General features: G+C 52.2%; 1 protein-coding gene and 1 long non-coding RNA gene across 4 annotated transcripts; both read right to left on the bottom strand.

The window, feature by feature from the left end:
* Positions 1–8694: 8694 nt before the first annotated feature.
* On the bottom strand, positions 8695–46214 carry LOC120398340. Of its 3 annotated transcripts, XR_005594328.1 has the most exons (5): positions 46180–46214; positions 34173–34288; positions 25744–25875; positions 18254–18324; positions 17900–18016 (listed from the first exon to the last, which is right to left on the bottom strand). It is a non-coding gene; the product is annotated as an uncharacterized LOC120398340 (long non-coding RNA). The 3 variants fall into 3 exon arrangements; XR_005594329.1 differs by lacking the exons at positions 17900–18016; positions 18254–18324 and adding an exon at positions 8695–9207; XR_005594327.1 differs by lacking the exons at positions 17900–18016; positions 18254–18324 and adding an exon at positions 23304–24588.
* A 3486-nt stretch (positions 46215–49700) lies between these two features.
* On the bottom strand, positions 49701–90356 carry ADRA2B (adrenoceptor alpha 2B). The gene is made up of 3 exons (XM_039528042.1): positions 88515–90356; positions 73261–73411; positions 49701–49762 (listed from the first exon to the last, which is right to left on the bottom strand). The coding sequence occupies exons 1-2, from the start codon at positions 89801–89803 to the stop codon at positions 73387–73389; spliced, it is 1314 nt and encodes a 437-aa protein (XP_039383976.1). The 5' UTR covers positions 89804–90356; the 3' UTR covers positions 49701–49762; positions 73261–73386.
* Between the last annotated feature and the right edge of the window lie 13887 nt (positions 90357–104243).

The raw sequence follows: 104243 nt of genomic DNA, 5'->3' as shown, positions 1-104243 counted from the left end.
ACAGTGTCTCAGTCTCAATAGGCCAGCCGGAACCATGAGAACCTGCCAGCAGCGATAAGTGAAGCAGCGGGCAGGCCCAGCTGAGAGCAGACAGGGGAAACTGAGGCCTGGGGCCATACAACGATTTGCCCAAGGTCACCCCGCAGCAGAACCGGCAACAAAGCCCAGCCCTCCTATGGCCCAGCCAGCCCACAGCCCGCTGCGGCGGAGGAAGGTGGGGCTCTCTGCATGGACAGGTTTTAACAGGCTCGGGTACAGGGGAGAAGACTCTGTGTGTGTGGAGCGGGGAAGCGTGTCCAGCGGCAGCACTCTTGGATCTGCCGGTGTCAGCTTTTCCTCTCCCTGCGAGGCACAGCTCATCAAGCATTGGCTTGTTCACCAGCTAATGGGGAACGTGAGCTGGATTTCCACCGGCTCAGGGCAGGTTTGTTTTCCCCAGCGCGGTGTTGCCATAGTAATCCCACGCGGGAGGAGAGGAATCGCTCGCTCAGACAGCTGCTGTTGACACCTAGCTGCAGGGCTGATGGGGTGAAGTTGCCACCTGTGGGGTGCAGCAGACCAGGGGTCAGGGGGTCCGGTCACAATCACACAGGGCTCCAGCCTTGCGAGGCAGAACGATTTACAGGGGGGAGGCACCCATGTGAGGAGGGGCTGGAATCTTAAAACTTTCCTGCTCCCCCTCCTTTTTTTTATTGCAGCCCAGGATTATAAAATAAAGGGTTACATTTGGCCTTTGGCAAATGAGAGGGACTCTCTGGCATTGGCTGGCACATGCCACAGGGTGGGCAAGTTGCTCCTGGCCACACCCCATGCTTTACAAGTCCTGAGGTGGATGCTGCCTGCTGATCCAGCCCTGGGCTGCCCCCCACCGCTCTGCCACTGCGCCCCTGTCCTGCCCTGCAAATACTCCCTGCTATCCCAGGCCTGAGCTGCCCCGCACCTCTGTCAGTGCCCCTCCTTGCCAACTGCAGCACCCCCTGCAATACGAGGGCCGCGGTGAAACGTTCACCACCTTTATCGTAACAAACATCAACTTTTCGAAAACGCAGCCTCTGTTTTAAAAGGGAAGCACCCCAGAGCCAGTAGCCACTTAAAAAAAATAATCAAGGCCACTTTCAACCACGCTCCGGGCCCAGCCCACAGCCACAATGGTGGGTCTTCACCGAGGCTTGGAAACCACGTCTGTTTTTAGCCCAAAGAGGTGCTGGAATTGACGCTGCTGCAGATGGCCTCTGTACTCCACTGGTCAGCACATGTCCCGGTCCCGCTCTGCACCCGACCTACAGCGGCTGCAAGCGTGTCCTCACCCCCCAGCTGCACGGCTCGGTTCTTCAGCTCAAGCTAGAGCAGCTCCTGCTTTTGGCTCTGCACATCCCCAGTGAAGAGTTGCATCAAGTTGTGTCCAAAAGAAAAGCTTTGCAATGGAGCCCAGGGGTACGTCCTGCTCACAGGCCTCGTCCTACCTAAGGCTGCCACCACGGCCACTCCCAGCCAGAGGCGTGAAGCTGTCACCCGCTGCATGAAGCCCTGTTCGGTGCGATGTCTCCACTGTAATAGGGGGTGTGGCTGCAGCCCGGCTCAACATACCCCAGCTAGCACTGATCTGGCTCGCATGCGTCTACGTGATTTGCAATCACACCTCCGCTTGGAGCGTGGACACGGGACGGCCCAGGGACACTGAGGTTGGTTAAAGAAATCCCTGCACATGCTACAGCTGCTGTAGCCTGGGAAAATGGTGGCCAGTAGAACGGTGCCTGCCATTTTCCAGCTAGCCTTACTCTGATGAGCGGAAGTGAGAGGAAGGATGGTCTACTGGTTAGACACAAGCCTGGGACCCGGGTTCAGTTTCCTGCTTCTGCCACAGACTTCCTGTGGCCAAGTCACTTAACCTCTCTGTTTCCCCCCGTACAAGGGGACCATAGCCCGGCCCTACAGGGGTGGTGTGAGGATGGTGAGGTGCCCTGGACCACTCCAGTAGCTAAGAGCCAGGGTTCAGGAGGGATCTGGACTGGTGAGGGAGTGGGGACTGAAGCATGTAAACCAGGGCCAGGTTACTGCTAGAGAAACCAAGCCCCAGCATGTAACCCTGGCCTCTCAGCCAGTTTCCTACCACGCCACCGGCTGCCTGGCTACTCAAGCGCTATTGTAACGGGGGCAGGGGGGAAACTGAGGCAGAGAGAGGTGCATGCTACAGGCCCACGGTCACCCATCAGGCTGGCAGCAGAGCCAGGAATAGAAGCCAGTTCTCCCGAGTCCCAGTCCGTTGCCCTAGCCACTAGACCACACTGCCTCAGCCTATAGCAGTGTGCGGAGTGGGGGCGGGAATGGCCAAGCTGGATCAGACCCGAGCTCCATCTTATCCAGTCTCCTGTGCAGGATGGCGGCAGCACCAAATGCTTCAGGGGAAGGTGTAAGAGTCCTGCGGTAGCAGATGCAGATTAATCTGCCCCCCCCACACCCCTGTGTAGTTCTCCCCTTAACCCCTAATAGTCAGAAATTGACTCTTGCTGAAGCATGCGGGTAGAAGAAGTTTAGCTAAACCAGTGCAAAGCGACATGTAGAGAACAGAGCGCAGGGGGGGTGCTCACAGCCCCTGCCTCGCCCCCCCACCCTGGCAGCAGGTGTGTCCCCACCCCCCGGATATTCTCTAGCCCAGTGGCACACCACCACCTCGGACTGGGGGCGGGAGGGAACCAGCTGCAGTCGGGCTCTGACCCCTGCCTCTACCATAGCTGTGTGTGCGGTGCCTTACGGGCTGCCGAGAGCGACGCTGGATTATTGCAATGGTTTTGTACGTTTCTCTGCTCTGACACGCGAAGGCGTCTGAGAGAAAAACAAATGCGAGAGGCACTGACGCACTGGGAGAGGGGAACGACTCATGGCACCCCCAGTGTGATCCAGAAACAGTGGGTGACAGGAAATTAGGGTGTGTCTCTGCACTGGCCTAGAGCCGCGGGTGGCAGTACGGCCTAGTGGGTACAGCATGGAGCCTCTGGAGACTGGAGTTCTATTCCTAGGTGACTTTGCACACGTCCCTTCACCGCTCCGTGCCTCAGTTTCCCTCTTTGTAAAATGAGGCGAATGACCCTTTGAGATCTGCCAATGAAGAGCGCTGGATACGAGCGAGGGGGTTATTATTTTGGTTTCTGAGCCGCTTTCATCCAATTAAGCCCGTTCCCAGATAACATGAACTAAGCCGGAACCCACCTGGTTTAAACCAAGGCCTGGTCTACACTAGGACTTTCATTTGAATTTAGCAGCATTAATTCGAATTAACCTCGCACCCGTCCACACCAGGAAGCCATTTAATTCGACCTAGAGGGCTCTTTAGTTCGAATTCGGTACTCCTCCCCGACGAGGGGAGTAGCGCTAAATTCGACATGGCTATGTCGAATTAGGCTAGGTGTGGATGCAAATCGAACTTAGTAGCTTGGATGCTCTGACCAGCCACACAGGAAACGACCCGGGAAAATTTGAATTCCTTTTCCTATCTGGGCACTTTGAATCTCATGTCCTGGTTGGACGTCGTGGCGAGCTCAGCAGCACCTGCAACGATGCAGAGCTCTCCAGCAGAGGAGTCCAGGCAATCCCAGAATAGAAAGAGGTCCCCAGCATGGACTGACCGGGAAGTCTTGGATCTGATTGGTGTGTGGGGCGATGAGTCTGTGCTTTCGGAGCTGCGCTCCAACAAATGGAATGCGAAGACCTACGAGAAGGTCTCCAAAGCCATGACAGACAGAGGATACAGCCGGGATGCAATGCAGCGCCGCGTGAAAGTCAAGGAGCTGAGACAAGGCTACCATAAAATCAAAGTGGCAAACGGACGCTCCGGAGCCCAGCCCCAGACATGCCGCTTCTACGAGGCACTGCATGCCAGTCTCGGTGGGTCTGCCACCACTGCCCCACCAGTGTGCGTGGACTCTGACAAAGGGATAGTATCGATGGCCAGTTCCTCGTCGACGTTCGCAGATGGGGAAGATGAGGAAGGAGATGAGGAGGGGGAGGCAGTCGACAGCGCTTACAACGCTGATTTCCCCGACAGCCAGGATCTCTTCATCACCCTCACTGAGATCCTCTACCAACCCTCTGCAGCCGTTACCACGGACCCTGAATCAGGAGAAGGATCAGTCGGTAAGTGCTTTAAACATGTTAACATTTATTTCTTAAAAGAACAGGAAAATAGACTAGGCGAACAGAAGGTCTATATGCAGGGGAATGGAACAGGAATCTTCCGCGGAGATCTCCACGAAGCTCTCCTGGAGGTAGTCGAAAAGCCTATGGAGGAGGTTCCTGGGGAGAGCTGGCTTATTGGGTGCTCCGAGGTAGCACACTTTTCCGCCCCACGCTCTCAGCTGGTACTCCGGGACCAGGGCCTTGACGAGCATCGCAGCATAGGGCCCTGGCTTGTGCTGGCTTTCATTCAGCATGCGCTCCCTGTCTCTCCGTGACACCCTCCTCAGGGTGATCTCGCGCGCAGACTCCTGCATGGAAGTAGAGTGATTTGTGTACTATTACTATTGGTAGTGCTTCACTGTTCCTTAGAACAACAAGAAGCGTCACTTTAGAGCCATGTGCTGGAGGCTACAGAGTGGCAGCATACAGGGATCTTTTCCAAGGGAAAACCGCGAGGGGGTGGAACAGGGGCAGAGTTTATGCTTTCAGGATTGCCTGCAGCAAGAGGACAGAGCTGGACATTGACTTTTAAGCAGCCAAAAGCCTTTGGCTTACCATGCCTGGCTGCTCCACGGATTCAGCTTTCCTGCCCCGCTTGTCTGGTCTGCAGTGCAATACCCCAGGCAATGAAAGCGAATGCAGAGAAATCGAACTTTCCCTGAGTGAGTGCTCAGGAGATAGGTGCCGTCCATGGTCTGGTTCACAGGCAATGAGTAGACTATGTTTCATTTTTAAGAAAATGCATCTTTGTAAGCAATTCACTCCCTTTTCCCCCTCACACAGCTGCAACAGTATCCCGACCTGCTCCACCATGCCCCTCACAGAGGCTGGCGCAGATTAGGCGTCGTAAGAAAAGGACACGGGACGAGATGTTTGCTGAACTTATGGGCTGCTCCAGAGCAGAGGCGGACCAGCAGAGCCAGTGGAGGGAGAACCTCACACAGCAGCAGCGCTCACACAGCGAACGGGAGGACAGATGGCGTCAGGAGGACCAGCAGGCGACTCAAACGCTGCTTGGACTACTGAGGGAGCAAACGGACATGCTCAGGTGCCTTGTCGATGTTCTGCAGGACCGCAGGCAGGAGGACAGAGCCCCCCTGCACTGTGTCTGCAACCGCCCTCCCCCACCACACACTCCAATACCCACCTCACCAGAATAACAAGAAGGAGGGGTACCAAGGGCCGTGAAAACTGTCACTGCACCACAGCAGACTGCTAAATTACCCAAAAGTTCTCAGTCCCTAGATTTTGAAAAGTTCTCACCTTTACTGTGTTGTCGAGTATTAAAAGTAGTTTGCTGTTAATTTCTGTTTCTGTCATGTTTGTTTGCTGAAGACTTTCTGTGAAGGGGGGAGAGGGGTTTGGTAATTGCATAGGACAGTCACCATGAACAGACATGGGGGCAGGATCAACATCAGGTTACTCACTGAGTGCAGTCACTAGGCACCCTGGTCAGTCTGTGAGGCGTTTTTAATGTTCTGTTCACAGGCGGCAGGTGCCCTGCTCCAGGTATACTTGGAGGTGGGTCTCTCCCCCGGCCCAGCCTGGATCGGGCCCTGGCCCACGCGGGTCTCCCCCCGCCCCGTCAATTCCCTGCCTGGAGCAGGTCCCAGCGCCCACCTGCCACCCCTCCCCCGGCGTGTCGTTCCCCCCCCGCCGCGCTGCGTCCCTACCTGACAGTAGAGCGGCTACCGGCAGAAATGCTGTCTGCTGCCCCAGGGTCCTAGCGCCTGCCATCCACAAATGGCAAGGCAGGTTGCCATCACCCTGCCCTTCTACCGTTGCCCTGAGCCTCCACAATGCCCCAAACCCTCAGCCACAGCCACAGCCCGCAACCCCCTACGCCTCCTCCCCCTTCCCACACACCCCTCACCCCTTCCTACGCCCCCACCCCCAGCCCAGAGGCTGCACCCAAACGCCGTCCCAAAGCCTACACCCCTCACCCCTTCCTGCACACCCACCTGTAACCGTCCTCCCCCCAGAGACCGCTGTAGGAGCAGTAGCCTATCATTCCTAGAGTCTAGAAGCGGTCTCTACATCACTGCACACCCTACCCACCACAGTCTGTGTCCCTGTTTCAACCCTTTGACGCGAAATCATTATTAAAGAAAAGGTTTTTAAATAACAATGCTCCATTACCTTTATTTTTACACGTGTGTTGGAAGGGGGCAAACGGGGTGAACGGGGTATGAGACTGCAGAGGAGAGTCAACAGTAAATGGGTAAAGAAACATGGCCAGGTTCAGCTTCTCTGTAAAGCAACTGGACAGTCATAGGTTACCCTGCTCTCTGAGGAACCTAGCTTTCAAAGCCTCCCGGATGCACAGCGCTTCCCGCTGGGATCTTCTAATGGCACAGGTGTCTGGCTGAGCGTAATCTGCAGCCAGGCGATTTGCCTCAACCTCCCATCCCGCCATAAAGGTCTCCCCCTTGCTCTCACAGAGATTGTGGAGCACACAGCAAGCTGCAATAACAATGGGGATATTGTTTTTGCTGAGATCCGAGCGAGTCAGTAAACTCCGCCATCTCCCCTTGAGACGTCCGAAAGCACACTCCACCACCATTCTGCACTTGCTCAGCCGGTAGTTGAAGAGTTCCTTCTCACTGTCCAAGGCACCTGTATAGGGCTTCATGAGCCAGGGCATTAGCGGGTAGGCTGGGTCCCCGAGGATCACTGTAGGCATCTGCACAGCCCCAACAGTTATTTTGTGGTCCGGGAAGAAACTACCTGCCTGGAGGCGTCTAAACAGACAAGAGTTCCTGAACACATGCGCGTCATGAACCTTGCCCGGCCACCCGACGTTGATGTTGGTAAAGCATCCCCTATGGTCCACCAGTGCTTGCAGCACCATTGAAAAGTAGCCCTTTCGGTTAATGTACTGGCTGGCCTGGTGGTCCGGTCCCAGGATAGGGATGTGAGTCCCATCTATAGCCTCACCGCAGTTTGGGAATCCCATCACGGCGAAGCCAGCTATGACAACCTGGACGTTTCCCAGGGTCACTACCTTCGAGAGCAGGAGTTCAACGATTGCGTTGGCTACTTGCATCACAGCAACCCCCACGGTAGATTTGCCCACGCCAAAGTGGTTCGCTACTGACCGATAGCTGTCTGGCGTGGCAAGTTTCCAGAGGGCTATGGCCACTCGCTTCTGCACAGTGAGGGCTGCTCGCATCCGGGTGTCCTGGCGCTTCAGGGCAGGGGACAGCAAGTCACACAGTTCAAGGAAAGTGCCCTTACGCATCCTGAAGTTTCGCAGCCACTGTGATTCATCCCAGACCTGCAGCACTATGCGGTCCCACCAGTCCGTGCTTGTTTCCCGGGCCCAGAATCGCTGTCCCATAGCATGAACATGACCCATTGCCACCATGATCTCCACGGCGCGGCGTCCCGTGCTTTCTGACAGGTCTGTGCCAGTCTGAGACTTCATGTCCTCACCGCACTGCCGTTGCCTCCTCGCCCGATTTCTCAGCATCTGAATGTTGAAGAGGTGTTCGATAAGGTGCGAGGAGTTGACAACGGCCATAAGTGCAGCGATGATCGCAGCGGGCTCCATGATCGCGGTGGAGTGCTGTGGCGTCCGCGCTGTCACTTATAACAGGAAAAGTGCGTGAACTGATTTCCTGCCGACTGTTGAATTCTGACAGTTACCCAAGACCACCCTCGACACAGTTTTCCCCCCCAGCATGCATTGGGGGGAAATCCCAGAATTCCAATGGGCAGCGGGGAGTGCGGGAACTGTGGGATAGCTTCCCACAGTGCACCGCTTCCAAAGTCGACGCTTGCCCCGTTAGTGTGGACTCACACAGTCGAATTAGTGTATTTAGTGTGGATACACAAATTCGACTTCATAAGGTCGATTCCACAAATTCGACTTAAGTTGATTCGAAATAATCTTGTAGTGTAGACATACCCCAGGACCCAACAGCACCCACGCAGCCTTCGGCACCAGTTTCACTGAATCTGTTTTAAATCACACCCTCGTAGCTCTGCGTGTAGACAAGGCCCGGGAGCGGCAGGTCTATCTGAAGCTGCTGGAGCCTGGAGGTACTTAAAAGCAGCAGCTGATGTGGCTCCAGGAGAGCCCTTTGCCACTGACTGCAGCGGAGGCAGGAGTCGGTGTTATACTGGGGGCTAGCCTGATATTAATCCCTGTGTGAATCGTGGGCACAGATACAGGCCTCGCCGCAGCTGTTCTGACCGTTCCCAAAGCGCAGAACTGCAGCTCAGGGTACAGGGTCGCTCTAGCAACCTGAGCCCAGAGCTAGGAGCCAAGAACCCCTGGGGTTTCATCTTTGCTGTGGCTGCCGGGGGTCGCATAGTCAAAGTCCCTTTTCCTCGGTATCTCCCCCCTGCCCCGAGCAGAGGTGAGACTGTTCGAAAAGCCAAGTGCTACATGCTGGCACTATCCCAGGTGCCACATCTGAACAGGTCAGAGGCCACAGACGCGTTTGCTGGCCCCATCACACCACTGGGCAGGATTAGCAGCCTCAGGGTTGATGCCGGGGTGGGGGTTAGAACTAGGCCAATCAACCCTGCATAGGTAACATTAGGTGCTCACAGACCATGGTGAGAAAGAATCTAGACATGCCTGCAGCTGTGACACCCTTGCCTGGGTTCATGGGTGATAATGTCCTGCCCTCCTATGTTCACTCAGTGCAACTGCTATGCTGGCTAAAGCTCACCCGGTTGCCCTCTAGCATTTGGGCCACTTAAGGGATAATAGCCTACGATTGCTACTACCTAAGGGAGATACTCCTTTGGCTCAAATAATACCAGCCTGTTCATGGGGTGCTGAAGACCAGGGTTCAAAGTCACACGGTGGGGTTTCCACTCAAGTGTGTGTGTGTGTAACACAGCAACCTGCTGAGGACAGAACTTCTCCGGCATCTGCCTGAAGTGCAATTTGGTTTCCACTAAGTGCCACTGAATTTTGCTCTGCGACTCTCAACCCTTCTGGACGAGACATTTTGAGGACTAAACAGGGGTAATCACTGCGGCACTGGAAAGGAAGCAGAGTCCAGGAGAGACGCTTTCCTACAAAGCAGACAGGGGAAGAGGGTTAAAATAGCCCCGATTTAGCTCTTCATATAATGAAGTTGTTATTTTTCATGCCACAAAAATCCAAATCAAGGTTTTGAATGTCCCAGCTGGCTAGTGGCTTGGCATCAGCCCCCTATCAGCCTCCCCAACTTTGAGATCTTGGCTATGCTCCTGGAGAACTACACGTGCCATCTGTTAGGGCGTCAGTTCACAGACCAGCATGCGTCCCCTTGTTCTTGAGCTGCGCATAAAACGCCCAAAGCCCAGCTGCAAAAGATTCATCCCCATCACTGGAGATGGTGCAGACAGCTACAGCTAATCACCAGCCGTCAAAATATACCTGCTGCATGAGATCACGGCTCCTCTGAAGTGCTGGTCTGTGAACCCTGATTGATTGCATGTTCCCTGGCTTTCGAGCAGGTGGAGTACAAGGCACGGCTGATGTGTTCAATGACACTGTTATTCTGCACCAGACGATGGGGGATGAAACAGTGGAGCATTTGCACACGAGTGGCTTTTAAAGCACGGCAAACGGCTAAGGCAGGGGTGGGCAAACTTTTTGGCCTGAGGACAACATAGGGTTTCCGAAATTGTATGGAGGGACGGTTAGAGGAGGCTGTGCCTCCCCAAACAGCGAGGTGTGGCCCGGCCCCCGCCCCCTATCCAACCCCCTCTGCTTCTCGCCCCTCCCCCAGGACTCCTGCCCCATCCAACCACCTCTTTTCCCTGTCCCCTGACCGCTCCCAGAACCCCTGCCCCTGCCTGCCCCCCACCGCCCCATCCAACCCCTCCTCTCATTCCTGACTGCCCCTCAGGACCCCTGCCCCATCCAACACCCCTGTTCCCCGCCCTCTGACCGCCACAACCTCTATCCACACCCCTGCCCTCTGACCTTCACCCTGAACTCCCCTGCCCGCTATCCAACCCCCCCTGCTCCCTGACCACGCTGCCTGGAGCACCGGTGGCTGGCGGCGCTACAGCCGCGCTGCCCAGAGCACCAGGACAGGCAGCCGTGCCACCCAGCTGGAGCCAGCCACGCCACAGAGCACCGGGTCTGCAGCTGTGCTACCCTGCAAGAGGTCACTGCCCCACCGCCCAGAACATTGCACCAGCCAGTGAGCTGAGGCTGCAGGGGAGGGGCCGGGGGCTAGCCTCCTGGCCAGGAGCTATGGGACCAGGCAGGACAGTCCCATGGGCCGGATGTGGCCCGCGGGCCGTAGTCTGCCCACCTCTTGGTTAAAGGAAAGAGATTGCCCAGGGCCCTGCACAATGCAGTTTGCACTGGCCAGGAGCTATGGGACCAGGCAGGACAGTCCCATGGGCCGGATGTGGCCCGCGGGCCGTAGTCTGCCCACCTCTTGGTTAAAGGAAAGAGATTGCCCAGGGCCCTGCACAATGCAGTTTGCACTGGCTAGGTGGGACTGGGGCTGCCTGAATTCCAGTTCATTTCAACTGGGTGCAAAAGCGGCTCCAACCAAGAGTTTGCTCCTGAGAATTTACACCAGCAAAGGGTCTGGCCCCGAGAGAGCACCCTTCCTATTGGTCACAGCCTGCCGTTGGCCTCCGCCCGCCTTAGCAATGCGCACACCATCTATCCCTGCCCAGCTCACCTCCGCTGCTGAGCAAAGACGCCAGCACCAGCCTTTGTGCTTCAATCCAGACCGCACTTGACATATGCAGCGTAGGGAGGACTTGGACTTGCTCAGTCAGCTTCTCCTCCTCGCGGACTTTACATCCCATAGGGCTGTCCTCACAGACGGGTTAAAGCCAGGCCAGGGCCCTAGCTCCGTGCCACACCAGGCACGAATTTCAGGCTCAGGAAAGGTGCCCTTTGTCCGTTTCTTATTACCCACAGAGCAAGGACAGCGACGGAATTCGTCCCACCCACGTGCCTCAACCTTGCCCAGGAGAGACCAACCCAAGGCAACAGGAGAGGCGTCGAGCCTCCAGGATCCACGCCGGGCTTGACCTCATTCCCAAACCATGGCCATGATTTGAACCAATCCTGCCCACTGGTATATGGGTGGAGACCAACAAAACCATTTCACACAGGCCCCCCAGGGGAATAGGTTTCAGCCTTCGGTTAGCCCCAGCAAGTTAGGAGGTGAACGGATTGGAGTCATCTAGCCCCGCATGGGAAGTAGCACTGCTGAGCTCCAGGTTAGGTGGTTAGATCATCAGCCGATGCCAAATTAAATCATCACCCAGTCAAATCACTGCAACAGCTCCGGGCAAAGCAAACACGGAACCCGCAAGCAGGCTGCATTCGGCAACGCAACTAATGAGAGAGACACCGACGCCTCCTCGCTCTGGATAAATCCCCCACCACGCGTGCCCGCCCTTGGCTCTGGCTCCGATGTGTTTGCACAGCAATACAAGAAGGTGCGAGCCACTCAGAATCGTTCCATATCTCCAGGAAACTAGGACACACGCTAATAGGCTCTTAAATATTCCTGCCCTGTCAGCAGAGGGAAAAATAATGCAGAAAACCCCCATTTTAAATAATACAAGGGATCTGCTGCAAAGCCAGTGCTCTAGTCTGCAGCCCCCTGCAGGCAGTGTGACCCCTGACCTCCTATTCCAGAGGCAACCCCCTTTATATTCAGGCTAACCCCAAATGTAACACCTACTCCTGCCTCCGCTGCAGGTCAAATGGGGTAGAATCATAGAATGTCAGGGTTGGAAGAGACCTCAGGAGGTATCTAGTCCAACCCCCTGCTCAAAGCAGGACCAATCCCCAACTAAATCATCCCAGCCAGGGCTTTGTGAAGCCTGACCTTACAAACCTCTAACGAAGGAGATTCCACCATCTCCCTAGGGAACCCATTCCAGTGCTTCACCACCCTCCTAGTGAAATAGTGTTTCCTAATATCCAACCTAAACCTCCCCCACTGCAACTTGAGCCCATTACTCCTTGATAATCAAAATAGCCCATTACAGAAATGGTGGTTCCATATCTCCAGGAAACTAGGACACCCACTAACAGGCTCAGCCATTACACACATTGAATGTATTTCCCCATGTTAAGTATTCTCACACCTCTTGTCAAACTGTCTGTAATGGGCTATCTTGATTATCACTACAAAAGTTTTTTCTCTTAATTAATTAGCCTCTTAGAGTTGGTTGGGCAACTCCCACCTTTTCATGTTCTCTGTATGTACATATATCTCCTCACTATATGGTCCATTCTATGCATCCGATGAAGTGGGCTGTAGCCCATGAACACTTAACCAGATAAATTTGTTAGTCTCTAAGGCCTGGTCTACACTGGGGGGGGAAATCGATCTAAGATATGGAACTTCAGCTATGAGAATAGCGTAGCTGAAGTCGACGTATCTTAGATCGATTTAGAATCACTCACTTCGTGTCCTTGCAGCGCGGGATCGACGGCTGTGGCTCCCCCATCGACTTTGCTTCCGCCTCTCACGGAGCTGGAGTTCAGCAGTCGACAGGAGAGCAATTGGGGATTGATTTATCGCATCTACACTACACACGATAAATCGATCCCCGATAGATGGATCGCTACCCACCAATCCAGTGGGTAGTGTAGACGTACTCTAAGGGTAGGTCTATACTTACCCGCCGGGTCGACGCGTAGAGTTCGACTTCTCGGAGTTCGAACTATCGCGTCTAATCTAGACGCGATAGTTCGAACTCCGAACGCGCTCCCGTCGACTCCGGAACTCCACCATCGCGAACGGCGGTGGCGGAGTCAACGGGGGAGCCGCGGACTTCGAGCCCTCGGCGTCTGGACGGGTGAGTAGCTCGAACTAAGGAAGTTCGACTTCAGCTAAGCTATTCGCGTAGCTGAAGTTGCAAACCTTAGTTCGACTCCCCGCCCCCTTAGTGTAGACCAGGCCTAAGTGCCACAAGTACTCCTGTTCTTTCTGTAACCTGTAGGTCCTTTTCTGCAGAACTGCTGCCTAGCCACTTGGTCCCCACCCTGTAGCAGTGCATGGGATTCTTCTGTCCTAAGTGTAGGACTCTGCACTTGTCCTTGTTGAACCTCATCAGATTTCTTTTAGCCCAATTCTTTAATTTGTCTAGGTCCCTCTGTATCCTATCCCTACCCTTCAGCGTATCTACCACTCCTCCCAGTTTAGCGTCATCTGCAAATTTGCTGAGGGTGCAATCCATCCCATCATCCAGATCATTAACGAAGATACTGAATCGGGCCCCACACCTAAGAGGGCCCCGCGCCCAAGCCCTGGTACGGCATACCGGCAAGAGCCGGCACACCACACCGGCGTGGCCCGGCTTCCCAGGGGGCAATTTAAAGGGCCTGGGGCTGGAGCCCCAGGCCCTTTAAATTGCCACCAGAGCCCCACTGCTGGAGCCCTGGGGTAGGGCTGCAGGGTTCAGGGGGCTATTTAAAAAGTTCGGGGCTCCCGTTGCTTCTACCGCCCCCGTCCTTTAAATAGCCGCTGGAGCCCCGCCGCCTCCCCAGGGCTCCCTTGGATATTTAAAGGGCTGGAGCAGTAGAAGCAGGGGAGCCCCGGGCCCTTTAAATAGCCCCCAAGCCCCGGGCGGCTGCTGCTGCTACCCCAGGGGAGGGAGGAGGAGGAGGAGGCACTTACCATACAGTGTGGGTTGTATCACCTGTACCCGCACCCCCTGCCCGCAACCAGCCCTGCACCCCCTGCCCTGCCTGAGGTGTACAATAAAGTTCCTCTTAACCAATGACACAATGTACATAATATATAATTTTGTTATTATTTATATAGTTATGGAAAGTAAATAATACATGGAAGAAATAAAAGGCGCTGTTTTTACATTTTTTTTTTTAAGTCATCCCTGCCGGGGCCCCGCCGAAAATGTACGAATTGGGCCCCGCACTTCCTAAAGCCAGCCCTGTCCCAGGGTGACGCTGTGCTTTTTGAGATGCTATCCTTGGGCTGAGACTTCAAAGCAAGGGGGTGGCCAGTTGTGGTTATTTAAAGAGCCCCTAACGAGATGTTATCCTGTGTCCCAGCTAAATTCCCACTGGGGTAGCCACGTTCTGCCTCCCAACTTGCAGGCTGGTGAAATTCCCTTCCCACACTAAGTTGTTCAGCCACCACATTCCACCCCAGAAGTAGGTGCATTGCAGGGATGGGAACTGTAACCCCACTGCAGTACAGTGCACCTATACAGTTTGCACAATCGTTTTGTCCAAACCTCAGGCTCTAACTGGATGAAGAGGCACTGTCTGAAATCCCAAATTCATTATTAGTTCTGCTGTTTTAATTCAGTTTCAGAGACTTCCCCTTATGTTCCCCTGGGGTTTGACTTCTGGGCTCACAGCTTTATGCTGACAGGGTTTCCAAGTGAAATGTGGATGGCGGGGGGTGGGTTAAAGAGGTGAGAAAGACAGAGCTACAGGAGAGAGCAGGAAGGAAAGAGAGCTCAGGAAAGGCTAGAGAAAGACAAAGGACATATTGTATTCCTTTTGAAGCAGCAAAGAATCCTGTGGCACCTTATAGACTAACAGACGTTTTGCAGCATGAGCTTTCGTGGGTGAATACCCACTTCTTCGGATGCAAGCAGTGGGAAGCAGTTAGAACCAGACTAACATGGCTACCCCTCTGATACTGTATTCCTTTTGTCTTTGTAAGTAGGGTGTGGGCGCTGTGTTGTGTACCTGTGAGCATGAGTGCTTGGTGTGGCTGCTGGATTGCATATCATAGAAACATAGGGCTGTGGGTGGGTGTGACTAGCACTGGTGTGTGTGTGTGTGTGTGCGCGCGCGCAACTCAAGTGTGCATTTGCCAGGGTGTCTGATTGTGCCAGGGGTGGCCCCGATCCAGCAGAGTTTTTGAGCACATGGATTGTCCCACTGGTTTCCATGAGCCTCGTTATTTATTTGTGGCAGGGCCTAACAGCTCCATGGGAGATCAAGCCCCCGGGGTGCTGGGTGCTGTACAACCACAGAGCGAGACGGTCCCTGCCCCAACAGCTGACGTTCTAAACAGACAAGACAAAGAATGAAGCCTGGGGGAGAAAGAGGCACCAAAAGGTGCTGTGACTGTCACACAACAGCAGAGCTGGGATTAGAACCCAGGTCTTCATGTTGCCTATCCCCTAGGCTACATAGCTTCTCCCTGTGAGTCTGCATTGGCAGCTGTTGGAAGTGGTAGTCAGGGCATTAGCCTGGGTGTGGAAGAAAGCCCAAGGAGCAATTCCTGCTCTGCCACAGACTTCCCACATGACCCTGGGCAAGTCACTTAGCTTCTGCTTGCCTCATATCCCCTTTGGACAGAGAGGGAAAACAGCCCTGCCCTGCCCCTAGGGGCGTGTGAGGATAAATACCCTAGAGACCGAGGAGCTCAGGTACCACAGACAGGCACAAGTGCATGCCGGGCTCTGGGAGAGGAGCTAGCCCCTGCAGCGTAGCTGAGGCGGGCTGGCTGGCGGTCGGCAGCTGCAGCCCACTAATGCTGAATCACGCCAGAGGACCATTGCATTGCAGCAGGAGAGGGGGATGGGCGTGGCTGGGTCTAGGAGGTGCCATAGAGGGGCAGCGCGTTGGCACTCACGTGTTATCCACGATCCAGCAAGGCCCAGGACACTGAATTTTGGGGGAGAGGGAGCTGTACGCAAGCATCCCCTTCCCCCGACCGTGGCTAACAGAGCCAGAGTGCATGGCTTGGCTGGGATCCTTGTCCAAGTGCAGCAGGAGATGCTGTTACGGCAGATGAAGGCAGGCTTGGCCAGGTGGCAGATGGAACAGAGCTGCCGGAGCCAGGGCTGTCAGTTTGATCTATTTAAAATCAATGCCAGGCTCACAAGAGCAAAGAGGTAGGGACAAGACAAACAGGGAGCACAGACGATAGTGGGGGCCCGATCCCGAGCAGCAAACTCCCATTCAAGTGGCCGAGCCCACCAAGTGGCCAGGGGGAGAAGAGGCCGCTTGGATCTGGCCCAGAGAGAGCAGGTCAGACAAGGGGAGACAGGAGAGCGGGTGGGGAAAGATCAAAATGAGACCAAGAGCGACAGATAAAAGTCAAGCGGAGAAAGCAGAACAGAAGTGCCGGGGGCCAACGGCCGACTCCTACACATGTAGCTGCTCCGAAGAAAATGGCGGAGCCAGAAGCTGAAAGCACGACCCCTCCTGCAGCAGGGAACGAGCACTCCCGCCGCTAAGTGCCCTTTCAGAGCCCAGATCAAAGGGGTTTCGAAGTGGGAGAGCTTTTGGAAGTGAGTGTGGGTGGGGCTGGGAGTGCCCAGAAGCCTAGGAACGTAGGGCTGGACCCTGAGAGCTCATCTCCATCCATCTCCCTGCATTGAGACAGGACCAAGTAAATCTGCACCAGCCTGGACAGGTGTTTGTCCAGCCTGTTCTTAAAACCTCCAGTGCTGGGATTCTCCAACCTCTCTTGCACAGGGGCGCTTGAACAGGGGGGAAGGGGTCATGGCTTGGGCACCGGTGGGTACCCACTTCTAGGGAGCTTCTGCCCTTGGGAGCTATTCCAGTTCTCAACTATCCTTGTAGGTTAGAGAGCAGGAGAAACTTCTGACCTCTATTTCCCTTGCTGCAGATGAAGCCCATTGCTTCTTGTCCTACCTTCAGTGCACCTGGAGAACAACTGACCCCTGTCCTCTTTATAACTGCCCTTAACAGATTTGAAGACTTCCTAGGTTCCCCGTCAGTCTGCTTTCCTCAAGCCTGCACAGGTCCCCTGTTCACCTTTTCCCTCACAGGTCAGGTTTTCTAAACCTTGGATCATTTTGTTGCTCTCTCCAAGTTGTCCACGTCTTTCCTAAAACGTGGCACCCAGAGTTAGACACAATACTCCAAGTGAGGCCTCACCAGTACCGAGCACAGAGGGACAATTACCTCCCCCGTCTCACATACGAGAGTCCCGTTAACACACCCCAGGCTGAGATTAGCCTTTTGAGCAACCGCATCACATTTCTGATTCATTCCATTTGTGACACACTATCGGCCCAGACCCTTTCCCGCCATACTGCTGCCTACCCCATTTGCAAGTTTCCTCCCTTTGAGCCTGGGGTTCACACCCAGGGCACAGGCAGAAGAGCCGCAGCTGCTGTTCAGCTTCCTCGGGTTTTCCTCCAGCAGCTGAGAGCAACGTTCTTTTCCATACGGGGCTAGAGGCTGTCACCACCCCAGAACGGGCCAACGAGCGCAGGAGAGGTGTCTAATTGGTACCAGTGCAGCTACTGCCACCCCCACGGCTTTCCTGTTGGCTATTCCTGGTGGGTCTTAATCCAGTTCCTAATAAACCCACCCAAGGAGCCTCCTAGAGGGTCTTCCAAGCTGGAGCCAAACGAGTGGCATGTATTATCCAGTCCTGCTTTATGAACACTGGATGTGGCCTTTTGGTTAGGCCCCTGGCGGTGGTGCCGGTAGCCGTGAAACTCTTGAAGGTGGGCAGCAAGGACGCTGGTCTCCCTCCCAAGATCAGGAGTTCCCCTGCTTTCTTCACCCACCAATGAGCCTGCCTTCGCTTTGGAGAGGTTCTCATCAGGGTGAAATGCCCAGGCTTTCATCCCGTAGGACAACTGAGGTGCCGCTTGTGGTCTGTCTCGAGTCACATTCAGGCCCGAGTTACTGGGAACCCTGCAGAACTGAACGGTCCCTCCTAGCCTCTTAAGCTATTAAATGGGGGAGTGGATGGCGAGACTTCCTCCTCCAGGCTGAGAACCCACAGACTCACTTCACACAAGCCAAACAAGCAGCAGCGAACCTGGACCCTCAGATAGTCGTAAACCCGCGAGCAAGTGGCAGAAGGTTCTGCCTCCCAGCCAGTACAGTTGCACGTGTGAGGTCAGACAGGATCCAGCAGCCTGGCCCTTCGCACAGCTGGTGTGAAATGACAGCGCAAAATGGACTTCAAAGGATTGATAGGAGGAACCAGAGCCTTATGGACCATGCACCCTGTCCCTGCCACCTCGCTGCCCGTCCTCTATCTTACACCCGGCACCCAGCCTTAACCGAATTAGCTAATTCAATTTCTCCCTGCACTTCACTTGATTTTGCTGCATACTGTATTTGCCTAAGGAAATTTAATTTGACATTGTCAAACCCCCAATACCGTACCTGCTTTTTGCTGAGTCAGACGCTCGCAGCTGGCGACGCTTCCCCGGCCGCAGAACAGGACAGCGACGTTGCTGCAGCCAGAACCAAAGCAAATAAAAGGCCTTGTCAGGGGACTGGATACCATTCCCATCCCTTTAAAATCAGCCACAAGCACTCGGAGGCCGCAGCTGTGTCTTGAGAAGTCTCTTTCTACCACACCGTGGCAAGGTCAAGGTGTTTATAGCCATACTCCTCATCACGGTAGTAGATACATGCATGAAACAAAAAATACCCCAGTGTAATTTCAGTGCTGGAGATTTTAAACACCACAGTGTGAATTTTGTGGTGGGGAAAGTGCCAGGTGATTGCATTGGAGGTGGCAGCTAGCCATCCCAGCTGAGACCTGGCCCCATTGTGTTGGGTGCTGCACATGGGGTGACCAGATGTCCTGATGTTATAGGGACAGTTCTGATTTTGGGGGCTTTTTCTGATATAGGCACCTATTATCCCCCACCCCCTGTCCCCATCTTTTACACTTGCTATCTAGCCACCCTAGCTACACAGTCAGAGCCAGTGCCTGCCAGGAATCTATTTACAATTGAAATAGACAAAAGTGAGAGAAGCAGAGGCCCAGAGATGTGTCCAAGGCAGTGCCAGGGCTAGAACTCACATCTCCGGAGTGCCAGTGCCATACCCAGCCTCCCACTAAGTGGCAGCTCTGAAACCTTGGCTCCCACAGCAGCAGGGCAAGCTTCTGGTGCATCTTCCCTTCCAGCGCCGAACAAGAGACCATGCCACTAACGGAGAGAAAGCCACTCGGTCTCCAGGCCCCATTCATCCTTGGTCTCCTTGCTGAGACTGGAGCAAGTTCTCAGTGGTGGCAGATGACAGAACAAGGAGCAATGGTCTCAAGTTGCAGTGGGGGAGGTCTAGGTTGGATATCAGGGAACACTATTTCACTAGGAGGGAGGTGAAGCACTGGAATGTGTTACCTAGAGAGGTGGTGGAATCTCCTTCCTTAGAGGTTTTTAAGAGCAGGCTTGACAAAGCCCTGGCTGGGATGATTTAGTTGCTGTTGGTCCTGCTTTGAGCAGGGGGTTGGACTAGATACCTCCTGAGGTCCCTTCCAACCCTGATATTCTATGAAGTTACTGCCAACTGCAGTGGGGGCTTGCCTGACTCTGGACCTGCCCAATGTGACAAAGGCTGAGAACTGGCAAAAATTCGTCTCAGCTAAGAGCATCTGATGGTTGTTCAGCTTCTAGGCCCAAGGCAGAAATTGAATCAGCGATTTAGGAATCTAGCAAGTTGCCTACCCCAGGGCTTCCCAGCTCAAAGCAAGTCAGTCCCAAACCAGTTTAAGAGCCTCCCACCAGCAGCTACACCAGTTTAACTAAACGGGTCAAGTTTCTGTGTAGACAAAGTTGGACTTGATCAACTCCCACTGCCTGTTATGGGAGTGGGAAGGGGCCCTCGGTACAGAGAAGATTCAAACTAGCGATTAATATTTCTGCTCAATTAACCTCTCCCCTCTGCCTCACCAGTGCCTCTGTCGAGATGTAAACAATTTACATACAGGCAGACTGAGAACACTGTGTGTGGATGGGTCAGGAGTCAATTGAGAGTCGTAATGAGAGAGCGGCTGAATTCAAGCCCTGGGATTGGGCCAGCCTTTCATTCCCAGGCAGCTCTGGCCAAAGCCACAGAGAAAAAGGAAGAAATAAATTCTCAGCTTGTCTCTCACTAATGAGACCTGTCTCCGCACATACAAGCCCTCCCATGGCCGGAGATTCAGCCACACGTTATGGGAGATAAATGCCTGCTGCGCGCAGACAGCTCTGCAATGATGAATCATGCTGGAGATCACCCCAGCTCCAGCAATCAGCCAGACCCAGGAAAGAAACAACACACAGCAGCCTTTGGCTCCCAGCAGAGCAGGGTTGGGCATGGGCAGAAATTGTGGCCTTAAAAGGGCTGAACTCTGGTAACTCAACTCAGCACCCGGCCAGCACTGGCGTGTTTGCTTTTCACGCTGCATCATTAGGATATGGCCCCCCCATGAAGGGAGTGCAGGTCATGGCAGCCCTGGGAAATGACCCTAACCGAGAGACCGTGCCCCCCGCATGCCCAGCTCTGCCCCAGGAGCCCCGCACAGGGTAGGGTGGGGTATTCTTATAGCCTGGCTATTCTGCGCTCTTGTGAAGCCCCGTAGGGAGCTTTGAAGCAGAGGCCCAGCATAGGGCTGCCCTGGGTGAGCCAGCCCCTGCATTGTGAAGGTGCAAACTGCCTTTCCTGTGTCAGCAGAGGGGTGAACCCCTCCTCCCTTAAGGCTGAAAATAGTGGAAACACAGGGGGCAGCATAGAAGGCTGCAGAGTTGGTGAAGCTACCAGGGTGCCGGGGGGGGGGTAAGGGGGGGGAAGGGTGGAGCATGGGTGAATGCTTCACCTCACTCCTCAGAGTGGAAAGGGACCAGATAGGATTCAGGAGACCTGGGTTTAACTCCCGGCTCTGCCACTGGCATACTGGGTGACCTTGGGCAAGTCACTGCACCTCTGGGTGCCTCAAGCTGCCCCCCTCCCCATCTGTAAAACAAGGAGGAGTCTGACCGCCTTTGCAAAGCGCATCCAGATCCTGCTCCCTAGCCAGGCATCCAAGGCGCTGCAGTTGTGAAAATAATTCAAGAGGAGAAGCACTACAGGAGAGCGAGGCATTATTACGGAGGAGCAAGTGGCAGCACCACTGTTAAGGCCGCGTTGAGCCCCCGATTTGAAACAGAGCTGGGGGAAGGGTCTTGCTAGCCCCCGAGGGAACAGTGGCTGCTGGTTTGCCACAAGAGCACTGGGGAGACCAGATGGCCTGGGTGCGTGGTTCCCACAGCAAAGGGTTTACTCGAGTGTCTGCAGAGGAAAGGTTACAAAGTCCTGTCCCGCCCTCCCCGTCATTCCCTGCTTCTTGGGTTCTTCTAGGCCCGGGTCTGAGGGGACACAAGGCCTGCAAAAAAAATCTCAGCCGTGGGCAGCTGTTGTGCTGAGCCCACTGCTTATCCTACTGCCCAGCCTCACCGTGTTTCCTTGAGCTTTCCCTGGCTACACGCACCTGTCGTCTCTTGCGCTATACTTGGACTGTAACCCTAGTGCAACGGGGCCCTGCTCCAGGATCAGAGCACTGCTAGCTGCTACTGTAATACAAACAAGTGCACTCCCCCCACACCCCCACCCCACATGCACGAAGAAGGCCTCAGCTCCAGGCCAGTGTTAAACACGCAAAGAGCTAATCCTCCTTACGTGGCCTGGCCAGCCGGAGTTTCACCCAGATCAGCTAACAGGTGGCAGGACCGCAGGAAGAGTGGTTGAAAAAGGGAAGCCAGGAAGGGCATTAAACAATGTAGCTGCCTGTTCTTGTGCTTTGTATGGCTTGTGTTGGCGGGGTATGCGGTCAGGCAGCTTTTACTCACACCTACCGCCGCTGCGTGTGGGTACGGCGGGGAAATCGGCCACACAGGGACAGACCAAGGAACAAGAATTGCACAGCGGCTGTTCAGCCTGAGCTAAGCATGTGGGGGCGGGGGGCAGGTCGATGGAGAATGGAGCGTTTGGGAAGGTGCTGGATTGAATTCGGTTTATCCCCACAGGACGGGGGAAGTGGGAGGGGAGACTATAGCGCCGGCTTCGCCCATGCTCTGTCCCCAGCAGCAACTCCTCTCATCCAGGACAGCAGCATCTGGAGTGAGCTCAGCTCCATGGATAAATGGCCCGGAGGCACTAGAGGGATAAAATTACCCCACTCACTCCCCAGGTGGATGCTAGCCCAGGGGAAAAGACACAAGCAGTGGGAGGAGTCCCACAGCCATCTAACTGCAGAGCGGTGCTAGGATTTCAGCCCACCCACACCTTCCACCCTGGGCCCGATTCTGAGCTCACTGGCTGCTGAGATCCCTGCACTGGCACATTGATGGAAGGGAAAGGAGCACTGAGCCTTTGTTCTCAGATATTTACAGCCTGGGTGGAGGGGGATTATCAGCGCAGCTAGTACGGCCAAAAAGGACACCCCATGGACAGCTAGATCTGCTCATCCCAAGAGCAGGACCAACGCAGGCCCTGGTGGGCAAGTTACCCCCCACGTCACATTCCCTCCTGCACCCCAGCCTTACCCAGGAGAGCCCTGCCTCTGGCAGAACTAGAGAAGGGACTCTCACAAGCCTGGGCAGCTGTACTCAGCCCACGAGAAAACAGGACAAGAACTAGCAGGGTCCATTCTAACCTCCGCCCCACAAATCTCGCTGGGCCGAATGCACCTGGGCATAGCGCCATGTGCAGGGGGATCATGCCAGGGTTCAAGCCGAGCCCTTTGGTATCATGCTGTCCTTGTTCTGTGCCCTGATCTCTGCTCCACCACCTGCGCCAAAGCCTCACAATACCAACTCCAATGGGGTAGGGTGGGTGCACCAGGGCCAGGCTTTGGGTCAGCTGAGCAATGCCTACAGTGGGGATCCTACAACCATCCTCCAGCAGAGGGAGGGGGCCACTATAGAGAAGGAAGAGGAATTTAGAGTTATACAAAGGGAGGTAGAAAATTAAATGAAGGGAAACCTAGACGGAGCATCCAGCCAAGCTTCTCAAGTGCAGCATCTCCTAGGGGAGAGGATTCGCCCAAGCGAAGGGGCGGAAGCCTTGTTGGTTGGATCACTGCAGGACAAAGCCCTAGGGAATATCCCATAGGGAGCAGGCCGACCCCTGACAGCAGGATGGAGTTAGCTGACCCTATGGTCCTTTCCCAGCTGTCATTGTAATGATCCCATGAGGTCACAGCGCTCCAGTTATACCACTTGGCCAACAATCCATTAGCTAAAGGGGACCAAGTTCATGCAGGGATAGAGGAAGGATTTCACTTTTAGTGATGAGGTGGGACATACATTTAGGACTCCACACTCTGCCCCCTCCATCCCCAGCAGAATGCCCAAGGAAGTTAGCACAAAGCTACGCTGTAATTCACCCCCTAGTTACTATTAGGTATCAAGCACCTCACGGTCACCTTCAGTGCAGCTCAGTGGAAATGTACGACCCTCTGCCCTGTGTCTCCCTTCCCCATCCTCTCTCCTTACCACCCGCTCCCCAGCAATTCCCACTCCCTTCCCCTCTGCTAACATGATCAGCAATACAATGGTCACAAGTGGTGTTTCCATTTCACGTGGCTCTCCAGGGAGAGGAATCCGGCCGTGGGCATTCCCACCTGTGCAAGCCAGCATTTCAAGCTGGCTGCAGACTCAGGAAGGCAAAGCCGAGTCTAGTCCATGACCGTGACACTAGAAACGGTCATTTAAAGGAAAAGGGGAGGTGGGGAGAAAAGCGAAGGTCCTGCAGAGTCTGGCTGTGCCCATCAAGCAGAACACATGTTTGACACCTGAACTAGCTCTTCCTCCTTCCCTCCCCTGAGACAGAAGCAAGATCTATTCCCCTTTCATGGATGGGGAAACTGAGGCAGGATGACCTGGAAAACGTGGCACAGACTTTGGCTTAAACACAGCAGATCCTGGCTGAATGATGGGTCAGGCCACCTTGCAGTCCCATGGATGGGAGCAGGAAGCTACCGAAGAACATAGAGGCAAAGCAAGGATGGCGGGGTGAGCAGATGGCTCGCAGGCAGGAGGAGATTGTGAATGCATGTTCAGCCAGCCTTTTTCCAGGTAGGATATTTTCTATCTGCTCTGGTTACACTAACATGGAAAAGGCTGCACTGCTGAGCCCAGGGTTTGTGTCTGGCCATTCTGATCCACTCCCCACCCTCCAATCTATGCCCTGCAGTGTCCTTCCCTCCAGTGGCTGGACACGCAGGGACAAAGCTGTCTGGAGCGTGCTGACCGCTTGGCTGACTTCAAAGCGAGGGATGAGAGACAGGGTCCTGCCTTGCCTGGAGAAAAGCAGCAAAGCAACTCATGGTGGGTGGGAGGGAAGGGAACATCTCCCATTGCTCTCTAGGGCCCACCTCTGGCCAGGTAACACAATGGAAGCCATTTCAAGCCTTCCTCCACACTAGAGAGTGAAAGGGGGTGCGCCTGGCCATTCCCATGCGTTTATGATCCTGTTTTCAGGGCAGAGCAGCATCTGCTAGTGCCACGCTACCCCCCACATCAAGACAGACAGGATGGATGGCTCGGTGGCTAGGGTGCTACAGAGATATGGGTTCAAATCCCAGCCCCGCCACAGACTTCATGTGGCCTTGAGCAAGTCGCCAAGTATCTCCGCAGTTGAACTGTAGGACAGGGATGATCATACACCGTGCCTCACCTCACCGAGGAGACGTGCGTGAGAGAGCAGGAGGTGTCCAGAGACCGTGAAGACAGGGCCAGATCCATACCCTAGGTAGATATGGGAGTTAACAGTGGGTGCATGCTCCCTTTAGCCCTCAGCAGAAGACAGGTACATTAATCCCAGGCAGGCAGGAGAGGAGGGTTGTTTTTAGGAGCAGGGCCAAGAAACCAGGTGCACAGGAAGGAGAGTGGAGGGCAGGGATATGGCTGAGTAAGAGGGACCAGGGCTGCAAAGGGGAGGATGGACATATCACAGGACGTCAGCAGTATAGGGGGGCTGGCCCTTTAAATGGGGGGGTTGACCCAGCCCCACCCTGTGACTGATCAGCTGCCTACCCGCTGACAATGTCGAAGAGCAGGGGTAGAAAAGAGGCAAATACAGGGAGATCTCACCAGATAGTCCTGGTTATTCCCAGGCACCCACTCCCCAGGCACTCGGCGACCTGGCAGGGGCTGTGAGCGAAGAGGAAACCACTCACCTACCCCACATCCCTCATCCCCTTGCATCAGCGTGGTACCCTACCCAAATGCTGCTTGGTCCCCTCAGTGCTGGGTTAAAGTAGACAATGCTCCAATCCAACCCCCTCCCCTACATTCCAGACAATCACGAGATTGAAAGTCCCAGGGGTCCACAGCAGAGGATGGCTTCCACTGGCGAGAGATTAGGCTTGCCGTTCGGTTTTGCTGTTCGCCACTCACACCAGTGGTAGTAGAGGACCCTGAGGGAGGGGAACGGCTTAGCCCAGCTGCTCTGCTGGACAAGATGCTGCATGCAAGGATGCAGGGTAGCAGCACAGGAGACCAGAGCAGACTTCATCCAGGTTCAGCAGATGATAGAGGCTATAGAACTGTTCAGATCTTATAGGGAGCTGGCTAGGGTTTGTGCCCAGGGTAAGTTTCCCAGACTAAGGCCAGGAAAGGACCATTGTGATCATCTAGCCCAGAGGTGGACCTGAGGGCCACATCTGGGTATGGAAATTGTATGGTGGGCCCTGAATGCTCACAAAATTGAGGGTTGGGCTGGCGGGGGGTGGGGCATGAGGGCTCTGGGTGGGGTGCAGGCTCTGTGGTGGGACTGAGGATGAGGAGTTGGAGGTGCAGGAGGGTGCTCCTGGCTGGAACCGAGGGTTTCAGAGGGCAGGAGGGGAATCAGGGTTGGGGTGCAGAAAGGGGTCAGGGGTGTAGGCTCCAGGCAGTGGTTACCTCAAAGAAACTCCCAGAAGCAGCTGCATGTCCCCCTCCTCGGGCTCCTACGCAGAAGCACGGCCAGGCATCTCTGCACCCTGCTCCATCCACAGGCATCTCTGCACCCTGCTCCATCCACAGGCACTGCTCCTGCAGCAGGTTTAATAGGCAGCAGGTTTAAAACAAATAAAAGGAAGTTCTTCTTCACACAGGGCACAGTCAACTTGTGGAACTCCTTACTTGAGGAGGTTGTGACGGCTAGGACTATAACAATGTTTAAAAGAGAACTGGATAAATTCATGGTGGCTAAGTCCATAAATGGCTATTAGCCAGGATGGGTAAGAATGGTGTCCCTAGCCTCTGTTCGGCAGAGGATGGAGATGGATGGCAGTAGAGAGATCACTTGATCATTGCCTGTTAGGTTCACTCCCTCTGGGGCACCTGGCATTGGCCACTGTCGGTAGACAGATAGTGGGCTAGATGGACCTTTGGTCTGACCCGGTACGGCCATTATGTTCTTATGCAGCTCCCATTGGCCATAGTTCCTTTGTGTGTAGGAGCCAGAAGGGGGACATGCTGCTGCTTCCGAGAGCCATGCAGAGCCGTGACATGTGCGGAGCAGGGCAAGCCCCTGACCCTGCTCCCTGGTTGGAGCACCGCAAGCTCCAGACCCCACTCCCTGGCAGGAGCTCAAGGGCCAGATTAAAACATCTGAAGGGCTGGATGCGGCCCACAGGCTGTAGCTTGCCCTCCCATGATCTAGTCTGATACAGGCCAGAGGATTTCAGCCACCAATTCCTGCATCAAGCCCCAACCTGGGACCATCCCTCCCTCCAACACTGAATAGATACCTCCAATGAATAGCCAGTATGTTACTTCGACAGTACCTCAGCACTGCACGAGTGTTAGCGTACGGACCCTCACACCAGCAAGGCAGTGATCTCAGCCCTGCTGTACAGGCAGCAAACTGAGGCACAGAGGAAATTGAAGCCTTAAGGTGCCCAGAAAACAGACAGCTGTTATCTAGTTTAACACCATAGTCTCAAGCCTCTGTCTCATCCTGCCTTTAGGAGATTGTGGATTCTACTGTAAGAACGAAACAAAGAAGCCAGCTGCTGAAGGAGTTTTCTCCTCCAGGTACCAGATCTAAAGACAGCAAAGTGTTTCTCTTCATAGATTCCAAGGCCAGAAAAGACCCCAGTGATCATCTAGTCTGACCTCCTGGCACAGGCCAGAGAACTTCCCTGGATTAATTCCCAGAGCCACCCAGAGGGGGCGGCAAGTGGGGTAATTTGCCTCAGGCCCTGGGCTCCGCAAGGACCCCCATGAGAATGGCTGAGGCTCCCTCCCCAGCCCCGGCCCAACCCTGCCTCCACCCCTCTCCCGGAGCCTCAGCTCATCCAGGAGCGTCCCTGGACAGCGCTGCACCGTGGCTCTGGAGGGGCCTGAGCTCCTCCCCACTCGGTCATGTGGTAAGGGGGCAGGGCTGCGAGCTGTAGGCTGAGTGGAGGGAGCTCAGGCCCCACTGGAGCTCTTTGCGGGGGGATCTCTGGGGGATGGTGAGGGGACAAGGAGCAGCGTGGGTCAGGGATTGAGGGGGCCAGGCTGGTAGGGAAGGCTGTGCCTCCCAAACCTAAAGCTCATTCAGCAGTTTGAGGCTTGCAGAAGAGCCAAGCTGTTAGCTTTTCCATTAGGGCTACCATCCCTTTCACTTCTATAATTTGGCATTTGAGTCTATATTTAATTTCAGTGCCATAGGGAGATTCATGTCAGGGGAGGGTAGCTTCATTTAAAGTTAGCCACTGGGGGAGGGATCACATGAGAAGAGCAATATCCTTCCCAACCCTACCAAGGGATACCCCCCACTCCCATGAATTCCCTGAGGCTTCAGAGGGGTTAATTCAGTGGTTCTCAAACTTTTGTACTGGTGACCCCTTTCACATAGCAAATCTGAGTGTGACCCTCCCCCCTTATAAATTAAAAACCACTTTTTTATATATTTAACACTATTATGAGTGCTGGAGGCAAAGCGGGGTTTGAGGTGGAGGCTGACAGCTCGCAACCCCCAATAATAACCTTGTGACCCCCTGAGGGGTCCTGACCCCCAGTTTGAGAACCCCTGGGTTAATTTAAGCACCCTGTGTCCATTTACATGGATGTGCTATTTTGAGCATTTCAGTTTTCACAGCATAGGCTCGTTCCAGAATCTGGAACAAGTTCAAATGCTCAGTTTGAGGAATATGTACATAAGCTATACTAAAGACAAACCCACAGTAACCGTCTCCAGTTTGTGAGGGACCCCATGGAGCCAGTCTCTAGGAAACAGATAAATGCATGGAGGTTAAGTCCATTAATGGCTATTAGCCAGGATGGGTAAGGAATTGTGTCCCTAGCCTCTGTTTGTCAGAGGGTGGAGATGGATGGCAGGAGAGAGATCACTTGATCATTACCTGTTAGGTTCACTCCCTCTGGGGCACTTGGCATTGGCCATTGTTGGTAGACAGGATACTGGGCTGGATGGACCTTTGGTTTGACCCAGTATGGCTGTTCTTATGTTCTAACCTAAATGAACCCAAAGTTATGGAGACAGATATGAGTCAAGGAAGCCAGCAGAGTATTAGAAACCTGGAAAAATCTCTGACTGGATGGGCTCAGGTGTTTGGTCACAAGCTGAGGTGGTTCAGAAGTTTTGGATTTTTTTTAATCAGAATTTTTTATTGTTTCTTTAAACAATCAAACACAGCAAGCAGCAAATATTTGGCCACACACTTCTGAAACCCCAAACCATATTCAGGTTTTGGCAGACTAATTTCAAATTTTCAATAAAAACCAACCAATTTTGAAGGAAATCAGACGTTGTCCGTGATTTTTCTGCTTTTTAAAACCCCCTAGTTTTCGATCCAAAAAAGTTGATGGAAAATATTTGTCCAACCCTTTTAATGAGCTTTAGTGCCTTTTAGCACTAGCTGAGGCTGAGAACCAGTGATACCTTATAAAGAAATTCTCTCAAAACTGGGTTTGTGCTGAGATGCGGAAGGTTTATATTTCCCAGGACTGCCCGTGGGGGGAGCAAGTGGGGCAGTTTGCCCCGGGCCCCACAGGGGCCCCCACAAGAATATAGTATTGTGTAGTATTGCAATTTTTTTATGGAAGGGGCCCACAAAATTGCTTTGCCCCAGGCCCCCTGAATCCTCTGGGTGGCCCTGTTAATTCCTGAGTGGATTTTTTCTAAGAGAGATGCTTTAGTAGTTCAATCTGAATGTAAAGACTGATCGTGATGGAGAAGTCACTGCAACACTTGGTCAATTGTTCCAGTGCTTGATAACCCTCCCTGTTAAAATTTACACCTTATTGCCAGCTATTCAGTAAAGAAACTTTTCTAACAGATCAAAACTAACTTGACCTGGCCCACCATCCCCTGGTACCAGTACTTTCAAGTCAGGCATTATGTTCCTCAACTTCCCAGAAACCTGCTCCACAGAAAGCTCACTTTAATAGAAACAGTACCTGGTCATTTAGGAAAAAAGTTGGTCTGCAAGGATTGACAGCTTCCCTAATTAAAAAGCATCCATATAACACACCCTGGGGGAAAAGGAAGCAGAGGAATGGGGGTTTGAGCTACCAAAAAAAGGACTAGCAACCTCAGTCTAAAGCACAATAAAAACATTTCTTAAACGATACAGTTTCAAATGGTACCTTGTACCAGATAAGTTAAAAACCAGAGAGGCTGAATGGGGGATAAGTTGTGCTGAGAGGGGAGATTGTATGCATATACGGTGGACATGTCCAGTTAGAGTATTGGAATGCAATCTGTAATCAGAGAGCACAAATTGTTGGATTTTATTACCAAAGGATGGGTCTTCCTGGTAAAAAAGGCCTTACAACAGGAAACGAAGAATTAATCTCTCACCCATTGGTAGCTGCTCAGGTACTGGTAGCCTCTCATTGGGGGGGAAGAGCCCAACCATTGAGAAATAGCTCAAAAAATTATGGGAAATTATGTAAAGTTAACACACCATTTACATACCAAGCAAAGTAGACAGAGGACAGGTAGATACTTAGATATTTGGTTCCCTTTTATTCGGTTCACAGACAAAGTACATTCACCTGCCGAAGAACCAGGATACCTGTCCAATTTTTATTTGTTTTGTTTGGGGGGTTTTGTTTTTTTTCTTTTTTAAGCCTAACATTTTTCAGACCCACCTGGACTGTTAAAAGTGTATATCAAGATTTCACTCAGCTAAATAAAATCACTAGCGACAACATTGCTCCAATATGGTAACACCCTGTTAAACAGAAAGATCTGACGACCATATTTGTGTCTAAAATGCATCTTTAAAACAAAGACTGTTGTAATGATCCTTTTATTTGATATTTGCGGGGATTTGTAAACTTGTTCAAGCTTCCTAAATAAATAGTTTAAAAAAATAGGTGCACCTATTTCCAGTCTGAATGTATCTAACTTCATCTACCAGCCATTGGATCTTGTTATACCTTTGTCTGCTAGACTGCAGAGCTGATTATGAAATATTTATTCCCCATGTAGGTACTTAAACAGATCAAGCAACCCTTTAACCTTCTCTCTGTTAAGCTAAAGAGACTTCAGGCACTAGTCACTAGAAATCAGGTTTGCGCCAATCCTTTAATCATTTGCATGGCTGTTTTTGACCCCTCTCTGATTTATCGACATCCTCCTTGAGCTGTTGACACCAGGACAGGACACAGGCTATTCCCTTTGTATTAGTCACTCGGGACTGGAATCCTATCTACTCCTACTCCAGATTTCATTGTTTATTCAGCCAACAAATCTCATAACCAAAAACTTAAAAGGCTACTATCATCGCATTTGGGAGCTCTTGCTCAGCTGATTATCCACCACAACCCAAATCTCGGTCATTAGCACAGGCACCAACTTTCCTTGGTGCCGGTGAGTGCTCATCCCTGTCCCCATTGGGCCCCTCCCCAAATCCCTGCCCCAGCCCCGCCTCTTCCTCAAGCATGCCGTGTTCCTCCTTCTCCCACTCCCTCCCACCGCTTGCTGTGCGAAACAGCTGTTTTGTGGCGCAGGGAGGGAGGGGGGAGAAGCAGGACTCGGCGGCACACTCAGGGGAGGAGGCGAAGAGGAGGCGAGCTGGGGGGTGGGGAGCTGCTGGTGGGTGCAGAGCACCCACCAATTTTTCCCTGTGGGTGCTCCAGCCCCAGAGCACCCCCAGAGTTGGCACCTATGGTCATTAGCAGGGCCTGACTAGACACCCCAATCCTAGCATATCCTTCAACCCACATTCCCCTCACCAATAGTTCTAGGAAGTCGAGAGCTTAGCTTGACATCTCTAGCTCAGACAAACACCTAGTATAGGTGTGATCCAGGTAACCCTTAGCAGCACTGCAGCTTTCCAATGTTCATTGCCATAGAAGAGAGCTTCCCCATCTCCCGAACCCAGAACTACTGCTTTCTCACAAGCCCTCTGCTATTCGGGGATTTTTCTTAAAGCCCCGTCTCCTGGAGCCATGTGATTCTGCAAGAACCTCAGCTTTCATTTTAAAAAAAATTTCTAGGCCTTGTTGTTATGGAGACAAGCTTGCAAACAAAACTCAAGCATTCTCTAAAAGCTCAGAACGAGAGAAAGCACATTAAAAACAGATCTCAATTGCTTCTAATGATCTCATGATTTCAAGGGTCTTGCCTTAGGATTTTTGAATACCAGGGGGTGGTAGGACCCTCCCATGATGCCACACACAACTCCAAGTCCTCTCATGTCTCCATTCCAGCCACACACTCCACCACAACCACCATATACCCCTGCCCTTGCAGGTTCCCTGCTGGCCAGGCTGAGTACTTCTAACAGACCAGTTACATAAGGAATTCAGCCCAGAGCTCAGCAGTAGGTCAGAGTGGGTTGCAGAACTCTGGAGTTCTCCTCCCCTGCTCTGCTTCCCCATTAGCCCCCACAAACCCTCCTTTATCTCACTCCACAACCCATAGTCCACCCCACCCCCCCATCCCAAGAGCTGGCTGCATTCAAGCATTAGCCACTCAGAAACAAGCTACAATTAAATTAGTGAATTAGCATCACCAAGTTAGATCCCACACAGGAGTTGAGGGCTCAATTTCCGACCCTGTCTAATTTGCTAGATGAAAGCCATTTAAAGCCAGCCTCAGCTCCCTGACTCACAGGGCACTGTGAGGTTTAACAAAGGTTTGCAACGCACTTTGTGATAATACTCTGCGCATGTCTCTTCCAAGAATCGCAAACTCCCAGGGCCACCCAAGGCAAAACACAACAGAAATTAAAACCCACAAGTGAGCACATCTGCTTTGGGCAAGCAGCAAGGCAGGTGAGGTCTCATCCAAGAGCAGAAACTGGGGCAAATTTCAAATAGCTTCTGAAGAAGGGTCCTACCATGAAAGCCATCCCCACAGCTTGAGTCATTGGGGGAATAAAATTTTCAGACAGTGACTGGACTGAAAGACTAGGGCCTAAATTTTCAAAGCCATCTAGTGATTTTAGATGCCTAAGACACCCCCACATCCCCCCCTCCACACACACACCCCCATGGGGCCCCAACTTTTAGAAAGGGCTGAGCATTGGTCCTCTGAAAAGTCAGGCATCTGTAAGGGGTCTCAAGTGGCACACAAAAAAATCAAGTTTAAAAGGCAGCTTTTGCCTCTGGATTTCAGCTAGAGAACTGAGCTGGTTTGCATTAAGCAGGCTTAATTTTTATCCTATGGTAGGGATCAGACCATGGCTTTGTGTTGCCTCAGGAGTAAAGAGTCTTAAAAGTTAATTGAGTTTCCATCACCCTCCTGCTATTGATCAATATCGATGTCCTGGCCAGCTGCAGTTTGAGAGGTGGGATCATAACTCTCCCTGGTAACAGAGGTGATTGGCAGGTGATCAAATGAGGCTCATTGGCACTGAAGCCTAGGTCAGCACCCACCTGTTTTTGCAGATTAATAACTTATTCACACGGGTCCCTGGCACTGCCCTTGCCTGTGGGCTCTGAGCATTATAAGGAAAAGCGGATACGTGCTTTAGTGCCAGATTCTTAAGGCCTATCATGCAACGTCAGTGCAAGGAGTCACATGCACTGTGGCTCTGGGGCCTGGCCCAAACCCCAATAAGTTCAATGGAAAGTCGCCCATGGATTTTGCTGGGCTTTGGATCAGACTTTCAGGGCATCTCATCACACCTCCATCTAGTGGTTGGTCCCAGCAACTACACAACCGGCTACCATCTCCCAGCTCAAGGAGAGACTGTCTGTTCAAGTGGGAGCAACATCTGCTTTATACAGGGCCACCGAGAGCGGGTTTGGCCCTGGTGAAAAAATTTTCGGGCCCCCCAGCAAGGGCAGACCGGCTAAACAGGGCCGATGAATCTGGGCCCCGGTAATTTGTACCGGCTCCCCCCCACATCAGCCCTGCTGAAAAGGCCCAGGTTCAGTTCTAATCAATGACCAGCATGTGTACATTAGGGCTGCCAACTTTCTAATCACACAAAACCGAACACTCCTGCCCTGCCCTCCGGTCAGCTATGGGCACTTGGCAAATCACAGAAAGGACGTTTGATTCAGACTGGATGGGTGGGAGCTCAACACTGTCTGATAAGCCCCTGGCTATCTGCGATTAGTCTCAGAACAGAGTCACCCAGAGTTAGGGTATGTCTGTGCCAGGAGCAATGGAAGCCCCCTAAAAGTGGGGGGACCACTGGGGCCCAAACTGGGGCCCCACCCCCACTTGCTCCTCTCTGCCAACCTCCCCTGTTGCTCACCCTTACAGCAAATAAGAAGTGGAAGGGCAGAGCCCTCCCTGTTTTAAAAATGATGGGGCCACATTCCCCCTGTGCCAGTACCCCTGGTCTGTGCCATCCTAACAATGTAGTGTAGGCACTTCTTACACTGGAAAAACCTCTTCCATCATCAACCTAGCTAACCCACCTCTCCAGCTAGAGGTCACCCTAAATGCTTCTACACTGGGGGTTAGGTTGACTTAACTCAGTCATGCAGAGTGTGAATTTAAAAAGCTAGCCCTGAGCAATGTCGCTTGGTCAATCTAATGTTTAAAGACCAGGCCTGAGGGACCACTCTTAACAGCTGTGGTGCTAGAGATCCCAGACTCAATTCAGTCCCACGGTGTCTGAAGTTGCGACCAGGTGTTAGGTGCTCTGAACTTTGGGAATGCTCAGATCTGGCCCTCAAGCTTAAAGGCTCTGGCCCCCTCTCTAATTAGGGCAGCAGATAGCCAGCTGGGAATGGCAGCGCACAAAAAGAGAGCTTTGTTGAGCATCTCTGAAGAGCGAGGTGTTCCTGAGAAGAGCAAACACGGAGCTGTTTTGCTGATGCTGAGAAATGAATCCCAGGAAGGATCTATGGGGATTTAAGACTTAGCAGAACCACAAACATCTTTAGATGTCTTTGAAAAATCAGATGCAATGGAAAGGGTTTGGTACCTTGGAGCACGTGGGAGAACTGCCACCTCCACATGCGATTGGCTGATTCAGATGCTTCTTGTGATCAGGACCTCCAGTGCCCCAGTGGGGGTCGAGGATACAGGAACAAAACTTGCCTGCAAAGGAGGAAGAAAATAGTGTGAGCTGCACAGGAAGGAGGGGGTGTTTAGGGTCACGAGGAAGCAGAAGTGGGTCCCCGGCCATGGCATGGTGGGTGTCAGGCACAGATCCTGACCTCACCACATGGTTTTGGGTGCTTAGAACTGGCCCCAGTGCAAGTTACTCTAGCCCAGAACATCCTAGGCTCAAGCAAACAAAAAAATAAAAAAAAATAAAAAAAACTAACAGGAGGGGAGTCCTGGGGGCAAATTCAGGAGGGCTCCCCCTAGTCCTTCTGTTGGGAGAGCAAGGATCTCTGGCACAGCCAGTGTGGCACCCCCATGGAGTTCTCAGATCCACTAGAGGCCAGTGCGGTCTGGGTGGAGACCTAGTGCCTCTACACCAAGCTCTGGAGCCTCTCCCTCGCAGGCCAGCTCTGTCCGAGTCAGGCTGCCTGGGGTTCTCCTGCCCACTGCTGCCCCGGCACACTCCTTAATGGGCTTCCCCAGTGTCCAGGGGATTCCAGGAGGTTAAGCAGAGCCTCAGGTCGTACTCTCTTTTCAACATATTCCCCAGAAGGATGTCCCGGCCCTATGGCCCACCTCCTACACTTGCATGGACCATACAGGGCTATCTGGAAGCTGGGGAGTAGGGGAGGGGAGGAGAGGATAGTGCTGCAGAGGCAGCTAAGTCCCCCTTCCACATTGCCTGGGCCAAGTCCAAACACAGATGGTTCCAAGGCGTGTGACAACAGAACACTGTTTGCACCACTGTTAAGAAAATCTCCATTAGCAGTATAGGGCTCATGACACAGTTGAACATTTCTGGTTCCACACAGAGGGCAGTGGTATGTGTACACACACCCCCTCCCCCTTCCACTCTGTGTTGGGCACAGAGCCCACTTGTTATTGAACTGTGGCACACCTACAAGGCACCACCAGGCTGCCTGGGCAGAGATTCTGGTTCCTAAGATTAATTACTAGAAAAGCAGCAGATTCTGCACTTGGGAAGAGAAGGAAACAGACCTTCAGGAGGGCTGAATCCTCTGACTGTATCCCACCTTCAATTTCACACCCAAGCCAGTCAAGAGGAAACACTGTTGATCCTCCAAAGAACAATACAATTTAGCAACAAGAGAACCCAACTGCAACGAAAGGAGAGGAAACTTGAGGCTTGCCGGAAACGCACCTGAAATATTAATGTCTGGAAGATTTCTCATTCAAAGGAACATTGCAGTGTTTGCAGCAGACAGTGCTCTCAAAACACTTGGCAAAGGCAATCACATATCATCCCTATTGGACATAAGGAAACGGCGGCATGACTAGGGTCTGAGTTCAGGACTCTATGAAAGAGCCATTGTCAAGGAAGTGGTCAGCACTTCTAGGGCACTAGATGAGGGCAAGCTTCTTCAGTGAAGCTGCCATCTTCCCCTTTGAGCATCAGCCAAGATGGAACCAACGGTGATCCACGTTAACAGAGCAGGTGCTATTGTCACCCTCCAGTGGTCAGGCCAGGTAACAAGGATGGTTCGCTATTGTCCCTACACTCAGTAGATGCTAGTCCTTTTAAATCCAGATGTCCAGGGCTCATTCCCACAGGGAGCCTCAATCAGCAGTGGCATGGCACAGTGGGAAAGGACCCTGCTTTGAAGGTATTTTTCATCATGTATGGAGACTGCTTGAAGGGCTTAGATGCTTGATTTTGTTAGCGTTCTAGGCTGAGTCTGGGAACAGAATTCACAGAGGCTGAGGAGCGGGAGATGCAGGCCTGCTCTCCACTTAGGGCTGGTCTACGTGCCCAGCTCAGTTGCAGGGGTAGGGCTGTTTCACTGTAGTGTAGACACGTGCTACGGTGACGGAAGAGGGCTTTCCAGCCCAGTCATAAATCCGCCCCCTCGACGGCCCTGAGCCATATAGCTTGGCTGATGGCCATTTTAGGTGTAGACCAGCTCTTAAAAAGCTTGCATCAGCATCACTGTGTGGCTCAGAGGTGTGGGAAAAGCCACTCCTTGGTGACACAGCTATGCCAACAAAACTCCCAGTATAGACACAGCTAGGGCAGTAGACCAGAGCTTCTGTTGGTGTAGCCCAGAGCTGATGTGTGGGGGGAGCATGTGGGGTCACAGCACCACCACCTCCCTCCCAATTTCTGGACCAGCATTTGCCAGCCAGACCCCCTCCCCTCCCTTGTTGCTGCAGCTCCTGGAGCTGGTGAGTTGTGGCTGTGGGGAGAAGCAGCAAACCGCTAGGAGCTGCAGGGAGGGGCTACTGAGGGTAAGAGGTGGGATGTGCCTGGGGAAGTGACTCAAGCTGTTTGGGGGAACCTTTAAATTGCACCCCACCCCTGCTGTATCAGCAGGTACCAGTCATCTCTGGCATTGCCAATGTCTTACAAGGGAGGTGCCGATCCTACAGGGCAGAACAACTCCTGTCAGCATATGCTGTGTCTACACTGTGGGCTAACCCGACATAGGTGCTGTAGTGCAGACAGCCATAGCTGGCCAGCAACAAGGATACGAGGCCTGATCAGGTCCATTTAGCCCCGTACCCCAGTCTCTGACAGTGGCCAGCAGCAGCCCCAATAGGTCAGATTTTCCACACAGGCTCAATCCCCAGTAGTTCCCAGGGTTCTCCATGAGATTGACCCTTATGGAACTACTACTACTCACAGGAGACATTACTTCTCAACCCCTCCACCCATTAGCAATTGGCTTATACTGTGAAAGTGTGCATCTACTGCAAATCTCTACCCTCTCTCCTCTAACAAACTGCCTCATGGCTGAAACCCAAGGCTAGAGCAGAGGCTCTCAAAACCTAGACAAGGGGCGCATAAGAAGCGGGCTAATTTGATTCTCTGGTCTCTGCTGTCTGGGAGAGCAAAGCTGCCTAGGAAAAACGGGAAATTACCTGCAAAGATAATGACATTTCACAGCTCCCAGACACCAGGGACGTTACTTAGGTCAAACCCAAGGAGCTATTACTGTGCTGTTTAACTGTGCCTGAGGGGGGAGAGAATGCAAAGCTCTGGAAGGGGCTTGGCTTTAGGAGAAAAGCTGTAGTTATTCTGAGGCTGGATCTTAGCCACCTCCACGACATTTGCAGCCGCCAGGGCCCGGTGAGGGCTCTACAGACAGAAATAGAGGGAGTCATTGAACTTTTGCTGCACTGTTCTTACTCGGGCTGGGCTGACGTGCTGCTCAAGGGCACGCCTGGTTGTTTTTGACCCAATGGCATTGGGTAGGGATGATCATTTAAGAGATGGGCAAAAGTAGAAGCGCTGCCATGGAGAAGTTCACCACCATCTCTTCTTTGCGAGCACGCCGGTGACTCGACAGGAGCTATTTTAGTGTCCAGGTAGTTCTAGCTGGAGACTTCAAGTCATTTTACAAAGGTGGTCAGTGCAATTACCCCCATTTTATACCTGGGGAAATGGAGGCACTGGGCAGGCTGACCTCGTCCCAACAGGCAGAGATGGGAACAAAACCCACATCTCCCGCATTCCAGTCCAGTGCTCTTTCCACTAGGTCTCATGGCCTTTTAACTCAGCCTCTGCCACCCCTGCTATGAGCAGAGTTCATTGCGGTTGCGTGCTTCGTACACCTTGCCATTCTCTGATCCTTTTAGAGACCAGATGGGTTGGCTAGATGCTCTGAGCGTCAGGTCTCCTCTCACACCAGTTTGACTCCACTGTTTACCTCTAGCAAGAGGAGAATCAGGCCCTCTAAGTACCAGTGTTTGGCCAGGTTATGAGGCTTCCATGGAGAACAGAGTTTTTGGGCACAGCACTGTAAGACCTGCCATCATGCATCATCACCGGGGATTGAATTTGCACCTTCCAGTGCTGAAGGCACAAGTCTCTGCCACGTGAGCTAAAGGCGCAAGTCCTCTAGCTGGTAGCAGTTGTAGGCTGGTTTCCCCTCACCAGCTAATACAGGGGAATGCAGAACACACTAAGAGGAAGGTTGGTTAAAAGCCTGGACTGAGTCTCTGGAAAGCTAAATTTAATCTCCCAACTCTACAATTGGCTCAGTGGGTGATTTTGGGCAAATCACTTAAGGCTTAGCCCTGCTGCGGTGCTGACTAGGAGCTGCCTGAGGTAAGCACTGCCCAGCCAGAGCCTGCACCCTGAACCCCCTCCTGCACCCTAACTCCCTCCCACACCTCAACCCCCTACTCCAGCCCTGATCCCCCTCCCAGAGCCTGTACCCACCCTGAGCCACCTTCCATGCTCCAAACCCCTCATTCCCAGCCCCACCCCAGAGCTTGCACCCCCAGTTGGAGCCCTCACCCCAACCCTGTGCCCCAGCCCAAAGCCCCCTCCAGCACCCTGAGCCCCTCATTTCTGGCCTCACTCTAGAACCTGCACCCCCTCCTGGAGCCCTCACCCCCCCTCCCACATCCCAACCCCCTGCCCCAGCACAGTGAAATTGAGTGAAGGGGCAGGGCAGGGTCTTCAGTTTTGTGCAATTAGAAAATTGGCAACCCTCTTCTCAACTCCTTCCCTCATTTCTTCTGCACAACAATTAAGACTGAAATCATTTTACCAGAAATTGCATTTTTTAATTAGCCAACAAAAACATTGTCTCTTAATATGAACGAGTCCAGGAGTTCACAAGAGTAATACAATTAATGCAGGAGCGGCAGAGGGTAAATGGCAATCCAGATCTGAAATGTTCTACTTCTGCAAAGTCAGGTTGTTTGGATCTGAGGATTTGGTTCTGACTAGAGCAGGCAGAACTGATTTTTGTTTTTTAATCTCACAAAAAATGTCAAGATTGGGATTTTTTTCAGCCTGAACTGGGACACATTTTGTGAAACCAAATTCCAAACCACGTTTTGTTTTCAGTTTTGACCCTTAAATTTTAAAACAAAAATATAAAATAAAATAAGGTGCATCTCAAGAGTCATTTAAAAACCCAGCCCCTTTTTGTTCTAAAAAGCCAGAAAAAACATGTTGAAAGCATCAACACACCCTGGTTTAGCTTTTTCTAAACAAAATTGTCAAAATCATGTTGATTTCACAGAAAATTTCAGTATTGTCAAAATGGCATATCTGGACCCAAAAAAATTCCCCAACCACCTCTAGTTCTGATCCACCTGCCAAGATCGGGCATAAGCGGTGTCATACATCTAGAAGCCTGGTTCTCAACCAGGGGTACACAGAGGTCTTCCAGGGAATACATCAACTCAGCAAGATATTTGCCAAGTTCAACAGGCTACATAAACACTAGCAAAGTCAATACAAACTAGACTTTAATAGACAAAATGAGAAGATAAGCCATTTATCAGTAATAGTGCGCTGTGCCAATTTTTGTATTTTTATGTCTGATTTTTGTAAGCAAGTCATTTTTAAGTGAGGAGAAACTTGGGGATACACAAGACAAATCAGACTCCTGAAGGAAGTACAGTAGCCTGGAAAGGTTGAGAGCCACTGCCCTAGAACAAAACAGCATGGATAGAATTTCATGCAACACAGGCTGTGCCTCAGAATCATAGAATATCAGGGTTGGAAGGGACCTTGGGAGGTATCTAGTCCAACCCCCTGCTCAAAGCAGGACCAATCCCCAATTAAATCATCCCAGCCAGGGCTTTGTCAAGCCAGGCCTTAAAAACCTCTATGGAGGGAGATTCCACCACCTCCCTAGGTAAACCCATTCCAATGCTTCACCACCCTCCTAGTGAAAAAGTTTTTCCTAATATCAAACTGTTGGTGCCATTAGGCATATCCCTAGATAATTCAGGAGGGTAGAAAAAACACAGTATTAATGAAGCTTTTCTGTACCAGGCCTGAATGGACCAAAGTTAATGCTATGTTTCCAGAGTGTGCATCATAAAACTCTGATTGATTAAACTCACAGGTCAGAATTGAGAATGGTGAATGTGCTGTGTATCAGTGTAAGACAGAGAGAGATAGGCCCTTTTTTTTACTACTTGTGTTTAGTTTAGAAAGAGGAGGGGAGGGAAACAAAAGAAAAAAAAAGAAGTAAAGGTACAACAACAGAAAAGGAATGATTTTGTGTTGTGTTGTGTGATTGATTGATTTAATTGTTAACTAATATGTATTATATGGGAGGGGGGAGAGGGGGGGGGGGAAGGGGGAATAAAGTCATGAAGAAGAGTAGAAGAACAGAACACACAGCTTGCATCTGTGTGTGCAGGATTTGTGATTTGATTTTCTTACTTGCTCAAATAAGGTTTTTCTGGTTTTTCACCTTCTCCACCCTTGTGTGATAATTAGTGCACGCCCTACCACACAACGAACACTGTTTTGCTGCCCTAGGGCTTTTCGCAACAAAACCTAGACTTCTCCCACTGCAACTTGAGACCATTACTCCTTGTTCTGTCATCTGCCACCACTGAGAACAGCCTAGCTCCATCCTCTTTGGAATCCCCTTTCAGGTAGTTGAAAGCAGCTATCAAATCCCCCCTCATTCTTCTCTTCTGCAGACTAAACAATCCCAGTTCCCTCAGCCTCTCCTCATAAGTCATGTGCTCCAGCCCCCTAATCATATTTGTTGCCCTCCGCCGGACTCTTTCCAATTTTTCCACATCCTGCTTGCAGTGTGGGGCCCAAACCTGGACACAGTACTCCAAATGAGGCCTCATCAATGTTGACTAGAGAGGAATGATCATGTCCCAATAGTGAACACTTTTTTCCTAGTGAAGAGAAAGGTATTAGTCCAAAGGTCCTATTTCTACCCTTCAACGGGTCTATCCTTAGTGCAGCTCCACTGACACCGCAATGAACAGAGGCCTCTGTCTAATGCTTCTTTGGGCTCCATATGCCAGCTGCCTCTAACCCAACCTACTAACAGTATCTGGCTCCAGCACAGAACCAACCGACCATGGATATCTTGGTATTTTGCTATGGGATTTCAGTGGCTCAGAGGACTAGTTAGCAGAGTTACCCTCTCCAAGTAACCCAGTTCAAATCTAGCCCAGTTTGACAATACTCTAAAGTTGTTACCATGTGATGCCCTATGTGAAACTAGTTTGATGGGTCTCTGTTCAGTCCCTAGCAGAGAGTGGTCTATTCACAAGCCACCACGTCAACTGATGTTCTCTGCAGAGAGGCCAAGGGTTGATGGGCTTTGGCACGGGAGCACCTCTGTCCTGCTAAGAAGGGATCCAAGTATGTTGGAAAGGCAGCACCTGGGGTGTTTACAATGCCTGAGCTGGTGCTGTCACTGTTTTGAGGACGGGGCTTTCCCTCTCCAGCACAAAATTAAGTTCGCCATCATGGTCTCTCTTCACCACCTCCATGCAACTCTATCCACCATCCAGCTCTTTTTGTGGAGAGATGCTCCCAGTTCCTTGGTGGTAATTACATCTGTTTGCAGAGGAACAGAGCTAGTTGCTTTTAGGGTGGAAGGGTTAGTTCAGTTTTTTTTTAAAAGGGGAAATGGTTGATAATCTGCTGCATCCTGCACAACTGAAGAAATGGGAAAGCCAGCAAGAGAGGAACTGTTCTACACACCATGGGGAACGAGGAGGTTGGGAGAGAACCCAGAGGTTGGATGCAAAAATCTTCAGCTACAAATCTCTCCCCTCTAGCACTGGCTTGTGCAGGGGAGATAGACTGACCATTCCTGCATCACAGACATGTAGAATAGCCCCTTGAGGCCCCTGCAGATCAGGGCCCCACTTGTTAGGTGGGGCACAACTGTACCCATGGGTGGCAGGTGAACCAGCTGTCAGGGCAGGTAGCCCCTCCCCTTCTGGCTGAGGCACCATCCCTCCCACTTCTCTCCCCTGTCCCCCTGAGGCCAGAGCACCTCCACTGCAGCTGCCAGCCCAGCCTGGGCCACAGAAGAGCAGTGGAAAATGCAGGAGGGGACCTGGGAGTGGAGCATAGGCAGGGCCACGCCAGGCTGTTTGGGGAGACTCAGCCTCCCCCAGCCTATGATACCTGCCCTCCATGACTGTACCAAGATCAATCACCTCATATTGAGAAGGGGCTTTAGAGGTGCTGAGATGAATGATATTCTAGAAAGACAGCGTTATGCACATTGCAAGACCCCAGCATTGGCAATACACTGCACCAATGAAAGCTTTTCTCCACATGGGGGAGAACTGGTCCAAATCACTATACAGCATCAAATTATACCACACTTGTCTCCACTACTTTCAACCCAAGCACCTCACAAACAAGCACAGAAGAGTTATCACCCATTTTCCAGATGGGGAAAACTGAGGTCAGGAGAGAGGAAGTGATTTGCACAACTTCACCCAGCAAATCAGCAACATAGCTGGGACAAGAACTCACCTCTCCCAATTCATAGTCCTGCATTCGCACCACAAGACCATTCTCCTCCTTTAGGGGGCTGGAAATGCATAGGCTTTAACAACATCTGTTTTAAATGGACTCAGCCTCTCTCCATCTCCCAGCAACATGCTCTGGGTAGAGACAACCTTTGGTCTGCCCAAAACCAAGTGGCAGGTCTGAATTTCTCTTTATTTAATCCACAGCCAGCGGATCCTCACTGGAAACAGTTTTTTCTGAATAATATTTTAGTGTGAGCTAAAAAAACAAGTCTTCCTCTTCTACTAAAACTAGTAAACCAAAGGATGTTAAACTGGTGCATTTTCAAATGCACCACCCCAGAAAAGAGACTCCACTGTGTGGATACACGCCGTGTGCTGTTGCTTCTGCCCCTGTTTTGTGTACCCCATACTGGGTAATAAATGCAGGCAGACTCCATGCTTGTAAAACTAGACTGGCTTTGTCAGGAGAGCTATTTATGGAGATGTTCCAACTGCAGGACACATTCCAGCCATGTCCACACAGACCATCTTCCTGGCACCTCCCCAAATTCCTCTCTACTGCAACTTGTGCTCACCCCCTCCAAGGTTCCTGTAGGTTACTACAGTCCCCCTCCACCCAAATGTATTGCAGAGACTCTGTCAGGACAAACTTCTTAATGACACTGTATCCGGAAGGATTATGGGATACCACTGAGGAATCATGAGATCTTATCTGGAGGAGTGAGAGTTTGATTTTTCCTCTGACAATTCCCCCAGAAGGCTTTACAGTCACCCATAATGCACCGCCGTTTGCAGTGGTGCTGGGAACTCATACATACCCAGAAGCACAATTGGTAAAAAAAAGAAAGAGGGCTGATCTCCCCCCATCCCCACATTGGTGAGGCCTCATCTGGAGTGCTGTGTCACAGCAGGAGGAAGGAAGCCCACTCACCCACATGCATCACCCAGGATGCAGCATCTCCATGAAACACAGGAGTGGAGTGCACAATCCAGGCTAGGATTCCAACCACCAGTGGGACCCCAGTCTCTGCCCTGAGACAGGAAGTGTGGTTCAGTTGATACCTGGGTCTCCTGACTACCCACCCATGGCCACTGGCAGGGCTGGCCTGCCATGTGCTATGGGGGGATGGGTATGCAGTTCATTCAGTGCCACTGATTTCCCATACTGATCTTCATCAGAACCTGCTCCACACGGGACAGAAGAGGCAGTCAGCTCTCAGGCAGGGAGCCTTGTCTCAGAGTTTGTGTAGTGAGAGGCAGCATGTCTCAGGACCCATAGGAGCAGAGTAAGTGGTGCCCATCACCAGCTCGGGGGCATCCCAGAAGCTGCCCCTACCTCATAGTTCATGGGCTGTCCCAGTTTCCAGCACGGCTGCTACTAGGGGAAGGTGGGGGCAGCAGCAGCGTTATGTGCCGTCTTCCCCCATTCACACTCCCACCTTCTGTAATCACAGAAGCAGGGCTGATTCAGCCAGTGGCTGCAACCACAGCTGCCACCCTATTCCCCTCCAGCCAGAGGATCCTATCCCACCCTGTCCCCATACCACAGGGGGCACAGCTGGGTGTGTGCTGCTCTGTGCCTCAGAGAGGCTCACACTGTCTCCCTTCACTGGAGTGAGATCAACGATTCCCCTCCCCTTCCTGTTTAATGGGAAACCTCCAGTCAGAATTCCCTCATCTCTAGGGCTCTACCAAATCCACAGCCATGAAAAACATCACGGACTGTGAAATCTGGTCTCCCCCATGAAATGTGGTCTTGTGCGCTTTTACCCCATACTATACAGATTTCATGGGGGAGACCAGCGTTTCTCAAATTGGGGCTCCTGACCCAAAAAGGGAATTGAAGGGGGGTTGCAAGGTTATTTTTGGGGAGGGTGTCACAGTATTGCCACCCTTACTTCTGTTCTGACTTCAGAACTGGGTGGCTAGAGAGGCAAGCGCCCCGCTCTGAAAGCAGCACCCCACCACCAGCAGCGCAGAAGTAAGGGCGGCAATACCATACCAGGCCATCCTTACTTCTGTGCTGCTGCTGGCAGAGGCTCTGCCTTCAGAGCTGGGCTCCTGGACAGCAGCCCCCACTCTCCAGCTCTGAAGGCAGCACTGCAGAAGCAAAGGTAGCAGTACTGCAACCCCACCCTCCTACAATAACCTTGCAACACGCCCCCCCACACACACACTTACAACACTGACATTTCAGATTTACGTAGCTGCAATCATAAAATTTACAATTTTTACAATCTTATGGATGTAAAATTGACCAAAATGGATGGCGAATGTGGTAGAGCCCTACTTATCTCCCTCCACACACACTAACTCCAGACACCCGAGAGTCCCCATCTCATCCCAGCTGGCGATCCAAACCCCCACACTTGCCCAGAGGGTGGGGGAGTCCCAACTGCCTGCATCACACCTTTATGGACACTATAGCAAATGCAGAAGGGGGATGCTCTGCACCCACATGGCCCTGGGGTAGCTGATCACACATGCTGCAGGGAGCGACAGAGACCTGGGACCGGAGACCCAACATGGGTCTGAACCAGCCCTGCTTAGAGGAGGCTGCACAGCCTGTAGCTTTTGTCTTCCAGCCAACCAGCATGGAAAATACTCTCCATTGCCTAGCCCTGCACCTGGGGGCTGTTGGCAGAGGCCAAGGGTCCCCAGAATTGCCCTGCTTGCTTGTCTAGGAGCACAGGGAATTTGGATGCTCTCCCCAAGTTCTGGAAACCTGAGGTTACAGGCTGCTTACCGGCTTCCTCCTGCCCCCATCACTCTGCTCTCAGAGAGGGCAGTGCTGTCTCCTGAGCTCTTTTACAGAGCTCTCTGGGGCTTTGGGATCTAGGTTTTCCCATACATGCGTCCTAGGCTGCAGAAGATAGTCACCTGCTATTACAATAGCTGCCAAAGGCCACTCAGGACCCCACTGCACAGCTGGTCCCCGCCCCAAGGATGCTATAATGTAAAGCCAGACAACGGGGGACACAAGAAGAGCCACACACATGGTACTTAGGGCCAAATAAAGACCAAGGCACTGTAGGCCCATGCTTAAGGCCCTAGCTTCTGGAGTCACATGAAGGCATTAGAAACTCAGCAGCCATTTTAAAAATATAGGGCTTGAGCCCTCCGGTTGGGAGATGAGCATGAAAATGGGACTCAAAAATAACCCACCTTGTGACATCTGCCTGAGTCTGCAGAGCACCCGAAACAACAGCCCTGAGAGGGGCAAACGGCCCCACACGGCTCACAGGGGACAGGGCCCCACTGACACCGCCCAGGAGACTAATGTGTGCAGCAGGAGGTCAACAGTATAGAAAGCCCAGCCCACCCACACAGGTTGCCCCAACAGCTAAGAAAAGTTGGGGGGCAGCAACACCCCACTAGCTTAAGAGAGAGAGAGAGGGGCCCCTGCTGCTCCCAAGGGTAGGGGACTATGGCATTGCTCCCTAGGAGGGGGACCACCTGACACTCCAAGGAGGAGCACCCCTCCCCACCCACAAGCTGCAGGGGAGGAAACTTGCAATCCTGGCCCAGCACCAATAGACAACAGGCTGCTTCAGTCCAGCCCAGGAGCCTCCCAAAACATCCACTGGCATCAGTGAAACCTTCCATGCCAAGGCCAGCTAGAGCCTGGGACTAGAAACCCATACCTGATCAGCTCTTAGGGAGCAGGGCTAGTCAGTTGCCTTGGGGAAAAACCACATAACCCAACCTCTCCCTTTTATATTCCCTCCTAAAGGCGGATCATCTCCAGCTGGGCTCCATCCCAGCTGCTCCCCTGGCTGGGGCAGGGAGAAGATTTTAACCCTTTCCCCACAAGAAGAGCGGGTGACCTGTGCGGCCTTGCTTAAAGCCTTAAAGCTTAAAGCCTGCGAAGGCACTAGGGCGTTTGTGTCCGTTTCCACGGGGAAGGGGGCAGAATGAGAGAATTCCCTGGATCATGGAGCCTTACGCGGCAGATTCAGGTGGGATTGTAGTGCAGGTAGGCAGCCCCACTCTAGCATTAAGGGACTTCAGCACAGGCTAGCAACTAGTGTGCATATCCAGGCTCCCCGGCAGGTGGGTGGGTACGGAGGCAGCGAGCCCACTCTGCCACATCTTCGCTGCTTTCCTATTGTTCTCCTGCTAGCTAGCTCAAAACTAGCGGCGCCCTCCCGAGCTGCAATCCCATCTCCAGTTCCAGTGTCGACATAGCCTCAGTGGTGAGACTTTCTCGCAGCCTTGCTCCTGGATCCCCATCACGGTGTGATCCCGCTGCCTCCGTCACTTCTCACCGTTACACATCCTGGCAGCTGCAAGGCCCAGAATGGAGCTGAGCCAGCCCAAGCCTTATGGCTAACCTCGAGTGGCTCTCAGGCCCATACAGCAGATGGGAACAGCAGCGCACAGCAGAGAGGCATGGAAGAGACAGGTTCCCACCCTGTGCACCAGCATTGGCATGGGAAGGCTCCACTGCCTCTATGCTAATGCAGTTGGGCCTGTTAGCAGTATAAGCTGTGGGTTCGATTCCCACTCACGAGGTTGTTATGTTAACTGATTTCCTTGTGGACGAGTGTCCATATCACAACGGGCACCTCACGGTGGTCACAGTCTTTGGCAGCAGCTTCAGCAGAGAGCTTAAAGCCTGCATACCGCCTGCACACACACACTTCTGAGTCCTGGGGGGTCTTGGAGGTACACAAGGAATAGTGAGACCCCCATTAATTCAGATGCCACAAATGTAATCCTGTAGTTGGCTGAGCTTGCAAAGGCCTTGTGCTCAGTGGCATCTTGGCATAGGTAATACGATAACTTTTGAACACCGCATCTGATCAATTCCAAAATTTCAGGGTATGGTCCAGGCATCAGTGGCCAGAACCCTACTGAATTTGGGGGAAATTGGAAACCCAAAAGGGGGGAAATGGGGACCAGAGGAAGCCCCTGCCAGCTGATTAGCAGAGCTACTGCTTCAAGCACCTCCGCAATTATCTGTAGATCAAACAGCGAGGTGATGGCACCAATTAACACGTCCAGGCATAACAATACCTCAGTATCTCATCTCTGCTTATCCTCCCAATGGAGTTTAACATGCTGACACGCTACTTATCTCCCAGACAGAAAGAAGAGCTGGGGGCGGGGAATGCGGGGATGCAGGGAATGGGGCATGCACACAGCTCCTGGCATGAAGGGGAAAATGGGGGACCCGGGCGTGGAGGAAGTGGGGAATGGAGTGCACAGAACCCCTGGTGGGGGGAATTGGGGGACGTGGTATGGGGGAAAGGGGCCACACAGAGTCACAGAATCATAGACTATCAGGGTTGGAAGTGACCTCAGGAGGTATCTAGTCCAACCCTCTGCTCAAAGCAGGACCAAAACCAACTAAACCATCCCAGCCAGGGCTTTGTCAAGCCTGACCTTAAAAACCTCTAAGGAAGAAGATTTCACCACCTCCCTAGGTAACCCATTCCAGTGCTTCACCACCCGCCTAGTGAAATAGTGTTTCCTAATATCCAGCCTAAACCTTCCCCACTGCAATTTGAGACCATTGCTCCTTGTTCTGTCCCTAGCATGGTAGAGAAGGGGGAACTGAGGTTGCACACAAAGCCCCAGGCATGGGGGAAATGGAGGGCCCTGGTGTGGGGTGGGGGAGGGGAACCCCTGGCATGGGGTGAGATTGGGGCAATTGTAGGGAGTCCCTGCAACGGAGGAGGTGGGAGGATGGTGCCCAGGGAGCATGTGGAGGGAATGGAGGGGTGCCAGCTGCCAGGAGACCTGGTACATGCACTAAGCATGGCCTGTGCCCACTACGAAGTGGATGACCCCTAGTACTGCTCCCCTACCTCACCCGTCTGCTCCATTCACACGGGTGGGGCTCCATGAGAGTCCAATCCCTGCCACTCCCTTCCCCTCCCCCCCCACCCCCCAGCACCCGATGAAGTTAAAGCACAGCCTGTGGCTTCCCTCTTGTTGCCTGGGCTGAGCCAGCTCCAGCTGGTGTGATGCGAGGTAATGAGCCGGGGAAGCCAGCCGCTGATGTCTATCTAGCACAAACACACCCGCGGATATTAAACTCCGGCCAGGACAAAAGACCAATACAGGTTCCATTTACAAAGCTTTGCTTCCTTTATCACCTGTGCCCGCGGCTGTAATGAGTTTAATTTTTTACTGGAAGAGCGCAGGGATTGGCGCTGCCAGAGGCTACAGCCCTCTGTGTTTTCCCAGGGCCGAGGGGCTGCTGGGTGCAGGCTTGGGAACAACGGCGCCCAGTGGAGCTGCAGGATGGGGGATTACGCAGGGAGAGAGCCAAGGGGCTGGCAGGTGCAGAGCAGGGGCTGGTGGAGTGGCTGAGAGCACCCCCGAGCTCAGTGTGTTCCCAGGGGCATGCTTAGGGGAAAGGCAGTTTGGACAGTGCTCAGGTCTGAAGCCCCCAGGACTGGGCCAGGGAGAAGGGAGGGACTGACAGCGGTGGAGACCCCCGGGATGGGGGCTGAAAGTGCTGGAGAATGAGTCCCCTGCTATGTCCTGGGCCCTGGAGGGTGTCGGTGGAAGCCGAGCAGCAGCAAACAAGACCTGCCAGGTCCCTTCTCTGGTGTCTGCCATCCTCTTTTATCTGATAAGGCCCAGCCCTTCGGGCGAGCCAGTTTTTAGCTACAAGAAAGCAAGAGCAGCTTGGACATTAATACAAATAAATAACCAGGAGCGTATTCCAGCCACCGCCATCAGAGGCTGGGTAGGCTGGGCACTGGAGGAGGAGTCAGGACACCTGGGTTCTATTCCACTGCCGTGCTGTGTGACTTTCCACAAGCCACGTCCCCTCTCGATGCCTCAGTTTCCCCATTCATAAAGGAAACCCTAAGGGTCTGTCTACATCACAGCTGGTACGGCAGCACAGCTATGGTGCTGTTGGGCCGTAGCGGAGATGCTTCCTACATCAACGGAAGGTTTTTTTTTCCATCAATGCCATTAATACGTCTCTCCAAGAGGTGACAGATACGTTGTCAGAAGAATTCTCCTGGAAACATAGCTGTGCATTAGGGCAACCTAACTACGGCGCATGGGGCGTGACATTTTTCACAGCTCTGAGTGTCGTAGCTGGGTCGATCTAATCTCTATGTGTAGACCAGGCCTTAGACATGAGACACCTCAGTTCTATTTTTGTCTCTGCCACTGCGTTGCTGAGAGACCTCAGCCAAGTCACGTCACCTCCCTGTGATGGGTAAAGATCGGGAAAATGATGCTTAGCTCCTTTGCAATCTAGGGATGGAAAGAGATAGGTATTATCACAGAGGGAACACAGAGGGGTGGCTTCTGTGCAGATGGGGGCTAGGATACACCTCCTCGACTCCCCTCTCCCCAGATTATTTTGCTTCTGACAGTTGCAGCACTGCTGATAAATCCTGAAATTAACCAGGACTCTCCTGGGATATTTATATCTGCCAGACACTTGTGTGAGGCAAACGCAGAGATAACGGCATTACCTCCAGGGCCTTGGGTGGCTGGGAGCTGGGGAGGCTGGGGGCTGGCTTAAGTCTCGTTTTCTGTCTTCATCCAGTGCCTTGGGGATCTGGTCAGACCCTCCACCCTGCCTGTCTCCCCAGGTCAGCCCCAAAGAAAGACATGGGTTCACCCGAACGTCGGCACTGAAATCAGGCCTGAAATCCTAATCTAACCTCCAAGTTCCTCCCCAAAATACCCCATCCCCAGAAATAAGTGGATTGTGTAGAGAGAGGCCATAAGTCATGCCCAGGACTCAGTCACTATTGTCTTATAGAGACTGCTTGGCAAGGGGGATAATGAATGCTCTAGGTCAGGGGTAGGCAAGCTATGGCACATGTGCCGAAGGCGGCACGCGAGATGATTTTCAGTGGCACTCACACTGCCTGGATCCTGGTCACCGGTCCGGGGGACTCTGCATTTTAATTTAATTTTAAATGAAGCTTCTTAAACATTTTAAAAACCTTATTTACTTTACATACAACAATAGTTTAGTTAGATATTATAGACTTATAGAAAGAGACCTTCTAAAAACATTAAAATGTATTACTGGCACGTCAAACCTTAAATTAGAGTGAATAAATGAAGACTCGGCACAGCACTTCTGAAAGGTTGCCGACCCCTGCTCTAGGTTCACCAGTACCAGATGCTTTTCATGGATCTTTCCTATTCTATCACCTCCCAAAAAGGGTTAGGACCCCCCGCCCCACCCGCACAATGAATGCCCCAACTTCTTGCCCTCTCAACAACACACAGGAGGCCTGCAGCAAAGAAACTCACCTCCATCCAGGCAACGCCCATCCAAGGATCTAGCAGCAACAGAAGGACCCTCCTTCACTTCAGCGGACATTGGGTCAGGCCCCCTTAGCATTGCCAGGCAGGGGCTGCTGCCCCATAGCCCAGTGTGCAGTGGTTAAAGCAGGCAACTGGGAGTCATGGGTTTCCTGGTTCTGCTACTGACTTGCTGCGTGACCCTGGGTGCCTCGCTTTGCCTATCTAGAAAAGGGGGAGAGGTCAAGGGACATGCCTCGGATCACACCGCAAGCAGGGGCAGAATGGGTAATTTAGCCAAGGAATCCTGTCCCCTGCCTGACCATTAGAATGCACCCCTCCCAGTGATGAGACAGGAACCCCGGAGTCCTGACTCCCAGTCCTTTGCTTTAACCACTAGACCACACTCCTTCCCAGAGCCAGCCTTAGAAACACAAGAAGAAGCCCTGACTTCCAGTCTCTTAGTCCCTCCAAGAGCTGGGAATAGAACCCAGGAGTCCTGCTCTACCCATCAAACCAAAATGAAGCCGCTCGAAACCTAGTGATTTAGACAGGCACATCTCCCGTGAAAGGGGAGGGACACAGACCCCTGGTCTTTAACTCCTGGTGTCTGCACAAGCATGGGCGCCAACTTATATGGGCTCCTGGGGCTTTAGCCCCAGGAATATTCACAGTCAGGGGCTCTGCTCCAGCAATATTTGGAGCTAGGTTTCTCCCCTGCTCTGGGCTGCTGGCAGCCGCCGCGAGCCCAGAGCCTTTTAAATCCCAGCCGGCGGCTGGGAATCAGAGGGCTCTGGGCTGCCCGCTGCGGCGCGGAGCCCAGAGCCCTTTAAATCCCAGCCACTGCCGGGAGTCAGAGGGCTCTGGGCTGCCCGCTGCGGCGGGGAGCCCAGAGCCCTTTAAATCCCAGCCACGGCCGGGAGTCAGAGGGCTCTGGGCTCCCCGCAGCTGCCAGCAGCCCAGAGCCCTCTGATCCCCGGCCGTGGCTGGGATTTAAAAGGCTCTGGGCTCCCCACAGTTGCAGGCAGCCCAGAGCCCTCTGACTCCAGCCGCGGCTGGGATTTAAAGGGCTCTGGGCTCCCCGCGGCTGCCAGCAGCCCAGAGCCCTTTGAATCCCAGCCCCTGGCCGCTGATTGCCCCCTCCCCAGACCGCTGCCCCAACTGCCCCCCAGGACTCCACCCCCTATCTAAGCACCACTGGTCCTTGTCCCCGGATTACCCCCTCCCGAGACCCCTGCCCCTAACTGCCCCTTGGGACCTCAGCCCCTATCTAAGCCTCCCTTCTCCTTGTCCCCAACTGCCCTCTCCTGAGACCCCACCCAACTTCCCCCCAGGACCCTCCTACCTGTCCCCTGATAAACTCCCTGGACTCCCATGCCTATCCACTTGTTGCCTGTCCCCAGACTGCCCCTCCAAACCTCTGCCCCATCCAACTCCCCTGCTCCTTGTCCCTTGACTGCCCCCCGGAACCCCCTACCCCTTCTCCAACCCCCAAACCGCTTACTGTGCCACTCAGACCAGCGTATCTGGCTCCCTGCAGCTCCAGACAGTTGCTGCCATGCTCCCCCATGGAGCCCACAGCCCTCTCCCACCCCCAGCACCTGCCTTCCAGATTTGAACACCTCAAAATTCAGGAGTGCTCAAGCTCAGTTTGGGCAGCTTTTACTTCATTTCTCCCAAATCAGTTTCCCCTGCAAGGTGCCAACTGAAGGTGCTGGAGAACAGAGAGATCGGGTGGCCTCCTAATGCCTGGAAAAGAGACAAAGGCCAGAGGAGGGAGTGTCAGTGCCTGTGCAGACTTCTGGGAAGTGCATGGTGTGGAAGGGGATGCTGTGATGCTTTGGAACAACTCCATACAAAGCCAGTCAGGACTCTGGGGGAGCCTCCTCTCTCGGAGCATACTGTCTCCAGGGCAAGAAGCTTACACCTTCCTGGGTCTGACCTCAGAGCATTCAGCATGCCCTTCCACGTCATGCACTTTCCGCAGCGAGTCTGCCCAGGCAGGTCCTGGGGCAACCAGAGGTCCCTGCACCCCAACTCCGCAGTCAGATGTGACTCTCAGCCAGACAGTAAAACAGAAGGTTTATTAGATGACAGGAACACAGTTTAAACAGAGCTTGTTGGTACAGAAAACAGAACCCCTCTGTCAGGTCCATCTTGGGGGGTGGGGAGCCCAGAACCAAGTTCTGGGTCTCTCCCCATTTCCCCAGCCAGCTCCAAACTGACACTCCCTCCTCTGGCCTCTGTGTCTCCTCCGGACAGGGAGGCCACCTGATCTTTGTCCCCAACACCTTCAGTTGGCATCTTGCAGGGGAAACTGAGGCACCCACACAATATTCAGAGAAAATATTAAGAACATTCCCACTTCATCACAACAGGTGCAACAAAATATAATACTGTATATTGAAGTAGGCAAGTGCTGCTTCTGACTTTCCACTTTTAATTGACCCTTGTAATCTTGTGGCACTGACGCGTTGTAGCTTCATTTTATATCAGCTTAAGGGTGGGAGCGGGGGGGCACCACCATTTTGGGCCCCACCAAAAATTATACAAACCTGCCGACCAATGTGCACGAGTTGCCCGCTGGAAGAAAATGATTGCCCAGCAAAAGAGAAGAGAGGCCAGGGCTGGGGAGGGTCGGTGGTGGGGGATGGAGAGACACGTGTCCTTAAGGAGGTAAACAGTGTGTGACAAGGATTGTCTTGTCTCATTTTTTATCCCCCAGCTTGTTCTGGGCCCCGGCAGCCACCTCAGCTTGTGTACAGAGATCTCTGCACTTGGCTGACATGTAATAACCTCTCTAGAGCCATCTTCCTCCTGCACTGACAGCTGTGGAGTGATGGGACCCCAGACCCTAGGGAGGGCTGGATAGACCCTGCCCTGCTGCTATCGAAGCGTAAGCTGGGCGTGCGTGGGAAACCGCGTTGGAGGCTGTAGACTGTGACGAGCCTGCCGAGAGATGAAAGCTGCTGATCCTCAGGAGAAGGCTCCCTGGTTAATTTCCCCTAATTATGTCTGACATTTTCCCATCACTTTGTGAATTTGATTGTACGCGAGAGAGCAAATGCAAGCCATGCGCCAGGATCCCGCCAGGGCGGGGCTTGTTCTGATTTCACTCATAGCGGCTTTACACCAGTTCACTGGGATTTACACCAGTCTGAGTCAGATCAGAATCAGGCCCATGGGCTTCAGGTGGAGTCACACCTGATTTACACCAGTGTGAGATCAGAATCTGGCCCTCTGCAAACTACAGAGAAAGAGAGACGCTTAGAAGGAGAGAGAGAGGAACTGATCAAAGGTACAACGAACAAAGTGGCTCAGAAGGGGGCCAAGAGGAATCAGAGCTTCTCTGTCACCTCTGAAAAGCATCCAATACCTTGTTCTCCTGTCCTTTTTCTACCTCACAGTCCAGTGAAACAGCCATTGCAATAAATCCAAGATCACCAAACAGCTTACGCCAGCATTTTAATACTACTGCTAATAATTAATTATTATTACCATAGTGCAGGGGTGAGCAAACTTTTTGGCCCGAGGGCCACATTGGGGTTGTGCAACTGTATGGAGTGCCTCCCCAAACAGCCTGTCCCCTGCCCCCTCCCACTTCCTGCCCCCTGACTGCCCCCTCAGAAGCCCTGACCCATCCAACCCCCCTGCTCCTTGTCCCCTGACAGCTCTGACTCCTATTCACACCCCCGCCCCCTGACAGCCCCCCCGGGACTCCCACCCCGCTAGCCAACTGCCCTCTGCTCTTCATCCCCTGACCACCCCTCCCGGGACCCGGGATCCCACCTCCTTATCCAACCCCCTGCTCCTTGTCCCCTGACCGCCTCCCAGGACCCCGCCACCTATCCAACCCCTGCTCCCTGTCCCCTGACTGCCCCGACCCCTATCCACACGCCTGCCCCCTGACAGCCCCTCACCTCCTCCCCTGTCCCCTGACTGCCCCGACCCCTATCCACACCCCTGCCCCCTGACAGCCCACCCGGGCCTCCCACCTCCTATCCAACCGCCCTCTGCTCCCTGTCCCCTGACTGCCCTCCCGACCCCTATCCACATCCCTGCCCCCTGACAGGCACCCCGGGACTCCCACTCCCAACCCTCCCTGTTCCCCATCCCCTAACCGCCCCCCCAGAACCTCCGCCCCATCCAACCGCTCCCTCCTCCATGACTGCCCCCAGGACCCCTGATCCCTTACCCAATCCCCCGCTCCCTGCCTCCTTACCAGCAGCAGAAGCTCGCAGCTGCAACACCCGGCCAGAGCCAGCTGCGCTCCCCACACTGCCTAGCGGGAGCGGCTGGCCAGAGTGCGGCCCGCACGGCGGGTGGCTGCAGGGGAAGGGGAACAGCAGAGGAGGGGCTGGGGACTAGGCTCCCCGGCCGGGAGCTCAGGGGCCAGGCAGGACAGTCCCGCAGGCCGGATGTGGCCCGCGGGCCGTAGTTTGCCCACATCTGCCATACTGCCTTGGAGTCCCAGTCATGGCCCGGGACCCCTCTGTGCTAGGTGCTGTACAAACACAGAACGAAAAATAGTCCCTGCCCCCAAATGCTGCCAGTCTCTCAGACAAGCGGCTACAGACGGATACAGTCAGACCAATGAGGGAGAGCAAGGAAACGAAGGGGCCAGTGATTTAGGGTTAATACACAATCATAACGGTACACCCAGCACAGAGGTAAATAGCTCTATAGCGGAGTCACTTCCATTTGGGATTTTGCCCCCACTATGGGATACACTGTTGGCCCTTTCTCACAAAGGGATTCACCAAAAGCGGGTGTAGATTAGGAACCAGAGCAAACACTTCCAGGGGAGGACCAATGCTGCAGTAGGTTCGGAAAAACAGTAAGGGGTATACTCTCTCCGAGCTCCGCCCACAATCCAAGCTCCTCCCCCCTATGATTCCCAAAGTGAGACAGCACTCACAGTAGAGTCTGCAGATCTGCATAGAATGATTCTCTCCTGTTTCTTGTGGGCTGTCATCAAAAGCGTATACGGGCGTCAATAGGTTCCAGAGCCAACATCCTGTTGATTTGAATGGGAGCAGGCCACAGTGCTCAGAACCATTATTTCATGCTGTCTGCAGGGTCGGGCTGGTGCCACTGCACATTTGAAGGGTTTCTTTGTGATCAGAATTGCTAGAGACTTATTGTTTTAATTAAAAGCTCACATTCTGGAGCGCTAGGTAGCGGGCTCCAGGGTAAATTCAAGGCCAGTGTCTCACTTGCATGGTGATTGCCAGTGGCAAAAATTGCTGCTTCTGATGGAAGAAATTGCATCTGTCTTGTGTTTCTGCACAAGATAAATACATGTCCCTGGTGCTGCTCTCTCTCTCCTCTTATCCCTCCTTGGGCAACCTGGAGTGAATGAAAACCAACCAGGCTCGCCAGTCAGAGTCGCCGGTCTGCACAGGACGAGAGGGCAGAAACGAGGGGCAAGAAGCAAGAGGAAACAGACACAGTGGGGCATTTGATCCCCATCCCTTTGTGCAGAGAGTTCTCATTGACTTCAAGGGGAATTCCATGCCTGGCTCAATTGCAGGATATAATCTACAGAAAAGGGAGAGCGAGCGTGCGAGAGAGAATGGATGAGCAATAGGTGGGGATGGGGGGAAAGAGATAGAGAGAGGACGCTTCCATTGCAAACAGGGGGCTTTTACCAACGGATTAATAGGTTGTCATGACAACAGATGTACCTTTTAGAGTAATTATTCGTGAATAACCAAACAACAATGAGAGCCACAAGGCCAACAAGACATGTGTTTGGGTTTTTTTGTTCGCCGCTAAAACACTCTCTGGCTGGTTTAGGAGAAGCAGGGAGCGAATGCAACAATTGAAACGCAACCGCACGTGCTGTGTGTCATCCACACTGAGACGCGCCTGTGTGAAACTGGCCCCCATGGGGTGTCTCGGAGCCAGATTGCTGACTTTCAAGCCAGTCTAACAAGGTTTTACTCCTGTTAGCCCTGCAGAGCTAACGCAGAGCCGGATGCCTTATTCCAGCTCATGCATCGCGACAGAATCATCCCCTAAAGGCCTGATCCAAAAGCCATCAAAGTCAGTAGGCGTCTTTCCATCGCTTTTCCTGGGTTTTGGCTCATTCTGACAGCAGAGCCTTTGTTGCTGGCTGAGGGAGAGCTGGTAGGACAGCTTAACTCATAGCAGAGGCTGTGGGGCGAAAAAGCATGGCTTTATTTGTAAACTGAGCAAACCTGAGCTGGGGTAAACCGCTGACAGGTGATCAGCATGGAGCCCCACCCTGCCATTTTTACAGGGTGACAACGTGGCATTTTTCAAGCTACAGTTTGATTCAACAGCTACAATGAGAATCCGGGGAGATCTCGGTTTTCTGGTGACCCGATCTTCACACACAGGGCCCTGTTCTCCCACGACAGGGCATATCGCTAAGTACACGTGTACAAATGTTCTCCAGCCAGTGGCTAGAACAGCGGCAGTGCCCCTGACCGCACACTGGCCAAAGATCCCTGAACAATGGCTAGAGACTCCATTAAGGGCCTTGGGGACTTCGCTCTTGCCATCGATTTCATGTCGGAAGGTCGCCCAGAAACTCCGGTGATGGCGGAAGGATAAAACCCTAAGGCTTGGTCTGCCCTTAAAAGTTATATTGGCAGTGTTGCCAACTCTCATAGTTTTGTCATAAGTCTCCTGATAATTATTGTTTTCCTTAAAACCGCAGCTCCTGGAGTCAAGTGGATATGGGATGCTTTCAGCCTTCATTCTTAAAGAAAAAGTAAGTTTCTGGCCCATGCGGCTGTGGAGAAAGCTTCAAAATGTGACCCCAGCAACTCAAAAAGCGGAAGGCAAATAAAAATCGATAATTTTTGACATAAGTTCCTGATGTTAAAGCCAATCTCATGATTTCTGGTGAGCCTGACTCCTGGTTTTTGAACATCTGGGGCGGGCAATACTGGCTTGGTACAATTGCCTCGACAATAGGAGCCTTTGCTGGCATAGGCTCAGCCTCTGTCATGTAGACATAGCCTAAAATAGATGTTGCTGGGGGTTGGATTCGATCTCCTTTAAATGGCTGTGACTTCCGCCCTACATTTAAGATGCCTGTCCGAGACAGCTCAGCAGCCCCATCTAAGACAAAAGAGGAATGCGAGCCCCATAAAGAGGCTGATCAAGGTTTCCTGGGGCTCTGAGCCAAAACAAGTGAGGGGCCCCCCGTACCAGACCAGTGGCCCTGCCCCATTCCTTCCGCCTGCACCCCCCTCATGGCTATAGGACAGCTGCACAGCTCCTGTACTGCAACTGCGTCACTGTGGCACCATAGCATGGACTGGAGGGGTTTTTCTGTCAATACAGTTACTCCACCCCTCCGAGAGCTGGTAGCTAGGTTGACAGAAGAATTCTTCTTCATCCTGACCAGATCTGCACCAGGAGTCGACCTCGCGACATTGCGCAGGAGGTGAGATTTTTCACGGCCCTGAGTGATGGAGCTAGGTCGAGCTAATTTTTCAGTGTAGACCAGGCCTAGAAAGAGCATTTGGGGAGAGCTGGCTGAAAGAATTTCTGGTTCATTAGTTGTTTCTTGTTGTTTAGATCCTCCTGAGTTCAGGGAAACAGGCAGGACCTTGTCCGTTCTCAGTAAATACACCAGACTGCATCAAACATACCAGACTCCATCATTAATATCTCCTCCCCGCCCTCATCTGGAACAACCCAGAAAGCCCCGCATTTTGACTAGTCACTCGGGTTAACAATATGTCGCTCCTGATAGAGTGCTGTCACTAGTCAGAGAGAGCTAAAGAAAGCCAAAAGATGAGATATAGAGATAAACAGGGTGGGGAGAGAGAGAGAGGCAGATAGCACAGTGCAGTTTAAGGACACACTAGGGAATTGAAACTCTCTGGCAGCAGCAGCACGCAGGCAACCTACATAAACTCTCACCGGGGCTTGGCTGAGAGCACAGGAGGACAGGCCTGTTACTAAATATCTGTGTCATGACTAGCATCGCTGTCTCCTTTCACATGCCCTCTCCCACGGATGCAGTAACCCCGGCCGGAGCAGTGTCCCAGCGAGGAGGATCTAGTGCAGAAGGCAGGACTCAGTGTGTTTCCGAGCGGAAGGAGATCAGAATTCTCCCCTCTCCAAACACACATGTGCTTAGGAGCAGCTGAGCACAGAGGGGTCCCAGGAGGTGGAGCAGAACCAGGACACCAGATCTGGAGCTGCAAACTCCCCAGCTGGGCCCTGTCTCTAGAAAGGGAAGAGTGATAGGGAGACAGGGAAGGATGAGAGAGGATGCAAAAAGTTCAGTGACCCTGTGACCCACCAGAGAGGCGACTTCTTGAGCTGGGATCCTTGGAGCATTTCCCAATGAACAGAGAGGCTGTAAAAGGATGACAGGCTGAGAAAGGGGAGGAGGGTGGAAGAGAGACCTGGATTCTCCCTGGGCCCAGCTTTCTGATCCCAGTCAGACCCCTGATCATTACAGTTGTCACAATACCGCCCAGAGGCAGAGCTGGGCAGGAATCGGTTTTCCCGTCCCATGAGCATTTTCGAGATTTTGAAAAATGTTCCCATCCAAAATTGGGGCCAAAAGTCAAAATCTCCAACAAACAAATTGCAACTGGAAAATAAAAAAGAATTGTAGATCGGGTCAATCGGAATGTTTCATTTCATCCTTTTTGGGGGAAACTGTTTTCCCTTAAATTAACTTACCTTTCTAAACAAAATCTCCATTTGGACGGAGAAACAGAACTATTTTCGTTTAAAAAATGTCAAAAGGCCAATTTCAAAACATTGCTCCCTCCCCCGCCAAAAAATGGGCCTTTTCAGACCCAGAAAAAGTTTGGGCAGCAATTTCCCAGCTGGCTCAGAAGTGAGGCTCCATCACGTTTCATGCTGCAAAGACAGTTTCATGCTCCCGGCGCCACATTGGGACTCAGAAGTCAGTTCAATTTCCTGCACTGCCAGACACCCTGTGTGACCGTGGGCAAATCACTTAGTCTGCCAGGCCTGAGATCCCCATCTGTAATGCCAGGCTAATAATCCTTCCTCTGCCTGCCCTGGTCTTTTACTGCATCCGTGCAGCACCTAGCACATCGGAGGCCTGACCGTGGCTGTGGGTCTCTAGTTCCTAGTGTAATAAATAGAGAGAATAGTGTTTACACACACCCACAGGGAGGCAAAGTCCCTTTCCCGCTGGCTGATCCAGCCAGGGTTGCCTACAATAGCAGAGGATTGGACTCAGTGACCCAGGAAGTGACGTCCAGTCCTCCGCTGTGCTATGCAAACTGGTACCAAGGCCAGTTCTCAAGCTCCAACCGATTTCAGTGCCAGTTGTGTGCCACTGATTGACTGATTCCTGATTCTCTGCAGCTGTGTGGTCCTTCACGCCTGTGCCAGGCAGATGCAAAGCACTATCATGCTGAGCTGGCCGCCTGGGGAGCCCACTTTGCACAGGCTGAAAGGATGCCACAGGGAGCAAGATGGCAGAGAATCCAGCCCCAGCTCTCTGAGCTGCATCCATTCCAGCGCTCGCTGCCTAATCAGAGTCAGGTCCAGTCCCAGCTGCATGGTAAAAATTGATCCCCCCTGCTATGCGGTCGACTACAAGTGACTCTGACCTCAGTTCTGCACTCCCAATTGACCCCACTGCCATCTGCCCTGTCTGGGTAGATTCACCTGTTGATACTGGCTCCTGATTGAATGCTGAGCTGCCTCTTTGACTTGCATCCATCCCAATGCCAGCCGCCCTGATGACTCCTGAGTCAAAGTCACTAGGGATGGGCCACAATGCTCAGCTCCAAGTGCCCACAATGCTTAGAGGCATTCAGATCTGGCATTTCACCATGGGGCCAAATTAATTCCCTCACTGATGTAACCTATCTATCCATTCATCTCCTAGATACCCATCCATCTATCCATCCACTACACACTCATCCATCCCCCTACACACCCATCTATCTATCCATCCATCTATCCCCCTACACATCCATCTATCTAATCCAATCTATCCATCCATCCCTCTACACACTCATCTATCTATCCATCCATCCACCTACACACCCATCTTTCTAATCTATCCATCCATCTAGCCATGCCCCTACACACTCATCTATCTATCCATCCACCTACACACCCATCTACCTATCTAATCCATCTATCCCCTACACACCCATCTATCTATCCATCCATCCCCTTACACACCCATCCATCTATCTAATCTATCCATCTATCCATCCATCTACACACCCATCTACCTATCTATCCATCCAGGCCCCTACACACCCATCCATCTATCTATCCATCCATCCCCTTACACACCCATCCATCTATCTAATCTATCCATCTATCCATCCATCTACACACCCATCTATCTATCTATCCATCCAGGCCCCTACACACCCATCTGTTGTCAGTAGCTATGGTGCTCTGCTCTTGTTCGATGATGATAACAGTCGGCTGCGTGCGTGTCCCCTCCGTGTGCTGCCCCCGTTCTGCGCAGATAGCTGACACTGCAGACCCCGAGAGAACCCCCAAAGACCACAGACTCTAGTAAGGTACGAAGGAACCTGAACCAGGTTTATTGTCAAACGAAGCACAGAAATAGTTTCCCGTAGACTCTACAGGACATACTACGAATTTGTGCCCCCTGGCAATGGACTGGCTCAGTCAGTGGCGGGACTTTCCACTGCCCCTAGGCCAGACAAAGACGCGCACTCCGGGACCTACTTTTATACAGTTACAGGACAGATTACTCATCCCTCCTGACATATTGAGGTACAGCCCCTTGACTCATTAGGGTGCTGTCTCCCCTTTTGATCATGTTGTTTCAAACGAACAAATCTATCCATCATGCTGTCCTTTTGACCCTGTCTTTAAGATGCACCTGCCTGATCCTTGTTATCTCTGTGGAATGTCCTCGTATTGGGATGTCCAGGTGCCATCTTGGCACAAGTTCCTCTTATTAGCACTTATGTGTGGATGCACCTGCTTCTAGCAACCCTCTTCTTGCCAACTTCTGTGAGTGGGACCTGCCTCTGGCTCACAGCCCAGCTTTTGCTTAGCAATGCCTGGAAGTACTTTGGTTCAGGTTTCAGACTGGGCCTTTGATACAAGAGTTTATGTTTCAGGGCCTCATCTTACTACACCATCTACCTATTTATCCATGCCCCTACACACCCATCTATCCATCCCCCTACACACCCTTCTATCTGTCTGTCCATCCAGCCATCCCCTTATGCACCCATCTATCTATCCAGCCATCCACCTCTCCCCCACACACACACCTAGCTATCCATTCATCCCCATACACACCCTTCGAGCTAGCTATCAGGGTCTTGTACTGCCATCTTTGCCACTTCTTCCTTTCAAGGGTTTGGGGGCTTGATCTGTAATTTGTTTTAGATGTTATTAATTTTGTCTCTTATTTTTGGTTGGTTGGTTGGTCAGTCGGTCAGTTGGTTGGGGTTTAGCGGCAGAAGGCGGGCTAGTGCTAAGGTTTATGGGGAAAGGGGGCATCAGTGTTCTGGTCAGGGAAGAAGGGGGGATCAGTGTTAGGGTTTGGTGGTAGAAGGTGGGTCATTATTGGGGTGTATTTGGTAGAAGGTGGATCAATGTGAGGATTTGGGGTGGAAGGGAGTCAGCATTGGGACTTAGGGGCAGAAGGGGGGTCAGGGTTTGGTGGTAGAAGGCTGGTCAGTGTTGGGACTTATAGGATAGAAAGTGGATCAATGTGGTCGGTTGGGGTGGAGGGTGGGGGGTCAGTGTTGGGGTTTAGTGGCAGAAAGGGGGGTGTCCGTGCTGTGACTGTCATTCCTACCGCAGAAAGGCTCTCTCAAAGAAGAAGGGTTTGCAGCATCTCCTAAAGACACTCAGTCTCTGGGTTGGTCTGATCCTTTCTGAAAGCTTGTTCCGTAGCCGGATCCTCTCCATGCAGGTGCTTTGCCCCCAGCTCTCACATGCTTACTCCTGAGTTTTGGGATCTGCACCATCCCAGAGGAGCGCAGCTGTTGGGCGTCAAGCTGACATCAGTGGGACGAAGCTGACCTGCGGCCTCTACAATCCCCCAGTCCTCAGCGAGACAGACCTTGCACGTGCCAAGAGAACACCCCCTACAGAGGGAGCCAGAGGGCAGCATCTGCTGAGCCCAGAAAGGAAGTGTCAGCCTATTCCCTTTTTTTAAAAAAATTAGGGAATCAAAAGGAGCCCAATCACAGATGATGGGAGTACAAAGGAAAATAAACAAACATGTTTATTCTGCACTCTTCTGACTGGCAAACTCCTCCTCCACACTGCTCCCCTGACGACCATCCCCCATTCCAATTTCCTGGAGCTAGGAGCAACAGAGGTTCCGCGTATTAATAGTAACAGAAAGCGACAAAACAATCTATGTTAGAAAAACACCACTGGGAGGGGGAGACTACGACTGTCTCGTGCTGCTGCTATGGCCCCAAACGGGGCTTGGAAAGGAAAACAAACCCACTTAGGAGCATGGCTTGGACATATCATTGGAAAAGCATCCAGACCTTCCTATGCCCACCCTGGGTGCAATGTCAGAATCCAGGGCTGCAGGGGAGCGGTTCTGTCGTTGCACACAGAACAATAATCTAGACAGATAATACATCTAATCTGAGAGAGAGAGAGAATACAGGGTCAGTCCAATGGTCCATCTAGCCCCGTATCCTGTCTTCCGACAGTGGCTGATGCTTCAGAGGGAATGAACAGGACAGGGCAATTATTGAGTGTGCCATCCCCTGTCATCCAGACCACGCTTCTGGCAGTCAGAGGTTTAAGGACACCCAGAGCATGGGGTTGCATCCATGTGAATTTTGGCTAATAGCCATCAATGGACCTATCTTCAATGAATGTATCTAATTCTTTTTTGAACCCAGTAATACTTTTGGCCTTCACAACATCCCCTGGCAAGGAGTTCCACAGGTTGACTGTGGATTATGTGAAGGTGGATAGAAATCTGGCTAGATCGTTGGGCTCAACGGGTAGTGATCAATGGCTCCATGTCTAGTTGGCAGCTCGTACCAACAGGAGTGCCCCAAGGGTCGGTCCTGAGGCTGGTTTTGTTTAATATCTTCATTAATGATCTGGAGGATGGCGTGGACTGCAACCTCAGCAAGTTTGCAGATGACACTAAACTGGGAGGGGTGGTAGATACACTGAAGGGTAGGGATAGGATACAGGGACCTATCCTAAGGGTCCAAAGAAATCTGCTGAGGTTCAACAAGGACAAGTGCAGAATCCTGCACTTAGGATGGAAGAATCCCATGCACTGCTACAGACTAGGGACTGAGTGGCTAGGCAGCAGTTCTGCAGAAAAGGACCTAGGGGTTACAGTGGATGAGAAGCTGAATATGAGTCACCAGTGTGCCCTTGTTGCCAAGAAGGCTAACGGCATTTTGGGCTGTATAAGCAGGAGCATTGCCAGCAGATCGAGGGACGTGATCATTCCCCTCTATTCGACATTGGTGAGGCCTCATCTGGAGTACTGTGTCCAGTTTTGGGCCCCACACTACAAGAAGGATGTGGAAAAATTGGAAAGTGTCCAGTGGAGGGCAACAAAAATGATTAGGGGGCTGGAGCACATGACCTATGAGGAGAGGCTGAGGGAACTGGGATTGTTTAGTATGCAGAAGAGAAGAATGAGAGGGGATTTGATAGCTGCTTTCAAATACCTGAAAGGGGGTTTCAAGGAGGATGGAGCTCGGCTGTTCTCAGTGGTACCAGATGACAGAACAAGGAGCAATGGTCTCAAGTTGCAGTGGGGGAGGTTTAGGTTGGATATCAGGAAACACTATTTCACTAGGAGGGTGGTGAAGCACTGGAATGGGTTCCCTAGGGAGGTGGTGGAATCTCCTTCCTTAGAGGTTTTTAAGGTCAGGCTTGACAAAGCCCTTGCTGGGATGATTTAGTTGGGGATTGGTCCTGCTTTGAGCAGGGGGTTGGACTAGATGACCTCCTGAGGTCCCTTCCAACCCTGATAGTCTATGATTCTAAGAAGTACTTCCTTCTGTTTGTTTTAAACCTGTTGACTATTAATTTCATTGGGTGACCCCTAGTTCTCGTGTTAAGTGAAGGGGTAAATCACACTTCCTTATTCACTTTCTCCATACCAGTCATGATTTTATAGACCTCTAACATGTTCACCCTCAGTTGTCTCTTTTCTAAGATGAACAGTCCCAGTCTTTTTTATCTCCTCTTGTATGGAAACTGTTCCTTACCCCTAATCATTTTTGTTGCCTTCTCTGTACTTTTTCCAATTCTAATATATCTTTTTTGAGATGGATCTCCCAGAACTGCACGCAGTATTCAAGGTGTGGGCGTACCATGGATTTATATAGAGGCATTATGATATTTTCTGTCTTATTATGTATTCTTTTCCTAATGGTTCCTAACATTCTGTTCGCTTTTTTGACTGCTGCTGCACATCAACTGGATGTTTTCAGAGAGCTACCCACAATGACTCCAAGATCTCTTTCTTGAGTGGTAACAGCTAATTAGACCCCATCATTTTATATGTATAATTGCGATTATGTTTTCCAAGGTGCAGTACTTTGCATTTATCAACACTGAATTTCATCTGCCATTATGTTGCCCAGTCACGCAGTTTCATGAGATCCCTTTGTAACTCTGCGCAGGCTGCTTTGGACTTAACTATCTTAAGTAGTTTTGTATCGTCTGCAAACTCTGTCACCTCACTGTTTACCCTGTTTTACCACTGTTTACCCCTTACCCAGATCATTGATGAATATGTTGAACAGCACTGGTCCCAGTACAGATTCCTGGGGGACCCTGCTATTTATCTCTCTGAACTGTGAAAACTGACCATCTATTTCTACCCTTGGTTTCCTATCTTTTAACCAGTTACTGATCCATGAAAGGACCTTTCCCCTTATTCCATGACTGCTTACTTTGCTTAAGAGCCTTTGGTAAGAGACCTTGTCAAAGACCTACTGAAAGTCCAAGTACACTATATCCACTGGATCACATGCTTGTTGACATGCTCAAAGAATTCTGATAGATTGGTGAGGCATGATTTCCCTCTACAAAAGCAGTGCTGACTCTTCCCAAGCATATCGTGTTCATCAATATGTCTGATAATTCTGTTCTTTACGATAGTTTACACCAATTTGCCTTGGTACTGAAGTCAGGCTTACTGGCCTGTAATTGTCAGAATCACCTCTGGAGCCTTTTTAAAAAATAAGCTTTAGCTACCCTCCAGTCATCTGGTTCACAGGCTGATTTAAGTGATAGGTTACATACCACCATTAGTAGTTCTGCAATTTCATATCTGAGTTCCTTCAGACCTCTTGCTGATACTGTCTAGTCCTGGTGACGTACTACTGTTTAATTGATCAGTTTGTTCCAAAACCTCCTCTACTGACATCTCAGTCTGAGACAGGTCCATAAATCTGTCACCTAGCAAGAATGGCTCAGGTTTGGGAATCTCCCTCACAGTAAAAAACGATGCAAAGAATTCATTTAGCTTCTTCGCAATGGCCTTGTCTTCCTTGAGTGCTCCTTTAGCACCTTGATCACCCAGTGGCCCCACTGATTGGTTGGCAGGATTCTGCTTTTGATGTGTTTTTTAAAAATTTGCTGTTAGTTTGTCTGTCATTTGTTAGTTGCTCTTTAAAAATTTTTTTTTTTGGCCTGCCTAATTATATTTCTACACTTGGCTTGCCAGAGTTTAGGCTCCTCCCTGTTTTCCTCGGTAGGACTGACTTCCCGTTTTAAAGGATGTCTTTTTGCCACAGACAGCCACTTTTACTCTGCTCTTTACCCACCATGGCATAGTTTTGATCCTCTTACTATTTTTTTATTTTGGGGTATACATTTAGTTTGAGCCTCTTGTGACATTCTATACCTCGGGGAGCGCCCTGTAACCCCCATATTCCTAATTTATATATAATTGTGATCTCACATATAAAGCACGCCTTGTAAGGTACCAGGGGACAGGTTATGATCTGGTGAAAGTCACTGTCCTATCTAAATACGTTTACCATTAGTGCATATGAAGTTATGAGATTGTGTTGTATGGTTGTCAGTAAAACATACTGTGGGTTTGGGAGACGCCCAGATACTAGCTCTCCAGAGACAATGACAAGGGAGGTAACCAACGCCCAGGCGGGTGCTGAACAGACATCACCAGCCATTGTCCAGCAGAGGAGTTACAATTCAATGACTCACTCACAGGAGACACACCGGGATATTGCGCAGTAGCGTAGCTGGAGGGGAGCGGGGGAGCAGACGCTCCCCCAATGAGCACAAGTGGCGCCTTGTCGATTTCTTGGCACCTTTTTAATCACCCGGGGGAATGATAAAAAAAAAGGCGCCACCCACTGTGGTGCTTTTACTCACCCAGTGGCACTCCGGGTCTTCGGTGGCGGGACCTTCACTCACTCCTGGTCTTCGGTGGCATTTCGGCAGCGGGACCTTCAGTGCTGCCAAAGACACTCAGAGTGAGTGAAGGTCCCGCCGCTGAAGACCAGGAGCGCCACTGGGTAAGTAAAAGCGCCGCAGCAGGTGGCGCCTTTTTTTTTTTATTGCTTCCCCTGTTCCCTCCACCTGGCTACGCCACTGGTATTGCGTCACCTTGTGACTCAGCAACACCCACCAGACATGCCTGGATTTGTGTTCTCCAAGCATATGGGACTAATGATATCAAACAGAACACAGTGGCCCAAGGCTTGGCCTTTCTCCTACCCCACCTACGCTGCAAGCAACAAAGTCACTCAGAAGACTGAAGACTCCAACTGAGGGGACTGGCCCAAGTTTCAAGGATGAAACCTGTGTACTATGAACTGCAAGATCCAGTGGGGTGAGAAAAGCTGCTTAATCTAGATTTTGCCCACTCTAATAGGGTTGAGAGTTTAGACTGCGGGCTTAGATTTTCTTTTATTTTGGTAACTAACCCTGACTTTTTGGCTATCACTTATAATCATTTAAAATCTATCTTTTATAGTCAATAAACTTCTTTTACTTTTTATCGTTACCAGTGAGTTTGCCTGAAGTGTTTGGCAAATCTGCTCAGGTTTGCAAAGGCTGGTGTATATCCACTTTCCAATGATGAAGTGGTGAACCAATTAATAAACGTGCACTGCTTGACTTGAGCAGGGCAAGACGGTACATTCCTGAGGTACAAGGCTGGGAGCTGGGGCGATTCAGCTAGTGCCTTTCTCTGGGTGATTCATGAGTGGCTCTGGGAGCATTCATGCAATCGAGCTGGGTGTGGGGCTCCACATATGGCTGTGCTGAGTGATCACAGCACCTGGAGGGGTTTGCTGATGGTCACTAGCAAAGCATTGTGAGAGACAGCCCAGGCTGTGGAGTTAAGAGGGCACAGTGATCCCACAGTCCCAGGCTGCATCCTGGGGATCCTGGCACACCTTTATTGTGGTGTTTTTAAATAGTTTCCATGAACTTACAGGCATTTCACTCTTGTGACTGTTCCTTTTAATTTCCATGTAACTAGCTTCCTCATTTTTCTGTTGTTCCCCTTTTTTAACTTAAATGCTACTGTGATGGGTTTCTTGGTATTTTCTCCCCTACAAGGATGTTAAATTTAATTACATTTTGATCATTATTACCAGTGCCGTAAGGAGGGCAAGGTGAGTGAGGCAGTTGCCTCGGGCACGGAAGGTGAGGGGCGCAGAAAGTCTCTCATTAGGCGGCAATTCAGCAGCAAGTCCTGCCCTCCGAGAAGGACTGAGGGACCCGCCGCCAAATTGCTGCTGGTCGTCAGCAAGGGAGAGGGGCGGCACGTCCGGCTCTTCAGCAGAAATTCGGCAGCGGGTCCCTCAGTCCCTCTCGGATGGAAGAACCTGCCGCCGAATTGCCGCAGAAGAACAGCGGCAATTTGGCGGCAGGTCCTTCCCTCCAAGAGGAACCCACTGCCGAAGAGCTGGACGTGCCACCCCTGTCCCTTGCCTCAGGCGCAAAATTCCCTAGTTACGGCTCTGGTTATTACTGAGCAGTTCAGCTATATGCACCTCTTGGACCAGATCCCATGCTCCACTTAGGACTAGATAAAGAATTGCCTCTCCTCCGGGTGTGTTCCAGGACTAGCTGCTCCAAGAAGCAGGCATTAAATTGATGGTATCTAGAAATTGTATCTCTGCATCCCGTCCTGAGGTGACATGTTCCCAGTCAATAAGGGGATACCTGAAATCCCCCATTTTCACTGGGTTTTGTTTCTGGAGCCTCTCCAATCTCCCTGAGCATTCCACAGTCACTGTCATCATCCTGGTCAGGTGGTCAGTAGTATATTCCTACTGCTACTCTTGCTATTCAAGCTTGGAATTTCTATCCATAGAGATTCTATGGTACAGTTTGATTCATTTAAATGTGTTACTACATGTGAGTCTATGCTTTCTTTCACATATAATTGCCACTCTCCCACCAACACGACCTACTCTGTCATTCCTATATATTTTGTATCCTGGTCTCACCGTGTCCCATTGATTATCATCTTTCACCAAGTTTCTGTGATGCCTGTTATATCAATATCCCCAGTTAATACCACACACTCAAGTTCACCATTCTTAGTATTTAGACTTCTAGCATTTGCATACAAGCACTTATAATATTTGTCAATACTTAGTTGTCTGCCTTCACGTGATGTAACTGAATGGGACTCTCTTTCATTTGACTGTTTCTCTTCCGTTCCTAGCTGTACTTTATCAACGTCTATCCTCTCCTCTTTACTAGGATATAGAGAATCCCCATTAATAGAACCTCCCCTAAGGGATGTCTGTCGGAACCGTGTGCTTCTCCGCACCTGTCGCCTTTCCCCCAGCCCTTTGTTTAAAAATTCCTCTACAGCCCTTTTAATTTTACATGCCGGCAGTTTGGTTCCATTTTGCTTTAGGTGGAGTGCACCAGGCCCTTCTGGGGCACTCTGAAAAATAAGAACCCGAATCCTGAGCAAATTCCATACACCCTGCATCCCACTTCTGCATGCCACGCACAGCTGTTACTTTCATAGCCTAGCACTTCCACCTTCCATTGTCTGCGCAAAAGCAGCTGTCCCAGACTATAGCGCACAAGTTCAAAGCCGCAGCAAATCAATACAAACCCGTCACCTTCAGTGACACCTGTGTAGCCCACTTAGCGCTAAGAGTATGTGCATAGAAGTCATTGGAGGCATAAGGTGGGGACTACGTTTGCACAGAGAAGGCAAGGAGGTAATTTGGCATGCAGAACCTCTGTTATTGATGATGATGTGTGGGACAGAAAGAGCCCAGCTTGACTCTCAGCTCCCAGGGAGAGCTTCCAGGAAAAGCAATGAGAACAAATGCTTTTTTCCTTGCAAAGTGAACAACCCTGATATGGGATCCAGTGAGACCTGGAGCGCGGACCCTTATGTGGCTATTTGTATAAACCCACCCAGCCACAGAGAGCCACACTTTAGGGTCATATCACATCTGAAACCTCAGGCATGGTTCATGCATCACTTCCACCAGGTTATCACCGCCGACTTCAGTGCAGTGACTCCCAATTTACACCAGTGTACTTGGGAAGAGAATCAGGACCCTTGGTGCATCTCCAATGACATGCTGCAATAATGCCTGCTACTAATCTCCACTGGGCACCCAATTGAAACAAACCCATTAGAAGGGAATGAAGGGCCAGCGCAGGGGAGGAGCCGGGCTAGGGGGGCCTATAAAAGCCCGCCAGCCCAGGCAGCGGCACAGCTGCGAGCAGCGGCACAGGAGGCAGCCAACAGGGCTGCCAGGGGAGTTAGCGTGGGGGTTGGGGGGAGGAGGGGGGGAGCAGGGGCTGAGGCCGAGGAAGGGGGACCACAGGAGGAGGAAGATGGCGGATGCATGTGACCGTGAGAGTGAGCAAGGAGGAAAAGAGAGAGTGAGGGGGGGAAATTGGGCTAAGAACAGGTTTGAAGGTTTGGAGAATGAGGAAGGGAAGGTACAGTAAGTGGTAATGATGGGAGGCCAAAGAAAAAAAAGAAAGCAGGCAGTCCAGAGATAAAGGAGGAGGGAGGAGAAGAAGTGGGTAGTTTGGCAAGTGGAGGATGGGAAGGGGATAGGTTAGAGGACCGTGCTGTCCCCAGCGGAGGCAGGTCTACGGATGATTGGGGATTCCCCATGCGAAGGTTGGACGCAGGTGACCAGGGCCGATCCGAAGAAAGAACAGAAGGTGTGCTGTCTACTACCGGGGAAAATGGGGGATGGATGAAAACCTGAGGAGAGGGAGCGGAAGAAGAGGAGCCCTTGATCATCCTTCAGATCTTCAGTGGGATTCTACCTGTCCCTAGGAAGGGCGCCAAAGGGGGTGAGAGGATCGTGATGGTTAATAGTTGGCTGAGGTGTGTGTGTTGGGGGGAGGGCTTTGGATGGCACTGGGAGGCTTTGGGGACAGACAACTGTTCTCAAGTTCAAGGATGGGCTACAAAGTAGGGGAGGGAGAGGAAGTAGACTTAGGAGCTGCTGGCTCATCTAGACACTAAATTTTCACATTGGGAGTGAGGACAACAAGATAAACAGATATAGCAGAGGGGGCAGTTTAGTGTAAGGAGAGAGGGGGGGAGATTCTCTATCTACAAGTCATACTGTGGTAGTGTGTCCCTAGCCATGACTGGAGTACAGGTATGGAAGGGTATGTGGCTGTTTAAAAAAGACCGCAAAAAAGGTAAGCGGGAGGTAGCACTGTATATCAATAATGAGAAAATGTAATGTGAGATAACTAAGCTAAATGGACATGGACAGTCTGTCTGTTTGGGCAATGGTATTGGGTGGAAAACTACAGAGCCTCATCCAGGCTTAGAGATGGATAGGGAGCTCTTTAATGTTTTTAAGAGGTAAAACACTAATAGAACTGCTTGATCATGGGGGACTTTTAACTTCCCCGGATATAGATTGAAAAACAAATGTAGTAATAATAATAGGCAGCAGCTTTCCTAGACCGATGATAAATGAATTCCCCTCATCAAGGGTTTGCTGAACCGGGGAGGGGGGGATTTTTGATTTGATTTTGGTTTGAGTTGGGAGGTTGGTGAGACATTGTTGTTGTTGACAACCACTTGACTCGAGTGATCATGAGCTAATTCGTAAATGGGAAATGGGAGGATAAAATCAATATCTGAGACTGGGTGTCTGATTTGATTTTAAATGATTTAATTTTACTAAATTTTAGCTTAGTAGTAGGGAGTTAAAAGGGGACTGGATTAAAGGGAGATGCGTGGTAGCAGTTTTAGACCCGAGCTGGATGAGCAGCGCCTTAGAGAGGTCATTAAAAAAGCAAGGAAAGCGTGGGGAGGGAAAAATGGAGGGATCAGCAAAAGAACCTTTGATCTTGAGGTCAGAGGTGGTGCAGGGAAGTGAAAGGCAAGACGAGAGTGGATAGCCATATAAATAGGAAGAAAACCAAGAAAGAAGAAGTGGACGCTTAAAACTTTTAAATGGAGTGAGATTAGGGATAATCTTGAATGGCACAATATCTGAACGAATACTTGCCTCTGTCTCTGATGAGGCTACTGAAGGGCTAAGGAATAGTGATAGAAGGGAGGACCGATGGGAATGAAGGGGTAGACATTTAGCATAGCGGTGGAATAATAAATCCTAAAAATCGGGATTGTGTACCGACTGACTGAGATTAGCTAATGTAGTTCCCTATAGAGAAGGGGAAAAAAGTGACCGGGGAAATTATAGCCCTGTTAGTCTAATCTCTGTATAAAAGTCATGGAAAAAAAAAAAAAAAGAGAGAATGGTTCATGAGGCGAGGGGATGGGCTGGGATAGGATATGGATTTACCAACTTGATCTCCTTCTTTGAGAGAGACAGATTTTTTTTTTAGGGGGAAATGCGATTGGATCTCATATATCTTCAGTACATGAAGAATTACTGGTTAAATTGGAAAAGATGGAGATCAAGTGAAAATCCAGGTGGATAAGGAGCTGGTTAGGGGAGGGGCAGAGGGTAGTAGTATTGAGGGGGGAACTGTCCGGTTGGAGGGGGTTACCCTCTTTATTCAATCTATTTATTGCTGACCTGGGAACCAAGAGTAGTGGTGGGCTATAAAGTTTTGCGATGACACCCAGTTGGAGGAGGAGAAGGACCTAGGAGTCCTGGTTGATCGCAAAGATGACTATGAGTAGGCATGATGTGAGGATGAATTCAAACTAGAACAGGTACAAAGAAGGGCCACTAGATGATCCCTGCATCTTGCAGGAGGTCAGACTAGATGATCATAATGGTCCCTTCTGATCTTGAATTCTATGATTCTATGATATAATCTGTTGGTGCAAACTGTCACAGCTTTATTGAGTGCAGCTGACAGGACACCCATTTACACCGGCGAGGAAACTGGCCAAAAGTAATGAAACCCCAAGCACATTGCAGTAGTTTTTCACCAGTGTCACCTGCCCAGTGGGCTGGGAGAGCTCTACGGCCAGCATGCTAAGCCCCTAAGGGCTCTGTCGTGACTCAGCAGACCTATCTTCAATTCCCACCTCTGCCACAGACTCCGCATATGACCTTGGGCCAGTCACTTACCGTATCTGGGTCTCGGTTCCCCATCTGTCAAGTGGAGATGATAGCACTGTGCTCACTCATTAGGCTGTCCTGGAGGACACATTCTTTAATGACCATGAGATGCTCTGATACTAGAATGATGGGTTGTCAAGGGCTCCCCGTGCCAGGCACCCTACAGAAAAACAAATTAACACTGAACTCAAATGGCCACATGGGCACTAAAGTGCATAATATAAGCAATACTCCTTTGCAGAGATCCTAGGCAAACACTGTCAAGATTAGGGGCCTGGCCAACCAGGTTCCTTGCATTAGGGCAGGAGTGCCTTCCTTCCTAGTCCTGGCTTCTCCCAGGACTGGCAACTAGTAGATGCAGCCAGCCCTTTTTATCTGGCCTGCTGAGCGTTGATTGGCTTCCACCTGCTTCCGGCTCTTCTAGGCGCTGGAGGACCAACTCTCACCGATCCTGCCTGCAGATGATCATGGGAGGCTTCTCTAGGCAATCCCTGGAAGGTCCAAACTGGCTGCTCTTGCCTTCCAGCAGGACACCTTCTTAGGAAGGGTTGCACCAAAGCAACAGGGCCTCGAGCAGGGGTCAGAAAACATTTGGTACAGTCAGTCACAGTTTCAGGGACACTGCACCTGTATTCCACCTTCATGGTCCACCAAGCCCTCCTGGCTCCCAGCAGTCACCTGTCTTCAGCAGCAACCCATGTCTCTCTCCCCCCTGCTCGGGGCTTTTTAAGGCTGCCCAGTTCCCAGCCTCACACTGTGATATCCCCAGCAAGCTAGACTGGCTGAACAGGCCGGTGCCTGTGCTTTGCTTTCTTTATGAAGGCTATGAACAGCGTAATTACCAGCAGTCAGAAGTTTCCATGCAGCTCTTTCTAAGCAACCCCCTTTACTCTTAAGGTAAAAGCATGACAGAGAAAACTCACTGAAACAATCAAAGAACCTACATGCCTGCTAGAGTGCTCAGGTCACTCCACAATTCCATCCTCAGGCTCTGGTAGGTGTCAGTCTTTCAAAACCCACGACTGGGTTTTCTCCGTGGTTACATGTTTGTAACTCTCAGATTCCAAACCAGAACCCTGGCTGGGCAGATCAGCCGCTTCTCTGTACAGCTCAGGCCTTTGATCTCCAGTCTCTGGCAACAGCTGATCAGCAGACATTCACCATCTCCTCAGGGTGGAGCTTCAGGAGGCAGGTTTTTGCATAACCAAAAGTGGGGAATGTGCATTAACCTCTCCCTAGGTATTCCTCAAGAAAGCCACTTACTATTTATTGTCCCAAAAGTCCATTCTTGTCTGGCACATTTTCAATATAGTCCTTTGAACCCCCAGGTCTCCCTTCTGTAACACCTCCCCCATCCCCCAGAGAGGTGACATACAATCCCGATCCATAATACATAAACCCTGAATTTAACACAATGGCCCCCCAAAGATACTTCAGTTTAATTCAGTAAAGTCTCCCAAGTATCTGGCAGAATGTTGCCATATCTATCAGACTCCCCATCACATGGGGGTAGGTAGAACTGTGGGGGAACTGTAGGAGACCCCCGGGACTTTCTGGGGGAAGTTATGTCCCCAGAGACCTCTTTGCAATGTCTGCTTCTGTGAACCATGCCAGGAGAGAACTGTAGTGTAGTTACTTCTCACCTCATAGTTATCAGGGTGGAGCAATTTGCCAATTTCCTCTGTCTTTATTTTTAAACAGATCTCAAAACTTACCAGAACTATGAAACTCTTCCTTCCTGTATCAGAGGCAAACAGAGAGATGGTATCTAGCCAGGGGTGAAAGTAACTTAAGGGACTTACCAGTACACATGGTGGCTGGGGTCCTGAGCAAGATGTGGGGGGAAGGCGTTCAACCGGAAGGGGCGGGGCTAGGGCCAGACTCCCCCAGCCAGTCCTTTGGCGCTGCCTGGCCTGCGCCGATTTAAAGGGCCAGGGGCTCCAGGCTGCCACTACTGCTACCTCAGGGCTCCACGGCGATTTAAAGGCCCCAGGGCTCCAACTGCTGGCGTGGTAGTGGCAGCCAGGAGCCCTGGCCCTTTTAAATCACCGCCGGAGCCCCATGGTAGCAGTAGCGGCGGTGGTGGCTGAGGCTCTGGCAGTGATTTAAAGGGCCAAGGGCTCCAGCTGCTGCCGGGAGCCCTGGGCCCTTTTAAGTTGCCGGGACCCCAGGGAAGCTGCCCCTTTTGGCCACTCTCATCAGTGGCCCTGCCAGTACAGTCGGCTGTTACTGGTACGCCGTACCGGACTATACCGGCTTACTTTCACCTCTGTGTCTAGCTGGTGTAAATGGGTGTAGTACCACTGGAGTTAAATGGGCCAGATCCTCAGAGGTGTAAATCAGTAGAGTCAATGGTTGGATGTACCAGCTGTGTCATCCATGTGAGACTATCATCAGGTACTTCAGAGTCTCCTTAAATCAGTGCCAGGAAATGCTGATGCTGAGTTAGGGACACTCTGAAATACTATGTCTGATCAACTTTAATGCTGGCAAAAGGTGCTGTATTGACAACCCTGGAGAGCAAAGTCCATCTGTTATCGAGTGAAGCCATTTCAGACAGCAGCAAGGCATGAGTTCCCTGCACTGCTGAGAAAAGTCTGTCCTGAAAGGACCCTCGATGGGGGTGAGGTCAGTCTCCATAAGAACAGCCGTACTGGGTCAGACCAAAGGTCCATCTAGCCCAGTATCCTGTCTTCTAACAGTGGCCAATGTCAGGTGCCCCAGAGGGCATGAACTGAACAGGGAATCATCAAGTGACCCATCTCCTGTCGCCCATTCACAGCTTCTGGCAAACAGAGGCCAGTGACACCATCCCTGCCCATCCTGGCTAATAGCCATTGATGGACCTACCCTCCATGCACTTATCTAGTTCCTTTTTGAACCCTGTGTTTCTTGGCCTTCACAACATCCTCTGGCAGGGAGTTTCACAGGTTGACTGTGCATTGTGTGAAGAAATACTTCCTTTTGTTTGTTTTAAACCTGCTGCCTATTAATTTCATTTGGTGACCCCTAGTTCTTATGTTATGAAAAGGAGTAAATAACACGTCCTTATTTACTTTCTCCACACCGGTCATGATTTTATAGCCGTCTATCATATCTCCCCTGAATTGTCTCTTTTCCAAGCTGAAAAGTGCCAGTCTTATTAATCTCTTCTCATACAGCAGCCCTTCCATACCCCAAATCATTTTTGTTGCCCTTTTTTGAACCTTTTCCAAGTCCAATATATCTTTTTTGAGATGGGGCGACCACATCTGCACACAGTATTCAAGATGTGGGCGTACCATGGTGTAGAAGGGTTTGGCCGGAGCTCGTCCCTCCCCGGGGTGGCGGGGAACCACACCGCCTCGCTACATCCATCCGGTTACGTCAGGGAACTAGTCTGGCCGCGGGCTCTCATGCCACGGCAGCGGTAGAGGCAAAACAAACAGTGACCCACGCCGGGTTGGCAGGCAGTTGCGAGTCCCATGCTCCGGTCCTCGGACGGGGCGGAGCAAACCGGTAAGCAACAAGCCCGGGCCCTGGCTCCGAAGGGCCTGGCAGAGGGGGAGACTGACACCCATGAGTTGGGTGGCAGGGGGGACGCAGGCCGACCCACTCCACCCTGTCCCAGCCCGGGGCCCTAGTAGCGGCAGAAGACCCGCTGCTGTGTCAGTGGGGATCCTGGCCGCAACACACTGACATTGGCTCTGGCAGTGCTGCAGCCAGACTAGGGTCGATTGCCCCCGGGCTACTTCCTACCTCCCCCTCTAGAGGTACCTGCGTCCGGGTGGTGTCCTCCAAGGGATCCAGCTCCATGGGCTCCTCCGGGTACCCAGAGAGCAGTAGGCTTGGCAGCTCCTCTGGGTAACTGGCGCAGGTAGGCTTAACAGCTTCTCCGGGGCCAGGGCTGCCAATTGCCGAGGTCTCCCCACTGGGAGCTTGTCCACAGGCGACTGGGTCTCTAGTGAGCTCTGGGGTTGGGCTTTTGTGCTTTCTGTCCTGAGCCTTGACCTCTGGGGGGCAGGCGCAGACTCCACTGGCTCCGCCCACTTTGGCGGCCGGAGGGGCTCGTGACTCCCTGGGGTAGCGGGGAATCAGACCGCCTCGCTACACATGGATTTACATAGAGGCAATATGATATTTTCTGTCCTAGTATCCATCCCTTTCTTAATGATTCCCAACATTCTGGTCGCTTTTTTGACTGCCGCTGCACATGGAGTGGATGTTTTCAGAGAACTATCCACAGTGACTCCAAGATCTTTCTTGAGTGGTAACAGCTAATTTAGACCCCATCATTTTAGATGTATAGTTGGGATTGTGTTTTCCAATGCGCATCACTTTGCATTTATCAATATTGAATTTTATCTGCCATTTTGTTGCCCAGTCACCCAGTTTTGCCCCAGGGCTGCCCCAAAGGGGCCATATCCTGCCATTTGTGCTGTGGAAGCCAGCAAGCTAGGAGCTGGAGACCAAGGCTCTCATATTTGGTCATGGAGCACTGGGGGCAGCTTAAAAATGTAGGCCAAACTTGGCAAAAGTGAAGGGCTAAAGTCAGGCACCTGATTCACCTAAAGTCAAGCACCTGATTTCCCAGAGGTGCTGCACCCTCACAACTCTCCCAGAGTATCACTGGTCCCTGATCAACCATGGGACTGATTTTCAGGAGTGCTGAGCGCCAACAACTCCGCTTAAGGGGGCGTGTAGCAGATCTCTGACTCACCACTGCTGGTCGTCCAGGAACTAGCTCCTCAGCCTTGCAGAGCCCCCTAGTGGCCGCTGTTTTGTCTGCCTCAGGCCCCCGTGTCCCTCCTGGATCCCGGTGCCCCTTTCCCTTGGGGTTCTGCCCCCCGCAGTACCCCCCACACTCTGGGTCTCCCCTCCTAGGGGAACCCCCAACCCGCTATACCCACCTTGTCTCAGTGGCTACTGCCAGTCATCGTCTAGCCCCCACTACCTGGGGCAGACTGCAGTCTGTCATGGCCACTCATAATTGGGAAGGGGTTTGGACCAGCTGCCTCTGCCTATCCCCAATGCCCCTCTGCAGCCCCAGTACCACCTTCAGCCTTCAGCAAGGCCTCAGCTCCTCTTGCCCTTCCCCAGCCCTGCTCCGCTCCAGGTACCCTGTGCTCCCAGGCAGCCAGGCCCTTCTCATTCCAGCCTTGGAGTGAGACTGACCCAGCTCCTCCCTCAGCCCTTATATCAGGGCCGGCCACAGCTGTGGCCGCCTCCCCAGTCAGCCTACCTTTTCCCCTAGGAGCGGGGTAACTGCCCCACTACCGGGGGTTAGCACTCAGGCCTTCTGCAAAGCAGGCCCCGGGTCTCTGATGGGAATTGACAGCCCTGGAGCCATTACAGACGTACATTCAAAGATGGCAAGCCTTTAAAATGATCAATAACATGGAAGCAGAGCCGAGCAAAAACAGGATTCACGTCCCACGGGGAATTTGGACATTTTGAAATTTGTTTCAGTTCCGATTTGGAACAAAAGCTCAAAATTTCTCATGGAACAGAAATTTGGGAAAGAACAGGATTTGGAACCACTGAATCATTTTGTTTCCATACTATTGAAACGTTATAATTTCGTATAAAACATTATAAATGTAAGATCATAGTAAATATGTGCTATATATGCTATGATAGTAAAATTCATATTTTAATATGGTAGAAAAGACAATAACATTATTCAAAACAATAAAGTCAAAAGGAACTTTTCTGACATTATCTAAACGAAGTGAGAAAGTCAAAAGGATTTGCGTCGACGCTTTGCCATCAAAACTTTCGTTGAAATTCACACATGCAATGAAACTGCATTTTTCTGATGCAAAACTCTTCTGCTGAATTTTTTTTACCAGCGCTACAAGAAAGAAAGAAAGAAAGAAAGAAAGAAAGAAAGAAAGAAAGAAAGAGAGTGTAGACATACCTTGAGGATATGTCTATACACCAGCTAGGAGCCAACAGCTGCGAAGTTAGATACAGGGGCTAGCTCTGCTCTGCTCAGGCCCCTCACAGCTCTGCTGTGGCTCACCAAGCCATGTAGTATCCCCACCCAATCATGAAGCTGCATCTCTCACATGCATCCAGGCCATCTGCTCCCTGCCAGATGTTAGCACCAGGAGATTTTTCTCAGGGTCTCTGAAATCCTATTGCTCCCTGAGCTCTGACCTCCCAGCTGGTGGTGGGACGCGGAGTCCCTCGAGAAGGCGCGTGAGTCTGACATGTCCCTCATGCTGCCCAGAGTGTCTTAGCAGCATGCTGACTGCTGGCGCGAGCGGGGATAATGGGCCTTTGGCCTCCTAGACAAACTCTACCAGGAGGTGGGCCAGGCTGGAGAAAAGAGTTCGGATCCAGCAGCCCAGTCCCACCTCCAACTCCACCATTTTGTTTTCCCCACAAGGAAGTTGAGTCCTGTTGGAAATGTTTCCCCTCAGTCTCCTTCCCTTTGTGTTTCTAGCAGGTCCTGCCTGCACATGTCTCCCCTGCTAAAGCCTCCATCCAGATCCCTGAGCAGGACTTTGGATCAACCAGAGGAGAGGCGCCAGTCCCAGGTGTTATGCTTGCTAGGACGGGACTTTGGGAGTCTAGCCAGTGCTGTGTGGACAAGATCAATAAATGTCACAGGGGTCTGTAGTCAATGGAAGATTCTCGTTGGCTTTAGATCAGAACGTCACTGTTGGCTCTCAGGGCCTCGCTTAAGGCGCTCTGGTCCCTTGCCTCCCAGGTGAGCACCAGGCAAGCCACAAAGAGAAAGAACAAAGCAGGGAAAGGTCCCCTTCACCATAGATCAGTGATCCAGACACTGACAGGGAACCAACCAATTCCAAGTTACTATCTACCCAGAGCCACAGATTGTGGCCTACCAAGCCACAATTCACAAGCACAACAATAGGAGATATAAAATCTCATGCTTCAGGGCATGAGCCAACCTCTAACTAATAGGGGTCAGGAAGAATCTTCCCCGGGGGGCAGGTTGTCCCATCAGCGCAGGGGCTCTTGCAACTTCCACTGAAGCAGCTGGTGCTGGGCACTGTCAGAGAAAGGGCCAGCTGGATCTGTGGAGCAAGCCATTCTGGCAAACCTATGTTCCTGCTTTTACCACTTCCCATCGCTGTGGCTGTTAGAGGTACTAAGTGACCCTGGATTTGATAGTAATGGTCTCAGAGTTCCCTGGGGATTTGCATGAGATGCAATGGGGGCAGCATGTCAGGATTCAAACCACCACACCCCTGGCTGGGTGCTGCTGCAGCTGTGGTGCTCAGTGGGTTAAGCACACTGCAATACGTGCATTGAGATTAGCATCTGGCAAGCCCCATGTGGCGTTCCCTAGGGCTGGGCTCACTCAGCGGGAAGGAACATTGGCCTGGAATCCGAAGAAGGAACTGAAGTTTCCCCAGGCCCCATGGGTCTCAGCCTCCCACTCCTTCCCCTGGCAGAGAACCATGGTGCCGGACAATCCCCAGTGCGATACGGCCACCCTGGAAATGGCACCAGGCATAAACCGCAACTTCCTCTAATGTGCTTATCCAGCTCTGGGTCCCCAGTGCCTGGGGTCACCCCAGGCCTTCCGCAAGGGGAGAGGATCATGGGAGAAAGGAGAGATGCAGAGAGTCTGTCTGCAGAGAGACCACCACAGGGGTAAGAGACCAGGGCAGATGGCAGCTGTGTACCTCACCCTCTTGGGTCACCTGGGTTGCTTGTTTCCTTTCCTCTGAAACCCCCTCCAGCTGATTAATATCACCCTGACCCAGAGGGCCCAGCCCCAAGCATCAGATCCCAGGGGCTGGATCCCTGGCCTGGGATGGGAGGCTGTGGGTCTCTCGGAGCCAAGTGCATGGTCCCAGGGGGAGAAGGAGAGACAAAGATATGTGGGGAGAGGGGGAAAGGGAGTCAAGAGACACCGATGAAGAGAGGGGGATGGAGAAGGGGAGAGGGAGGTGCAAATGGAGTGGGAATCGCAGACACTTAAATCTCCATCTCCCAGTCATCGGAGGCCTGGTTGTCGGGAAGCCCTTAATAACGTCTGCAAATAACAGTTGCGTCCTGGCGCCGACGGCAAGGGGAGAGAGGCAGGACCGCGCCGGTGCTTCGGAGGCTCGGCTAAGGTCTGTGGGAACCCAGCTTTGCATTGGGGAGGCGCCCCGCCTGCTCTAGAAAATGGAGCAAACCCTGCACAGCATGTGGGAAGCTGCTGAAGGCTGGGAGCAGCAATTCCCAGGGCACCTCCCTGCTGAAGGAGTGCTCTGCCTGCCAGGCTCCGGGAGTTAACTCCTCTGTGCCAGGGCCCCTCCCAGGAAAGCCTGCAGCCGGGACTGGCTCCCTAGAGCGAGCGATGGGATGGGTGTCAGTCTGCAGAGCTGTCAGTTGCAGAGTATCCTTTGGGTTGACCCTGTGACCTTCGCCCCTGCCCCGGCTGGGTCAGTTTTTGCTAGGTGGATAGCCAGGTGGAGTGGCCATTCCCACACCTGAGCAGGCGGGGCCTTCGGTTGCTTCCCTGGGCTCCGCCCACTAATCCCAGTCATCCAACAGGCTGGCGTCTTTCCAAGCACTGAATTCTCCCAGGGCGCTGTTGCGTGCCAGGGGATGGAGTTCATGTCCTCGTTAGGGCAAACTGGAAAGGGTTTCAAACGCAAGGGAACACCTTCCGATGGCGCGGTGGCACTGCTGGAAACAAAAGGGTCTGTTTCCACTTGAACCGAGTGGGACCGAGAGGGCACATTTTTGGATTTTCCCACACTTTTCCCCTTTCGACCTCAGGGGAAAAATGAAAAAAATTAAATGGAAATGGAAAAAATGAAAAAGAAAAATGAAAAAACCCAGCCCCTCCGTGAGTAGCAAAAACTGGAATTTTTCAAACTGTAGCAACACGTTGCACATCATCCCAAAAGGCAGTTTTCATCCAAAAAACTTTTGCCTTGTTCTGGTGATGATGTATGTGCATGTGACGGGCTCTGGGCGAATTTGACCTCTGATAAGGCCAACTCGATGGGTGATGGTTGGGAATTTGTGGCCCTAACGGTTTTTCGTCCCCATCCCCCAGGAATAGCACACTGGTCAGGGATGGCTCCAGGCACCAGCGAAGGAAGCATTGGCTTGGGGCGGCCAATGGGAAGGGGTGGCACAGCCGGGTCTTCGGCAGCGGGTCCCTCAGTCCCTCTTGGAGCGAAGGACTCACTGCTGAATTGCTGCCTAAGAATGAAGCAGCGCAGTAGAGCTGCCACCGATTGCGGCTTTATCTTTTTTTTTTTTTGCTTCACCACTTGGGGTGGCAAAAAAGCTGGAGCCGGCCCTGACACTGGTTATGGCATTCAGGTGAGAAGGGGTAGACCCTTGGGTGGGCTGCGAATCTCTCCCTTTGAAGCTGGTCCTTCTTGTATAAATAACTACATAGTCACTGGGGAAGAGAGAAACTGATTCCATAGCCCCGTGCAGGGCCGCCCAGAGGGGGGGGGCAAGTGGGGCAATTTGCCCCAGGCCCCGGGCCCTGCAGGGGCCCCCACAAGAGTTTTTCGGGGCCCCTGGAGCGGGGTCCTTCACTCGCTCCGGGGGCCCCAGAAAACTCTCGCGGGGCCCAGGCCCCCGGAGCTTCTTCGCTCCCGGTCTTCGCTGGCCGGAGAGGAAGGACCCCCCCCCGCCGAATTACCGCCGAAGCGGGACCCGCCACCGGAGTGCAGCCGGGTCTTCGGCCGTAATTTGGCAGCGGGGGGCGGGGATCCTTCCGTTCCGGGACCCGCCACCGAAGTGCCCCGAAGACCCGCAGTGGGGGCTGCACTTCAGCGGCGGGTCCCACTTCGGCGGTAATTCGGCAGCAGGGGGTCCCGGAACGGAAGGACCCCCGCCGCCAACTTACCGCCGAAGCGGGGCCCCCCGCCGCCGAAGACCCCGGGCCCCCGGAATCCTCTGGGCGGCCCTGGCCCCGTGGGAGTCCCAGATTCAGGTCCCTGCCCTGAACCTGGCTATTCTGGGATGGGGCTCACTCTCCTGCCCAGATCTAGTTATTACATGCAGGGCCGGCTCCAGGGGTTTTGCCACCAAAAGCAGAAGGGGGGAAAAAAAAAAGCCGCGATCGTGATCTGCGGCAATTCAGCGGGAGGTTCTTCGCTCCGAACAGGAATGAGGGACCCTCCGCCGAATTGCCGCTGAATACTTGAAAGTGCCGCCCCGCTCCGGAGTTGCCGCCCCAAGCACCTGCTTGATAAGCTGGTGCCTGGAGCCGGCCCTGATTACATGACAACCATAGCACAAGCCCTGACGGCATGTTATGACCACAACATGCAGAGGCCAAACACCGAGTGAAGCTCCATCGATTTTATGTGAGTTAATCCTAATTTGCAATTTAAGTTAGAGGAAAATCAGGCCCATGTTAAACAAGACTCGAGGACCCAGGAAAAGAGTTCAAGCCAGGGACAGTGCGATGGCCAAAGAGAAGGAAGGGCCGGCAGCAGGCGAGCCAGAGGGCTCGTGATGGACGAAGTCAGGAGCCTGTGGCAGGCAGGAGCGGGCAGCCGAGGTGCTTGGTGGATGAGGACCAGGGACTGTTCAATAGCTAGGTGACAGAGGGTGCGAGAGGCATCCGGAGCAGGACGGGAGGCACAGTGACGGCCGCACAGGCCCACTCATTGTCTGTTACCTTGTCAGCAAGGACGTCTTCACAGCGGCTGGGAGCGCGGAAGACAGATACGCGCTCGCTCTGCTCAACCTAGCACTGTGAAAATAGCGTGGCTGCAGCCGCCCGGGCAGCGGTGTGGACTAGCCACCCTGGTACAAACCGCGTGACCTCTTGGGTACAGACTTAGACAACTAGCCCATGGCCATGCTGCTAGCACGGCTCTGTCTCCCTGTGCCGGGAAGCACGCTCCCAACTGTTGTTAGACATACGCTGTGTGCCACCACCATAAAACACAATACGGCCACATTCAGAACCGGACCAGCAATGACTTCAGCAGCAAAGGGGCACGCACGGGACATAGAGATGGGATGCAGTGTCAGCTAATGCATAGGGACTTAGGGCATCAGATTTGTTCCAGTCTGTGCCACTGATTTAGGGCAAATCACTCCATCTCTCTGTGCTGGCATTTCCCCTCCATCCAGTTTAGATTGGAAGCTCTTCCGGGCAAGGGCTGTCTTCCAGTCTGCATGAAAACAGCACATAGAGGGGCTAACCCGGCTGGAGCCTCTGTGTCCTTCTACAAGTAGGTCAGGCGTATGTGGCATTAGGTTCTGATCCTGGACTCTAAGGGTCTGTGTGCAGGACCAGGGGCTGAGATAGTACATGGGCCAGGTGGCTCCTTGGAGTGGATCATTTTTTGTTTATTTTTTATTTTTTCCATGCGATTCCATAAATAACTGTATCTTGACCTTCCAAAAAAACATTTTGTTCTATTCCTCGCCGTGAACATTCTTCTCGTCCGGCCCTGCTGCCCGCTTCCCATGTTGGGTCACAGAGTCGTTTATCAAGCAGCCAAAATGTGTTGGCGGAGCTTTCAGTAAATAAACCAGCCCCGGGAAAAGGCTCACGCGCGAGGTGCTCGGGGTTTATAGTCCAACAGGGACCCGGAGCCTCCGAATCATTTACGGTGGGAACTCAGGAGCATTTCTAGACTGTATGTAGCTGGATTAGTAACAGAGTCGGTCCACTAGAGATGTAGTTTGAGTTAATTTGACTTCTACCTTTATTTAAAAAAAGAACCCAGGGTTGCTTCTGTTCTCACAGCACCAGTTTGACACCCCTGTCCCTTGGCTGATTTCACTGGAGGCGCTTTAGATTTGCAGGTGTGTTAGGGGTGCAGGGGAGAGTTTGGGGTCACCCTTAGGAGCGCAGGAAAATGGGGCCCTCAGAGGAGACCCAAGCCCAGCTCTGGTGAAGAGGTTCACTTGGCCTCCTGCTCCAGTCCTGCGGCCCCAAGGGTAGGATTTGCTGGAGAGTTGTTTCCTTCCCAGCTCCAGTTGCGAGAGCAGAGAGAGTGAGTCATCAGTTCTGCCTGGAAGCTCCAGAATGCACTTCTCCGGCCCCCGGCCCTGGTGATTAGCACTGGATCTCCCTGCTGCCAGCACAGAACACATGACCCCAGAGCCCCTCTCCCATCTGGGATCTAGCCAGGCCCTCTCCTGCCAAGCCTGGTGAAAGCGTGTGAACCTCATGGGACCTCGTGTAGCCCTATCACCGAGCCCCCTATTGATCGCCCTAGATGGCACTGATGCAAAGGGCAGAGTCCTGACAGCCCATGAAGCCCCTGCCGCGTCCCTCAAGCTGACCTAGGCTTGCATGCCCCAGCTGAGTGGGTGAAGTCAATGGCAAAACAGGGTCAGGATTTCACCCCCTTAATTACATATTCTTAAAGGGCTTAAAAAACATGTCTGGTTTTGAGGCTCAGCCTGGAACTGTGCCCAGGGTTGGCAGCCAGTTCTAAAATATCTGCTCTAGTTCAACCACAAGTCATGTGGCTCAATACAGGCATCCCTGGGCGAGAGCCTCTGGCTTGGGCTATGTGGGAAATCAGAGTGGCTGATCATAATCCTCCCTCCTCCTGGCCTTAACATCTTGGAATCTATCCCCAGCTCTGCCGCTGACTCACTGGGTGACCACGGGTAAGTCACACGGTCTCTTTGTGCCTCAGTTTCCCCAGCTGCAGAATGGGGCTCGTGATACTTAATTACGCCCCATGCCCCCTCTCGAGGTTATTGCTACACAGTCAACGGCTGGAGAGTGCTAAGAGTTATTATGGCCCTCAGACAGTACACACACTCGCTTATTACAAAATATCTTTTATTGTTAAAATATCTCAAGACTTTTCATCAACATCATTCCACACACACTACAGCGGGGAAAAACACAACTCCTGCCATTCACAGGGGATATGGTTACGGGGCACAGAGACTCACAGTAGCTCCAAAGAGAGCCCGTGCCCATCATAACCCACCCCATGTTGCAATGCCACATGCAGCCAGAGGCAAAACACAGGAAGCCCAAGTGGCATGCAACATCCCACCGCCCCTGCAGGTGACAGGTTCGGAGACAGCAAACCTGTTCCTCGCTTCCACTGGATGTTATAGGTTCTCCTCCTCTCTTTCCCGTACAGGGTCAGGGGCAAAAATCCACCCCCGCTATTTTTCATCTCTCCATAGACTGCTTGGAAAGGGGGCAACGCTGCATTTCGATGCGGAGTCCATAAGTGGTAACAAGATACTTTAAAATCAGCACTGGCTCATTGTAATTTCAATAACCAATTGGAGCCAGAATGGTCCACACTGAAAGAGCACAGGACTGGGAGTCAGGGCGCCTGGGTTCTTTTCTCACCTCTGACACCCACTTGATGTCTGAACCATAGGCAAGTTACTTCCTCCCCTGAGAATCAGTTTTGCCCCCTGTAAAATGAGGATCATTGTTACTCACTCAGGCTTGTAAAGTGCTTAGAGTTCTACGGATTTAAAAAGCTCCGTGCAAGTGTCAACTCTTACTGGTTCTGGATCCCACTTTTGCAGAGTTCCAGGCAGCTGACTCTGTACCTAGAGTGTATGGGTGACATAGAGACCCGGGAAAGGAGATCCCATCCCTGCTGTGAGGGGGTGGTATGGTCTTATTAAACACGGGTCTAAGGGGAAAGTGACACAAAGCTCCCACAATGGCCAAGGAGTGAGAACCAGAAAGATGTCTCCCGCTCACAGCTCCCATGCTGATGTGCAAAATTAGGCTGTTGTGTCATTTTTAAAAGAACGATTCAGGCTTAGAAACACCGTATCAAAGCTACTAACACATCCTTGATTAACCACCTTCTCTTTCTCACTTGCATTCATACCATAGATGCTTTGATTGCATGTTTTTGTTCCTTGCAAACAGATACTATTTGCGCTGGAGAGCTCAGTATGCGTTGGGGGGGGGGGCGGGACAAACGACGGGGAGACAAACTGCTGAAGGAGCTACAGATCCCAGAGGTAATGACAGAAGCTATCAAGCAAAATAGAGTCCTAGAAGACTCGGCATCCTGGAGAATGGGGCCAGATTCTGTCTGTTTCCAGGATCTGTGAGCGACTTTGACCGCATGCTTTGTTCTGAATTCCGTAGAAAGGTGACAGACTGGGGTAGATACAGAGAAGGGGGGTGTATGTTGTACGGGCTGAGCAAGAAGAAAGGAGGAAAAAAGAAAGAATTCTTTTCATTAAAAAAAAAAGGAACCAAGGAAGGAAAATCCTCACGCCCAAACTCTCCTCTCTGTCCCAAGTACGTCAACCCTAAAAAAACTCTTGTGTCCATACCAGCTTGTCCCTCCCCAAGTTCCCCCCCCCCCTGCTAGCAGCTCCACTAGTGGGAGTCCTGGCATAGACACTGCACCTGCCGCCACTGGCCTTTTAACCCCATGCTCACAGGAGGTCATGCTGACATGGTGTTAAAAGCACAGGCTGTCACGGGAGCCTTGTCCACACTAGGGCCCCCACACTGGGAACTGTCACCCAGAAATCCTAGGGCATGGGTTCTCAATCTGGGGGTGATGACCACCCCACCATCCCCATGCTGCTAAATGGGAGAGACGTGTCTGAGCTAGATCCCAGCTCCATTGGAGAAGGGTTCCATGGGGGGGGGGGGGTCCCAGTATGAAGGACTCGGTGAACCCTGGCCCTGTGATTTAGCAAGAATTACCCCAGTGAAGCCGAGAGCAGAATCTGGCCCATGCAGACTGAAACCTTTACTGCATTAAACCTCCATGATCACATGAGCTCTATACAAGTATGTTTGCGACCCACCACTCAGCTGGCATAAAAGGGCACAATGCAGCTGTGACCAGCATCAAATTTGGCCCTTGCCTTCCTAAGCAGAGAGAAAGTGTGGCCCGGGGCAGATTTCTTTCTGAGTCTCACCACACCAACCCCCAATGGGAGACAGAAAGAAGGAAAAGAGACTGGCAGGAGACTCTCTTGTGGTTACCTGGAAGGCAGGTCACACACACTCTCCTCTGCAGAGTTGGTGGGAAGAGAGTTTTTCTCACCCCACCCATATGAATGGCATGCACATTAAAGGCTCCCCAGCTCGGTAGAAAATACATTGGCAAACGGTCCTGGGTTTTAACTCATTTGCAGGAAATATAGAGAGAGAGATATAAAAAGGCTGATCCAAAACAGTCTTTAAAACAGTCTTTTGTATCCACTGCCCATCCCCACTCTTTGCAAACACAAAAGCTGATGAATAAATAGACGTGTTTTAAATAGCATCGGTGGAATGTTGCCACTATCCCCCCCCTCCGCCCTCACCCCCACACCTCAACCTACAGTCTCCCACCTCCCCTCTGCTCTCTCACCAGGCAGTCTGAGTCCCCTGCCTGCAGAGGATCTTGCGGAAGGCCTTACGGAAGTCCTGGTTGAAGATGGTGTAGATCACAGGGTTCAAGGAGCTGTTGCAGTAGCCAATCCAGAAGAAGAACTGGAACACGCTGTTGGGGACCTTGCAGAGTTCTGGGCAGATGGCCCCCAGGCTATAGAGAAAGAAGAAAGGGAACCAGCAGAGGACAAAGACCCCGATTACCACGGCTAGGACGAAGGTGAACCTCTTCTCCCGGTTGAGGTGGGTCTTCCTCTTCCAAGGGTTGGCACTCAGGGTCTTCACCCTCCTCACCAGCAGCACCTCCCCCTTGGCAGTGGCCAGGGTCTCCATGCCCTTGACAGAGCTCTGGGGGTGCCCGTTGCGCTGCTTGAGGCTGCAGTGCGGGGAGCGCTCCAGCGGACTGGAGCCAGAAGACTCTTTCTTCTCCGGTTGGGGCTGGCAAGGGTTAGTGGCAGATGGCGGCACCTCCTGCTGCTCCTCCAGGCTCAGGAGAGATGTCCTGTGGGCAGGGAGCGTAGGGGTCGCCGGCTGGTCACTATCCTCATTGGGTTCCCTTGCACCCAGCTGCTGGGGAGAGGTCTCAGAGGTCGGGCCAGTGATTTTCTTAGATGTCCCCTTCTTCTCAGCCTTGGGCTTCTTGCCCCTGGAGCCTTGCCGGGTCCGGTGCTTGGCTATAAAATAAATCCGCAGGTAGACCAGGATCATGATGATGCAGGGGGCAAAGAAGGAGCCGATGCTGGAGGAGAGGATGTACCACGCCTCCTCGTTGAGTTTGCACTGCGGCCTGCCATCCTGGCTGTCCTCCTTGTTCCCCTTGTAGATGAGGGGGGGCAGGGAGATGAAGGCCGCGATCATCCACACGATGAGGATGATGCCCTTGATCCTCTTGGGGGTCCTCTTGGAGTTGTACTCGATGGCCCGGCTGACGGACCAGTACCGGTCCAGGCTGATGGCACAGAGGTGCACGATGGAGGAGGTGCAGAAGAGAACGTCCAAGGCCAGGTAGATCTCGCACCAGGTCTTCCGGAAGTGCCAGTAGCCCATCAGCTCATTGGCGAGGGAAAAGGGGATGATGAGGGTGGCCACCAGGATGTCGGCCGCTGCCAGGGACACCAGGAAGAGGTTCTGGGGGGCCTTGAGGGACCGGCTGGTGAGCACGGCGATGATCACCAGCACGTTGCCAAAGATGGTGAAGAGGATGAGGAAGGTGATGATGGCAGCGATGGCCGCGGTGGCTTGGACCGAGTAGCCCTCGGGGCTGTCCATGGCTTGGGGCCCACCCAAATGAGGCTGCGGGGGGGGGCTTCTAAAGAGCAAATCCGGGAGGGGTGTGGAGCGCCCCGCTCGCCCCGCGCTCCGGGCTCGGTTGCAGCCTCGGCTCCCCGCGCTCAGAAGCCCCCATCAGGGCCGGGGCGCATCAGCGGGGGAGCCCCCAGGCTGCGCGCTCCCTCGCCGGCCGCGCTCCCCGGCGCGCAAGAAGTTTTGCCCAAGTCTCGCCCGCCGGCCCCTGCGCCTGCCTGGGCTGCGGGACGAGCCGGTAGCCGCCTCCGCCGCTTTTGAAGGCAGCCGCGGCAGGGGCTGTGTGGTCGTTCCCCCATCCCCGGCGTGTGATGTCAGGCAGCTCCGCGCCATCCCCTTGGCAGGCACCGGCAGCGGGGCGAGGAGGGAGGAGACAAGGGCTGGGGCGGGGAGAAGGCGGGGGGAGGAGGGAAGCTGCCGCCGCTTTGCAGAGCAGCCAGATCCACCCACCTCGCTGCAAGTCGGTGCCCCGGGGGCTCGGCCTCCCCCAGCCCCCTGGATGCGCCACAAGGGACTCCGGGGGGGATCCTCCCGTTTCCACGCATGGCCCGGCACAAGTCCCCCTTTAGCCCCTGCTAGGGCTTTGGCTCAGAGACCTGGGGGTTGGGGCAGGGAAAGAGGGGCCCTGCTGCAAAGTTTGAGGACAACCCGGCCACGCGTTTTTGAGCCATGTGAGCGGTAAAGCCACCACCCTGGGTGGACCCCCAGAGTCTTTCCTCTGCCTCAGCTTCCTCTTGAAACTCACTGGCCTTGGAAAGGAAGGTGCCAGCCGGGCTGGCAGGATAGTAAAGGCTGCAACGAAGCAAAGCGGGGAGTAGTCATGTGCACTGTGGCCCGGGCCTAGATCGGTCATGGGATGCCTGGGTCTGTTCCCAGCTCTGCCCTGTGAGCTGAGACAAGTCACCGGCTCTGTTTCCCATGTCCCGCCCCTGTCTATTTAGAGTGTGAGCATCTCTCTGTGTCTGTGCAGCACCTGGCACAATGCAGCTCTGACCACATCCGAACCCTCCAGGCACTTCTGGGAGACAAACCCTAGAACTGATGGGCCCTGCTGGAACCAATCCAGTTTCCACCCATTTCAGTGGACGGCAAGGTCCCAATCCTGCACAGGCTGATGGGAGATGTTTGCCACTGAGCTCAGCAGGACCAGGACTGGGCACTATGCAGGGTGTGCATGATCCTGGGGTGTTCTGATGGCTGGCTGCACTTTCGAAAGAACAGCGCCATCACTGGGTCTTCCTTTAGCTCCAGAGGGAGAGTCCGGTGTTTTAAAGGATCCTGGTACCAGCGCTGGCTTTGCGGATGTTGGCTGTATTACTGTGGGGTCAGCATGTCCTTAAGGTTGCAAACACGGACTGTTACCAGGCTGATTCAAACGCCCCCTCTTCCTCCCTCCCCCCACCCCCGGACCTTGTAGCTCAAGAACAAAAAAACCCAAACTCATGCTGCTTTCACGTTTAAAATCAAGGACCAGAGTCTTCAAGGCCCCTCCTCCACTGAGTGGCATGAGAAAACAGAAAGCAGCTGCAGCTCCTCAGCTGTGGATTCCCTCCCAAGCTGGTGAAGAGCCAAGAGAGCCAACCCCACCGTCCCCCGGCAGCCCCTAGCACAGGGACCCAGGAGGGGCACGCTGCACTCTAGCGATTTCTAGCAGCTCTTTGGTTACCCTAAATGATGCCAGTGCCAGGACTGGGTTAGAACCAGCTCTGCTTTGCCTGCACTTGGCAGCTGCCCCCAGACCCCAGCCCCAGTTCTCACGGTGAATGGAAACATTTTCTGGGCGCCGTGACTGAATTAAGTACTTTTTGAGAGTAAACATCTTTACGACGGCTCCTTCTCAAAACGCTAGCCAAGCATCCCATATTTCCTGCAGCCCCTCCCTTTGCCAATGAAATCACATTACCCCACCCCTTCAGAACCCCCACCCCCCAAGTCACTTTTTGACATTGGCGCCTGCAAGAGGCATCGCTTAAGGGCAGGAATAGGACAGCGTTACGGAAACTGTCTTGATTGGAGAGCCAGACACGATTATCTCTCAGTGATGCTGATGGGGAGTGAGAGCCCAGTGGCAGGGATTATTTCAAACTGCAGGATCTGGCATAATGTCCCCTCTCCCTCCTATCCTAGTATCTGAGCACCTTCAAATTAGCGGGTAAATGTCTTTATCCTCACACGTCCCTGTGAGGCAGGGCAGTGCTCTGATCCCCATTGTACAGACAGGGGTGAGACCCAGAGTGGCTAAGGGACATGCCCAGGGATGCTTGCTCCCATGGTACAGGCTGGTGCCGTAAGCCTGGACCATTCGTCCTCTCCTTTGAGCTGAACTGTTTTAAGGGCATCTTCACTTGTGCACATTGGGCCAGCTCCTCCGCGGGTGTACATGGGTGTAGCTCCACAGAAGTACTCAGCACATGGGTAATTCACCACTTGAACAATTCTCCATCACTGGCAGCATTTCAATCAAGATGGGTTTTTTTTTTCTCAGAGATCCGCTCTAGTTCAGACAGGAATTAATTCAGGGAAGTCTCCTGGCCTGTGCTGTGCAGGAGGTCAGACTAGATGATCAGAGTATTGCGTCCAGTTTTGGGCCCCCCACTACCAAACTGTCCAAACTGGAGAGAGTCCAGCAGAGGGCAACAAAAATGATCAGGGGGCTGGAGCACATGACTGACGAGGAGAGGTTGAGGGAACTGGGGTTATTTGGTCTGCAGATGAGAAGAATGAGGGGGGATTTGATAGCAGCCTTCAACTACCTGAAGGGGGGTTCCAAAGAGGATGGATCTAGACTGTTCTCAGTGGTGGCAGATGACAGAACAAGGAGCAATGGTCTCAAGTTGCAGTGGGGGAGGTCTAGGTTGGATATCAGGAAACACTATTTCACTAGGAGGGTGGTGAAGCACTGGAATGGGCTCCCTAGGGAGGTGGTGGAATCTCCATCCTTAGAGGTTTTTAAGGTCAGGCTTGACAAAGCCCTGGCTCGGGTGATTTAGTTGGGGTTGGTCCTGCTTTGAGCAGGGGGTTGGACTAGATACCTCCTGAGGTCCCTTCCAACCCTGATAGTCTATGATTCTATGAATGGACGGGGCGGGGGCAGTTGTCATGGTATATTTCACAGGAAGCCCCATATTAAAGTATTGACTGCACATCACCACTACCTATTAATGCAAGAGCCCACTACGGTCTTTCAAAGCCAGGGACAATTAGATACCGATTTGCTTCCCGGTCAAGGTGAAATTCTCCCTTGGGCAGTGGGACCAGCACATGGCCCATGTGTGGCTTAGGTTGGTTAAACAGTACGTAAGTGGTTCATGGCCTTGTACTGGGTCTCTGCTCTGGGATGTCATAGGGACGGTCTGTGACCACTGTAGCAGGAATTGAACTGAACCTATAAAAATCTTTTCAGTGTTTTATTCCCATTTTTTCCTGAGAGAATTCACTCTGATTTTAAAAGCTGCTGTGATCCTCCAGGCTGTCCCCTGGTAGAACATCAGGAATCCAGGCTCGCCCCCTACATCTCTTTCCCAGCTGCCACATGGCACTGGACAGCTCTTAGACCAGCTGTTTGGTCTAGACACCTTTCCACTCTTGGGCTGGGCTTTGCCTGCAGCCCTGACACAGTTCATTCATCACAGGCTTTCAGCACTTTAGTCAGAGGTTAATTCCCTCCACCCACCCCACCCCTTCTTTCTTATGGCCCTTTCCAGCTCAGCTTGGAGCAGCTTCCTGAAAGCCTCACCCAGCGCCTTTCATTGCAATGCCTCTGGACACAGAAAGTTAAAGGAGCAATCTGTGTGAGCTGGAGCTACGGGAAGAGCTGGGGCAGGAGCGCCCTCTGCCGCACCACGAGTTGCTTAGAGCTCTCCAGGAATGGATCCTTTTCGCAAGGCCCTTGGTGCAGCCAGTGGAAGAGAGATGGAGGACTTTCTTGCAGCCCCCGGGGGTTGCAGTGACACCAGGGCTGGGGGCAGGGCAGGATGCTATTCACTGCAGGGGGGAAGTCCCTGAGTGACCATTCTAATCTGTAGATGCACCTGCTTAAACGTCTTCATTCTCCAGGTCCCCAAAAAGTGGAGTCTAGAGAAAACAAGGCACAAACCAAGAACTTCATACCCAGGAGCGGCTCCCAAAGCAGGTAGGGATACTTCCTTATCCCCCTTCCTTCCACAGGCAGCTCCTTCCCTGCCGCCAGCACCCGTCCCCTTCCTGATCATGAGCAGGGCTCTGTCCCCTGTAATCTGATCAACATAGCCCTGGTCGACATTCTCATCTCAGCCACACCATCAGCAGTAGCCTGTATCCTCCCCTCCTCCCCTTTGGCTCAGCAGAGCTACGTTAGCACCATGGCTTGATCCCCACGGGCACAGGTTTTCAAACTGTGGGGAGCCACGGGAGGTTATCAGGGGGCGCACGAGGACCTGATGTGAAGTCGGACAGTCCCCCATCCTTGCTACTTGCCAAGGAGCAGGAGGCAGCTGGTGCACAAGGGGAAGGATTGGAGAGTGAGCCCGCCTCTGTAGGACCCGTTGCTACCTTGCACGTGCCCCCAATGCTGGGCTAATGGCAACAGGCAGCAGTGGTGGGTGGGCAGCTGCAATATGGAGGAAGCAGCTGAAGCCACCAGATGGAGTCAGCAGGCGCAGCCTGGTAGGGATCGTGGCCTGAGGGAGCAGCAGGCTAGGAGAGAGAGCAAGGGGGCTGGGCTGGGCAGAGCCAAGTAGGGGTCTGGGGGCAGGGCTTGGCTGAGAAGGAGAGGGGAGAAAGAGGTGGGCGTGCATGGGACATGGAACTACAAAGGGGGCTGCCCAGTGAAAAGCTCTGGGAATCTCTGCCTAGTGGGAACCCTACATGGCCTGTGCCCCCTACCCCAGACCTATCCCCGGTGCTGATGTGGCTGGGTGGGTGACAAGGGGCATGATGACCAGTTCCTGGGGGGTGGGGAAGCTACCCATGTTACTGAACACCATAGAGCCCCCTGCAACCCTATCTCCAGCACTCATCCCCTCCCCCTACTTCATACCCATCTCACTTGGCACCCAGCAACCTTGTTGGCTCCAGGAAAAGGATGGAGAAGGACCAGCCTCCACCAAGACCTTAAGGCTCCTGGCCAGTCTCCTCTCTACACCAGGGTTCATCCTACTTTCTCTTGCCGTGGACAGCCTGAGATGCTCCATGACTCCTCCCCTAGAAGAGCAGATGTGTCCCAGGACCTGCCCAAGCAGCTCCGGCTCTGGTTTCCCCACCAGAGAAGCCTTTTGCCCTGCCCTTCTCTAGCCACTAAGGAGGACAAGGGTGGGTGTTTGGAGGATGGGCCAGGCTGATCTGGACTGCTCTCCTGTCACAGGGAGGAAGGAGGCCCCTTAACCAACCTGGCGTCATTAATAGAATCGGCATCTCTAAAGCCCTGCCCAGCTCTGCCCCTGCCTACAGCTCATCTGGAGCCCTCGCACCCGCCCTGCTCTGCCAAGCTAGCTCATCTGCTCCTACAGGCAGCCGTGTCTCCTTTGCCTCACCCCATACGCCTGGAATAGTGCTTCTGTCCCAACCCCCCGTCATGGATTCCAAAGCCAGAAAGGTCCATTGTGATCATCTAGTCTGATCTGTCACACAGGCCAGAGAAGGTCCCCACAATAATTCCTAGAGCAGATCTGTTAGAAAAACATCCAGTCTTGCTTGTAAAAAGTGCAAGTGATGAAGACTTCACTGTGACCCTTGGGAAATTGTTCCTATGGTTAATTACTCTCACCACTAAAAGTTTACACCTTATTTCCAGTCCGAGTTTGTCTAGCTTCAACTTCCAGCTACTGGATCATGTTAGACCTTCCTCTGCTAGATTGAAAAGCCCAGTATTAAATATTTGTTCCCCATGTAGGTACTGATAGACTGTGACCAAGTCACCCCTTAATCTTCTCTTTGTTAAGCTAAATAGATTCAAAGCACTCAATTGATCACTATTAAGCATGTCTCCACCTTTGCCCTTGACATCTTCAGGGCAAGCAACATGGTCATAATTTTCAAAGCCAGATACTAAATGTGAGGCTTCTAAATCCATATTTAGATTTGGATCTATCTCTGGACTCTAATCTATCAGTAATTTATGTCCCCACCTGTAAAATGTGGATACATAATTCTTCCTTTCTCCCACGCTTTGTCTTTCTCGTCTGCCTAGGCTCAGAGGACCTGGAACTCCAACACTAAAAGCACAAACCTCTAAAACTTAAGCTAAAGAAATAGAGCTGTCAGAAGATTTTTGTCAAAACAGCTTTCCATTGGAAAATGCCATTTTGATTAAACAATTTTTTTCATGGAATCATGACAATTTTGACAAAATTTCATTTACAAAAATTGGAAAAAATGTTTTGAAAAATGTCTAAACATCCCATTTTGACAACAAGTTGTGGGTTTTCATACCAAAACAACTTCTTGTTTTGAAATTCTCTATTTTATGTACAATTTTTTTAAGTTAAAAAGGGTGAACATTCAAAATGCTGCATTTTGATTTATCACCACCAAAATGTTTCAGCAGACCCAGAATGATTCTCTTTTCTGGATTTTGTCCCCGTCCCCCCACCCCCCAAATTTCAACATTTTGGCTTTTCATCCCAATTGAGGATGAATTTTTTTTTCAGTCAAAACATCAGATTTTTTGTGGGATGGAAAATCCATTTTTCTGACCAGCTCTGTAAAGTCATAACTCCTCTAGCAGGTAGCTACAGTAGACTCTTATCCTCTGTGGATCAGCCACTATAAGGGGACGGGTCACATGTATTTGAGAAGGCAGATGGTGTTGCTATTAAGGAGATCTGAACTCTACTCCCAGATGGATATTAGGAAACACTATTTCACTAGGAGGGTGGTGAAGCACTGGAATGGGTTACCTAGGGAGGTGGTGGAATCTCCTTTCTTAGAGGTTTGTAAGGCCCGGCTTGACAAAGCCCTGGCTGGGATGATTTAGTTGGTGTTGGTCCTGCTTTGAGCAGGGGGTTGGACTAGATACCTCCTGAGGGCTCTTCCAGCCCTAATATTCTATGGTTTTATGTGCCACAGGCCTGAATCCTCAAGTGAAGTCAGTGCAAGTTAGGAGCCTAAGTACCTTTCAGGGTCTAGACCTCATCTATAAGACAGAGATAATGATACCTCCCGTTCACTGCTCCTTCCTTTATCTTGTCCCTGCTCGTTGGGGCAGGGCAGGGAATGTCTCTTCCTATATGTCTGTACAGCAACCAGCACAAGAGGGTCCGAATCTCAGTTGATACTTCTAGGCACCATGGAAACAAAAATAATAGGGATGCATCCGTTTTTTGTCAGGTAAGTGCCCTGCATTGCCCTGGGGCTGTATCGGAGCAGTGGCTGTCCCCCTGCTTGGGGGATGGAGTCTATGCCAGATATTCCTGTGCCACTTTGTGTGGTGGCGAGCACCCAGGGGAAGGGGAGCTGCCTCTCATCTGGGATGGAAATTGCTCACATTGTTCCTTTTTGGAGCGTTCCACCTGCTCCTCACCCCGTCACTCTTCCCTGCCAAGACTTCCTCACCGGGGAGCCGTGGGAGAGGAGGTTTGTCTGGAGCATCTTCCCCCAACCCCCGCGCTTCGTGTTTCAGCGGGGCTTTTTGTTCCCGTTCATTAAAAATCTCCCGCACTCAAATCGGCGCCACTTGACAGCCCCAAGGAAGGCAATTACCCGTGGCTGATCTGAGCATAGGTAACTGCCTCCTCTGCCTCCCCCTGAAAAGAATCAGCCTCCAAAACAAAAACCAAACCACTTCCCTGCGAGAGGAGGCATAGAGCTGTGACCTGAGAGGGGAATCCAGTACAGGTCAGTTCCCACTCTCGCCCACCACAGCCGCCCAGGGTAGGGGAGAGGGTGTATATTTTCACTGTGCAGGGAGAGCAGGATATGTCTGGATGCTAATCTCATGTTCTTGTTACATCTCACACCTTTAATCGAGGGCAGCGAGTCAGTTGTGGGGGCGGTCGCTTTTGTTGTGGGCTATAATCCAAATCAAAACAAGAGGTAAAACTTCCTAATTACTTAACGCTCAAGTCTCATTTGCAAAAGTGATTTAAGGGCCAGAACCTCAAGAGCAGGTATTTAGATGCCTAACTCTCATGGCTTTCATGGGAGTTGTGCACCTAAATACCTTAGGCCCAGATTCATAGATTCATAGATTCTAGGATTAGAAGGGACCTCGAGAGGTCATCGAGTCCAGTCCCCTGCCCTCATGGCAGGACCAAATACTGTCTAGACCATCCCTGATAGACATTTATCTAACCTACTCTTAAATATCTCCAGAGATGCTCATAGTCACTTAGGCATCTGAGTCCTATTGACTTTCAATAAGATTCATGCTCCCAGATCACTAAAGTGCTTTTGCAAATTTTACCCCAGGCCTTGTCCAACCAAGGCCACCACATCTCATGCCTTCATCTGTGCTCTGAACGCCCCACTCCTGGTCATTCCCGTTGTCTCTTTAAACTTCCTCGGGCCACCACTCCGCTAACACGGACTCAGCTTCCGCTTCCCGTTTGTTACTTGCCACGCAATTCCAACCCACTCCAGCGACAGGAACGCCTGCCCTGCCACAGCCTCTTATTTCTATTACAGTCGCATCTGGAGTCTCCAGCTAAAATCAGGGCCCCATTATGCTGGGCACTACACATACACAGCAAGTAGTCCCCTGCCTGGAAAAGCTTACAAGCTAAATAAACAAGACAGACAAAGGGTGGGAGGAGAAACTGAGGCACAGAAAGGGGAAGTGACTTGCCCAAGGTCACACAGCAGGTTGCTATCAGAGCTAGGAATCAAACTCTGGTCTCCTAACTCCCGGCGTAGTGCCTCCAATAGACTGTCTTGCTCTGCCCGCTTTCTCATAACCCTTTCTTCTCTGTTATGTGCACGGTTCAGAACAGGGTCTCAGCAACAAGGATCCTGTCACTTGAAAGAGGGACTCGATCCTTTTATGGGATGTTAGTGCTGGTGCTTCAATAATGCTGAAGGCCAAGACCTGGTCTCTACAGGAGAGGGCAGTGAGCATATAAGCTACACACTGCCCTACAGAGCTGGCTTCATTGGTTCAGGTGGTGGTATCTGCCATACAAGTTTAGGCGTCACTCCATTTCCCATCACACAAGCATGGAGGCACAGACGGCCATTTTTTAAAAAGTATTGAAAGGTTCCCAACAGCAGAATCCACCCTCTGCAAGATCATCAGTGTAGAGCTGGAGAGTTAGCCGTAGAGTTTAATATGGCTTACGCTAACTATCGCTTCAAACGGCCCTCGCTCAGTGCACATCCCATGGACCATCCCTCCCTATGTAGCAGTTAGCAACGCAAACCCTAGCGACAGACCTATGATGCAACCCTGATCCTGGCAACCCCAGCCTGGCAAAATTCCACTGGCCCGCACCAAGTGGCGTTCACAGGTACACCTCTACCCCGATATAACGTGACCCGATATAACATGAATTCAGATATAACGCAGTAAAGCAGTGCTCCGGGGTGGGGCGGGGCTGCACACTCCGGTGGATCAAAGCAAGTTCAATATAACACGGTTTCACCTATAACGCAGTAAGATTTTTTGGCTCCCAAGGACAGCGTTATATTGGGATAGAGGTGTATACAGGTCTGTCGCATCTTAGGCGGGGGTTCCGTTCTGCGGTTATCGCGTAAAGCGAAAACCGCGTATAGTCAAAACCCCAAGCCCTTTAAATCCCGCCCGCAGCTCTGGCGGCGGGGTGGGGGGGCATTTAAAGGGATCCACGCGGCGGGGAGCCCGGTGAAGCCCTTTAAATGCCCCCCCCCGTCCCGCTGCCGGAGCTGAGGGCGGGATTTAAAGGGCTCTGCCAGGCTTCCTGCCACTGCGAGGAGCCTGGTGGAGCTCTTTAAATGCCCTTCGGAGCTGCGGGCGGGATTTAAAGGCTCCACGGGGCTTCCCACTGCAGGGGGGGAGCCCAGAGGACCCCTTTAAATGCCGCCCGCTGCTTTGGCAGCCGGGCTGGGGCTGTCATTTAAAGGGCCTGGAGCTCCACCATGGCTGGAGCCTCAGGCCCTTTAGTCCGCCCCAGGGGCTACCAGCCACCTCTGCAGCTGGGAGCCCCCTGGGTGATTTAAAACAGTCAAACTCAGCCTTTAAAGGTAGACCCGTCACCTTCTTAGCTCTGTCTCGTCTTCCCCCCCCCCACTCTTTTTCCAGTTATTTGCTCCATATTTTCTGCCTTTTTTTCCACTTCTGTACAGCTTTGAGTCTCCAATCCTAATATGGTTTCTGGGATCTCTTCTCTGTAAAGGTTTCATGACATTGTAACCCTTCTTCTGAGAGCTGGAAAGACATGGCTTCCTCTCTGCCCTGTAAATGCTGCTTCTGTGATCTGAAGCTTTATGGGAGGGAGTGCTCAGTGGTTTGAGCATTGGCCTGCTAAACCCAGGGTTGTGAGTTCAAACCTCGAGGGGGCCATTTAGGGAACTGGGGTAAAAATCTGTCTGGGGATTGGTCCTGCTTTGGGCAGGGGGTTGGACTAGATGACCTCCTGAGGTCCCTTCCAACTCTAATATTCTGTGATTCTATGATAAGGCCCTGGGACTCCCAGCCACAGCTGGTGCCCCAGGACCTTTAAATCTTGAGGCCACGCCTCTTCTACTTGAGGCCACGCCCCCTCCCAGACTCCAGGCCTTTCAGCGTAAAGCTGAAATCGCGCATGTTAAATGCGCGTAAGTTGCGAGAGACCTGTATAGGGAAAAATAAAGCTCCTTATCAGGGTTAATGTCTGGCAGACGGAGAGGTCAGTTTTGCCAGGTTAGCTTCCCCTATGCTGCCACATGCCCAGCTAAGAGTTGTAAAGCCATAACCCTTAACAACGTGCTTTCCCCAGACAATGGGTGTAGAAGGGACTTACCATAGCGAGCTCTCCCCGCCTAGCAGCCCTCCAGTGCTCTGCCTCTTTTTGCGAGCCAACTCTCCGGCCAGGTCACGTCCAGTCCCACCCCTTCCAGGGTAACAGAGAGTCCAACAAACAAGTGTCCTGTGTCCTTATGTCAGGACTTCAGTCCAGATTCCTGGGGACTGGCAGGGAAGCCCAGGCTCGCCCTCTCCTCTGGGTTCCAGCCCAAGGCTCTGTAGTGAGCCGGCAGGATCTGTCTATTTCCACCCACCTCCGCTACCTCCTTGGGCTTCTTCCTACCACAGCCCCTTCGGGCCCACTCCGTACCTGCATTCTTCTCAGGCCCCACAACCTCCACCTTCCCCGGCCGCTCTACATTCACCCTCCTGTCAGAGCCAGGACTCATGGGGCTCTCCTAGAATCAGAGAAATGTCAGGCTGGAAGGGACCTCAAGAGGTTACCAAGTCCAGGCCCCTGCGCTGAGGCAGGACCAAGTCAATTTAGATGAGTTTGCCCAACCTGGTCTTAAAACCCTCCCGTGACAGTGATGCCACAGCCTCCTCTCCTAGTTCAGAGTTTAACTACCCTTATAATTACAAAGTTTCTCCTAGTATCTAACCTAAATCTGCCTTGCTGCAGATTAAGCCCATTGCTTCTTGTCCTACCTTTGTGGACACAGCACAACTGATCTCTTTATAACAGTCCTTAACGTATTTGAAGACTATCATCAGGTCCCGCCCCAGTCTGCTTTTGTCAAGACTAAACATGCCCAGATTTTTTAACCTTTCCTCAGAGGTCAGGTTTTCTCAACCCTTCATTATTTTTGTTGCTCTCCTCTGGCCTCTCTCCAATTAGTCCACATCTTTCCTAAACGGTGGTGCCCAGAATTGGACACATTACTCCAGCCAGGGCTGCACGCGTGCTGGGACACTTACCTCCCATTTTACATAAAACACTCCTGTTTTACACCCCAGAATATTAGCCTTTTTCACAACTGAATCACAGTGCTGATTCCTATTCAATTTGTGAGCCTCAGGAGCCCCCAGCTGTCCTGGTACCTAGCCAGTTACTTCCCATTCCTTTGGAATCCCCCAAATGGAAATATAAACAAACCGACTTCTGCCCTGCCCGGGCTTGGCCTTTCTTCCCTCTTAAGTCTCCCCTGCTCCCCGCCTCAACCGAACACCTCCCAGGGCTCTCCTCTGGAAGTCCAGACCCTACCCGCACCACTGGAGCTTGCTCCACCCCGCTGGCTGCTCTGTCTCTCTCCTGACCCTTCACCAGAACTGATTCTCAGGAGAGGGTCCCAAGAAGTACGTTCCCTGAGCCTCTTTCCTCTGCTGCCCAGAAGTCCTTCCCTGGCCCAGAGAGGAACTACACAGTTCTTTCCCTGCAGCCCCCTTGTCTCTGGAATCCTCCCCTTCATAATCACCAGCTCCTTTCCCCCGGGGCTCCCTCTTTAATTGGGCCCGTCACAGTAGCAAACAGAGCCTTAACTGAGCACGCCAGCTCCCCTTAACCCTTTCAGTGCCAGTGTGGGATATACACTCCATTACAGCGATGTGCATCTGTACGTCTGCCCTGGGAGAGCATCCTTGGGAGAGGGAGGACTCCCAGGCCATCTGCACTGCATGTTAAGGGACGTTTGAAACCATGTTAGCCAAGGCAGCTCTCTAGTCTCCCCAGCCCTGCCCTGCAATCAAGAGCTCCAGTTTCTACTGGACCGGTGAGCGATACCCAAGCCTGCAGCCTACAGAACGCTGATGCTCCAGGGTAGTGTAAGGTTGTGTTTGCCGTGAGCATTTGAAGAGTCTGAGCCAGACACGCTCCAGCCCCGTAAACAAGACCCTTCCGCCTTTCACACTGTGGTTCATTTGGTATGGCTCTCGTCTCACTGACAAGCCGCTCGCCTCCTGACTGCAGACAGGTGTATCCTGCAATTGCAGGGCGTGACTACAACTTGAGTAGACAAGCTGCTTTAGCTAGCTCAGGTCCTGGCGCAGGGCAGCTGAAGCAGTGCGTACTTCAGTGCGGGATCTGCACGAGCAGCTGGTGCCTCCTGGCGCTGGCCCCCACCGAAGCCGGCACTACCACGGCATCACTGCTCTAGGATCCAAGGTAGCTCAGGTATACCTACACCCCGGGATTGCAGTATAGACAGACCCAGTGCCAACCCTGCTCCTTGCTTCGGGGTCAACGGTGCTCTCCACACCCACCGACAGGGGAAAAGGGAAGATTTAGACTGGCCCAGCTGTTGCTAGGCTCTCACAGAGTCCGGGAAGATCAGGCTGGTGAAGAACTCGATTTCCCGCCAGTAAATTTAATTCTTACACCCTCATCAGTACAGGTGGTGAGTTATACGGGCCCGTGGTGCCTGTGCTCCACCAATATTCAGGAACATGGGCCTGGCTCCACCAATGTTTGGGCTTATGTTTTCAGAGCCGTCTCGTCCACAGGATGGACTGGAACAACCGCCCTAGGCCTTGTGCTTTGGGGGGCCCCCGCGCTTCAGGGGGACGCGGGTCCAAGGCAGCCTGGAGGGTTAGCAGGGGGCTTGGCACTGGCAGCAGCGGGCAACCCGTCCCCAGCCCACTCCGCCCCACCGCTTCCCACCCCGCTCCGCCTCTTCCCCCCATTCCCCTCCTTCCTCCCTGCTTCCGCCCTCATCCTGCCTCTTTCTGGCATCCACCCCCTCCTCCGAGCAATGCCAGGAGCCGACGGGGTGGAGGAGGGCGGGCTGGGGCCGAATCGCTTGCTGCTGCCGGCGCCAGGCCCCCTGCTAATACCCCAGGCTGTCCTGGACCTCAAGAACCCCTGAAGCATGGGGCCCCCCAAGGAGTGGGGCCTGGGGTGGTTGTCCCAGTCCGTCCTATGGATGGGACAGCTCTGCTTAGACCCATTCTGGGCACCACCAAAAATTATACAAACCTGGCACCCATGCTCATCAGAACATAAGATTGACCATACTGGGTCAGACCAATGGTCCATTTAGCCCAGTATCCTTTTTTCTGACACTGGTGCCAGACGCTTCAGATGAAGTAAACAGAACAGGGCAATTTATTGAGTGATCCATCCCCCATTGTCAAGTCCCAGCTTCTAACAGTTTAGGGACTTTTAGGGACACCCAAAGCATGGGGTTGTGTCCCTGACCATCTTGGCGAATAGCCATTGCTGGACCTATCCTCTAGGAATGTATCTAATTCTTTTTTGAACCCAGTTATACTTTTGGCCTTCACAACATCCCCTGGCAATGAGTTCCACGGGTGGTGTGAAGAATTACTTCCTTTTTTTGGCTTTAAACCTACTGCCTGTTAATTTCATTGGGTGACCTCTGGTTTGTGTGTTATGAGAAGGAGTAAATAACACTTCCTTGTTCACTTTCTTCACACCAGTCATGATTCTATAGATCTCTATCATATCCCCCCTTAGTCGTCCTTTTTCCAAGCTGAACAGTCCCAGTCTTATTAATCTCTCCTCATATGGAAGCTGTTCCATAACCATAATCATTTCTGTTACCCTTCTCTGTACTTTTT

This window comes from Mauremys reevesii, linkage group 2 (genome assembly GCF_016161935.1).
Source record: "Mauremys reevesii isolate NIE-2019 linkage group 2, ASM1616193v1, whole genome shotgun sequence".
In the NCBI taxonomy this organism is placed as follows: domain Eukaryota; kingdom Metazoa; phylum Chordata; order Testudines; family Geoemydidae; genus Mauremys; species Mauremys reevesii.
The sequence above is the reverse complement of the archived record's forward strand: the minus strand, read 5'-3'. Positions and strand labels throughout refer to the sequence as shown.

What these genes read in the sequence shown, in the direction of transcription:
- ADRA2B (XM_039528042.1), bottom strand. Translation starts at nt 89,803, where the DNA reads ATGGACAGCCCCGAGGGCTACTCGGTCCAAGCCACCGCGGCCATCGCT. An exon ending in CAGGGGACTCAGACTGCCTG is followed by an intron (nt 73,412 to 88,514) that starts GTGAGAGAGCAG and finishes GTTTTTCTGTAG; the next exon opens with GGTGCCTGGCACGGGGAGCC.